At 32.5% G+C, this 107,775-nt stretch overlaps 4 protein-coding genes and 1 long non-coding RNA gene across 9 annotated transcripts in view; 1 reads left to right on the top strand and 4 right to left on the bottom strand.

The window, feature by feature from the left end:
- Positions 1 to 8,791: 8,791 nt before the first annotated feature.
- On the bottom strand, positions 8,792 to 13,796 carry LOC127700976 (uncharacterized). The gene is made up of 4 exons (XM_052204730.1): positions 13,620 to 13,796; positions 12,537 to 12,905; positions 11,143 to 11,337; positions 8,792 to 10,057 (listed from the first exon to the last, which is right to left on the bottom strand). The coding sequence occupies exons 1-4, from the start codon at positions 13,678 to 13,680 to the stop codon at positions 9,897 to 9,899; spliced, it is 786 nt and encodes a 261-aa protein (XP_052060690.1). The 5' UTR covers positions 13,681 to 13,796; the 3' UTR covers positions 8,792 to 9,896.
- Positions 13,797 to 26,350: 12,554 nt separating this feature from the next.
- On the bottom strand, positions 26,351 to 48,332 carry LOC127700295 (hormone-sensitive lipase-like). The gene is made up of 9 exons (XM_052203711.1): positions 47,739 to 48,332; positions 44,214 to 44,369; positions 42,687 to 42,764; positions 41,284 to 41,463; positions 40,435 to 40,542; positions 39,584 to 39,728; positions 39,048 to 39,266; positions 35,490 to 36,478; positions 26,351 to 34,997 (listed from the first exon to the last, which is right to left on the bottom strand). Exons 1-9 carry the CDS (start codon positions 48,258 to 48,260, stop codon positions 34,806 to 34,808), a joined length of 2,589 nt encoding a protein of 862 aa, XP_052059671.1. The 5' UTR covers positions 48,261 to 48,332; the 3' UTR covers positions 26,351 to 34,805.
- A 179-nt stretch (positions 48,333 to 48,511) lies between these two features.
- LOC127702971 (DDB1- and CUL4-associated factor 8-like) lies at positions 48,512 to 71,015 on the top strand. Of its 3 annotated transcripts, none has more exons than XM_052207333.1 (14): positions 48,512 to 48,590; positions 50,904 to 52,113; positions 53,200 to 53,309; positions 54,324 to 54,464; positions 57,386 to 57,480; positions 58,239 to 58,346; positions 60,145 to 60,172; positions 61,207 to 61,254; positions 63,445 to 63,502; positions 63,938 to 64,045; positions 65,222 to 65,352; positions 65,756 to 65,875; positions 67,125 to 67,238; positions 68,342 to 71,015. In XM_052207333.1, exons 2-14 carry the CDS (start codon positions 50,940 to 50,942, stop codon positions 68,447 to 68,449), a joined length of 2,343 nt encoding a protein of 780 aa, XP_052063293.1. In that variant the 5' UTR covers positions 48,512 to 48,590; positions 50,904 to 50,939; the 3' UTR covers positions 68,450 to 71,015. The 3 variants fall into 3 exon arrangements, with proteins under 3 accessions (XP_052063293.1, XP_052063292.1, XP_052063291.1); XM_052207332.1 differs by having other exon boundaries at positions 48,518 to 48,597; XM_052207331.1 differs by having other exon boundaries at positions 48,518 to 48,647.
- Positions 71,016 to 82,219: 11,204 nt separating this feature from the next.
- LOC127701769 (uncharacterized) lies at positions 82,220 to 98,121 on the bottom strand. 3 transcript variants are annotated; one of them, XR_007982219.1, is made up of 3 exons: positions 96,624 to 97,403; positions 94,701 to 94,792; positions 82,220 to 82,311 (listed from the first exon to the last, which is right to left on the bottom strand). It is a non-coding gene; the product is annotated as an uncharacterized LOC127701769 (long non-coding RNA). The 3 variants fall into 3 exon arrangements; XR_007982218.1 differs by lacking the exons at positions 82,220 to 82,311; positions 96,624 to 97,403 and adding exons at positions 94,032 to 94,122; positions 97,453 to 98,121; XR_007982217.1 differs by lacking the exon at positions 82,220 to 82,311 and adding an exon at positions 94,032 to 94,122 and having other exon boundaries at positions 96,624 to 97,402.
- Positions 98,122 to 104,986: 6,865 nt separating this feature from the next.
- LOC127703167 (transmembrane protein 147-like) overlaps positions 104,987 to 107,775 on the bottom strand; it is a 12,704-nt gene continuing 9,915 nt past the window's right edge. Inside the window, exon 6 of the mRNA XM_052207693.1 lies at positions 104,987 to 106,919. Coding sequence (XP_052063653.1) covers positions 106,784 to 106,919 — 136 coding nt within the window. The 3' untranslated portion in view covers positions 104,987 to 106,783. The remainder of the gene's footprint in view (positions 106,920 to 107,775) is intronic.

The following is a 107,775-nucleotide window of genomic DNA, read 5'->3' as shown; positions in this document are numbered from 1 at the left end:
AACGTATCAAACTCATTATATTCATTCTGCTTTCTGATCCTGTATGTTAACCTGGTGAGCAAGTCATCAAGGGAACCAATATAGCGAATTGCAAAAGAAACATCACAGACATCAGCCACTACAGCCTAGACATTGAAAGCAAAAATCTTTATGAAAAAGAAGAGATGTAACGTGAAAACAGAAACTATGCATACCCGCTTTTTCGTATAACCAGTAACGTACAAGAAGGACAAATAAATGCAATACAGAATAATTTTATTTATTTCAAAGAGAAATACAAAACTGTATGTTGACTACTGTATATTTCCTGTTGTGGGAGCATTTATCAATGCAAATACTGGATCCCAAGTACTATTATTTGAGTCAATTTGACTATTCATGATAGAAATTTCAACGTTTTAAACCTAATAAAGAGATGCACCACAAAATGACCTTTCTGTTTTGTCTTGTTTTGTCAGGAACCTGTAATCAAGTGGTTGTCGTTGGTTGTTTGCCATAATTGTTTTGTTTGTTTATTGTGAAGTGTAAGTTAGGGCGTTATCTTTCTCTATCGAAATGTTTAACATTTTGTCATTCCGGGGCCCCATAGCTTACTTTACGATATTGGTTTTGCTAATTGTTGAAAGCCATTAATTAGTCACATATTTTTTGTTGTTTTTAATGGAGAGTTGTCTCATTGGAAATTAGACCATATCTTCTCATTTTTATGTTGATTTCATGGGTTGATCTTTTTGCGAAGGGTTTCACGCATTAGCCTTTTATGAGAAAGGTTATTTCCACATATCAACTTCCTTCCTTAAAGAGGCTTTGAAGTTTGATAATTTTCAAAACACGTTCATAATGGTAAAATAAGGCAACTTAAAGAGGTGTCGAGTCAATGGTATGTCTTTCAGATATTTAGCATTTGGAAGTTATCTGCATGTCGAGAGGTACTTTTTGTTGAAGTGATAAATTTCTAGTTTTTATCATTATTATTATCATCAACATTATCATAATTATCATTTTTATACACTACAAGCTATTATCTTGTCCTGGAGTGTCCGATTGATTACTGGGGCTAATTTATTACAGTTTGCCTTGTATCCAGGTCATGGCACAGATATTTGTACGAAATCGACAGACAGACGGATAAACGGAAAACAGACCGACACTTTGGCATGTCATGCATATGCTCTATCTGTACACTACCATGTAAATTGTATCTGCTTCTCCTCCGTAACACAGAATTTAATGAAACTTTCTTTAAATGTGCATGAAATGTGGCTCCTTAGTTCCTTTTTGATCAGACTTTTTTGTTCATTTCTTTTGGTATAGCATGCAGTCGAAAACAAAGCAAAGTAAATATGTTTTTTACACAAAGATCTCGAAGTCTGGTCTAATTTAACGTAAATAAGTTTTTTATTTGATTATATTTCAATTTTTAAAGCGACAATAAGATGTACGGCATTTAGTAAAAATAATTTGCGTTTTTAATGTTTTTAATATACAATTGATGAGTGTCGTAAGAGTTCTATTTGGCTATATGTAACTTGAACAGTTTGATCTTGAATCGACAGTTCTGAAACTTTAGGGATCAACAGTAAATATTGCATTATTTTATCTAAATATAATCCAATTAAACAAAACAAAAGGAAAGTTTTCAACAACATCATGCATGCTAAACATAGTTGGAGGGATTTGATATGGTTGAACATTTCATTCCAAAGTTCCAATTTCATTTTTTTCAGTTAGAAATATGGAATTGGTGAACGTAAGGATATCAAAATTGAAAAGCTCTGGTAATTGCCAAAATAATCTGAAAGGAATGTTCTCATAAGAAGTCTGCAATATCTTACAACGATTTACCAACTGCCAAATGATATATACTGGTTTGAATTTTACGTAGGGGTTGTTCTTTGTTTGGCCCTTAGTATAATTTGATCTGTTTAATATTTTTAAAGGACTAACTCAGGTCGAAACATTTATAATCACGTCTTCTTGTTCATTTCCTACAGCACACCTAAGTCTAACTTCAGGTGTACTTAGTGAGGCAATAAATCCCAGTGGAAATGTTGTGTAATAGTTGCAGAGATCTCCCATCAGCAATCGTTGTGAAGCTGCAAAATAGATCGTTAAAATAAGAATTTTAAAATATCTCAAACTCGGCAAAATATTTTCTCTTCAGTAGAGAATCTAGTGGCGAAAAATGATATATTCGTTGCCACAATTATTTTAAGTATACTTAAAGGTTAAATGTTATTTTTTCTGAATTGATTGATTTATGAAACTGGGAAGATCAGTCTTATAATTATTTATGAGGCCTGATGCAAGACTGATGAACATTATTACAAATAAACTCATCATAGATACCAGGCTTAAAATTTTGTACGCCAGACGCACGTTTCATCAGTGTACTCTTAAATGAAAAAAGTTAAAATTTCAAATAAAGTACGAAGTTGAAGAGCATTGAGGAACAAAAATTCCGAAAGGTTTGTGCCAAATACAGCTTAAGTAATAAAAGAGGTGATTTAAGGTGATATGAAATTCAGACTGAAATTTAGATATCGTGCAACTGTGTAAAGACTATCATACTTTTGTAAAGTGACAATCGCTTGTATTTTCTGCAGAAAAAAATTTCAAGCATGTGTGAACTTACACTCTCCGAAAAAAAAATTCTTATAAATAATGCCATCTAAAAATTAGATTCGAGTTTATAGATTTCCACAGGTACTATTCAATAGCTTTTTCGACAAATTTGATTACATAACGTTTCTAGATAAAGACTCACGTTTGCCTATCATATTTCTTTCGATGATATATGAACCATTGTATGCATCATATCTGTACCAGTACATAGGTATAGGAGGTTTTCCAACGTAACCATCACATTCTATATGAACTTCTTCATCTGCTTTTACCCCTATGGATGTCTTATTAACAACAGATGAGCCGTTTACTTTTATGTTTGGTCTTGCCGAATGAGCTGTTAAAATACAATGAAAAATCAATAAATGAACAGGATTTTCACATTTACCATTCAGTTAAGCTGATTATACCAACAAAAATTAGCAGCTTTTTTCTTTATTTGACTTTTTCAATGTACTTGAGAAATTTCAGTACATTTATTTTAAAAGTAAATGACACACTGAAAATTTTCAAAAGTCTGTTCTTTCAAAAATATATTAAATACTGATATAAGTTTTCTACATACTCACAATTTACAACTAAAGCATAAGAATCTGTAAACATTTCCAATGACCCCTGGTCATTCATACCACCAACAACGCACTCATAGTGTCCTTCATCCTCACAGTCCATGGTTTTCATCATAACATTTACACGTTGGTCTGCAACACTTCCATTTATTTCCATCCTTGATCTGTATTGACTGCCACGAAAGAATTCACCAAGGTCTGTTGAATTACCAGTAGCAATAACGACGTCATGTAATAGGAACAGACCATTTCTTCTTATAGTCATCCACTGTGGAGATTTAACCAAATTTGAATTGAACTCGCATGATATATTAACATCTCTTGAATCAAGGTAAACATGCTCTGGTACGATTTTAATGTTGATATCTGATATGTAAAAAAATATAAACGTTATTTTTATTTGTATATTGTTAGATTTAACATCACATTGTCTCTATCTAAGTTCCTAATGAAAATGAATCAAAGATTTAAAGGATATTTCTTAGATGTAGGAAATAAAAAAATCAAAAGAAAACAATAAGTAAAACACTACTGTGAATATGACAATAGATAGATCTCTAACGTCTAAAGAAGCCCATTTATTTGGGGCCTCCCAAATATACAATTTGAATAAACTTCCTTGTATAGAAAACTTAGACCAATTACCGATAGATTTATTAACTGCAAAATCAAGTTAATAAATTAGCTCTTAGTATGACTGTGCCCTATGTTGCAAAAATTTGTTGGGTTATTTAATACTGTCTTTTTGGTCATGTTCTTGTCTATCTCCCCTCACAATTTGCAACTTCTGAAAGTTCTTGGTATCAAACGTCATTAAATGAAAAACAATAATATGTGTGCATGGGACATCATGCCCGCTCGCACTATAATCTTTCCATGTTCAATGAACCGTAGATATTGGGTTAACAACTATAAAGTAGCATATAATATTAAAAGAACATCTCACAATGAAAATATGATTCAATTTTCAAGTTAATGTGACCAAATCTCCATGGTACCTTAGCCAAAAACTAAACCTGAAAATATACTAATTTCACAGTATCTGATTTTGGAAAGCTTTCACGCTGATGTGACTACAACTTTATTAGAAACTACCTTAACCGAAATCGTTAAGTTCATACAAGACAGACTCACAAACGGACAAAAAGAACAGAAAACATAATTCCGTAATACTATCGTAGGTGGAGCAAAGAAATAAAAAGCTTATCGTATTGTTTTCAAGAAAGTCATGACTTACCTTTTGTTACTGCTTCAGCCAAATAAAGAGCTATAAACGCTGATCTCACCAGCGTTATCATATTTCTTAAATTTTGTGTTTCTGAATAGATATCTGAAACAAATTCTCCTGTCCTAGTTAAATTATAGTAGATAGGAAGTATACAATATCATATTTACAGATAACTATGGAAGGTTGTAAACTTCGTGTCACTGACTGCCTATGGTCAAACGATGAATTATTCTATTAATATTTAACTCATTCTTTTTTATTCTTATAATAATGCATATAACTTTAATAGCGTGGTATCATTTGGTAAACGTCGAAATAAACTTCAATCATCCAGGCAATTGTTATATAATAGAAAAACAAAGGATATCGGGCATCCATCCATGACACAAAATCATGGAACTTTTTTTTCAAAGAAAAAACATTACGACTTTTACTCGAAATTTTAACTTTTCAAATCTTCCACAGACAAAAAAAAACCAAACACTCACAATGAACATAAAACAAAAAAAAATTTTCATAATGAGAGCAAATCAACGTAACGGAATCTCCTTTGGAAATGCTTTATTATCAGTCCTTTAAATAGACGGTTCACTAATAAAATAGGCACTGCAAGGTGATTAAAATATTCTTTCGCAATTGACAATTAAATTGAAAGCATGTTTTTTTTTTCTTTTCAAAAGTCCACATATTAACTATATGAGAGTTCACATCTTATTTGATTTTCAAACTTTTCTTCGTAAAAGTAGTATCAGCATTTGCCCTCAGACAAAGTTGACCCTTCTCGATTTTTAATTCTATTTTGATGCTTAGAAACTTTCAATGCATTTGTCTTTCTAAACTATTGTAGTGGACTATTAGTCTCTGAGAGTGCCATCCGCCCAACAGCCAGTGCTCCGGTTCTGATTTAAATGATACAATTTGTTGGTAAATTTTCAGTATTAATGTATGTATACTAGTAACTAAAAATAAGACTGCAAAAGCCCAAGTCTGTATAAGTTGTTCTAATTAGGCCCTTTTTGGTTTAATGCTCTAAAACGTTTTAGGTATTTGGCTTCCCAAATATTTGATCTCGACGTAAACAGATTACATTTTATTTGGGTGATACCAAGAGGACAATCTCAAACCATAAGTCGAAGAAACACAGATACCAAAAGCCAAGAAGTTAAACATACAAATAAGATACCACAAAATACTTCACCAAAAAGGAACAAGAGTGCACACGCTGAAATGTCTCGCCCGTTCGAATTATCATTGAATTCATGTTGAAAGTCTGTAATAGGAAGGTTTAACTATGAGTATCACTTAAACTTTACATTATTAATGTTCTATGAAACGAGGTCACAGTCAGATTAACCATACAACTTACAATCATTCCATTTACCAAATATAGTGATCCTATCGCTAATAGTATCTTAGAAATATAGTGATCCTATCGCTAATAGTACCTTAGAAACATATCAAACCACAAAATCTTAGCATGAACAACGAACAGTAAAAAGGAGGTTAAACATACAAATAAGATACCACAAAATACTTCACCAAAAAGGAACAAGAGTGCACACGCTGAAATGTCTCGCCTGTTCGACTTATCATTGAATTCATGTTGAAAGTCTGTAATAGGGAGGTTTAACTATGAGTATCACTTAAACTTTACATTATTAATGTTCTATGAAACGAGGTCACAGTCAGATTAACCATACAACTTACAATCATTCCATTTACCAAATATAGTGATCATATCGCTAATAGTACCTTAGAAACATATCAAACCACAAAATCTGAACATGAACAATGAACAGTGAAAAGGAGGTCAAGGTCATATGAACCCTGCCAGATAGGCATTTACAAATTACAATCATTCCATACACCAAATATAGTTGACCTATTGCTTATAGTATCTAATAAACTGACAAAATTTCGAAAACTTGTCATTGACCAATGAACCATGAACATGAGGTGTCAATGGCATACGTACTCTGACAGATAGACATGTACGCCGTACAATCGTTCCATACACCAAATATAATTGACCTATTGTTTATAATATCTGAGAAATAGACCAAACCCCAAAAAGTAAACATTGTCCAATGAACCGTGAAATTTAGGTCAAGGGCAGATGAAACCTGCCAGTCAGAAATGTAAACCTTACAATCATTCCATACACCAAATATAGTTGACCTAATACTTATAGTATCTGCATGAGATACGGACTTGACCACGTAATTTTAACCATGATCACTGATCCATGAAATGAGGTTGAGTACCGGTAAAACCTTACCTGGCGCCTAACGGACATGCTGATTTTGTTATCAGTAAATTAAAACCATACTAAATATTACACTTATGTACTTTCACGGTACTACAATCTGTAGATACCTATATTTTGGAATTACAGAAGGTCATGTTTTATCTGACTGTTAATGACGTCTTTACACCAAATCCATTGGATGTTGGATGTGTACCGATTGATATTTTTGTCTTAGATACATGATTTTTTTATTAGTTGTTATTGGCTTTGAACTAGCCTTTTTCAACTGATTTTTATACTTTGTTCTTATGTTGTGCTGTAACACCACTGTCCCAGATTAGGGGAGGGTTGAGCGCGCACAAACATGTTTAATCCCGCCACATTCTTTATGTGCCTAACCCAAGTCAGGAGCCTGTAGTTCAGTAGTTGTCGTTGGTTCGTGTCTGTCGTAAATTGTTTTGTTATAAATTAGGCCGTTAGTTTTTTCGATTTAATTGTTTCATATTTTTCATGCCGGGTCCTTTTATAGCCGACTATACCGTTTGGGTTTTTCTCATTGTTGAATGCCGTACGGTTGCCTATAATTGCTTACATCCACTTCATTTTAACTTTGGTGGATAGTTGTCTCATTGGCAATCATACCACATCTCATTATTTTTATATATGTAGACGTTGCAAGGAACCATATACCAAATATAGATATCCTATTACTCATAATAAGTGAGTACTTCACTTTGCAAATAAAAACTTTTTTTTTCAAGCAGTCACTGAACCATGAAATGAGGTCAAGGACAATGAACATATGACAGACAGAAACTTCATAACATGAGGTATCTGTGTATAGGGTATGAAGAATCAAGGTCTTCTACCATCTGAAATATAAAGCATTTAAACAAATGGTTTACGCCGTCACCGCCGCCGCCGCATTGTAATCCCTATGTCTCGCTGTCAGGGACTTTCGCCGCCGGCGATACAAAAACGAACAGTACTATTACGCCATGTTAGCATTTCAACATGACTCCAAAGGGAAAATAAGTGAGACTTCGAAGAACATACTTTTACTATACATAACTAGCATAATCCTTTTCGCACTTTTATTACCTCTTCTGAAGAAAGTATAACAAAAATACCGAACTCCAAGGTAAAGGGGACGTTCATTAAAACTGACAAAATCGAACATTATCAACTAACAGAACGAGTTGAAAACAAATGTCATGTTTCTGACTTCGTACAGGCATTTTCCGAGGAAAATGGAGGGTTAAACCCGGTTTATAGCTAGCTAAATTAAATCAAGGTAAATTATTTTCTTCTTGATATTGATATTGACAACAATCGATGTGTAATTTAAACACAGAAAAGTAAAATGATCCCTATTTTTCCTTGACCCATAAACAATAAATACACTTTATTTTGGGTTTATAAATATTGATCCGTCATGAAAGACATTGCTTGAAGACTAATATCATAATTTTGGGAGGATTTTCTAAGAACTGAAATTTCTTTAAATATTGCGCAATTAATTTCTTGATAAGGAATTAGTGGATTTGTTCTATAACATTCATACCATTTTTGGAAAACGATTAACAAACAAGAACCTGGAAAGAGCATTTTGTTCAATTCTTGCAAAATTTAGGAATGGCTTTTGACCTTGATTGAACGAGAATTGCGCCGTACGAATTTTTTACGACCAAACAAATCTGAAAGCATAGATAATAAGCTTTCGAGAGGTATGCAATATATGTTAGGTTGGTGCATTAAAGTTATTGAATAAGGGAAAAGGTTAGGCATAGTTAAGATTTAGTACGCATCAGTAACTTTTTTTTAATTATTTAAGCTTTTTGCCTTTTTTTTAACACATTCTTAATTATAACTATACATTTATATGTAAAATTGTACTTTAATACTTTATTGACGCACAAGAAGGAAAATGAAAAAAACACGAACTTTAAAATTTTCTTCTTAGCAATGAAACTGAGTACCACCGTATCGGTCAAATCATCATTTCTTTGGTAATAAGTAAGAATTAGCTATTTTCATATTAGTTCATTTAAATGTACATCGGCCTTTATCCCCTATAAAAAGACGAGAATGATTTTGCATGAATTAAGTCGAGAGAATAATAAATACTGTTTATTTTTAAGTCCATTTTTCTAGCGTTGTAAGTCGTGGACCTCTTAATTAGATTATTACTTTATGTGTGTATGTATTGCATAATTATATAGATATGTAATAATAAAAGGCAACATAGCAAACATTTTCTTATATCTTTTTACAAGTTTTCCAACAAATATGGTATACCTGATGCACCACAAAATTCTTTTTTTCTTTCCATGTGGTTTAAATAGACAATTTTGACTTGTTTTCAACTAATAAACTTTACACGTGAGTACAAAACTAAACAAGAAACTATACACGTAAGTACTTTACTGAACAAGAAACTTTACACAATGGTACTAAACTGAACATGAGTAGAGTTTTGTATAAGTTTTGAAAGGAGTAGGTCCGGTAAGGGCCGATTTTGGCCTCAAATTTCAGGTTCATCTGATGAAAGATTTTGGTCACTTTTTAAACACTTAAGTGTCTACTTCAGTCGATTCAATTAGTTTATGTGACGGATTTGAACTGATTTTATCATTATAGCCGCTCAGATTCAAGCTTAGATATGAAAAATCTATCAAATATGCCATAATATGTCACTTTTCAAATGGTTTTTGTCAAAAATGAAAGTGACCGCATCCGTGTTCACTCTCAACCTTTATATATGTTAATGTTTTATCATCAAATACAACTTGCATTTAAATATTAAGAACGAACACAAATGCGGCCACTTCCATTTAAGACGGAAACCGTCTAAAATTTTACTCAAATGCTAAAATTGTGAAGATTTCCGTAATTTAGCATGACTTAATGATGCTAGTACCCGATATATATGCATTGTATGGTCAAAAACTGCCCATATTTATGTAGCAGAAGTATTCTACTTTCCAATAAATAGCTTAAAGTTTACATTTTAGCAATTTTGTAAAACTGCTATATTTTGGGGCCAAAAAGGGGTCTTACTGGACCTACTCCTTTAAAGATGAGATATTACAAAATGCAGCGGCTCTTTTCACAAAAATTCTTAAGAGTAAAAATACTCGTAAGTCATAGACGTTTCAGTCTCTGAACAGCAGGGAAAACAGATCATGGTAAACATCATTTGTCATATAACATTGTTAAACATATTCTATGGACCGATGGCTGGTATGACATTAATATAAACGTCCTCCTCTTCGTTTCCTACAGCACATCTAAGTCTTACTTCCGGTGTACTTAAGGAGGCGATAAACCTAATAGAAAACTTTGTATACCATCTGCAAAGGTCTCTTTCCAACAATCTGCGTTCAACTGTAAAATACAACATTGTTTTGTATAATTGAGACACAATATCGCACAAAAAATGGATAGTGAATATAGTGTTACTCAGTTATTTTGCAAAGGCATCGCACAATCTGTTGGATATTATGCTGATTGTAATATATTATACTAATAGTTAATTCAAACCTGTACCCCAAGTAGTATCTAAACATTATTTTTTCGTTTTAACTTGTTTAGTTTTTAAGGATTTGCATACTAAATACAAAAATGGTCCGTTGATGACAAAATCACATTAAAACTAAGTCCATTGGTTGTTCCGTTGAGATTAAAGGTTGTAAAATTACTTGGGCTGCAAACTTTTTTAATTATATGGAAACTTGAAGATATAAATAAGAAGATGTGGTATGAGTGCATTTTTCTTTATCTGAACTCAAAACTGGAACAGAGACTATTGTTTATTTTGCATTAACAATGCTTTGGAGCCACTAACCTAGGAAAAAATCAAATAATCTCATATTTAATGGTTAACAGTGTATACAGATAGGTTCACCTTAAGCGATGAGAACAAATATGCTATTTTTATGGCGGCAAATGCGAAAACATATTCTCAATACTTTTTTTCTTGCCAAATTCTCTTTTTATTCAGTTTTATTCATAACAACGATGTGAAAAGAAATGAAACTGAACAAGAAATTAGTATTTTCATTCATTATGGTGGCAAGAGCGCCCATCCCTCAAAAGAATCAACTTCAGACATATTTATCCCCAAGATTGAATTCCTTGTCACTAAAGGCACGGAATAATGTCAACTGGAAGCCCAATGAAAATAATATCTTTTTCCAAAGAGTTGTCAAAATTAAATGCATTTTTCCATCAATGATAACGTGATAATGATAGCTATTACAAAAGCTTTGTCGCCACCTAACCTACCGACCTTCCGAGGAAAGAAGGCGTTGGTATAGGTTTTCAAACAAAATCAACCAAGACGAAACGATACAGTGTAAAGAGAAGGATTAATAAAATAATAACATTTTTAAATAGTGCTGAATAACTTCCAAAGAAGAAGATATCAATTTGATCATATGAAATTTGTTTTTTTAACCTACAATACTAACTTTTTGTTATCATATTCCTCTCAATGACATAGGAACCATTATTGTTGTCATACCGGTACCAGTACATAGGTTTAGGCGGTTTCCCAACAAAGGCACTGCATTCCACTTTCACCTCATCACCATTTGTTATTCCAATTGGCGCCTTTGCAGGAACAATTAAACCATTCATTCTCACATACGGTCTCTTTGAATGAGCTATTTAAAGGTACAGTGCATATAAGTACGATGTGCTGAAAGTGTTTTATTTTATTTTACTTTTTGTGTCGTTGGGCTGCTGTCGCATTGATGTATCACTCACATATCCTTTTTTTTTCATACTGAACATATTATAATTAGTAAGATAATATAGTTTGATACAAAATATAATGCTAGACTGGTACAATAAAGTCTACGAAAGATTTCCTAGTATATGTGTATGAGTCAAATACAAGCAAAATCAAAAGTGTCCATATTAGGATGAGAAGATTGATAACAGATATAAGCATCAATTGTTATAGGATATGTAGTTAAATAATTAGTCAATGGACGAATCATGGATGGTTAAGCCCACTAGAATAATTTGTATTTGTAATGATTTCACAGAATGAATAAATGTTCTAAACCTATGGAAGTTTGATTTGTACTGAGAGAACTTAGCAATATACATGTTTTGTTAGGTCTATGTGAATACAACTTAAAAGTTGACTTTGTTGTGCATAATTCATTATGTGAAAAAGGTAATTTAGTCAAAAACTGTGATACATAAAAGTCAAAAGAATTCAGTCATTTTTTCAAAATGCGTATTGTGCAATCTCTATATTATTTTTAGGGGAGTCTTCAATGGTGACCATTGAGAATTCAGTTTGGTAATAGGTATTTGGTCGTCTCTGTGAATTCATTCACAATTTGTCTATGATAAGGGTAACCTTTACGTGATAGGTGCTTGTGTGTTATTAAGTATCAAATGTGTCCATTTTAGGTTATATTATGTTCCTGCGTTACTGTCTCATTTCCGTTCAATCTCATCGGTGTTGTTTAACATGAAGGTTAAAGAATACGATTAAATGCTGGAGCATCCATATCGTTCCGACCGTAACTCGCACAAATTGGTTTCCCCGAATCAATTTGTACCATGCATTCATTTCATTTTTGCCTGGCTTGTTATTATATATACATGTAAATGTATATAGTAAAATGTAGTTACATCCATTTTTACTGAAAGACCTTTTTATTAAGGACGGAAATTTCTGTTTGATAAGAAAATGGGGAGATGTGGTATGTGCAAGGGCAATGTTATTACTACCAGAAAGCAGTCCTAAGCTCGATTACGGATACTCGTATGAGACGAAATAGTTTGATTATATTGGTTAACATAATCAATTTCATGAAACTCATAATTATAGCAATACACTTACAATTTACAACTAAGGAATATGAATCTGTAAACGTTTCAAGCCTCCCCTGATCAGTAAATCCACCAGCAGTACACTCGTAGTGAGCCTCATCCAAACATTCCACAGTTGTCATCGCTACCCTTACAGTTTTCTCTTTAATACTACCGGTTACTTCCATCCTGCTTGTGAATTCACTGCCACTAAAGAAGTAGCCAATACTTGGTGGATTACCAGCAGTCATGGTAACAATGTCATGTTTTCCATACCAACCGTTTCTGGTAATGGTTATCCAGGCTGGAGTTTTGACAGACTGTGAATTGTACTCGCATGTAATCACCAAGTCGTCAGTGTCTAGGAAAACATTCTCTGGATCTATCCTAACATTGATGTCTGGAAAATGTTTGTTGACGAACATGTTTTATTAGAGAGTACACTTTCATCAAGAAAAAGACAGAAAGAATAACAATGTGAGCACATTTTTAAAATCTCGTTCGCTCGGAAGTTGATGTGGCATCTTATTTTAGAAAAGCGGCTGGATTATTCCCTAGAAATTTATTTTTCTCATGGGTCATTTAAAATCCAATCTTACTAGTATGCAGCTTTAGTGTATATACTTTTGGGTTCCATAAATATTTTATTTCAGAAATTATATCATATCAAATAAAACTATAGATACTTAAAATTGGTAAAAAGCACTATTGCAAGATTTTGACAAAGTGTTCACCCAAAACTTATATATACAACTACATTCTAATTAAAAACAAAAATTATATCGAAAGTAAATCTTTTTCTTTCTTTTGCGATGGTTTTATCACTGAGAAAATTGCGATAGGACACGAAGGACGGGCTTTTTTAAATTTGAAAATATTATTTGTGTGTAGTGTTCTCTGATATCGCAATAGTTTATCTCAATTTTTTTTCAGTGTTGAAAAATCGCAATAATTATGCACGCAAAAGATTCTGAATTTTCAGTAAATGGATAGATGAGATAGACATCGTAAAAACATTCAAATATCCGTAAAGCGGAACGTGAAGTTAAAGGAAAATATTGTCTTCTTTTAATTTTTTTGTTGAGATTCTTGGGTAAGTGATATTACAACTTACCTTTTGAAAGTGCTCCACCAAAGAATACAACCAAAACAGCTAATACCACATACATCTCCATGTTTCTGAAATCTAATCAAATGCCTCGTGCATCTTTACTTTTTAATACCTTTGTATATAAGACTTTTATTGACATTATACAGTTGATAGGAAGTAAACCGTATCATATTTTGATTTGTTTACATATATCCTAAATGGTATGTTAAAGTGAACTAAAGGACGAATTAAACAATATAAAATTCTCTTTGTTACTATTTTAAAACAATATGTTACGTAACGGAATGACATGATGTAGAGGCATTTCGACATCTTTGATAGTTGTTTTCCATTCGTTCCGTTTGTTGATATAGTCGATCATTTGGTTTTGTCAGGTTTGATGGACTTCCCCTTTTTTAATTACCATGGAGTTGGGGTATTATTGTTAATACTTTTTTCCGGGGTATTCTTTGTCATATTTATCTTTACTAACTGTGTAAATACTTTACATGTCATTTGATATTGCTGTAGGTAAAAATCCGGAAATTAGTCGCATTCTTTGATGTTACAAACGAGAAAAAGAGGACGGAAATGTGGTTACGACAAAAATAACATGTCCGTCGTCATCTGTGACATAGTTATTCCGTAATGTTCAGCCAACTAATGATGACGCCCATAAAATTTAAGACATTACATTTAAAAACAATTGGTTCAACGGCTTTGCCGTGAGCAGCAATCTCAGTCTATTAAGGAAATCCTCATAGTAAAAAGTAAAATAACAAAAATACGTAACACCAAGGGAAATTCAAAACGGAAAGTCCTTTATAAAATGGCAAAGTCAAAAGCTCAAAAATAAAGGCAACAGTAGTATACCGGTGTTCAAAAGTCATAAATCGATTGAGAGAAAACAAATCCGGGTTACAGACTAAAACCGAGGGAAACACATCAACTATAAGAGGAAAACAAAGGAACAATAGGAACACTGAAGTGCAACAAAAACAAACGCCAACATACATAGAAACGAACTATTTGATAACAACTGCCATATTCCTGACTTCGCACAGGACGTTTAAAGAAAAAATGGTGGGTTGGACCTGATTTTATGGCTAGCCAAACCTCCCGCTTTTATGACACTGTTTAAAATATCGCTAAAATGACAACATTACGTGACAGAAATACAGCACAAACACACGCAAGAACACTCATCACAGAGAAACGCACAAACAAATAATATAATAGTCGACACAACATGCAAACCGCAGAACAACGACGAACATCTTCCATCAACGACAGACACTACGTCGTATAGCAATGCAAATTTACACTCGGTATAACAGTCATATTCGGGAATAGGTCACGTTCTGTACTTAGCAGACAGACGACTTAGATGTTAAACCACAATCTAAGACGTGGTAAAAATGTTAATAGTTAGTTTAGACACAGACACATCGTATTGATCAACCAATTCGTGATGGTGTCCATAAAATTTATAAAGTGTCAGTTTTAACCTTTCCTTCTCATATCTCTGTTGGGTCAGTTTCTGCGTAAGGAGCACACTCCTGTATATGAAGTCAGTATGGTGTGAACATGCACGAGCATAACGTATCAATTGAGATATGTAAACACCATACGACGAAGCAGAGGGTATGTTACTGCTGAGAATTGGGAAATTGATAATTGGGAAGTTGAAATCATCCCGTTTGTCATAGATTTTAGTGTGTAGTCGTCCATCTGTGTCAATATTGAGGAAAAGATCAAGGTATGAAGCAGTCTTTCTTGTATCAGTAGTATCCTTAATTTCAAGTTCACTGGGATATTTGAGATGCAAGTACTGACTGAAATATGGGTTATTCAGTGATAGGACATCATCAATATATCTGAAAGTAAAATTAAAGAATTTTGCAAGGTGCTTTTGCTTTTTGTCTTTAAAAAGGTTCTGAATGAATTCTGCTTCATACGAGTAATGAACATCATTTTACTCCTAACAACAACTATAATTGCCTTATTTCTCGTATCAAACATAAGCTAAAAGAACTCTCCAAGGACTTTTTTGTCCCGGCTGATAAGGCTGTCCATAATATCATTATTGTTTGACGTAAATTCTATATTGAGGTTCTGCAAACGTAAATCACGAATTCACCAACATTCCAACTGACTCAATTTTCGGAAAATGACATCTGTAACAAACATAAACGTTTAGCTACCTCTTTACAAGCAGAACCGAATAACATGAAAGTTCCAACTATTTACTGGCTTACAAATATAGATTTATTTCGTCTTCAAGCTATTGTTCCACCACTAAACTGTCTATTCTACTTACTAGTACACTTGGTACAATCAAAAACCTGGTAATAAATTGTTCAAATAAGGCCTTTGAAAACGTTGGAATTAATTATTTTTGGAGTGTCAAAAATTCGTTGGAAGTACTTGATAAATTGCATCCTCATATTGGTGATTGCGAATCTGTTCAAAGTTTTGATTTTTCTACCCTATATTCAACTTGCCTCATAATTTCATTTAGAAAAATCACATACTTTATTAAATGGGCATTCAAAAAGTCAGAATCATCGGCGAATATATATGTTCAAACTCTTTTATGTCGTTTTTAGTAACAACAACAAACAAAAGAACTATGTCAATTGGACCTGCTTTGATACGATAACTGCACTTGAATTTTTACTAGATAACATTGTTGTTCGCTATGGAGATTCAGTATATCGTCAAGTTATCGGAATTCCAATGGGGACTAACTGTGCACCACTTATTGCGGACCTGTTTCTGCATTGTTTCAAGTTACAATGTATGACTATAATTAGCAAAGACCTATCGAAACAACATCTAATACAAACATTTAATAATACTTTTAGATATATGGATGATATATTGGCTCTCAATAATGACGACTTCATTATGGACACTAAAGATAGTTATCCTGCTGAACTGACTTTAAATAATGCTAATTAACAATGAACACTGCCCTTTCCTGGATCTTGATATATATATCTTTGACGGAAAGCTTAATACTAAAATTTACGATAAAAGAGATGAATTTTCATTTCCTATTGTTAATTATTCATTTTTAGATGGTGACGTTCCCTTGGCACCATCTTATGGTGTTTATATATCTCAACTTGTTCGATCCGCTCGTGTGTGTAACAACGTATTTGATTTTAACGAAAGAAATCTCTGTATTACTGAAAAATTGTTACACTAAGGTTTTCGATATCACAAACTTGTAAAAACATTTACTAAATTTTATCATAAGTACAAGGACATCATTCGTAAATATAAATCAACGTGCAGACATCTTATACGTTCAGGTATTTCACATCCCATCTTTCATGCTAATATTCTATATAAAGCACAAAAATGTAGTCGTTCACCTCAAAAGCTAACCAAACCTTTAATCAGACTTATTCAGAAGGGATATAGTTACGATACTGTTGGCAGGTCATTAAAGATGGCGTTTTGTTAAAATTAATATTGATTCACTCATAGGGTCTTTGCATCGGAAATAAACACATTTATTCTAAAACCAGTTGTTGACATGATACGGGTTATGTTCTTATATCATTAATCGAATATTTTTAAGGATTTGTGATTCGTTAAAACATAATCACATGTACATTTGTATTTACTCAGTTTGCACACCAATACTTTTGTGTTTAGCTTTTCGTAGGTCAAAAACATCATATTGCACAGGGCATACAGCATGTTACTAAAATACATTCTAGAAATCCCAAATTTTACATTGTTCATGCAATAGTTGTTGATTAATGATATAACAATTGTAGACTTTGGTAGAGGTCAATACGATGTTATATCGACTTAGAGAAGCATATCGACCTCGGACTTTATCCTCATTCAATATGCTTCTCATATGTCGATTTAACCTCATATCGACCTAATACTATAATTATATAATATCGTATATTTTATGATTGTATGATACTAAACCACTAACGTGAGGGATTGTGCTTGAGTTTCATATGATGAAGACATAATCTTTCAATCAGTTTAATTGAGGTCTGGAGCTGGCATGTCAATAACTGCTAGTAGTATTTTGTTATTCTATGTTGATTATTGTCATTTTGCTTAATTTCTTGTGTAACCTATTCTAACATCGGACTCGGACTTCTTTTAAACTGAATTTTACAGTGCGTATTGCTATGTGTTTGTTTATTCCACATTAGCTTAAGGTATGATGGGGAGGGGGGAGATCTCACAAAACATGTTTTACCCCGCGACATTTTTGCGCCTGTCCCAAGTCAGAAACCTCTGGCCTTTGTTAGTCTTGTGTGTTTTTTTGTAATTTTGGTTCATATATATGTTTCGGAGTTTAGTGTGACATCCATTTTCGCTGAACTAGTATACATTATTTTTAGGGGCCAAGCTGAAGCCCGCCTCCGGGTGCGGGATTTTCTCGCTGTGTTGAAGACCCATTGGTGGCCTTGGGCTGTTTCCTGCTATTTGGTCGGGTTGTTGTCTCTTTGACGCATTCCCCGTTTCCATTCTCAATTTTATATTGTATCAATCTAGATATGTAGACTCTTTACGTAGTGTAGCAAAGATATTGCTACATGTTGTGAGATGGAAAGTTCACAGTGGGAAAATTGAAATGATCTTAACGAGTCTCACAGTAAATTTCTAAATACAAGTTAAGATATGAAGCAGTCCTAACTGTTCTGTGATGTCTTCAATAAGATAGATGCCATCAACATAGTTACCTACTTTGAATTATTCAGTGTGAGGCCTTTATCTTTATAGAAGAATGTGAAGTTCAAGGATAATGCTAGCTTCTTTTCATTCCTCCCGAGAAGTCTTTACATGACGTCTGTCTTATAAAAATAAAAGTGGAAGACGGAGAAAAGAGGAGCATAGTTGGTTCTTTTAATGAATACCGACTGGGTGGTAAAAAATAACATCCACCAATATCAACAAAGACAATGTCTATAATAAATCAAGTATCTTAATGGTGTAAGTTCCAGACAACTGTGTGTTTGTATTAGAGTGACTGTATACAAGCATCATTTGTGTCCCTTGTTTTCTAACTGATCTTTGGATTTTTTAGTATCCACATCTGATTCACACTGGTAACAGCCCCCTTTTAAATTCAAATGCATCTTAATTCGGTACTGAATGTAAATGGTACTAGTATTTTTTTTTTATAAATCCATGTATTTAGTTCGTTCGTGTAAATAAAATTGTTAATGTATATCATCTATAGACTAATCTCTGATGGAGAGTTGACTCGTTGGCAATCATACCACAACTTCTTATTTTGAAAAGTTGGTAATTAATCAGAATAAATTTTAATGGCATGCAGTAAGTTGATCAATATTTAGAACTGTTATAAGGTATTATTAATTTTATGGTTGATCTCTCCATGCTTGTTTTAGTAAACTTTTTTATAGCTGACTATACAGTATGAGTTTTTCTCATTGTTAAAAGGACGTACGGTGACCCATAATTGCTTACATCAACATCATTAAAACAATGGCGGATATATGTCTCATTGGTAATCTTACCACATTTCCGTATTTTATATAGCAAGTTTGAAATTAGTTATTTTAATGAAGGTACGAATTAAAAACAAGAAACAGCTTCACGGTAGGTATAGTGTCCGGCGGAGATCGTGTTTTTTCTAGTGTAGATCGGGTTTTTTCGAGTGATATTAGGTCAATTAACTGCTACTTCGCAATTATAATAGTTTTATTCATGACTGTCCATCTTATTTTGAATACTATACATGTTTTGAGCACAAAAGACGGCAATTTCGTTGTATTTAACTTAAATTTTCAGTGTTTCGCATTGTCCGTGTTTTTTCGAGAGCAACAGTTAAAACGTCCGGGTTTTTAAACTAATGGTCCGGGTTTTTTTAAGACAATGTGAATAAGACATAAGGCGTTTTTTTACCTTAAAAAGTGACTTTTTCTAGTTTATAACAGTGACGAAAAAACATAGGAGCAAGAAAACTAAGGAAAAAGAGTAAACAATCAGAAAAATTCAATATAAACCCAAATATTCTACTAAAAGAGGACCAATCCTTCCCAATTAAAGAGTAATTACAATAACATTTGAATTGAATGGAATATAAATAAAAAATGAAAACGACACTTTATAATTTTATGCTGTATGACCAAAAGGACCGAAAAAAATAGCCAAATCCATTTAAGGTCAACTTTGCCTGATGGAGTTGAAACCTCAGCCTCCGAGTTTATAATGTATAAATTTATAAACGGACAATTCTAACAAGTAGGTCCTGTAACGGAAGACGTTCGGGATAAAGGTCGGGAAATTTAGCAGCCACTGAAAATGAGAGTATGTTGGATATGGACAGACATTTTGCCCTTCAAAGAGCTGTTACAAGGGTTCTCAACGTTCAATGAGCGTAGCACTCTCTCTACACGCCCCATTCTGACCGGACGTGACTGCGTTCAATGCATCCAATGCAGCCAAACGGACGTCCCACTTTGGCAAGGGTCGGTCGGAAGAGGACTTAAGTGACCATATTTCGATTCCCCTGCCCCCTTGGAATTAAATAATTTTAAAAAGGTTTGAAATAAATCATGTCAATACCGAAGTATTGACTACTGAGCTGATGATAAACTCGGGAACTTATCGAATGTATTCAATAAACAACGATAAATAATCTGTAAGCTTCAATACGATCCTTTTGATATAATTATAAATAAAAGAATAAATGTGTATATAATATGCGTTCACCTCACAAATATACATTGTCAATTTTTTAGCTATGCTGGTGCTTTATTACTGTGTGACCAAGCATAGCATACGCTTGATCAGACTCCTCTTCACAGTAGGAGCAATTGAACATTGTTCTTGATTTCCATTTCTAGAACGATAAAACATCATTTCTTATAAAGCAAGAATTTTGCTATCTGATTGGTTAATTACCCGGGTGTAAATGACACCCCACCCTAGTTCACCAGGGGATAAAAAAAATATGCCAAGATTTCCAAAAAAAAAAAATGTTTGCCAAAATTGGAAAAAATAATAATAACATTTTTTTTTGGCTTAAACAAAAATAAAATTTTGAAATTCTTTGCCAAAAAAAACAAAAACAAATCCAAAGGAAGAAAAAAAATTTCTCCAATATATCCCAGATAATAAAATTTTCAAATTTTCCTCAAATAAAAAAAAAATAAATAGATAATCTTTGAAAAATGCATTGCAACGTCGGTGTTGAAAAATGTGTAGTGGAAGTTGGCCATAAGATTTTTTTTCAATTTTGTTCCAAGGAATAAAAAAAAGTAAACGAACGCTAAATAAGATATAAATTCGTTACTTCGGTGCAGTCAGGGGTGTACGGAATTTTACACCGGTGTTGAAAATGCATACGACCTTCGGCTGCGCCTCAAGGTGTATATATTTTCAACACCGGTGTAAAATTCTGTACACTCCTGATTACACCAAGATAGCTAATATTTCCATCAAGACAAATAGTAAATGAAACATTAAGGATATATTTTCTGTAAAAAAAAAACACATTTACCCGCTTAACACACTATGTCTGAGCTCATATAAAGATTGTTTACATCACTAAATATTTACTGTATGAAACCCATATCGTTACACTAACATGAAGATTTCTGAATGCAACTGAAGGATGACTTTTTATGAAATGTACGTTATCAAACTGGTTTAATGCATTGTTTCGTGCTTTAAAAGCACTTATTTGAACCTTTTCATTGTTTTTTAAACGTAAATGCACTGACATATTACATTTAAGCCAGAGGAATTTTATGTTTTCACTCGATAAAACAAGGACACACTCGAAAAAACACAGACTGCTCTCGAAAAAAAACGGACATATAAAAATGAATTTACTCTCCAAAATGTCCTTTTCAATGCAAAAACAAGAATTTTTATAAAGGGTGTGTGTATCTAAGTATACATGGATTCCATGTGCACATTTCCGTTGACATTTGCATTGGCATGTGTATAAAAATGGCTTTAATCTATATTTTGGAATAAAGCATTGTAAGGCTATATTAAACGTTTTTAGAACAAAATAATTTAGGATTGATATCTTTTTATCAAAAATACTAATTTACCTTCTATGATATTGTATATAAGGTTCTAGCACCTTTTTTCACGTTTTACTAGAAAGGAAGTCTGTTTGTTTATATTTTTGATCATATTCACTCGAAAAAAAGTGGTCACACTCGAAAAAAAACGATCAAATCACTCGAAAAACCACGATCACAGTCGGACACTATACCTACCGTGAGCTTGGCTTTTTTCATCTCGTGTGTTTTGACAAATATTATATTTATGGACGTCAGTAATGGAATCTCCTCATTCAATCATAAATAAGGTACAGTATATGTACCATGACCTAAATAAAGATAAATCATATTAATAACTTCGTCTTCAGTTGTTCATATTCTCCCTTAGACATTATAGCAAATCACAGTAAAATACTAAGTAAATATCTGATTGCAGTTAAATCATACACAATCACAATGTTGGTGCCTATACTGATTCATGTAGACAAGTCAAAAAGAAGATCATTGGTAATTTGGAAGTATGATACAAAAGTTACCTGATAGCTGTAATACAACACACAATAGTCACGATCGATAAGATCACAGGTGCATATGACCAGTGTGCAATAATGTTCAGATTACATCAAGAAATTAAACACTAAATCTGACATTATTTTACATTTGGAACTAATGCAGTTCAATTATGTAAGTGGGCGAACGGACCTGGATTGATTCACACTGCCAGTGGAGTAGGTAGTTTGACAGTAACTTTGAAACCCAGTTTAGATGACTGATGAGATAGATGTCAATATACTATTAATTAGGAAAGGGGTTCATGGAGCATTTGGCAGATTCAGCAAATAAGGAATAAAGTGTTTGAAGAGTTGCCATCGTTAATTGGTGATGTGACGATCGCCAATGTAGTTTTATGGAGATTTGAGACCATTACATCCCAAATTGACGGCGACAACTCTTCCAACACAGGAATGTTATTCCTAAGAAATACAATACTAGTAAACAGTACAAAATAGACAATTGAATATCCTGGAATTGCCAGTTGACTGAGTTCGAGCTATGTTGTTCCCAATGACTCCGATCGTCAACCGTGGAACTGAGTAATTGATTGGTACTTGCTTAACGTCCAGTGGCAAATATGTCATGCACATTCAATACGACCGTGGAATTGACGACAGACGTTAACCAATCAAAAGATGTGTTACATATCATATTACATTAAAATATGTTTGTAAGAACATTTATTTAAGTTGGTTATCCAGCACTGCGAAGGAAGATTACGTTGAAATGTCAAAGAACATTAAATAGATTAACATGATTGTTCAGTTTTGCCTATTTTGTACAAATCGAGTATACGTTGGGTTTTAAAGTGAATTGTCAATACTTTATTCCCTTGACAAGCAGTTGTATCGTGTGATTTACACACAAAAAAACATAGTTTTCGTATCTTTTGGACAATGTTCAATATGAAATGTGAATTCTAGACTGACGAAGATTCATAGCCGGCAGATCTTCATGTCAAGAAAACATTTCCAATTTTGCACTTTAGAATTGAGGAACTCTAATGGTCTTCAGTTTTAAGTATAGACTTCATCTTTAATATTTGGTCCGATCTAAAGCAACATTCGCATCATTTGTTCAAAAACATTTCCAGGGGAACTTTCTTCAACGGAAGTAATTTCGTTCAATAGTACTGGAGAGATGTGTGACGGAAAAAAATACTGAAGCTTATTTAACATATGAAATATTTAAAGTATCAGCAAGTAGCAAGTAGGAAGTAGGTTGATGATAAGACCCGAAAAGTGCTAACATATCATAACTTATCACCACCAAGCTGCTGACCAGATGTAAAGTCGTTCCGTTCCGTGGTTCCTGAAAAAAAGACAAAAATATGTTTGGACTAATGGATGGCTGGACGGACGTGATTGCAAAATAGCCCTAACTTTTGTAGTGGAGGTATAATTTGTGTTGATGCTTATGAAGTAATTTTAGGAGACGCTGTAACTGTTTAAACTGTCTTAAATCATTAATAATTGTTCTCCCTTCTATTAAAATCATGGCTCGGTATGACTAACAAAAACCCAACCAAAAAAGATGTATTTACCCCAAAAATATGGCTGAAACATATGTAGACACATCAGTCATGTCTGTGAGTAAGCAAACTCACTATTTAGTTGGGTTAAGTCACTTTCCGCTATATAGATGATGATCTCTTTTTGGTGACCTATATTGAACGCGTTTATCCCATCGAACTTGAGATAAAGGATACAACAGATACAGTTAAGTCTGCCTCATATCTTGACTTAAATCTAGAAATTGACAATGAGGGTCGGTTGAAAAAAAAACACTTTACGATACAAGAGATGATTTCAGCTTCACAATTGTGAACTTTCCATTTCTATGTAGCAACATTCCAGCAGCGCCTGCATACGGAGTATATAACTCCCAGTTGAAACGATATTCCATGGATTGTATTTCCTATCATGATTTCCTTGATAGATGGTTGCTGCTCACAAGGTAGCTATTTAATCTAGAGTTCCAAGCGGTGCAGTTGAAATCATCCCTTTGTGAATTTTCAGGACGCCATCAAGAGTTGGTTGATCGTTATGGAATATCCGTTTCACAGATGACAACGGATATGTTCCAATTGTCGTTACTACAATCCCGTCCCGTCCCGTCCCCCCCGAGTGTGACCTACGAATTGAACTTATCACCGGGTTTGTACTAACATGAGCAACACGGCGGGTTCCGCATAATAAGTGGGATCTGCTTACCCTACCGGAGGATCTGAGATCACTGAGATTTTGGTGGGGTTCGTGTTGCTCAGTCTTTAGTTTTCTATGTTGTGTTTTGTGTACTGTTGTTTGTTTGTTAGTATTTTTTTTCTTTTTCAGCCATGGCGTTGTCAGTTCATTTTCGACTTATGAGTTTGAATGTCCCTTTGGTATCTTTCGCCTCTCTTTTAAGTTTTATGAATAGGTACATTTGTCAATCATATTGCACTATAGCAGTCACCTTGGACTTGTGCAAAAGCATTCGTCAAAATTGTGGTCACTACAATCTTAATTTTCTGTTATAGTGATTTTGGTTATCTGCCATTTCTCAAAATCCTTTGCTATTACATTTATATTCCACTACTACTGTACAGTACATCACTATGCAGTCACTTTGACCTATAACTCATACTTGAGGCCGTTTTTTTCACAAATAAATGAAATATCACTTCCATTTTCTTGTTATGCTTAGTATAATAAATTCGTAAGGGTTCCGCGGAACCCAGTGTCTCGCCTACTTTTGCTGTTAATCGCAGGCTCAACAAAAATGAGATGAGGAAATAATTCAATAAAATATTCCTCTCGATACAATTTTTTTATTGTAAGAAGCTTCTGTCCAAGTTTGGTAAAAATCCAGGATAGTTTATGAATCTAATAAATGTTTTAAAAAATTTAACTGCAGACTGTATGTAATGTTAACTGGAAGAGAAACTAAGTCCATTTATAAGTAAAATATGGATAAACAAGTACAAAATTTTAATAAAAATTTCCTTCTAGGTACTAGCTTTTGATCATAAACAAACTTCTGTCCATGTTTGGTACAAATCCAGGATAGTTTAAGAAAGTTATTAAAATTTTAAAAACTTTAACCACAGAGTGAATGTAATGTTTCCTGGCAGAAAAACTAAGTCCATTTATAAGTAAAATTCGGAAAAACAGGATTTTTTTTAACAAAATTTACTTCTGGATACTATCTTATGATCATAAACAAGCTTCTGTCCAAGTTTGGTAGAAATCCAGGATAGTTTCAGAAAGTTATTAAAATTTCAAAAACTTTAACCACAGAGTGAATATTTGTGGACGCCGACGACCATGGAATGTAGGATCGCTATGTCTCGCTTTTTCGACAAAAGTCGAAGGCTCGACAAATATGCTGTTAAGCAACATTTGATCTTGACTAAGTATATTAACGATATCTTAATCTTTTACAGATTTGTGGGATCTTTGCTTTTGGATCCAGTTCATGGTAACCTTTTGTGAAACAATAATATTTTTGCCCTATATTTTTCTTGTATACCATGAAGATTTTCACCATAATGGTCACACTTATTTGGTATTACCTTTTTTAAAAACCAGAAAACATCTAGGAATTACTTTGCAATATTAGAATAAACACTATGTCATGTTCACCATACCACCACGAGAAGTAGGTGTCTGACAGAAAGTGCACACACTATTACACATCACAGTCAAGCTGCTGGTCAAATATGAAGTCATTCTCTTTAGTAGAATTGGAAAGTGTGACAACAAATTTTCTAAGTTCATTTAACATATCAAAATATTAATGTCATCAAACTGGAAGTAGATATCACACAGCGCCCAAAAGTGCTAACACCTTACAACTCTTGTTTGTCAAGCTGCTGTAAGTAGTTTTTGAAAAAATTCAGAAGAAAATATTTGTTGGCTAAACGGGCTGATGAATGGAGAGATGGACAAGGTGATTGCAGTATAACCTTCAACTTTAAAGAGGGGATATAACAAAGGTACAAAACATATCCAATACAGAAAATAGGGATAATACATGTATTTCATTCATGTACAAAATTTTGTATCTTTTGTTCCTTGTTCAAAACTGGTACAAGATTTTCAAAATGTACTAACCCCACTAGTATCCTATTCAAGACTATATTCCAAGGGAAAACATATGAAAGAAAGTAAGTGTGCTCTCTTGATATTTCTTATTCATTCATTTATTCACATAACAACAGTAAAATCTTGTTTTCACTCTGAATATGAATGAAATATTTGCCACTGGACATGAAGCAAACAACAAACAATAAATCTGACTGAGCCTTTTTTTAACTGTTCCAAACATTACCTTTTACATTAAATACAACATCAAATAAAGTCCTAACATCTACATTTCCAAATATGGTTTTGATCAACATAATAATTACTGCAGAGAGGAACAACAATTGAAGGAAAAAGATTTTGATATGGACAAATTACATAACAAAATTTGTATAATTTATTTTATTGTTATTTGCATTATTTTTAGAAATGAATTCCTCAGAAATAATGATTTCTGAATTTGCTACTGAAATCCAGTTTTGTTCAGAACACAAGGTAGGAGTCAACAAAACAATGCTATATTATTATAACAATACTTATAAACAATGCATTGCAATCAAACAAAATATGGTATATATATTACATTAAGTAATTGCACATAGGAGAAATTAAAGACCAGAAAATATTCACTGCTTTTTCTGACCTCATCCACAAATTTCTTGCTCATACACTAAACAAATATCAAACTTTTTATTCCATAAAAATGTGGAAAACCTTTAAAAACATCTCAAGAATAATATCGTATAAAAATATTCTGGTATATTGTAGTCTTTCTACTTGGATATTGTTTGGTCATTGTATTTGCTTTTGGATTTATTTGCAAGAGATAATTTCATGTTTTTTTTAAATTTATTTTAGGATAGTATAGAAATGTAATGCATGACTAGTTTTTATCTGAACTTGCTCAAGTGGTATTTTTTAAGAACAATTGACACATGTTACACTTATATCCTGAACACCCCAAAAAATATGGCGGCAATGATCCCTATATATCTGACATACTATAAATATCCTGTTAAGAATGGAGAACAATGACAACTTGCATGAAAAATTATAAAAAATATTTATCGCCACATATCAAACGAATGGCCTGTACTGTGGAGAAGGAAGAACTCAGAAGTGAAAAGTATGTTATCCACAGCATCAATATTTACAGATACAACCAAAAAGGTTCAGACATGTACAATTTTCTAAGGACGGTAATTCTGTCAATCCAAATGCAAACTTGATTTGCAACTAACCATTATACCGTTATAATCAAAATCAGCTCAATATCTACAGCCATAACAAAGAAAAAAAAAGGGGGGGGGGGGGGGGGAGAGAGGTGATAAAAATCACAGAAAGCTACAACATATAAAATTATTGTAAAAGAAAGCTGTAATATGAATGAATTATTATCAATGTTATTCTGAGGAAGACAATAGGAAAGCACTGATAAAATAGTATACAATTTTGTAAGTCTGGCAATAATTTAGGGGGGAGTTACAAAATTAAAATTATTATAAAAGAAACTGTAATATGAATGAATTACTATGAATGTTGTACTGAGGAAGACATTAGAAAGCACTGATAAAATGGTTACAATTTTGTACGGCAATGATTGGCAATGAGCAAGCACTTAGGACTCAATAAATAACACATAAATATTCATCTTGAAGTAATACAGTTACACAGCAAGATTAAAACAAAGATTTCTGTCATTGCTAGAAAAATTAACCTACAAGCAATAACCTATTCAATAGAAACCTTAAGCTACTTAGGCCAACTTTCAAAATTATAATGAAGCTACAAAAATATTTTTTTAATATTTTACAATAATCATACTGTAAATTCAGAACTTTTTGCAATTTTTTTTTACATGTGTTGCAAAAATTGCAACAGGATAGGAATTTCGATAGCATTATTTGAATAAAGCATTTCCTAAAATCATAATACCAGTACTTGAATTCCACATGTTTGTTGATTGTTCAACAACAGCAATAATTGAAACACTAAAAAAAATTCTGAATTTACAGTTTTATAATAACTGATGAAAAGAGAATGTCTTAATTTTATCAATAAAATGCTCCGCTGGGCGCAGCTTGATACGACCGCAGAGGTCAAACCCTGAACAGTTGGGGCAAGTATGGACACAACATTCAAGCTTGATACAGCACTGAATTTGGATTGTAATTAAATATTTGACACAGCATTGGTTTCTGACACAGAATGAATGTGGTCTAAGAACTTAAAAATTTTTAATTTACCTATTCAAACCATATCATTATTATTTGCTTTTATATATAAATCAGAAATAACCAATTTAAAATGGAAAATTTTAAAGAAAAAAAAATCCCCCCCCCAAATTTTTGAACCCCCTTATGATTCATCACCCCCAAACTCAATCCCAGCCTTCCCTTTGTGGTATGGTACCTTGCAGTACAATTTCAGAGAGATCCACACACTTGAACACAAGTTATTGTCTGGAAACTAGAAAAATGCTTGTTTTTTGGCCCCTTTTTGGCCCCAAATTCCTAAACATTTAGGGCAATTACCCCCAAACTCAAACCCAGCTTTCCCTTTGTGATATGGAACCTTGTAGTACAATTTCATAAAGATCCATACACTTACACACAAGTTATTGTCCTGAAACTAGAAAAATGCTTGTTTTTTTGCCCCTTTTTGGCCCCTAATTCCTAAAATTTAGATGCAATTATTCCCAAAATCAATCCCAGCCTTCCCTTTGTGGAATGGTACCTTACAGTACAATTTCAGAGAGATCCATACACTTGAACACAAGTTATTGTCTGGAAACTAGAAAAATGCTTATTTTTGCCCCCTTTTTGGCCCCAAATTCCTAAAGGTTTTTGGCAATTACCCCCAAACTCAATTCCAGCTTTCCCTTTGTGATATGGAACTTTGTAGTACAATTTCAGAAAGACCCCGCCGCATTTTTGCGCCTGTCCCAAGTCAGGAGCCTCTAGCCTATGTTAGTCTTGTATTATTTTTAATTTTAGTTTCTTGTGTACAATTTGGAGTTTAGTATGGCGTTCATTATCACTGAACTAGTATATATATTTGTTTAGGGGCCAGCTGAAGGACGCCTCTGGGTGCGGGAATTTCTCGCTGCATTGAAGACCTGTTGGTGACCTTCTGCTGTTGTCTGTTCTATGGTCGGGTTGTTGTCTCTTTGACACATTCCCCATTTCCATTCTCAATTTTACTTACACACAAGTTATTGTCATGAAACTAGAAAAATGCTTGTTTTTTGCCCCTTTTTTGGCCCCTAATTCCTAAAATTTGGAGGCAATTACCCCCAAAATCAATCCCAGCATTCCCTTTGTGATATGAGACCTTGTGGTACAATGTCAGAGAGATCCATACACTTACACACAAGTTATGTCTGGAAGTTACAAAAATGCTTATTTTTGGCCCCTAATTCCTTAACTGTTGGTACAAAAACACCCAACGACGACGACGCCAACGTCATACCAATATACGACCACAAAATTTTTTTTGCGGTCGTATAAAAACTAGAAATGGTCAATGAGGCAGTGTTTTATCATATAAACCTATATGGTCACTTATATAATAATAATAAACCTTAAGTATTATTTGCCCTTTGAAGACTATAACATTATATTGAAAGGGGACAGACATGGTAAGGGGAAGAGAAGTAGCAAATGATAAGATGGGGTTGAAAAAGGAAAGTCATTTTGTTTCATTGTACATTGTATGAACATTTATCATTAAAAGGTCTACAACAAAATCTAAATCTTTTTGAACTTCTTCTTTTTAACACCAACAATAAATATATGAAACTATCATAAACATCAAATGTTTGTCCAAGAAACTTTAAATTGCACATTAAATAAGTTAGCACCATGACATATTGTACACATCTCAAATACCCAATTTTGAATATGTCCTTTCATTCCTTAATATTTCAACTTATTTAATGTATTCTTGCTCTTATCCATACAATTTTATAATTCCAGTAGTTTATATATGATGCCTCTATTCTTATTTTCTAATGATTATATACTTTGAATGTAAACATTGTTGATTTTAACAGGACAGCTTGTATGAATGGAATTGATATATTCTAATATATGGCAATTTCAGGCTCATTTGACCTGCTTTGTTCTGTGCCTATTTTCCAATCTATCATGGATCATATGTCTTGAACAGTAAAAGAGAAAACAGTCCATTTCAAATTTGATCTCCATTTTGTCATTTGTAACAAGTTATTAAAGTTGAATAGCATAGGCTGTTGAGTTTGTAAGTTATTGCATGGAAACGACATTAAGTGCCACGTTCCAATCTATCAAGGACCATAACTCCTGAACAAAATGAAAATCTTCAACATTGAACTTGACCTCCTTTTTGTCATCAGTAACTACAAATTAAAATTTGATAGGCGTTGGTCAAAAGGTTAAAAAGTTATTAAAGGTTTATGAGATAATAAAAAAAAGTTGCATTTTAAACTTATGTTCTATTTTTAGCCATGTTAGCTAACAGGTAGGATCATCAGACACATTTTCAAACTAGATACCCCAATGATGATTGCGGTCCAGTTTGGTTCTAGTTGGCAAAGTAGTTTCAGAAAAGATTTTTTTTTTAAGTTAGAAGATGACAAAAGATGAAACACAATTGAACATGAGCTAATGGCCAGGTTAGCTAAAAAGGGAATCAGTGCATTTATCCATACTAAAAATTAGGTTTGGAAGGAAAGGGATATTGATTATTGATACTGTAAATACATTATTCCTACTTCTATAGAGGTAGGTATAGTAAAGAACACTGAAAGCTAGGAAAATACAAAATACAATCTTCTTTAACATTAAGAGCTAGGAAAATACAAAATACAAGCTTCTTTAACATTAAGAGCTAGGAAATTACAAAATACAAATGCAAGTTTCTTAAAAAGTGAAATCAAGAAAAATACAAAATGTGTATTTGTATTTTCCTAGCTCTACATGCTCTAAACAGCTAGAAAATACAAAATACAAGCTCCTTTAACACTGAAAGCTACAAAAATACAAAAATACAAGTGCAAGCTTCTTTAATACTAAAAGCTGGAAAATATAAAATACAAGATCCTTTAACACTGAAAGCTAAGAAGAAAAAAATACAATCTTCTTTAATACTGAAAGCTATGAAAATACAAAATATACCATGTACATGTACAAGCTTATCAAACACAGAAAGCTGGGATATAAAATACAACCTTTTAAACACTGAAAGCTAGGAAAATACACTATACAAGCTTCTTAAACACTGAAAGCTAGAAAAATACAATAAACAAGCTTCTTGAACACTGAAAGCTAGGAAAATGCAATTTACAAGCTTCTTTAATGCTACAAGGTTCAACATAGGACAGAAGGTCTCCATTTCACAAAGTTATTACAATTTGAATGTGTGCTTCACTAACATTAATATATGAGACTTGAATGTATGCATGTCTTATGTCTGCTTTATCAAAATGGGGCTCTGGTCCATGTTCTTCTGCAAAAGATATATATAGGACATTCCATGAATTTGTTTACCTTGTTTGACTTACAATCTGACTAAATATTTATATGACATATATATTTATTATGTAGGACTGGTCACCTTGCAACTTGTTGCACTTTATCAAAAATGTAGAGCACAGTCTTTAAAGGTGTGCAGACTTATAACATGGAAGTGTTCCTAATTATTTGGACATGAAAAAAAATCTACAATCATACAGTTTCAATATCACATGGTAATTGATTTAAACAGTTTTTCAAATGAACACCAATTTGACAGATTTAATGATGAAGACAGTTACATTAATATTGAAACGTACATAACATTGTTCCTTCAGATATTTTTTGTTACTACACAGAGTACTTCAACTGGTGTAGTACTTTATATTCATTTGTATAATTTGTTCAAAGCTTCATAAATATATGGAGAATGTGTCCATGGGACACAGATGATGACCCCGCTTGCATATAACGTTATAAAGGGACGCCACCCAAATTCGATCTTGATCTAAATTTCATAACATTTGGTTGAGGCAAACTTACCGGTAAGTTAGAGAACGAAAATTTTTCCATTTAATAAAGATCATAACTCTAGAATGGTGAAAGTGACGTCACCCAAATTCAAACTTGATCTGTGTTTTGTGGTAATAAGCATTGTGTATAAGTTTCATAACATTTGGTTGAGGCAAACCAAGTTAGAGAACGGAAACCAATTTCGGGACATACATACAGATAGACGTACAGACGGACAAGGGTAACATTTAATGCCCCCTGTGGCGGGGGCATAAAAATAACTACTTTCTGTTTAGAATCCTTAAACAAAATAACAAAATAACAATATAATATAATTTAAGAGCTCAATATTGTTCTCTATAGATTAATGTGTTTTCTGTGCCAAGCACTGAAGTATGGAACAAAGATCCAAAATATCAGAGTCAAGTAATAATAATCCTGATATTACAGAAGTCATATCATCATTAATGTTAATTTCAGATCTGTAATCAGACACAAAAATAAAATGAAGCATAAAAATATATATCTGTACAAAACATAATCATTAATGATAATAGAAAGACATTTTGAATACAATAATATACATCCAGCTATCACTAGTGAGTGATATTGCAAAATTTATACAACAGTTACACTGTCTTCATGCTGATTGAATAATAATAATGGTTATTCAGTCACATAAAATTGGTAGTATAAATAATATTTATCAAACAATTTTATGAAATTTAAGATCATTTTTACTCATGCATGTAGTCAGAAAAATTAAACATCATAAAAAGAGCAATAGTTAAGCTCAATTACAAAAAAGCTTTAATTTGAAATACATCCTCAAAAAAGATGTTTAAAATTATCATAGAAGAGTTTTGTCAAAAATATTTATAAACACATTTTATGAAATAGTGAAAGTCTTTTATTTGATGTATTTTCAATTAAATATCTAGAACTATAAAATAAACTTTTAATAATGGTTCAAAAGTTTATTTTAAGAGAGACCTTGTTTATATTTTCTACATAAATCTAACAGAGTTCATGCACAGCAATGTAACTGATAAAACAGCAAAGTTAATAAATGTAAATAGTAACAGTTATTTAAGGATGTTTGCTCATCTTGGTTTTTGATTTTTTTTTCAGATATTCGAAATCCTCTGGTTTTATCCATGTAGTGCCATTAAAAAACTTACCTCTTCTGTTCTTTTCATAATATAATAACATATAGTTTAAAAAGCCATATTTGAAAATGTAATAAAATCCTTGTTTTTTTCATAGTTTTTGAAGAAAAAAGGTGCCAATGTTAAAAGTATGAAATATCTAGAGAGAATCATCTCCAGCCAACTTTTCAATGGCTCATATCTTGAAAATATGAGGACAGGGACCTTTAATTTTTTCTGCTTTTTTAGTTATGTTATGTATATACTATCAATTTATGTGTTCATGTGAAAATTTATAACAAGCCAGCAAAGTAACTGGAACTATACAGTTGATTTAATTTGGTCTTTAACTGACAAATTAACACCAGCTGGAAAATATTTTTTTTATAAATTTGTAAGGGGTTCCCCGGAACCCTGTGTCTCGCCTACGATAGCTGCTGTCAGTGTAAAAGTGTAATGTTGACTTAAAAAGTGAGTCCATTATCAGTGAAATACAGAATTTAAAACAAAAATCACTTTCTCATTAGATGCTTTTTCTTGGTCTTGAAGATTAGCTTCTTTCCAAGATTCATAACAATCCATGAAGGTTAACAAACTTATCATGTCAATAAAATTTAATCCCAGATTGTCCATCTATCAGAAAAATACTGAAAATGAAAATATATTTTCATAGTTTGCTTCAGACATTATCTCTTAATCATAAAAAAGTTTCATAAAATTCTATGAAGGTTTGACAAAGTAATTGATGTGTAACAAACAATAACCCAAGACTGTATCTACTTGTTATCTGTAAAAAAAATTAAGTCCATTTATCAGTAAAATATGGAAAAGTGAAAATAAATATTTTCAAAATTTTGCTCTGGATACTGTATTTTGGTCATAAACAAGCTTCTGTCCAAATTTCATAAAATTCCATGTAGGTTTGACAATTTATTGATGTCTTAAAACACTTTAACCACAGACTGAACCTAAATGTTGACGCCGCCGACTTCAGAATATAGGATCACTATGCCTTGCTAAAACGAAGCAAAATATAAAAATAAAATAATGAAATTCAACCTTGATAACTCCTTTATGTAGTTTATCTTGACAAAGCTAAAATATTTTTTCATTGTTGTTTTGAATATCTTAAATTTACATTTCTTAAAAAAAATAGTGTGACAATTTTAGTGTGTGCATTTTATATAAATTTCAATTTCATTAACAAGACTACATGTAACAGTGCCATTTTAAAAGGCTATTAATAACATAAATATCAACAATTCATATCACAAATTAACAATAAATAAGTGAAAGACAATATTTAACAACAATGCCAAGGTATTCACCCAAGAACACTCATATATCACTGCTTTCCCATGAACACTTCACCTCAATGAACACTTTTACAGTCATATTTCATTGATTATCCAAGAACACTCATTATTTTACTGACACATATATCAGATGCTAATCTGGCCTCCTTACTGACCATTGAAAAGTTCAGAAATCCATGGGGTAAATCATCAATAAGGTGAAGGTCAACTTTTTTATTGAGATCTCTCAGCTTTTTAGCAAATGAAACAGAATCATCCAAGAGAGGATCCAAATGGCAGGCCTAAAATTAGAACAATAGTGCAATTTATAATATGATTATACAATAACTTATACCAGTAAGTGTGGAACACAAATAATGTAATAATCAACAAAACATGTGTGTAAATTTTAATCCATACTATTCAATATTAAGAAAATAACAGTTTGACATCATTAGTAAATATCTTTTAATCTATCTCATAATTCTTTTTCAAGTAGTATTTAACAAAACTTTCAATAAATGATGTTTCAGTCATTAATCAGGAGTGTGTTGTACATGTATGACATGATTGTATAAAAATACGTGAACATGTTTTTTTAGTTTATTGATCAACCATTGATAACAATTTGTGTATTAGCATGATTAGATGGCAGCTTACTTCTGAACCAGGCTTTATACAGTGGGAGCTCAAGTGAGTCATTGGAAAGAAAATGCTTATCCTTTTGTTTCCTATGTGTCCTTCTTGCACAACATCATACTGATTGCAAAATTTGTACTATGAAAATAACTTACCACAAGATAAACAGGAGGCAAATCTTTCAACAACTCCTCTGAAGCTAGCAATGGAGACATGTATGGATTCTTCACAATAGGCAGATGCCGAAATGCTGTCAAAGGACTATGTTGAATGTGATGTTTGGCAGCTCTCAGTGGCACAAAATTCAATGTTCCAGTACAATTTGTAACAAAACTGGAATCTGAATCACTATGCCCCACACAATCAAATGTTTTTGACCGAGACGTCTGACGAACCCTTGACTGTGGCTGGATATAGGGCATGCTCTGACTTGGAGGTACAGATTGACATATTTCCTTTGGCAAATCAACAGACATTTGTCGTGGAATCCCTTTGCTGACTCTAGCTAACTTTTTATGTTTGTTAGAACTCTGATCACTATTCGACTGACTTAATATATCCTTAGAGAAAGTCTGATCATCAAAACCACCATCTTCCACAGGACTCATTACAACACTATCATGTGATATCTCATTAACACCACCATTTTCTACAGAATTACTAGTAGTTGCACCTTCTGACAGTTCCATTACAGCACCATTTGGTTCAGAATTGTTGACATTTACATTCTGGGAGGTACTATGATCAGTACCTTCTGAAACAAAATCTTCCACTGAAAACTGTGAGTCTGTTGAATCAGGAGTTCCTAAAGCATCTTTTGAAACAGTCAAAACTTCAAAACTGTCCTCACTTTTGACCTCATCTTTTTCTGTTGTTTCTTCATTAATAGGAGGTACATGTCCATTATCAATTTCAACTTCTTCAAAACATGATTCAGTTCCACTGTTGCTTTCCATATCAGAACTAGATGTCAAAGTATCCATTGCAGAGTTATGTCTGGAACTTGATGCTGAAGTATCTGTTGGAGAGTTATCCCCCTTTGTAGATTTTTCACTATCTTCAAATGAGTGGTCACTCTTCTTATATTCTACAATAACCCATTTGTCATCTTTTGGTGAAAAGCATGTGGAAACCCCAGCATATGCTGTAAACAAATGAAATTAATAACAATTCAGTCCCAAAGTATTCATTATTTTTTTAAGATTACTGCCACAGGTTGCGATGGTAACTTAAGTATCATGGCTTGTCAGATTATCTCATAGTCCAATCATGTGTAGGTTGCTTGATTAAGTGTTTAAGTTCTTTGACATGACATCTTAAATAAAAACAAGAATGCACCTGATGTCATGCCAAGCATACACCAACTCGTAATTCAAAATGTTAAAAAACAGGAAAGTAGGTGTCTAACAGATCTGAATTTAGAATTTTAAAGTTTCCCCAAAAAAGGTTGTATTGTTTTCATAAATACATAATGATATACTGCAGCATGCAAACAACAATACACCATCTTTAATGTAAGCATATTTCTCCATTCATCTGTCGTTACCTTAAGTTCTGTTCTGTTGCTTGACTGCAGCAAATTTCAATATTGTGAAATAATACATCCTGTAAACGGGCGTATAAAAATTGTCTAATATCTATTTTTTTACTAAGTAAATGTATACAGGAAATTTAGTAGAACTTCGCAGTGACTGTTGAATATTACGGTTGCCATAAATCTATATATATATATATATATAAAACTGTAATATTCTCAATATAATAACTTATAAAAGACATTACATTTATAATTGTTTGATGAAATACAAGTCTGAAGCTAGTACATTTGAAACCTTCATTTTCATCTTACTGTATGAAATTCTTTACCTGCTAAACATCTGATTAAGATCCCCATAGGGAGAAAGTGATCCATCAATCCCATCATCCTGTATGGTATTATTTACCTGCTAAACATCTGGTAAGGATCCCCATAGGGAGTAAGGGATCCATCAATCCCATCATCCTGTATGGTATTATTTACCTGCTAAACATCTGGTTATGATCCCCATAGGAAGTAAGGGATCCATCAATCCCATCATCCTGTATGGTATTATTTACCTGCTAAACATCTGGTAAGGATCCCCATAGGAAGTAAGGGATCCATCAATCCCATCATCCTGTATGGTATTATTTACCTGCTAAACATCTGGTAAGGATCCCCATAGGAAGTAAGGGATCCATCAATCCCATCATCCTGTATGGTATTATTTACCTGCTAAACATCTGGTAAGGATCCCCATAGGAAGTAAGGGATCCATCAATCCCATCATCCTGTATGGTATTATTTACCTGCTAAAGATCTGGTTAAGTTCCCCATAGGAAGTAAGGGATCCATCAATCCCATCATCCTGTATGGTATTATTTACCTGCTAAACATCTGGTTAAGATCCCCATAGGAAGTAAGGGATCCATCAATCCCATCAACCTGTATGGTATTATTTACCTGCTAAACATCTGGTAAGGATCCCCATAGGAAGTAAGGGATCCATCAATCCCATCATCCTGTATGGTATTATTTACCTGCTAAACATCTGGTAAGGATCCCCATAGGAAGTAAGGGATCCATCAATCCCATCATTCTGTATGAAATTCTTTACCTGCTAAAGACCTGGTGAGGATCCCCATAGGGGTAAGTGATCCATCAATCCCATCATTCTGTATGGTATTATTTACCTGATAAACATCTGGTTAGGATCCCCATAGGAAGTAAGGGATCCATCAATCCCATCATCCTGTATGGTATTATTTACCTGCTAAACATCTGGTTAAGATCCCCATAGGAAGTAAGGGATCCATCAATCCCATCATCCTGTATGGTATTATTTACCTGCTAAACATCTGGTTAGGATCCCCATAGGGAGTAAGGAATCCATCAATCCCATCATCCTGTATGGTATTATTTACCTGCTAAACATCTGGTTAAGATCCCCATAGGGAGTAAGGGATCCATCAATCCCATCGTCCTGTATGGTATTATTTACCTGCTAAACATCTGGTTAAGATCCCCATAGGAAGTAAGGGATCCATCAATCCCATCATCCTGTATGGTATTATTTACCTGCTAAACATCTGGTTATGATCCCCATAGGAAGTAAGGGATCCATCAATCCCATCATCCTGTATGGTATTATTTACCTGCTAAACATCTGGTTAAGATCCCCATAGGAAGTAAGGGATCCATCAATCCCATCATCCTGTATGGTATTATTTACCTGCTAAACATCTGGTTAGGATCCCCATAGGAAGTAAGTGATCCATCAATCCCATCATCCTGTATGGTATTATTTACCTGCTAAACATCTGGTGAGGATCCCCATAGGAAGTAAGGGATCCATCAATCCCATCATCCTGTATGGTATTATTTACCTACTAAACATCTGGTTAGGATCCCCATCGGAAGTAAGGGATCCATCAATCCCATCATCCTGTATGGTATTATTTACCTGCTAAACATCTGGTAAGGATCCCCATAGGAAGTAAGGGATCCATCAATCCCATCATCCTGTATGGTATTATTTACCTGCTAAACATCTGGTTAGGATCCCCATAGGGAGTAAGGGATCCATCAATCCCATCATCCTGTATGGTATTATTTACCTACTAAACATCTGGTTAAGATCCCCATAGGAAGTAAGGGATCCATCAATCCCATCATCCTGTATGGTATTATTTACCTGCTAAACATCTGGTTAGGATCCCCATAGGGAGCAAGGGATCCATCAATCCCATCATCCTTGATGGTGATGGTGTATATCTGACCATGAATGGTGTATAGGCTGCCATTATCCCATCTGGTACCCTGATCTGGAAGGATGCTGCTCTGATAGCTGTAGCCATCATCAGGTTACCACCAGCACTATCTCCAGCAAAACATATCCTCTCACCTGTCCATCCTAAAATTTTATAAAGGTACTTGCACATATTAAAGATGAATCACTTCTTTAAATATAACCAACCATCAAACATCAATAATACAAAAGTTAGAATGAGTTGACACATAAATGAAAAAAGTCTGACACTTTTTTTCTGAAAACTTGCTATTGGCAGTTACACATACTTGAATACTCAATATCATCCAAAAATCTTCCATCTCTTTGTAAAGGCAGATCATTTTTTTTTCTTAAAAGAGAACTTTTCCAGATGAAATATTTAGAATATTATGTGTGAGTTCGGAACAAAAGCTGATATATATAATTAGTAAATGTAATACCTAGAAGCTCTGAATTCTCCAGTGCCCAAGCATATGCATAAAAACACTCTTCTAAAGCTCTAGGGAAAGGGTACTCAGGAGCTAATGAATAGTCAATAGATAATATAGGTACATCCAAATCCTTGGCCCATTGCCTCAAATATACCTACAAAACAATCAATGAAACACATATTGCACAACAGTTATTGTTACCCCTTAATATTTACTTAGATATCATATAAATAGTGAATGATTTAACTGTTTCAAGAATTGATTTATCAATCAATTCTCAAAAAAGACTGCTGCAGAACAGCCTGTTTAATCTGTCTTCAACATTTGTATTAGATTTTGATTTTTAAATATTTTGGCCTCTAGCATCACTGAAGACATTAATTGTCGAATTGCTCATCTGGTGCATTAAAATTGGTACTATTTATGTTATTAAGGCCAGTTGTACCGGGTACAGTGACCTGTAATTACTATCCTGTCAGTTATCTGTTGACTGCCTTCAAGCATTATTAAGGGCCAGGCCTCATAAACTGCATGAAATGGAGATGCTTAATAATGAAGTGATAAAATTTATTCTGGACTGATCCCTTCTCTTATTAGTGGCGGGTTGCCCTATAGTGATCAGTCTGTCCGTCTGTCTGTCCGGCCGTAATAAATTGTGTCCGCTCTATATCTAGAGAACCGTTATAATTTCATACTTTATACTTGACATGTATATTAATCAACACCAGAGGGTGTGTCATAATGTTTGTACAACTTCCTAGGTCAAAGTGCAAGGTCAGCGGGGCCCACAGAGATGGCTCCCATCTCAATGATGTCTAGTTTAATAGATGTTTTTACTTTGTCTAAGTTCTATACATTACCTCATGTGACCTTGAAGACTGTGCTACAAATCCTCCACCATGACAATGTAGAACTAATCCTGAAGATTTTGGGTGTGGTTTCTTCTTCATCTTTGTATGTGGAACTTTCTGTAAAAAAAGAGATGATAAAACACTGACATTCTTAATGAAGCAACAACAACTGTTCAAAGTTGCTTAAATTTTGAGACTCAAGATCATAATTTTGATGTTTAAAAAAGTCATAGGATGAAGTAATGAAAAAGAAACAACAAATCAAATGGAAACATTGGCATATGTTGGTGTTATGTTTCCATACTATTACAGTTAATAATGACATGTCTTTCTCTCCAGTGATTTGAGAAGGGTCGCATTTTGATTTTTCTTGGCCCTGAGTAGGCATGTGTTGGTGTTATGTTTCCATACTATTACAGTTAATAATGACATGTCTTTCTCTCCAGTGATTTGAGAAGGGTCGCATTTTGATTTTTCTTGGCCCTGAGTAGGCATATGTTGGTGTTATGTTTCCATACTATTACAGTTAATAATGACATGTCTTTCTCTCCAGTGATTTGAGAAGGGTCGCATTTTGATTTTTCTTGGCCCTGAGTAGGCATATGTTGGTGTTATGTTTCCATACTATTACAGTTAATAATGACATGTCTTTCTCTCCAGTGATTTGAGAAGGGTCACATTTTCATTTTTCTTGGCCCTGAGTAGGCATATGTCGGTGTTATGTTTCCATACTGTTACAGTTAATACTGACATGTTGTTCTCTCCAGTGATTTGAGAGGGGTCTCATTTTGATTTTTCCTGGCCCTGAGTAGGCATATGTTGGTGTTATGTTTCCATACTGTTACAGTGAATACTGACCTGTCCTTCTCTCCAATGATTTGAAAACAGCCTCATTTTGATATTCCCTGGCCCTGTGTAGGCACATGGAGGTGTTATAACAACTGTTTCCACACTTTTATGACAATTCATCTCAAATGGTCCTGGTTGAATTGCAATAACCTCATTTACATGGACTCTTGGACATGCAAGATGTGACAACTAAAATGAAATGTTAAAATCTAATGAACAAACAAATCTTACTATATGTATTATGAAGTGATAAAGTGTACAATATGTACTGAAAGATCTTTCAAAATAATTAGTGAAACTATCATTCAGTCAGACAGCTTTACTGATACAAGTGTTTACTGTCTCACCGTGTACATCCTTTGTACATGGCATAAATAATATGATTGATTGAATTTTAGGTTTCTGCAGCTTACCTTTCAACAATGTGTTGGTTGGTTTTCAAAATAAATAGAGCCAGCCAGACATTTTGTTTGCTCCTGTTTTTAATAATTTTAGCATTAGTAACAAAAGGCGTTCAAGCCAATCTTAGTAACCACTGGGAGATCAAGGGCAAATAATTTTGTCACAACACATGGTACTTATTTACTTTTACTTTTATACTACATTTGTAGTTCAATTAACTGATTGTTCATCCTTTGAAATGTGGAACCTCAGCCTGTGCTATTCTCTTTATTACTGCAATAACAGACTTACAGAAAGTTAACTTTAGTTATCCATTTTCGGATACCAGATAACACCTTAATCACTGTTAACTCAAAATCAGAATATTTGAAATACTTGTACATCTTGTCACACATCCTTTCCTTTATAATTAGAAATATTTGGAACTATTAGAGATATTTAGAATAATTAGAAATATTTGGAATAATTGGAGATATTTAGAATACTGTGGTTTCATTATTATTCGTTGGATACCAATTTTCGTGGGTTTCGTGGGTACAGGTGAACCACGAATTCAAATGTTCAACGAATTACAAATTTTCTTTTGGCTTTGTATGCAGAAATTGGTAAAACCACGAAATCAAATATCCACGAAAATGCAAGTTTTTCTCAATCCACGAAAATTGATACCCACGAAAATAAATGAATCCACAGTAATTAGAAATATTTGGTATAATTAGAGATATTTAGAATAATTAGAAATATTTGAAATGATTATAAATATTTGAAATGATCCATTTCAGTAAATTTCTATCTAGACAAATGTTTGAAGAATAGACAAGTCTAGACAAAATGGCCGTTTTGGAAAATCTGCTTTGATATTACTCCTGAATGTTTCATGCTTGAAGTAGAAGGAGAATATGTACACCAGTTATAAATTCTTTGGTTTGAACCAGCTGAGAATCCAACCTTTTTTCCCCTTCTTTAAAATATATACTAATAACACAACTGCATAACAATAAATTACAAACCTGCATAAAATCCGTTTCTGGTATGGACCAGAAAGCTTTACAGAAACTTATATCTGCTGTTCTAGTGACATCTACAACCTAAAAAAGTTAGAAAACATTATGTTAAATTCTCCTTTGGGTTTATTTGCTTACTTTTTATATACATGTATTACTTTCTCTTTTCCTTATCTTTTTTTCTCAGCATATCAAATCAATGTCAGATAATATAGAAAAAAAAACTTTCTAAGCAGCAAAATTAGTATCTGTGACTTTAATTACTTGGCCAGATGGTGGAATGTTGGCAGCCATGGGAATGATCTGACCAATAGTCAGTGCTCTGGAATTCATATCATTTATAAGATACATTTTGATGAAAATATTACATATTACATGATTATTAAAGTGTTTATCATTTGAACTAAGATTCTTACTTATTAAGACAAAACTAATCATTTGATACCATTGAAATAACTAATTGATGTCTCATTGGGGATTCTGATAATTCATGTTTTACTGTAAATTGTTGTATCCCATATGCATGATATGCATGACTTTTGCATTTCTTTGACTTTCAAAACTTTGGACTTGACTTTATCTGATGAAGTAATTTTAAAGATGTACTTAGGTGAAATTAAAAAAATCTAGAATTTAAAATTGATACTATAAGTCGGAAGAGCATTAGTTAAAGAACAAAATAAGCTAAAAATTTTGATAGGTTATGGAGCTCCTTTTCGAGATATCTGATTTTTAAAAAATGGCGGGAAAAGGCTGACTCAGACTTTTACCATATATTTGCATTGGTATTATTTGGGTCTCAAATCGAAAGAAAAGAAATCTAGAATCTGCTTAAATTTTGGTAAATGACCTTTTATGAGCTATTGAAGTCTTACATGAAAAGAAAAATGGGTGTTATGGGGCAAAATATTTTACCCTGTTTTGTAGGAAAAAAAACAAGGACACAAATTCTGAAACCTCCCCTACATGTAAGAGTAAGTACATCCTTGAGTTCAATAAAACATTTAACAGCGGTATACTAATGTTGCCATAATTTACAAGTAACCACGACTTTAGTAATTTAACAGCGGTATACATGTACTACCATGACTACTGTTGCCATAATTTACAGGTAACCACGACTTTAGTAATTTATTCATTGAAGAACTTTCTAAGATTCTTTTCTTTGGTTTTTCTTTGCAATATAAAAATACATATGTTCATAGTTTTTCTTTCTAATTTGTATTTAAAATTAATCTAATCCTAAAATTCTATGTTTAAGTTGTAAATAAAAAACACTGCTATTGCTTGTGTAATTTAAACACTTTTTCATATACATGTATATCCAACATTTCGTTTTATCCATACATCATGTGCATGTACGAAAAATATCTAAAATTGAAATATAATTTTTTAAAAGATTATCCAACAGTTTTTGTCTTCATTGCGCATGCATTGCCAATGGACATAGTTTGTATTAACTTTGCAAAATTAATCCACTGTATCAATCTTACTGAAGTACATATGTTAATATTTGCAAATACATGTACTTACTCTTTGTGCTCTTAGGTCTGGGTCTAAGAAGTATTTTCCGCTGTTGAACAAAGCTGTTGTCAGTTGCAACAAATGTGATTCATTTTTGTATCCATCACTAAATGATGCCATGGCAACACCAACCCCATGTAATGGTTTTACCATTGACTCACAAAACTGAAAGCAAAGGAAATGAAAATGCTATAAATCACTTTTAATCAATTTTTTTTTTTTTTTGCATTTGTATGTGTAGCTACAGTTTTGTACATGTGTACATGCATAATATTAGATTTGTTAGAATGGTTAACTAGCTTACATGTATACCTAAACAACAATATGTAAACAGAGGTTACAGTGTTCTCTATGAAATGTGCATTCGCATTCTATGTGTACTGTGATTTTGGAACACCAAAGTTAAAAGAAATGATTCAAGACATAAAATACAGATTATTCAAGAAAATAATAAAGGTCAAATTCGAGCAACCCCAAAAGGTGGAAATAAATATTCCATCCCTTGAAAAATTCTCCTGTTGCCTCCTTCCTCAAATCAAACATGTTTACCTATATGCAATAATTATTTTATTTAAGTACAAATGTAAGAGTCTGTAAGTGTCTGTAATGTCAGTTAATTCCACACCATTTTTTGCTATGTGTACCTTCTATCAGGACTATGACAGAGAAATCTGTCGTCATCACATCTTTAATTCATTTTAACATCATTTTTCCCCCTTGTTTTTATCATTTTGAGACCATTCAATGGAATATCACTCTGGAACAGTAATTCTAGCAAGTCAAAATCAGACTTGACCTGCATATCATGGTAATGTGAATGTGTAAGCAGTAACACTTGCATGGTTAAAGCTGGACTTTTGAGGGCATAAGTTTACTTCAGAGTGAGAACAAAAACCAATCTTTATCAGGTAACAGCATAGGACTAAGGCAGTTATTTGGATGGACTTAAGTTTAATACATAACAATCATGAAAACAACATGTTTTATGTTTTCTTTCATTTTCTTTATCAGCATTTCATTATTATATTACAATAAAGATTAAAACAGCACAGTTCTTATCATTATAATGCTTAAAAAAGATACTTATCATATTAAAAAAGTTACTTTTTGCAGAGACATATACATTGTACAGTATCTAATTATATAACATTGGCAACTTATTAACATAACCACTATGATAAAGCTGTCAACATCATGTGTGTGCACAGGACTTCACAAGACTTTTATTCTCAACGAATTACACTAAGAAAGACAAGCAAAAGTGCAAATAATAAAAATTTCACCTACATGTACATGTAGTTGAGTTTAATTTTATATTGCAATGACATAACATGTTTGGATAAAATCCAAATATTTAACCTTTTTTTTAATTTTTATATGTTTATAACCATGATAACTTTACAATTCAGTTACTGCAGTTATTTTCATTTTTCAATTAAATTATTTCAAAATTTGTATGCCAAAAAATAAGATTTTTTAACAATCAACAAATATATAATATATTCGTCCCTGATTTGATCATATCTTTTTTTTACGATAAAAAAATTAAGCTGATGATGATTAACTTTAATTTAGAGAAAATACTTTGATACATCTCTTTTGCCAATGCCTCAAAAATTTTCAAATGATTAACAGTCAGGGGACTTACTTACATGACTTAAATGAATGATTTCTAAATCACTGATTCAAGTAACATTTTGTCCAGAAATGTTGGAATAAAATTGAGAATGGAAATGGGGAATGTGTCAAAGAGACAACAACCCGACCATAGAGCAGACAACAGCCGAAGGCCACCAATGGGTCTTCAATGCAGCGAGAAACTCCCGCACCCGGAGGCGTCCTTCAGCTGGCCCCTAAACAAATATGTATACTAGTTCAGTGATAATGGACGTCATACTAAACTCCAAATTATACACAGGAAACTAAAATTAAAAATGATACAAGACTACCAAAGGCCAGAGGCTCCTGACTTGGGACAGGCGCAAAAATGGAAGTAAGAGTTGTCTTTCTTTAATAATCACCTATTTAAGTAGTACAAATAAATCACTCAGATTAAATTTTATTGTAGCTTTAAATATACAATACTAACATAACTTATGATCCTGGGACTACATTTAATTATGTTGCTAAAATTATAAGAACCAACATCTGTGTGTATAGGATGACCTGTCATTTCAGGTGATGACCTTGCATTGAATCTGGGATAATGACATGAAAATCACTTGTGTAAGTATCATACATGTACCTCTATTTTCTTAAAAAAAATCACTTCTTTAAGTATTATAATTTTAATTACCCCCACTAATTTCAACACCCCCAAACAGTAAAATTTTGATCGCGAACAGTAAAATTTTAATACATAATCTGTAAGATGAAACCTTGAATTTTACAGGAAAAATACTCCCACTGCTTTGAAAAATCAGTTAAGAAAGTATTAGTTCATCAGGTAAAGCCTTCTTTATAGCATTTTTTCAACAAATATAGAATTTACAGCTGAAAGATTGCATAAAAGGCATTAACCTTGCTACAATTCATTTTTACTAATAATAAGATATAATCTAAACCTGAATGTTTAAAATTTTGGTAAAACTACAAAATCACAGAATTTCTAATTTGCTACTTAAATAAGTGATTTTATGAATCACTTATTTCAGTAATTTCCCTGACTGATTAAGTTTTGCCTAAATTGAGCTTATTATATTTCATTTTTATAAAATATGAAATTGTTAAGTAGATTCTTTTTTTACAATTTACCAATGTGTAGTCTTCTACAAACAATATTTCATTGTCTCAACCATGTGTGACATAAGAAAGTCTTGTGTCCACTGTCCTCGTGTTTCACAGCAGATGTACACTTTAAGACAAAATGTTATTTTGTAAAGTAATCTGGTAACATTATCAATGATTATTTTTCAAACCAACTTTTGTCAATACAATTAATGCATAAATTTTGTATTAAAGTCTTAAGATTTGCGCATTGATACTAATATATGATGGTATAAATATATGAAGTGGATGTTATAAAATCATCTAAATATATTACCATCTTTTATTATATAGTGAAATCTGAAGATATATATACATGTAAACAAGAAATTTTATATGATGTTAAGAACATTATGAAATAGTGTGGCCGAATCAACTATGGCTGAACTGGTACAAATGTACTTTGGCAGAAATTCCCTGTTTTTATGACCTGTGGCTGATCTGGTTGTGTGGCCGAAAAGCTTGAAAGCTAAACATGAGAGAATTTTTGGGAAAATATTTCAGTGTGTATCAATTTAGTGGCTAATATGGCTATTTCCTGTTAGAGAGGACAGTTCCTTGGGATGGAATTGGATTAATAGCTCCATTCTTAACAATAAAATGAAAAAAAATTATCCCAACTAGCCGACCCTATTGATTTGAAATAAATTATTTTTAAGGATCATTAATTAATGTCCATTGGATATCTGATTACTTGAACAGGCACCCTGGCAGATGGACAAAGCAGAAACTTTAAGCTTGTTAGGAAGCATAAAACTATTCTTATACCTGAAAACCAAGGCATCTCCCATAGAAACAGTCCTGACTTAATCGCTCCACATCCTTCAATAGATTTTCGGCAACTTCATTGTCAAGATAGGCTTCATTAGCAAAAAGATTTCCTTGATCACAAAATGGGATAAGCTTATTGGCATAATGTAAACTAGCTCTTAGTTGTCCCAAAACAGAAACATAAGATTCCAATTCCTTTGAATAGTGGTGACCACGGAAGAACATAGAAGTTCTATTATTTGAAATGTGTCGAGATAACTGTAAAAGATGAAGGCAACATTTGTGAACAACTTTGATCAAACTTCGATAACCGTTCGCGTGGATGTCTGGGGATAAATCATAATCAGCCAAACGTGGGGTAATTTCTTCTATTGAGGGTTGGATCCCTCTATCGAGATGTTCATGCATGAGGCTAAAAGATTTGTGAAATAATGACGTTGATGTCGTGGTTCCATTCTGATAATATTCAATGTTGCTAATAGCATGAGCTCGGAGATCTCTTAGAAGCGTTGAAAACATTGTTTATGCTTTAAACCACAGTTCTCGAGTCCAAAGTTCACGTTTGTTTTGACAGGTTGTTGACAAATTCGTCCATGATACAGCACAGCAGTGAATGATCAGAAAAACAAAAATAAACAATTTTATTCAAATCTTTGGAAAATAGTAAGAAATTTATTTGTTTTGTGGCAATACATTAACGATTGGTACTATTTAATTATGTACAAATTTGGATAACTTTGTAAACATACTTAAGAACCAATCAAAAAGCAGTTTATCATTCAGCAAAGAAGGAAAGAGAGAAAAACACAGCTGATTGTGGAAGAAGAAACAGACTTTGACAGCTCTCAAGTATCAAGTCTGTTTTAAAACAACCATATCTTCACCCATACAGATAAAGACTTACATGTCAGTGACAAACAACATCAAAAACATATTGCCAAGTTTTATCGTCGTAAATAGGCAAACACAAAATTGTTTTGTTAAATTGTTTGAACTTTTAATAATTTTCAGTCATCCTTGACCCAACAATGTTTATGATCACACAATTAATGAACAGGAAAACATTTTGAAGTCTATTCCCTTCAGTTTTATTTAAATTGTTAGCATATATGGGCCAGCATTTAATTCTTTTTACTTCTCTTTAGAAAATTTTATAGGAGTTATTTCCCTGTATGGGCATGAACATACATGTACCTCACTGCTATATTGGAATCAGTGACATTTTAACTTTTGATGTTATACATGTTCAGTGCAACAATCTGTTTTGCTTTGTAGTTTCAGGCATTTCACTTCCGTCGTTCCGATGTCTAAATTTTACTTGAACATCTGTTGTGTGTGACATTGGGCATGTCCAGTCATGCTAGTAATGAGGGTTGTTAAGCATGAAAGGGAGGGGAAGCATGTGCACAGCGACAGAAAAATATAAATAGTAATTCACAAAAAAAAAAATAGCTTTCACTTTGCTTATTTAACAAATTTGCACTAAGCACAGTGACTTATAGCTTCAAGCACGAAAAACATGCACACTGAAAGTTACATTACAGGAGCCTGTAGTTCAGTGGTTGTCGTCTGTTCATGTCGGTTCATAGCTGTTAGTTTTCTCAATTGAATTGTTTCATATTTTTTATGTGGGGGCTTTTTATAGCCGATTATACAGTAAAAAAATATAAGGGTTTTCTCATTGTTGAAGGCCGTATGATTGCCTATAATTGCTAGCATCCACTTCATTTGTATTTTAGTGGATAGTTGTCTCATTGGCAATCATACCTCATCTCCTTATTTTTATACATATAACACTTTACCACCTGCAGTGCAAGTGCAAGTCTAATAGATATTAGGTTTATTGGGAAAGTCACAATTTCATCTGTTATTTGTGACAGCTTGGAGAATTTGACTTTTATGAGAGTTCTCATGGACAAAGCAAACATTGTTGACCCAGACTTGAAGCAACCAAGTATATACCCGACATCCTTTGTTTTTCTATTAACTTCTGTCACTCAGACCATTACATGTGACCTTAGACACTAGACATTATTTTATATTCAGTCTTAATCATTTATACCATATCAGCCAATATTTGAAAACCTTTATTGGGGAGATACTAAGTGAAAACATATTTTCAGGTATCTAGAGCGAACTATGAAATGGTTGCATTGGTGCCTTTTTCCTTTGAAGTCACTTGTACATGTACTGTAAATTACTCAATCTAGATAGAGATTTGAAACACTAGGGATAAAGCTCATCTGACCTTACCACTATTCAATAACTGGTTAACGTTGTACCTTCAGTTTTCTGCAAAATGAAAATTAACTGTTAAAGTGTTTAAAAAGAAAAAAATGAATTTAAGGCAAAATTCTGCCAAGAGATGATATATCTTCATGCTGGTTTTTCTGAGATGATTAATTTAAAATAATATCTCAATATTTAATAGCTTCTGCATTGATCTTTTTAGGAGAAAACAATAGTGAAAAATAGCATCTTAATTTTCTATCAGCTTTAATTTGAATTCCTTTTGACTATAATACATGGTACACACACATGGTTTTTTTTAAAATGAGCTTTGATATCCAGTGTGACTAAATAGGCTTTGAAACAAACTGGATTAACATTGTGACATATTCATGTGCCTTTCTTAAATCAGGAACCTATCAGTCATGTCAGTGATTGTCTTTTGTCTTTAAAAGTGAAATGAAAATCATTGCTGAAGAAGCTGCATATTTTATATTGCTTTCATTTGAATAAAGTATGATCACCAAACATCAATTTTTAATCAAAATTTAGATTTGTTTGAGTGCTGACAATCCCAAATATTTGTCTACAATTGAAATTGAGCTAAAATCTGGAATAAACTATAAGTTTTCATGTAAGTTTTTACTTTTTATTCGATTAGATGGTCTTTATAATTTATTTTTATCCTGTGAAAACTTCATGAAAGCCTGTCGTCAGTAATTAGAATAGCAAAAACCACAATTAAATTATTTTATTAAATAATATAATACATGTACCCCTATATTTAAAAGTATGATCATGATGATTATCATTTCAAAATGTCCATATAAAGTGTTCCTTCCAGTATTCTCAGCCTCACTGAAAAGCAAAAGTTATACATCATTAAATGTCAAATATATCTTTACATCATATACATGTATCTATATTTTACAGAATGTGAAATAAAAGTAGTCATCAAAAGAAGAAAACATGATGGCAGAAGTAGAGAATGAAAGTGCAGAACCCAGGAATAAAGATAAGATATCCCTAAATGAGTCCGGTATTGGTCAAGACACAAGTAGTGATCTCATACACACTCCAGGGAGAGGGTACCTCCCTAATGATGAGTCTGGTATAGGGAGAGATCTCTGTTGCAACAACAGTTTATGTGATGGGAGTGAAGGATCAAAAAATTGTTCTAATGATTGCGAAAAGTCTATTTTGGGAGAAAATGCATATGCAGATATGACTGAGCACAGTAAAAATGGTGTCATAAAAGAAACAGATGATAATAATAAATGTACGATTGTCTGTGAAGATTCAAACAATGTTTATACAAAGCATGCAAAGTGTGATATGAAGCAAAATGATGAAACCAACAATATGGCCGATAAGTGTGAGGGTGCAAGCAGTTTTACTGACAAAAGTATAGGAATAAAGAAAGATGACAGTGGCCTAGATTTGCATAGATCCCCAGGGAGAGATGGTGTATCAGATCTTGACGTAAGTGAATCTCATAGTGAAAGTGGTGCCATGTCCACAAAAACAGACTCAGGGGTTGCATTAAGTTTAAAGTTGTCAGAAAACGAAGACTCTTCCAGAGAATCATACAATGCCATAGTTGGACAGGGCATGGACTTGGATGATAGTGAACCGACAGAGTCATGTGATGTAACAATGCCATCAGGTGATGATGATATTAAAGAGACTGGCAATGAAAATTCTAGTGAAAGTGAAGATGAAGATGATGAAGTCATTGTTAGAACAAAAAAAGTTAAACGCAAGCGGAGAATGAACAGGGTGGGTTCAAGTAGTGAAAACGAAAGTAGTGACAATGAAAGTAGTGACAATGTTGATTTAGATTCAAGTGTTCATAGAAGTGAAGATGTTATTGATTCTGACGATGATTCTGATGTGGAGCAGAAAAAAAGTAGCGAGTCAGAATCAGAGGAAGAAGTAGCATTTGAAAATGAAAATCTGAAACAAACATTCAAAGCAATAAAAGATCTGCGCAACAGAGAATATGGATATTCAAAAAAAATTCCACCATCATATTTCAGAGAGAAAGTTCAGGGTAGTGTAAATCTAGTGAAGAGATTTGAATTACAATGCAAACTAGAGTATCATGATGGATGTGTTAACGCACTACATTTTAACAGAATTGGTAAGTTATGTTTGTACGGATAAACGTGGTGAAAATGCATGTATATCTGTATACATGAAATATGGTCTATACTCATCAGTCAAGGGTCTAACTTAAATAAGTTATTAGAGAAAAATAACATACATTTGTTATTGAGGGCTAAAAAATCAAAAATCTGTGATAACATATGTATGTTACGTGTTTCAAAGGGGCATTATACATGCTTTATTTTGTTAAATTGTGTACTAGTTCTATTTATATTATAATTGTCTTTATGTATATTAAACTTTAGAAAGATGTAACAGCCAATAGTTTGCCAATCATGCATAACGTTAACACACCCATGTTATTACAGAACAAATATGCCTGTGATAACTAAAGGGTGTTATTATAGCTTCTCTACATCTCTTCAAAGCCTATTCTCCTACATATATCACAATGTATTTTAATTTATTGTAATAAATAATGATAAGAGCATGTAATGAGGTTCTGGGCAAGCTTCCTAGTCATTCCCAAGTGTCTCATGTAATAAGTTAAATGCCTGTAATAACTAAGCCTTGTTATTACAGCTAAGTTATCACTTAAAAGCCTTGTCTCATTGATTTACCATGGTTGATCAAAAATGTATTAATTGAATTGGAAAATTAGTTTTACAAGGTTATGTATTAAGTTACTGCGCAAGTTTCAAGAATTCCCAAGTGCCCACTGAAAATAAAAATTTGTATGGTACATTTAACTGATAACAAACATATGTTACTACAGATTAAGAGAAAGTATCCGTAATAACACATGTATGTTATTTTTCTCTAATAACTTATTCAAGTTACACCCTTGACTGCTCATGAACATGTACTCCAAATAAGGATATTTCAGTTGAAACAAAAATATGTTTTGTACTGTAACATGTGTAAGCTAATGGTTCATACATGTACATGTATTTGTAGGGAATACAATGTATCATTAGATCATCAATGAATTATTTATAGTTCTGTTGCATGTGATATACATGTACATATGCGTAGGGACTAACTTCATACATGTAGAACCTAAGTTGATAGTTGACAAGAGTAGAAATATGTTTTGTGTACAGTGAATTTTTATTTTTAGGTACACTTTTAGCCAGCGGATCAGATGACTTGAATATAGTTCTTTGGAATTGGATACGCCAAAGACCAGCATTGTATTATGACAGTGGACATAGAAGCAATGTATTCCAGGTAAGTAGATGTATAAGTATGGGATGACTATGCATTAAAGATTGACTCATTGTAACTCATGCAAAATGTAGATGGAAGCAGCTTAACACATATATTTTGAAAAGGGAGTTAGTCATGCATCTGTTTACCAATTTCCCAACAACTGCAAAATTTTAATTTGGTCACTAGCTAATTAATGTTTGGTTTGCTAAAAAAAAATCCAGATAGAATTTACTGCTAACAAAAAAACTGGCATATACATGCATTGTTTCTGCATTTATTTTTAGTTTAGAACATGATATCAATGAATAAAATTTGGATTGATTGAGGTATGAAAGGGTCATCATGGTCATTGTCAGCTCTCTGAAACATCAACTTATTGCACATGTTGCAGAAATGAGGAACTATTTTCGAAGGATATGTCAGCTTGCCAAATTTTTGTACTGAGCATAGATGATCATAATTATATTCTGTATCAAAATGCAGATCATGTCATGAAAAAAAGGAAATATTATTAGGTCAATGCCACTGAGGCATAAACCCAACATGAGAGGTTTGTGACTATAGGCATCTTAGAGGTCACCTTACTTTTACTTTACTATCTTTTTGCCCCTACTGTAGCGGTGGGGGCATTAATTGTTACCCTTGTCCGTCCTATCTGCCGCGTACATCCCCAAAATTGGTTTCCAGTCTCTAACTCAAGTTTGCATCAAACAAATATTATAAAACTTATACACAATGCTTATTATAATACAAAACACAGATCAAGTTCGAAATTGGGTGGCGTCACTTTTACCGTTCGTGAGTTATGCCCCTTTATAAACATAAAAATTGATTAAATTTTCGTTTCCGTTCTCTTACTTTAGTTTGCCTCAACCAAACATTATGAAATCACAAAACAGTCTTAACTACGTGAATCCTGCATCTGTATGTGGAAGTTGACTCATGCATATTTTCAAGCGGATGAATCTGTGGCCCATAGACACATTCTCCATTTATTTACCATAACATATATATATATCGATAAAATTTTAGGCAAAGTTTATGCCATTTAGCGGTGACTGTCATGTGGTGAGCTGTGCCAGGGATGGACAGATAAGATTGGCCGAACTTTCATTGACTGGTGTGTGTAAAAATACAAAAAAGCTAGCTCAACACAAAGGAGCTGCTCATAAGGTAAGCTGTAGCTTCTAAACACATTGTGTTTGTTAGTAGTTTTTATACGATCCGCAAAAAAATTTTGTGGTCGTATATTGGTATGACGTTGGCGTCGTCGTTGTCGTCCGAAGACACACTGGTTTTCGCACTCTTAACTTTTGTTTAAGTGAATGGATCTCTATGAAATTTTACCATAAGGTTCAATACCACAAAAGGAAGGTTGGGATTGATTTTCGGGGTTATGGTACCAATAGTTGAGGAATCAGGGGCCAAAAATAAGCATTTTTGTAACTTCCAGAAATAACTTGTGTGTTAGTGTATAGACCTCTCTGACATTGTACCACAAGGTTCCATATCAGAAGGGAATGCTGGGATTGATTTTGGGGGTAATTGCCTCAAAATTTTAGGAATTAGGGGCCAAAAAAGGGGCAAAAAACAAGCATTTTTCTAGTTTCATGATAATAACTTGTGTGTAAGTGTATGGATCTTTCTGAAATTGTACTACAAGGTTCGATATCACAAAGGGAAAGTTGGGTTTGAGTTTGGGGGTAATTGCCCTAAATGTTTAGGAATTTGGGGCCAAAAAGGGGCCTAAAAACAAGCATTTTTCTAGTTTCCAGACAATAACTTGTGTTCAAGTGTATGGATCTCTCTGAAATTGTACTGCAAGGTACCATACCACAAAGGAAAGGCTGGGATTGAGTTTGGGGGTGATGAATCATAAGGAGGTTCAAAAAATTTGGGGGAGGGATTTTTTTTTGCTTTTTTTTTCTTTTTTTTTTTCTTTAAAATTTTCCATTTTAAATTGGTTATTTCTGATTTATATATAAAAGCAAATAATAATGATATGGTTTGAATAGTTAAATTAAAATTTTTTTAAGTTATTAGACCACATTTACTCTGTGTCAGAAACCTATGCTGTGTCAAATATTTAATCACAATCCAAATTCAGTGCTGTATAAAGCTTGAATGTTGTGTCCATACTTGCCTCAACTGTTCAGGGTTCGACCTCTGCGGTCATATCAAGCTGCGCCCAGCGGGGCATTTTATTTTAGGAAGTGTGGAGAGAAGAATGTAAGTAAAAAGACTGCATTCTTGTCTGTAAGTTTAGTTCTTTTAATCATTTTGACCATTAAGTATTGTCTCGCCTGCAACAAAAGTCGTGAAAGCGAGACATAGGGATTGCTGTTCCAGCGACGGAAATGCAGCGTCAACAATTGTTAAGTTTTCTGCTAAGTTAGATTGATAGGAACAACTTGTGATAGATCATTGATATTTTATAGAAAGTTGCATTACTATCAATACATTTCAGTTTGACAACTATTTTGAGGCCCTGCCCCTAGGCCATGGTCCAGTGACTTTGAATTAATTAGCAATGTTAAATATTAAGTTTTCTGCTTAAGCTAGTTTGATAGGAACTACTTATGATAGATCAATGATGTTTTGTATGAAGTTGCATTACTATCAGTCAGGGGTAATACTTATTTTTGGAGCATGAAGCGGAGATTTTTCAAACCTTGAAAAGAAAATATAAATGTTACAAGTTTACTTATACAAGTATATAATTACTTGCGTTTTCAAGTAAAAAAAAATGACTTGTACAAGTATTACCCCTGACTGACTATCAGTACAGATCAGTTTGACGACTATTTTTAGGCCCTACCCTGTAGGCCATGGTCCAGTGACTTTGAATTAATTAGCAATTTCAAATGTTAGGTTTTCTGCTTAAGTTAGTTTGATAGGAACTACTTGTGATAAATCAATGATATTTTGTATGAAGTTGCATTACTATCTGTACATATCAGTTTGATGACTATTTTGAGGCCCTGCCCCCTAGGCCATGGTTCATTGCATTGACCTTTAATTAATAAACAATTTTCAATTTAAAGTTTCTGCTTAAGTTAGTTTGATAGGAACTACTTGTGATAGATCAATGATATTTTCTATAAAGCTGCATTACTATCAGTACATATCAGTTTAACGACTATTTCGAAGCCCTGCCCCTAGGTCATGGTCCAGAGACTTTGAATTATTTAGCAATTTCAATGTTTAGTTTTCTGCTTAAATCTTTTTGAAAGGAACTACTTACAATAGACAACAATATTTTCTTAAAGTTACATTGCTGTCTGTACATCTTTGTTTATCAACCATTTCAAGGCCCTGCCCAGTAGTTCATGATCCAGTGACTTTGAATTTTAAATAGCAATGTTGCTATCCATCAGATTGTCTTTTTCTGAATTTAATGCTGACAGACGAGACATATCTCTGTGTCAACAGTTTATGTTATTTCATTCATGACACTTCCATTTCTGAAGATATCTTAAATAATAAGTAGCAGTTAAAACATTTTGAAACTTTCGCAATGTGATGCATCATAAAATTCCAATTACGGCTAGATTGTTTTAATGTGAATTTGACAATTACTTGTAAAGACTTAAGATAGTTGTTTTGCTGAAAAAAAGAGTAATTGTCAGATACCATACAACGAAAGGACAGTGGGGGTATGCTTAGCAGGACAACACATGTTATTTTGTATAATTAGAAACTAAGTTTTTATTGATCATATTGATGTTGACTGTTTTATGGTTAAGCAATATATGTTATGTGTTTCATCAATTTAATTCAAATCTGGTTGAAATAATGATTTTGTGTTCTCACATTTTGTTTACAAAGACCTGACTATACATCACCTTCTTAATGTTTTGATAATCATGATGTCAACCAATGAAATTCCCATCTCTATATTTTGTAACGTATTTTACATTACATGAAATCCCAATTGCAAGTATCCCTAAAAGGAAAAGGTCTTCAGAATAGAAAATGAATGGAGAGTGTTGTCAAATCCTTGTAAGCAAATATGATTAAAGCCTGGCACAGAACTAGTATTTCAATCAGAATGAGTTAAATCATGCCTTTAGGAAATATTAAATTTATTACAGTTGGCTTTAGAGCATGATTCTCCCCATGTGTTCCTTAGTTGTGGAGAAGATGCTTTAGTGTATGGTGTAGACTTAAGAGAAGAAAAGCCAAATAAGTAAGTATAATATGAAGAGAAAGAGGTAACAAGACCTCTAATGGAATCTCATCTAACATTATATGTCAAGGATTGCAGCAGTGGTTTGAATATGTGTGTTTCTACTATAATTACACCTTATGTAAGAATCCTGGGTTTTGATTGGTTGATAGCCAGTGTATTTTTCACCAATTTACTGTTATCAAATGAATATCGTTCATTTTTTAACGCCGCAGGGGTATATGCAAAAAGGATATGCCTTTTTTACCCTCTCTGCCGTGGTATTTGCCAAAAAATACTCTATCCGACTGGATGCTTATAACGTCACGATCATCAATGCGTTTTTGAACGTTAACATTCGGTGTAATTAAACAGATATAGCATGTTCTTGAGGGGTATTTGCGAGAAATACCAGTCTTGAGAATGAATTTCCCTCGCCTTACGGCTCGCGAAATTTAACATTCTCTCGACTGGTATTTTTCACAAATACCCCTCCTTAACATAATATATCTGTTCACTATAAACTAATGTCTGATATCAATGTCAACTAAAACATCAATTGATATTCATAGATAAAGTTGTGACAGAAAACTATAGATACACATGTAGTAGTCTTTGGCTTTTATTAAAAAAATTAAAAATCAATAGGAATAAATTTTAAAGAAACAATTGTGTATTTATCAAATGCATAAACATTTCCAATATAATTCCTTTAGACTTGAAAACATGTTATTAAAATATTTTCCTAAACAAATTAGAATGTTTTTAATGTATTTCAGACTGGCACTTACCAAAGAAGGAGATAAAAGAATACCATTATATTCTATCCATTCAAATCCTGGTAATTCCTTTGAGTTCTGTGTTGGCGGACGTGATCATTTCATTAGGTAAAATACAAATTTATCGTTTAATTTTTTTTGGCTGAAACAATGGTTAAAGTCATGTGAAACTTCAAATTAAAAAAAAAAGTTTATTTTGTTTTATATACTTGAATGGCTACGTTTTACGATGATAAAACATGTGTAAGTGAACTTTCTTGTAAAAGAAAATCTTTTATATTATCTAAACCTTGCTAAATGTACTGCTATTGAATTATTGTCTTCCCGTACACTAATTCGCCAATATTTTCCCGTATGCAATGATCTTAACCACAAGACTTCTCGTTAGAACTTTGACCACCACACAGTGCAGGTGCGAGGGGAATACCTTTATGAAAGAATGTAAACAAACTTGCACTGGAAGGTAAATAGTAATAACTGATTCTTAAAGAACACATTTAATACAAAAAATTATTTAACAACTGTTAAGAAAAAGTTAACTTATTTGTCACGAGCTCCAAGTGGTCTGTGTTAATTGTCTATCAATATAACGACCTGATTAACTTCGGCAACACACTCGAAAGTTAATTATCAACCATCATGTAATGAAATATTATTTGTCGATAATACGTTATAGATTCGTAATAGATATAAAAAAAACATGCATGCAGGACTTAGTTTAGTTTATATTAATGCATTGGTTCAATAATTTTGATAACATTAAAATTACAAGAAACTCAGTTTCATATGACTATAAAACCTTTTTGTGGCTGTGGTGCTCAAACTTTGTATTCCAAAAAAGAGGACAATTTCTTTTATGTTTTTTCTGTTTGATATTTTAAAGCTTGGCATCTTGTGGCATTAGGTTCCCATCAGACTTTTTTTGTTGAAAAATGCTATTTTGAGAGTATAGAGCCTGTTTCAGTTTATTGTTCAATTAACATTTTTTTTACATTCATGGCTATTTTTTTTATTCCTGAGAGTGATGTCAGATATATTTGGCTGTAAGCTCATACATATAGCTCATTGTTTTGTGTAACACATATATTGACCCGATTTCATGTCTTGTTTTAATTCTCAGTTGATAGGTAAACTTTATTTGTACTGCATTATTATTGTGATTTGAGGAAAGCAGGTGACATGCATAATTGAAAAGGTATGATACTTTGTATTAATACATGCCAGCACAATATCACCAGGCTAAAACCTAAAAACAAAGTAACAGTCATTTTGTTGCTGTCTCAAAAGTCACTGTCATGACAGTGAAACCCTGACTTGATTTTAATATTTCCAGGCTTCATACACTTTTTTCACCAATAAATTAATAAGAAGTGTTAGATTCTTAATAGAAAAACCTGAATTATTATTATAAATACCTTAGATGAGGTGTATATTACATTCACCTTGTCCTCTGTCCTTCTTGTCAAATAAATATACATTGTATTCATCAAATTTTCTCAGTTTCTGCTGAACAGAATGACTTCATATTTGGTCAGCTGCTTGACAGTGATGTGTTGTAACTTGTTTCTGATCTGTAAATATGTCAAGACTTTTAACTTTTATGTATGGTGAATGAACTTAATTTTGGTTACACTTTTTCTCCAGTACTACCTAACTGAATGACTTCATATGTATTTAGCAGCTTGACAGTGATGATTTGTCATCTGTGAACAGGTTTTAGATCTGTTAGACACCTATTTGACACTTTGAATTACTGTGTGGGTATCCTTAGAACAATAAGAAATGCATTCTTATTTTAGCTATAGTCATATTCTTATTTTCTAATGTCAAATTGATGTTATTTCCAATGATTTCTTGCATACTAATACAAATATGTATATATGATAAAAATTTTCTTATGTTTTAGAGTGTATGATAAAAGAAAGATTGATAAGGTAAGAACATGCTGAACTTTATTTAGAAGGAAATTCATACATATAACAAACGATAATATTGCATGCATGCTAAAGAAAGTAATTTGGATAACATTTATGATACATTTAATATGCTATGTAAGGGAACAGTAGTTTACAGATCATTTGGAAAATCATCTGAATATGAAGATGAACCCTGAAACATACTTTCATTAGGAAAACAATCTTGTCATGATGCCGAATGGTAAACACAATTGTCTCTTACATGCTTACAGAACTAGCACAATATTCACGAATTATGTACACATGCAGGTATTTCACATCCAATCTTTTATGGTAATATTCTTTACAAAGCACAAAAATGTCGGTATGTTTAACCCCGCCACATTTTTGCACCTGTCCCAAGATAGGAGCCTCTGGCCTTTGTTAGTCTTGTATCATTTTTAATTTTAGTTTCCTGTGTATAATTTGGAGTTTAGTATGACGTCCATTATCACTGAACTAGTATACATATTTGTTTAGGGGCCAGCTGAAGGACGCCTTTGAGTGCGGAAGTTTCTCGCTGCATTGAAGACCCATTGGTGGCCTTCGGCTGTTGTCTGCTCTATGGTCGGGTTGTTGTCTCTTTGACACATTCCCCATTTCCATTCTCAATTTTATGTGTAAAAAATAAATATTTGCTCATTATATGAAATGTCTATCTACAGATGTCTTGCTGTTCTTTTTAAGCAGACAAATTTAAAAAACTAATTTTCAGTGAAGTAATTCATTCTTGTTCAGTGATGCATGAACTACTACAGCCTATGTAAGATCCTTGGATTCTTGATCTTCATTGAATTTTGAGCTTTAATTGGATGAAGTCAATAAAAAAAATTAATTAATTAATTCAAACTATAATATTAAACAAATCTTAAAATTTAACATGTCAACAATTAGATAAAGTTTAATTCTTAGCGAGCGCTGTTTGTTTTTGTGTTGATCCATTGATATAAATCTCTTGATATTTTACTATTTCAGTATCATTGCCTGAATAATGTGTATTCTGTCTATTATAGGATGATCCATCCTCAGGGCTACTGAAAAAGTTTTGTCCTCATAAATTGGTAAGTTATATATAGAGATTATATGAGAATGCTTGATGTGGTAAGTTATATATAGAGATAATATGAGAATGCTTGATGTGGTAAGTTATATATAGAGATAATATGAGAATGCTTGATGTGGTAAGTTATATATAGAGATAATATGAGAATGCTTGATGTGGTAAGTTGTATGTAGAGATAATATGAGAATGCTTGATGTGGTAAGTTATATATAGAGATAATATGAGAATGCTTGATGTGGTAAGTTGTATGTAGAGATAATATGAGAATGCTTGATGTGGTAAGTTATATATAGAGATCATATGAGAATGCTTGATGTGGTAAGTTGTATATAGAGATCATATGAGAATGCTTGATGTGGTAAGTTGTATATAGAGATAATATGAGAATGCTTGATGTGGCAAGTTATATATACAGATCATATGAGAATGCTTATTGTGGCAAGTTGTATATAGAGATCATATGAGAATGCTTGATGTGGTAAGTTGTATATAGAGATCATATGAGAATGCTTGATGTGGTAAGTTATATATAGAGATAATATGAGAATGCTTGATGTGGCAAGTTGTATATAGAGATCATATGAGAATGCTTGATGTGGTAAGTTGTATATAGAGATCATATGAGAATGCTTGATGTGGTAAGTTATATATAGAGATAATATGAGAATGCTTGATGTGGTAAGTTGTATATAGAGATCATATGAGAATGCTTGATGTTGTAAGTTATATATAGAGAAGTTATATATAGAGATAATATGAGAATGCTTGATGTGGTAAGTTGTATATAGAGGTAATATGAGAATGCTTGATGTGGTAAGTTATATGTAGAGATCATATGAGAATGCTTGATGTGGTAAGTTATATATAGAGATCATATGAGAATGCTTGAAGTGGTAAGTTATATATAGAGATAATATGTGAATGCTCTATGTGGTAAGTTCTATATAGAGATAATATGAGAATGATTGATATGGTAAGTTCTATATAGAGATAATATGAGAATGCTTAATGTGGTAAGTTATATATAGAGATCATATGAGAATGCTTGATGTGGTAAGTTATATATAGAGATCATATGAGAATGCTTGAAGTGGTAAGTTATATATAGAGATAATATGAGAATGCTTGATGTGGTAAGTTGTATGTAGAGATAGTATGAGAATTCTTGATATGGTAAGTTGTATATAGAGATAATATGAGAATGCTTGATGTGGTAAGTTGTAGATAGAGATAATATGAGAATGCTTGATGTGGTAAGTTCTATATAGAGATAATATGAGAATGTTTGATGTGGTATTTAAGTTGTATGTATAGAGGATATGAGAATGCTTGATGTGGTTAGTGACTGCAGATTAGTTAACAATATAAGTATGTTATCCAATATCTACTTATGTTTCACAACATTGTTGACAATGTTAGTGAACAAATTTAATGTCATAGTTTCCATAATCAGTTTTATACGTATACCCCAACCCTGAAAGAGGGGGTGGTGGTACATTCTGTCTATCCATTGATATCTCTGTCCATAACACATTTTTTGGCAGCTACCAGTCAAAGCTTCTTAATATATGGCACCAAGCTTCATCTGCATTTGTCATACTCTGTGACACTTTTTCAATTCCTTTGATGTTCTACTGCCTAAACTTTAGTCTATAAAATGTTTTGCTCATATATAATACATTCTCTCAGTTATATTTATTGTATTTAGTTTATTTAACATCATTTATATTTTATTATATAATTAATCCTTTAACTTCTATCTTATAAAATATTAAGCCAGATTTAAGTTACATTTTGTAATATTACAGATAATAGAATAAATAATTTCTTGATTAGAATTCTGTCTATCATGTTTATTAAAGGAACCATAACTTCTATAAGACTTGGGGACTTTCCTTTTTCAATTTTCCTCGGAGTTCAGTATTTTTGTGATTTTACTTTTTTCTATAAAAATTTATTTTCACCAGTTAGTTTTAAATAAACAAAATACTTAAGCATTCAAATTGCAATAGACTTGGCAAGAACTACTTTGTAGGAATCAGTTCCTTCGTTATCATAGTATAAATTTTGTTTTTATTTCATTTTACTATGATTACAGATTGAGAGTGATGTGTGTTCTTATTTCATTTTACTATGATTACAGGTTGAGAGTGATGTGTGTTCTTATTTCATTTTACTATGATTACAGGTTGACAGTGATGTGAAGGCTAATGTTACATGTGCTGTGTATAATTATAATGGCACAGGTAGGTTTTATTTGTCATGTTGTATACCATGAAAAAATCATTTAAGTTGAATTTCCTTCATGCACAGTGCATTGTTAACAAGTATTTGTCTTCTGTGTAAAAGATTTAAGCCAGACTCAAACAACAGTATTTGACATGGCTATGATACTGACACATTGAAAAGAAAAAAAAAAAAATTCTTAAAAATTTTTATGTGTTTTGTCATTTATGAAGTTTTTAGAAACTTGTTATAATCTTAGGTTAACTAGTTTGTCTATTGTTCAAATATGTGTATAAAATAACTGTTTCTACAGATTTTGTCACAAATATCTAGCAATTGGTGTTTTGATTATTCTTTATGAAGTTTTGCCATAAATGTGATTCATAATCATAATAACAGTAAAGAAACAAATCTGCAATAATAAAGATAAAAATACACTATCTCTGTATTTGCAGAAATAATTGGATCTTATAATGATGAAGATATCTACATGTTTAATAATTACCATACTGATGGTGCAGAATATGTAAAACGCTACACTGGACATAGAAATAACCACACAGGTAGGTTATATTCAGAGAAATAACCACACACAGGTCATACTCACAGAAATAACCACACACAGGTCATTCTGAAATTACCACACATAGGTCATACTCACAGAAATAACCACACACAGGTCATACTCATATAAATAACCACACAAAGGTCATACTTACAAAAAATTACCACACACAGGTCATACTCACAGAAATTATCACACACAGGTCATACTCTTAGAAATTACCGCACACAGGTCATACTCTCAGAAATTACCACACAACAGGTCATACTCACAGAAATAACCACACACCAGTCATACTCACCAAAATAACCACACACAGGTCATACTCACAGAAATTACCACACAGGTCATACTCACGGAAATAACCACTGACAGGTCATGCTCACAGAAATTACCATACAGGTAGGTCATACAGAAATAACTGCTAAGGTAAATCATGAAGAATATTGACATAGTGTTTTGACTTCACATAATTACGTATAAGGATACGACTTAGAAAGTGGGACAATGTGAGAGACTGCTGAGCATTTCTCCATTTCATGCTATATCTTTATATTATTATGTCAAGATAATACGCTGTTATTGTCTTTGTAATTTAAAACAATTTTATACCCAGTTTGTGCTATCATTTTTTTTTTGTAAATATTTTTAAAACTGCTTTCATCCTAAATTGAAAAGGTCTCTTACCTTAGCAGAGTAAAATTATTACACTTCAAAATGGTTTTGTTGAAATTAATCTGGTGAACCAGTGCATCTGATTTCAAAATAGCATATTAATTTCAATAAGTAATAAACCTAATAATTTATACAACTTTTCAAAAAATAAGAACAAGATCAATAATTTTTTGTTGGAGACATGGAGAAATAAATTGATGTTGTTTATTCTTTTTGAAAGTGTACATTTCATTACAAATCATAAAGTGGTAGGTCTGGCTTAAGACAATATACACGACATGAAAACTTAGTCAATACATTTTGACTGATCGAATATAATAATTGCAATATAAAGACAAAAATGATGCTTATATTTGATATCAAATTAAATGAAGATTAATTTACAGCAGGCAAATACAAATTTAATCTTTAATATTAAGATGATAAAGCTGCAAAATATAATACTTTGAAATATCTTTTATGCAAAATAAACATTAGATATGTAACATGACTATTTTAGTAAAGGGTGTAAACTTCTACGGACCTAAGAGTGAGTTTATTGTGAGTGGAAGTGACTGTGGACATGTATTCCTGTGGGACAAGGAGACAGAACAGATCGTACAATATTTGACTGGAGATGACAACGGAGCAGTAAGTCATAAATACAATATCACTCGGAATAATGTGAATTTGATATCATGTATTTGATACTATTTTTCATGGTTGTAGGTGAACAGGTTCAACAAAATGTACATTTTCTATAGGCTTGTAAGCAGGAATTTATGTTCTATTATGAAATGAGTAATCCATTGTTTTATTTAAGCTGAAGTTATTCCCCTTCTTACATATATGTATAGGAAAAACAGTATTATATAAAAGTTATCAAACAATATATTTCATAAAATCCTGCAGCTCTTTTCACAAAAAATCTTAAGAGTAAAATTACTCGTAAGTCATACACATTTCAGTATAACTTATGATCAATTTCAATCATAAAATTTTTTGTGAAAAGAGTTGCTGAAACTTAACTATAATAGAAATTTTTTGTACTTAGATAAATGTATTAGAAGCACACCCAACATTGCCTGTACTTGCTACCAGTGGATTGGATCACGAAGTAAAGATATGGTCCCCTATGGCAGAACAACCTACAGATCTCAAAGGAATTAAAAAGGTAGAAATCTTAGAATGGATCTTTGACAAGTTTTATTTATGCATGCTATACAGTTGGATGCCCTTTTCACATCAATCACTCATCAACTTCTATGTTTACTAAACACTAAAGGGGGTCTCATCAGTAAGCAAAACACTTAAAGGGGGTATCATCAGTAAGCTAAACACTTAAAGGGGGTATCATCAGTAAGCAAAACACTTAAAGGGGGTATCATCAGTAAGCTAAACACTTAAAGGGGGTATCATCAGTAAGCTAAACACTTAAAGGGGGTATCATCAGTAAGCAAAACACTTAAAGGGGGTATCATCAGTAAGCAAAACACTTAAAGGGGGTATCATCAGTAAGCAAAACACTTAAAGGGGGTATCATCAGTAAGCTAAACACTTAAAGGGGGTATCATCAGTAAGCTAAACACTTAAAGGGGTATCATCAGTAAGCTAAACACTTAAAGGGGGTGTCATCAGTAAGCTAAACACTTAAAGGGGTATCATCAGTAAGCTAAACACTTAAAGGGGGTATCATCAGTAAGCAAAACACTTAAAGGGGGTATCATCAGTAAGCTAAACACTTAAAGGGGGTATCATCAGTAAGCTAAACACTTAAAGGGGGTATCATCAGGAAGCTAAACACTTAAAGGGGGTATCATCAGTAAGCAAAACTTCACAAGTGTATTTCTCTTGATATTATTGGCGACATAGCATATTGAATAAGCAATAAAAGTTCATATTGTGTTATGTGGCTGATATTTTACATTATCTTTTTACTAAAATTTTGACAATCCTTTTTATGAGGGGGCATTAAGTGTTACCTTTGTCCGTCCGTTCGTACGTCCTTCTGTCCGTCTGTACGTCCCAAAATTAGTTTCCCGTTCTCTACCTTAAGTTTGCCTCAACCAAATGTTATGAAACTTGTTACCACAAACACACAGATGAAGTTCGAGTTTTGGTTGCGTCACTTTTACTGTTCTTGAGTTATGTTCATTTATAATGTTATGTGCAAGCAGGGGCATCATCTGTATCCCATGGACACATTCTCCATTTCTTATCATATTGTTTTGTGTTTACTTTCAACTAAAAATGTGATAATAGTTCAATATGAATAAAAATTTACTTTACTTCAGTATAAATAGAAATGAATTTTATTTCAGTATATATATAAATGAAGTTTATACTACTGTATACATGTAATACATTGCTGTATAAAAAAGATTTACTGTTGAATCTATACATGTATTTTATTATTAAATTAGGCAACAAAACGGAATATGAAGGAAAGAGAAGACGAAAGAATACATGATGTAGATATGATAGATGGGCAAATGTTATGGTATATCATGCATCACATGCCTAGGGCAAGAAGACGGGTTAGTGTTTAGTGAGACATTCTATGCATGTCTAGGGCAAGAAGGCTGATCATTTTTCAGTGAGACATTCTAAACATGCCTGTGACAAGAAAGTTTGGGTTTACCATGTTTCACATACACAGGGCATGGAAAGGGATAAGATTTTGTGGACAAGAAGGTGAAAGAGACAGTATCTTTAGTTTTCAGAAAATATTTGTTTGACAATTTTTGTTTCGCCTTGAAGGAGTCAAAAAGCAAGACATAAGTATGCTGTTTCTGGTGGCAGCGGCGTCAACAATGTATTAGTTTTTGATTACGTCAGTTTACGGGGAACCACTAGTGATAGATCAATGATATTTGGTATGCAGTTGTGTTAGCATTGGCACTTCTCATTTCCATGGAGATTATTTTGCCCTGCCCCTCAATCATGGTCTATTGACTTTGAAACTTTTGCTAAGTTTACATGTAGTAGTTGTGATTAGGTCAATTTATGGGGAACCACTAGTGGTAGGTCAATGATATCTGGTATGTAGTTGTATTAGCATTGGCACATCTCATATTCATGGAGATTATTTTGCCCTGTACTTTCAGTCATAGTTCATTGACTGAATATTTTGCATAACTTTCATGTTAAAGTATTGTTATCTAATTTCAACATTTGCATTTTACTATCAAAAATCAAAAAGGTGAGACATATTTCTGTGTTAACAGTTTATTTTCAAGAATATAGTTCATTTTGTATATAAATGAATGAAAGCTATTTTGGTGCAAATATTAACCTTCTTTTCATGATAGTTTACTTTTTATCAGGAAGTTGAATATTATAGGTTCGACAAAAACTCATTGAAAACCCAACCCATATTCATACAACCCTCGATTAACCTAATAGATATGCAGGCATACAATGTTCTATTGAATAAGAACACCTGTTTACCAAAACAACATGTAATCATGGTAGACCAACAACTTTTAGGAATTCAGCGAAAATCGAATCTTATATAATGTAATGGGTTTCACATCCATTCCTCTTCAATTTCCTGTGTACCAAAAACTTAAAGCAGGGGTTTCATTAATGAGCAATAGCTCACAGTTCGACTTGTTTGTAATGAAGTTTTCTTTTTCAGAGAGAAAGAGAAGCAGAAGGTGAAAGAGACTCAACCAGCACTGAGAACAGTGAGAACGATTCTTCTGATTCAGATGATATTCCCAGAATTCCTTGTGCACCATCATAGTTACCTGGACATTTCCTGTGCCATATATAAAATTCACTTTATCTTATTTTCTACAAGTTGCATATATTAAATGGAAAATGTCAATATATAACTTGGGGCAAAAATGTACAACAATGATTTTTTAGTCTTACAGTTTTGTCCAATCAGTGTCTCCTATTTTAATGAAGCATTTGGTAAAACGTTAGCTATACCCGCTGTAATAATAATATAAACATTTCATATCAAGGCTGCATTGTATCCACGTCTATAAAATGATATATTAGGCTAAAAGTAAATTTATTTTTGAGTATTTTATAATATAATAAAAATACCGGTGTCTCTTTTGTATAAAGGTATTCTTGTTATCTTTATTCAAAAATGCATTCATTTTCATATATTTTTTAAATATATAATTATTTTTTACGAACTCCTGTCGTTGGGTTTGATATTTTTGAAAATATTGCTACTTATAGCAGGATTTAGTTACTGGATAAATAACTTCACATTTGACATTTGCTTAGGAAAACAGCTTGTAATATAAACAGTTATTGAGGAGAACTTTATAACGAATGGATGACGGTAGATATGTAGATTCCACCACTGTAACAAGTGTGTTACGATATTTCTCCACTCGAGACAGTTAGATTTTGATATTTAAAGTGCGAGGCTTGCAGAGCTTTTTAAATAATTAAAATTTAACCGTTAAGCGTGGAGAAATATCGTAATACATGAGTTATAGTTGTGGAATATGTTTCTCTAATGATTTTTATCCTTTTCAAAGATTTGAAGAAAGTTGTGTTCTTTACATGTGACTTCTAAGGCATGGTCCCCTTTTTTCATGACCTCACAATAGGAAATTCAGAAGAAATTTAGAAAATTTGACATCATAATTGAATTTCGACCAATCATTTCATGAGAACAGATATTTCACTGGTGAGGAGAACAATTTTTTCACAATTGGTTGGGAAATGTGAAAATATTGAAAAAATTAGAGAAACATTTTTGATTCTGTCTGACAAAGAAACAAAAATTGATTTGATACTATGTCATATTATTACTTTGTTTTTTTTGCACCATTATTTTCTGTTATGATTTTCCATTTTTGCAACATATTGCATTGTTGCTGTAGTAGTCAGATTTTATGATCTGGATGTCAAACCATAAATTATAGTTATTGAAAATTTATTTTTCTCACATATGTTAACTGATAGCATTTTATGCTTAATATCATGATACTTAATATTTTTGACACATTCATTTATCCTAAAATCACAATTATAATTTTTGTTGAGAATAAATCTGCCAGATTTGATGGGACATATTTGGCCATTTAGAATCAGAGGAATCGTGGGTAATTTCATTTTGTGTACACCAAATTAAAATATTATTACACTATTAGTTGAATATCCATTGTTTAGGAGGCCAATCATAACAATTTGGTGTACACTTTTGAAAATATTACCCAGAATTCATCAGATTCTAATTGCTCTCTTGTGCTTAATGTACATAAAATATGTGTGATAATGTTTGCTAGTCTTGTGAATGTAAATACTGTTATTTGAAGAAGGTGAGTGATTTGTTTTGGTAAAAAGTTTGTGATCATTTTAGGTAAAAGCTTTTGTGAGTAACAGTCTGTAGTTATTTTGTACGTTGTCTGCTATAGAAGATAACAGATAATTGATACTTCCTGTATTTGTGTGTTACTTAAATAATTGCATTGTATTTGAATGGAATCCTCTTTTGATAGTATTGAAGTGATTGCAGTGAAACTCTGCATTGGAGGCTTTTGTATTTTGCCTTAAGCCAAATTATTTAATAATGATGGAATCAAAGCATAAAAAATTTTGTGTAAACCTTTATTACATGTTCTTGTCTAAGCCAAATGTGTGAAATGAGCATGGAAAGGAGTATTATACTAATTGCATTTAGATTATGTCTTTGAAATTTAAAGCATGCATTTTAGATATTTATAATGTTATATAAATGTACACATGATCATGTGGACAAAATCTCTCAGTTCAAAGAAATGATGTAACACATAATTTAGTGGGTTTTACGATGCAATGTTATTACAAGATGATAGCCTGAAAATAGATATATTAACTTATGCTAGAAAACTTTCCTTCAAAATAGTCTCTTGATTTTCTGGCTTGTCTATTTGTCAGTAAACTTTTCAATACATGGTGAAAGTTTGTTGTTTATAAAAAGAGAGAAAAATGTTGCACATCCTTTAGGAATTTTACACAAGTATGTCAAATTATGCAAGAGAAATACAGTTTCTTTTTGTGTTAGTATACAAGAATCATCGCTTTAACAATTCATGAACTTTACATTGTTAAACTTTAAAATACAACCAACATTTCACTGATACAAGAAAATTAATCTACAATATATTGTTTGTATATAGTATTGTCATTCTTGATTCCACTGTGAATAGTTTTGTTTATTGTGGATACAAATATTTATATTTATTATGTTCTTGTATGACAAGAATTACCATGGAGTATAAATACAACTTAACAATGTGTGATAATTTATACAAAATTGTTCCTTATTTTGGTGATACCATTAAAAGCATAGTTTGATATGGTATTGTTTCTCTTTATGGAGTCGAAATTCATTATCAAATATTGACAGTACTTTGTTTGTGGTAAGTCTCATACCCAAATATAACAATATGAAAATAAGGAGATGTGGTATATTTGCCAATGACACAACTATCCACCAAAGATTTAATGAAGCGGATGTAAGCAATTATAGGCTACTGTACAGCCTTCAACAATGAGAAAAAAACAGGGTATAGTTGACTATAAAAGGTTTAATGTTAAAAAAAGTTTTCAACAAACAAAATTTGAAATGTGTCTACATTTTTTGTACTGCTAAATATTGCATCATCTACACCTATTTAAGGACACAGAGGTAACATATTGAGAATTTGTCCCATTTAAATCATCCTCTTATTCTTATATTATAAAATGTAAAATGGTTACTTCTGGGCTTTTGATGGGGGTTCATGTTGCTCAGTATTTAGTTTCAGGGCTGTTGGTCTATTCATCTTTTTTCCTTTGATCTTTCTTGGTTTTGATTACCTCTTTGGTATCCTAACCCCTTTTAAGCTCACCTGGGCAAGGTGAGCTATTGTAATCACTTGGTGCTTGTTCTTGTGGTTTTTGTCGAGCTTGCGACTTTTGTCGCAGAAAGCTCGACATAGGGATAGTGATCCAGCGGCGGCGTTAGCTAACTTCTTAAAGGCTTAATATTTCAGAAGATAGAATACCTGGATCCTTCATACTTTGTGTATAGATGCCTTATGTTATGAAGTTTCCGTCTGTCATATGTCCATCGACCTTGACCTCATTTTCATGGTTCAGTGACTACTTGAAAAAAAGTTAAGGTTTTTAGTATCCTTAATTTCTCTCTTATAATGAGTAATAGGATAACTATATTTGGTATGTGCGTACCTTTCAAGGTCCTCATGCCCGTCAGACAGTTTTCACTTGACCTCGACCTCATTTCATGGATCAGCGAACAAGGTTAAGTTTTGGTGGTCAAGTCCATATCTCAAATACTATAAGCAATAGGTCTACTGTATTTGGTGTTTGGAATGATTGTAAGGTGTACATGTCCAACTGGCAGGTGTCATCTGACCTTGACCTCATTTTCATGGTTCATTGGTTAAAGTTAAGTTTTGTGTTTTGGTCTGTTTTTCTTGTACTGTATGCAATAGGTCTACTATGTTTGGTGTATGGAATGAGTGTAAGGTGTACATGTCCAACTGACAGGTGTCATCTGACCTTGACCTCATTTTCATGGTTCATTGGTTAAAGTTAAGTTTTTGTGTTTTGGTCTGTTTTTCTTACACTGTATAAAATAAATCAACTATATTTGGTGTATGAAAATATTTTACGATGTACATGTCAGTCTGGCATATTTTATTTGACCTTGATGTCATTTTTACAGTTCATTGCTCGGTGTTAAAATTTGGTGTTTTGGTCTATTTTGTTCAACTATAAGCAATAGGTCAACTATATTTCTTGTATGGAATGTTTATAAGGTGTTTATGTCTGTCCGCTAGGTATCATATGACCTAAACCTCTTTTACATGGCTCATTGGTCAATGTTAATTTTTAATGCTAAACTTTGTTTCTTAGAAAATAGAAACAATAGGTCAACTATATTTGGTGTATGGAATGATTGTAAGGCGTATCTGTCTGTCTGGCAGGGTTCATAAGACCTTGACCTTATTTTCATGGTTCATAGGTCAATGTTAGTTTTTTTCATTCTTCACTGCCATCTTTAATCACAATAATCAATATAAATGGTATATCACTAAGTTATTTCACTCTTAACCACAGTTATCCAGCTTGTCTTCATATAGCGGATAAAATCGGCCTGGCAGCAGCTTTAGCGCTCATACAGGCATCAGCAGCAACGGCATTATCTCATTATTTACAGCTTAAAATTTATAATGTATGTCTGATAGCATTTACTTTCAACATAACTTCAGTTAGAAATACACGACAGGCGAGACATTTCTGTGTGTCCACTCTTGTCATTTTTTTTTAATAAATCTTCTCTGAAACTGCTTGAATAATTTCAACCAAACTTGGTCTGAATAATTCTTGGGGTATCTAGTATAAAGTGCTTTTTATACAACCTAAAAAGTTTGTGGCCATATAATGGTATGTCGATGTCGTAGTCTTAGTCGTCCGTAGACATTTGGTTCCAAACAATAAATTGAGTGTATGGATCTCTATGAAATTGTACCACAAGGTTCCATACCACAAAAGGAAGGTTGGGATTGATTTTGGGGTTTATGGCCCTAACCGTTAAGGAATTTGGGGGGGGGGGGGCAAAAACAAAATACTGATTTCAACAAAAATTGAATATGTGGGGTTCTTTGATATGCAGAATCTAACCGTGTATTTAGATTTTTAATTTTTAGCCCTGTTATCAAAATGGTCCACATTGATGTCAAAAGGGTCCAAAATTAAACTTTTTGATTTCTTCAAGAATTAAATTCTTGAGGTTCTTTGATATGCAGAATTTAACCACGTAATAAGATTTTTGATATAGGACCATAATAGGTAAATGTCCAATTGCAAATTTTTAAGTTCAAAGACCACTTCATTCCGTGCCAGAAACCTATGCTGGGTCAAATATTTAATCACAATTCAAATTCAGAGCTGTATCAAGCTTGAATGTTGTGTCCATATGTGCCCAACTGTTCAGGGCTCGACCCCTGCGGTCATATCAAGCTGTGCCCTGCAGAGCATTTTGTTTTTATTCTAGTCTGTCAAGAAACGTGGCCACCATGGCTGAAATTAAACATGAAGGTAAAATGCATTAATTTTCTAATAATATACAAGAGAAAATCTGAGTGGGGCCAAATTCTCAGAATGTCAAGATCTACCTACGTTCTGTTTGCACTAAAATTATCAGATGACTCCTTAAAGAGTATTTGCCCTTAAAAGACGATTTTTTGCTATTAACTCAAAATATGTTAGACAGAACCTGTTGAGGCAAAAATCATCAGCAATACAAGATCTACAAAAATCCCTGAAAATGACTGAAACCTTTGGATGACTCCTATAGCTAAACATTAATATCAAAGTTGCATACCTTTACCAGGTGAGGTTACAGGCTCGAAGGAGCCTCTTCTTTAGTAGTCTTAGTGTGAGATTATCCACCATGGAGCATGGGCACTACAAAGCAGATCATACAATTACTGTTCTGCATAATTTAAATGATGGTTTTCTCTCTAATTATGAGTAATAAGATAACTATATTTGGTATGTCCGTACCTTGTAAGGTCGTCATACCTATCAGACAGTTTTCACTTCACCTTGACCTCATTTTCATGGTTCATTGGACAATGTTTAGCTTTTGTTGGTTGGTCTATTTCTTAGATATTATAAGCAATAGATCAATTAAATTTGGTGCACGGAACGATTGTAGGGTGTAAATGTGTGTCTTGCAGGGTTCATTTTACCTTGACCTCATTTTCATGGTTCATTGGCCAGTATTAAGTTTTCATAATTTTGTCAGTTGATCAGATACTCTAAGCAATAGGTCAACTATCCAATAATCCAATAAAAGGCACAAAAGACCTCTACATTTGCCCATTATATAATCCTAAAACATCTAACAAAGAGAGCCTCTATGAATTTGAAACAGCTGTCAATAGATGAATGCTTATTGATTCGGGTGACTTCAACCTGCAAGGATGGAAATTGGACAAACAAAACCCTACGCCAAGGAACCCAACATGCAGAACAACACTACCAGCTTACAGATATTCTTGATGACAATGGATTAACACAATTAGTACAAGAGCAAACTAGAAATAAAAACACATTGGACCTTTTTATCACCAACTGTCCAAGTAAAATGATGAGACTAGATGTCATTCCAGGAATTTCAGACCATGATATTCTGCAGTATGCTGAAACAAAATACCAATCAAATGAAACACAACCAAAAGCCAAGAAGAAATCAACTGTATAGAAGAGCTAAATGGGACAGTATGAAAGAAGATATGAATTTGCTTTATATACAAATTCAAAAAGAAAGCCGGAATAAAAAAAATAAACATATTCTGGAATATGTTCAAGGAAGGCCTGGAAAGCAGTACAAACCAGCATATACCTTCCAAAATATGCAAGACTAAGGATAAAAACCCATGGATAACCTAGGAAATCAAAAACCGTATGAGGCAAAAATGAGAAGAAAAATAAATCAAACCATACTACTGATATCAAAAGATTTAAACAACTGAAACAAAATATCCATAGAACATCAAGACAAGCCGATTGGAAATATATAGAAGCACAATAACTCCAGAAGATAATGAGACCATCCGTTCACTAACAAAAATGTTCTGGACGTACATCAAACACAAGAAAAGTGATGTAAATGGAGTAGCAACAATTAGAAGAAACGGGAAATTAGAAACCGATGCAATAAACAAAGCAAATGTACTAAATGATTAATTCCAAGTGGTCTTCTCCGCTGCATGTCCTATCAGTGAAAGAGATGTCAACAGAAGAAAAAACTCATGACAGATCTACTAGAAAACTATCGAAACAGCGATCAAATAATCATCACATAATAACTGAGTGGAAAAACAACTGAAAAATCTTAGTCCACACAAGGCTGCTGGACCAAAAATATCAAACCAATGCTACTGACAGAACTAGCCAGTGAAATTTTCCCGATCTTTAGGGAGCTACCATTTGATTTTTATGGGGGAAGGGGCTAGGATGAAAATTTAAAAAATGTAAAAAAGTCAGGATAAACTAATAAAAAAAGGCAGGACCGAATAGAGTGAAAAATAAAAAGGCAGGACAGAGATTACAACTAAAAAAAATGCAGGACAAAAATTTTCATCCTAGCCCCCATAAAAATCAAATGGTATAGCTCCCTTACCAGTCTCTTTCTTTTTTATATAAACGTCCTACCAAATGGCATACACTCAACAGTCAGACTGTTTGCGGGCGACATGGTGTCCCACAGTCTACTCCTACAGAAACTACACAATAATGGCATCAGAAGTTAAAAAAAAAACAAATTGATAAAGGAAACTCTCACGAACAGAACACAATTAGTAGTGGTTGAAGGCGAAACTGCAGACAAAATGAAAGCAAAATCTGGAGTTCAACAAGGATAAGTCTTTGGACCCAGTCTCTTTCTTTTTTATATATATATTAACGACCTACCAAAAGGCCTACACTATACGGTAAAGTGTTTTTGGAAGATACTGTTGTCTATTTGACCATCTCCTCAGACAACGACTGCCATAAACACCAAAAAGACATTGACAAACTGATAAATGGGAAAAATTTGAAAAATGGAGTTCCACCCTGAAAAATCGACAAAATACATGGGCTGTACCATCGCAAATGATCTGTATTTGGGAGAACACACAAACAAAATCACAGGTAAAGCCAGCCGAAGCCTTGGATTCTTTCATCGAAATCTGCACATCAGCCGCTCAAAATCCATCTAAGAGCATGCCTATAAAATATTAGTAAGTTCACGCCACGACAGTTTGGGACCCGTACCAGCAAAACCACATAGATAATATCGAAAAAGTTCAAAGACGAGCTGCACGAACCAGCAGATAGATAAATGTGTCAGCAAATATGATAAATGAATTAGGATGGGAAAGCTTACATATAAGACGAAAAGAAGCTCGACTCATCAGGTGTTACAAAATAGCAAATTACCTTGTAGCCATAGACAAGAGTAAATACCTACAGAAACCAACAAGAAGCTCCAGTCGGACAGGACATCATACTTACTTACTACAGCCAGCCAAAAACGATTTTAGGAAATGGTCCGTCTTGGTAAACACCGTCAAGGATGGGAACAAACTGCCTCCAGATATCGGCACAGCAAAGTCTATTAAGATATTCAAGTCTCCAGTGACCAACACCTCTAACTTATCAATTCAACAATTTGTTCTTTACCAGTTTTTAATCATGCGCAACTTGCCAGACTATTCATCTTATTGAATTTGGGCAGTATTTGGAAGAATAACTATATTTGGTGTATAGAATGATTGTGAGGTGTTCATGTCTGTCTAGCAGGGTTCATATGACCTTGACGTCATTTTCATGGTTCATTGGTCAATGTTAAGATTTTGTGGCTTGATCTGTTTCTCGTGTACTTTTAGCGATAGGACAACTATATTTGGTGAATGGAATGATTGTAAGGTGTATATGTCTGTCTGTCATGGTTCATTAGACCATGACCTCATTTTCATAGAACATTGTTATTGTTCAGTTTATGTGATACTTGTAGTAAAACCTTCATATTACACAGACTTTTAACATGAAATCAGTGAAAAGTAAAACAAAGCGAGACATTTTAGCGTGTGCACTCTTGTTAGAATAGTTAATGTACATTATATGGTCAGGAGTAGATTTATTCGGGTGTGTGTGTCATATTGATGAAGTCCTTGGACCTTTGCTGGAAATGTGTCATTGAAAATCGTCTTATCATCATGGGATTGAATATACTTATTTTGATAATCTTGGTGATTTATATGTATGTTGTCGAATGATTGCAGAATGCAAAACATAGTGATTACAACCCGGTGGCGACGGTATAAACTATTTGTATAATGCTTTATATTTCAGTGGATAGAAGACCTGGTTGCTTCATACTTTGTACGAATATATATTAATTTACGAAGTTTCCCTCTGTTACATGTCCATTGTCCTTGACCTCATTTGCATGGTTCAGTGACTACTTGAAAACACTTAGGTTTTTTTTGTAATGTAAAATGCTCACTTATTATGAGAAATGGAAAATCTATCTTTGGTATATCGATTCCTTGCAAGGTCTACATGTCTGTCAGACAGGATTTACCTGACCCTGATCGTTCCATGGATCAGTGATCAAGGTTAAGTTGACGTCGTAAAGTCCGTTTCTCAGATACTAGAAGCAATAGGTCAACTATATTTGGTGTATGGAATGATTGTAAGGTGCATATCCGACTGACAGGTTTCATCTGACCTTGTCATCATTTTCATGGTTCAGTGAACAATGCTAAGTTTTTGTGGTTTGGTCTATTTTGCGGATAATATAAGCAATAGGGCCTCTATATTTGGTGTATGAAATGATTGTTAGGTGTGCATGTCTGACTGGTAGGTTTCATCTGACCTTGACCTCATTTGCATGGCTGTAGTATATGTCTATATGGTTTACTTTTAGGTCAGACTCTCACTTATACGGAACAAGTACATGTATGACGAATAGGACATTTATACACTGTAGAGTTGTAAGATTCACATGTTCGTCCCATATGAGTGTTATGATCTTTATTATGTCTTAATATTTGTAATAAGATATACATACTATTTTGAGGGTCATCTGACCTTTATCAATTATTATTGCTCATATGTTAATTTGAACTTTTCGTGTATTGGTCAGCTTTTCTGTTGATATGCATAGGTGAAAACTTTATTTGGTAATAACTCGGACTTGATTGATATATATGTTATATAAGGTCCGAGGTAATAACAATCAATGTAATATATGCATGTGAATAAAAAAAGATGTAGATTACACGTCGACGACTCAAATAACCAAAAAGACATCTAGAAAGCAACACATAATCTTCAACAATAGACAGTTGTATGCTCTTTTATACTATACCATATGTCAAGCTCTAAATCGTTCCGATATTTAAACAATGATAAACTGTGGATATTTCACTTTTGTTTTAAATCTTAATTATTTGTGAGAATTCGTTGTTTAAATATCCAAAGATATTGTTAAAAATATCGATCTTGTTTTTTTTGTTTTTTTTTGTCGATGAAGTATAGCAATATTCTGCGATTTATAACAGTAAAGAAACAAACTACCATAATAGGGACACAGCTAGTTCACATCGGAATAATTAACGAACCAGAGAATAGAGTTGAACTGCAGTACTAAAAAAATATTACATACCAAGAAAATAAGGTTTCATAAGAGAATAGAAGAAATGATAAACTCTTAAAATACATATGATAAAACTAATAATTAATACAAAAAACAATCTACCATATCAATGTATTTATAGTAACTTTCGACAGTAGAAAATGCTTTAAACGATTTAAACAGAAATACATTCCTCTGTTGACCACACTACCACGTAATATAATTGATAGGATTGTGTGGTAGTGTGATATACAGACTAGAGAAATCGTGGCGGTCAACGGAGACAAAAAAGAATTGAAACTTATCCAAAATTTCAGGAGGATTAACACTCAAGAAAAAAAACGATAATCTTTGTTAACAAAAGATTTGCCATTAAATTTAATAACGAGTCCTTTAATGGTTGTAAGGGTACGAATTGAAACATTTGTAGTTGAAAATTTTTTGCATACAGTCTTAAAAAACTAAATTTATAAGTATTCTTATATAATCTAGGAAGTTAATACATAGTTGGGAATAAAGGCAACAGTAGTATACCGCTGTTCAATAGTCATAAATCGATTAAGCGAAAACAAATCCGGGTTACAAACTAAAACCGAGGGAAACACATCAACAATAAGAGGAAAACAATGGAACAACAGAAACACTTTACTGCAACAAAAACATACACCAACATACATAGAAACGGACTATTTGATAACAACTGCCATATTCCTGACTTGGTACAGGACATTATAAGAAAAAATGGTGGTTTGAACCTGGTTTTATGGCTAATCAAACCTCCCACTTATATGGCAATGTTAAAAATACCGCTACCGTGACAGGAATAAGTCATTATAGATACCAGGATTAAAATGTTTTACACCAGACGCACCTTTCGTGAACAAAAGACTCATCAGTGAATCTCGAATCAAAAAAGCAAAAAAAGAAAAAGGTTAAATAAAGTACGAAGTTGAAGAGCATTGAGGACCCAAAGTTCCGAAAGGTTTTGCCAAATACAGCTTAGGTTATCTATTCCTGGAGTAGGAAATCTTTATTTTTTCGAACAATTCAAAGTATTTTACAAAGTTAATTTATAATTATGACCATATTAATGATAATTCATGTCAACACATGGAACCTTGTGATTTTTAGTAGAAGCTTCAAATTCAGTAATTGTAACATTTTCTTCAATACAAGTAGTAAGTATGACAATACTAGGAAGCTGTTACCTCATTTTTTTAGTAACTCAATATAGTACTTGTTCAAACAAAGACTAAATTGTTAGCTGCTTTTTTCAGGTGGTACAAAAAAAACATCCTGGTATAGTGTTTGGTTGATCGTATATTGTATGCATATGCTTGACTGGCGAGTGTCACCTGCCCACCTTGTCTTATATTAGTTTCCTAAGTACTATAGAAAGTATATGATATATTTTGTCTATAGAAAAATTACAAGGAGTACAAGTCCTGAACTGTCTCTTTTCTCCATTGATTAACGTAAAGTACTTCTCATATTAATGGTTATCTATAGTTAGTCATGTTATTTACAATATTTACTGATGTAGGTTTTCTTTGTTTAGTTTTTTTCGTGGTATAACCTATTTTAATCAAACATAGTATATACTGTTCGTGTTGCTTAGTCTTTAGTTTTCTATGTTGTGTCATCTGTACTATTATTTGTCTGTTTGTCTTTTTATTTTTGGCCATGGCGTTGTCAGTTTGTTTTCGATCTATGAGTTTGACTGTCCCTCTGGTATCTTTCGTCCCTCTTTTTTAACATAGAAAATAGAAATTGTGAACATGACCATGAAGCATTTGGTATGAGAGTTGGTATTGTCATTCACATGAGTTTAAAGACTACAAAGTTTCATGTACAGTTGAAGTATATTGTGTCATATCTATAAATAAGTCAACTTGAAAGATTACAATCACTCAAAAGGACATGACTATTTAATTTGAATTAGCTTGTGTCATAAACGAGTTAGACAAGTAGGTATATTATTGTCATTCAAAATTAAGATATCAACTCGCCGGTAAAGTCAATAGGTTATCTTTATTATGGTCCTAGATTTCCGCCTAAACCAAAATACACCCCACACTTGTTTTACTGTTAAATTCTAAATTTACAACTTACTCTTGAGAGTTTTCTCTCTCTTTGTATATCTACCACCTGATATCATTCTTAATATGCATAATATTTGCCACTGGACGTCTAGCAGCAGTCATTTTGTGATCATTCCAAAGAAAAACTGATTATTGTTTTGTTTTCGCTTGAAATCCAGCTACTGATTTTCAGAGAAAGAAGGCCCATCAGATACAGCTTCCGCCTCTACTTATACATTCGCAGTTTTCTTGAGTATACTAAGTGTTCAATAATCTGTTGGAATTATTATTATATTTCGAGAATATTATGTAATAGATTTTCTAAAGTAGGAACTGTGTAGTTAAACAAAATGAACTGTACTGTTTCCGTACATAGGTCAATAAGGAAATATATAACTTGTTATGTGACAGGAAAGTGGTTTCCGATTCATACCTATATCAGATTTTTTTGAGTGGTGTGATGGACTCGATCCCAGTTTATATATTTGTTTTGACAATGGGTAAAATCCCTGTTCAACTGAGACATGCTATATCATCACGTCGCAACTATGACTCGCATATTTCGCATGTCGGAACTTCACACAGTTCATCGGTGATGATTGATGAAAACATTTGTTTGTTTTTTACTTTCCTTCACTGCCAAAAGTTTGAATATTGTAGGTTTGTTTTTTCGTTGCTTAATTTGCACAAAACCATCACTCGCTAACATATATACCACTATATAAACAATTAAACTGAGTTTCCTATCTTTCTGTTTTCCTTCCCTCCTTTATCTCTCCATTCTAAACTTGAGCATGAATGAACGGAATTCGACAACAACTCTTTTTTCGATTCATGCATAAAAAATTAAACTTTTTTTCAAATAGATGTCCAAACTATAAAAGTGAAGTTACTACTATTTGTTCCCCTTCTATCTATCCATGCCTCACCACCTGAAACATAACTTTTATGCATTCTAAATTACTAAGAAATTTTAGTAGATGCTGAAGAGCTTTGAAAATGACTCTCGTGAGAGATTAACTAGGGGAAATCGGTCTTAACTCTCATCAAAGTGAAGCTCAGAAAATATCAGTTTTATAATAAAACCAACAGCTAGACTATTCCATGATATCAAATGGTCGTCCCCTACATTGGAATATCACAGTGTGAGATAAGAAAATGGTTCTTAGTTTTTTCTAATCAACTTATTCCACGTTGTACAATTTATTCCACGTTTTACGGTTTTCAAATTTTAAAATTTTGTGTAAATGTGAACGAAATTATTTTGAAAAAATACTTGCTTATAAATAACTCTGTCAATGATGCAAAATAGAGAGCTTCTTCTAAGTCATTTACATCAGTCAAATGGGATAACATATTGGTACAATTTGTCTAAAATTTGAAAAAAAAAGCAGTTTAAATACACAATTGAAGATCTTTCTTTTACATAAAGACATTGTCATTATTTTATCATATGGTATTAACCAGTTTTTTTTAATTAAATATAGAAAACTTGTTATTCTTCTAGAAATGTAATGTTTGATTCGCAATGCAGATTGCTAAGATAATTTACATTAGATTTCACTATCTTGTTTATTTGATTTTAAGTCTTCTACCTAAGTCAAACGGGATTACATATTGGTAAAATTTGTCTGTAATAGAAAAACAAACGACATCAGTCAAATGGGATTACATATTGGTACAATTGGTTTGTAATAGAAATACTAACAACATCAATCATATAGGATAACATATTGGTACAATTTGTCTGTAATAGAAATACAAACGGCATCAGTCAAATAGGATAACATATCTGTACAATTTGTCTATAATAATAAAACAAAATACACAATTGAAAATCTTTCATTTACACAAAGATATTGTCATTGTTTTAGCATATGGATATAATCAGGGATTTTTTTTTACAAATATAGAAAACTTGCAATTCTTCTAAAAATATAATGTTTGATTCTCAATGCAGATTACTAACTTAAAGATAATTTACGTTAATTTTCACTGTTTATTAAATTCTAGCAAGACAATGAGTAACTTGATCTATCATCTTACTTTCTATTTAGTCCTGTAGTCGGGATAAATCTCACAAATATGTGACTTATGATCATGCACACTAAAGTTTAAAAAGACATTAGTTGACATATTTTTTTTACTTATTATCATTATATATATATGAAAGAATAAAATGATGACTACTACATTTTGACAAAGAATAAACAATATATCTTATTTTATTTTTCTACCCTCCTTGGTTATATTGGCTGTATAATTTGATGTTTTTTTTTATACGATCCTGTGCGTCCGTCCATGACATCTTGAATGTGCTGAAAAAATAACAGTTTGTACCGTTGCCAGCCTTCTAGACATTACATATGTATACATGAAATTGTTAGGATATGTAAGATATGATTTTACTCAATTGAAAAAGAGCTTCCGTCACCTTTCTTTGATGAAATACTAAGGAATAAAAGGCGCTGTTTTACGATGCCTGTTATACACACTTGGTGTTATGTGTTTCATTAGCGTTTTCATAGAATAAACGTTTAAGATGCAATAACTTCAGACTTCTTTTTCATGTTTCGTAATTGAGACACGGTCAGTATGCCGTTTTTATTCTAAATTTCTGATTTTGGGACAGAGTATAGGATAATAAAGTCACTTGACCTTTTTTCTACCGAGCCCATATATTAGATGAATCATTTTAATTTTAACGTTCTCTGTTTTTAAATCACAAAGATGTGGGGTTTACTGCAATAACCTAAAACACAAATAACCAATAGATATCTAGTTTAAATTATGAATCGGAAAACACGAAAGGAAATCCCGATTTCACCTTTGGAATTAAGTAAAAGAAAAAGCAGTTGTCCCCATGGTTTAATAATAATAGTTGAAAAATATTTGATAGTAGGTATATAAAATTAAATTATTATAGATACTAGTACCAGGAATAACATTTTGCACGCCAGACGCGTTTCGTCTACAAAAAGACTCACCAGTGACGCTCAAATAAAAAAGATTGAAAAAAAAAAAAAAACAAATAAAGTATAACATGTATAAATTGAAGAGCATTGAGGATAAAAAATTCCAGAAGGTTTTGCAAAATAGAGCTAAGGTAATCTATTTCTGGGAGTAGAACATCCTTAGAACTAATATTTCGAAAAATTCAAAGTTTTGTAAATAGTTTTAAAATTCATATTTCACGTGCTTTCAATGATAAACAAAATATTTATTTAAAATTGAGAATGGAAATGGGGAATGTGTCAAAGAGACAACAACCCGACCATAGAACAGACAACAGCAGAAGGTCACCAACAGGTCTTCAATGCAGCGAGAAATTCCCGCACCCGGAGGCGTCCTTCAGCTGGCCCCTAAACAAATATATATACTAGTTCAGTGATAATGAACGCCATACTAAACTCCAAATTGTACACAAGAAACAAAAATTAAAAGTAATACAAGACTGACAAAGGCTAGAGGCTCCTGACTTGGGACAGGCGCAAAAATGCGGCGGGGTTAAACATGTTTATGAGATCTCAACCCTCCCCTATACCTCTAGCCAATGTAGAAAAGTAAACGCATAACAATACGCACATTAAAATTCAGTTCAAGAGAAGTCCGAGTCTGATGTCAGAAGATGTAACCAAAGAAAATAAACAAAATGACAATAATACATAAATAACAACAGACTACTAGCAGTTAACTGACATGCCAGCTCCAGACTTCAATTAAACTGATTGAAAGATTATGTCTTCATCATATGAATATCAGGCACAATCCTTCCCGTTAGGTGTTTAGTATCATACCATCATAACATATATGAGAAGAACATAACCCGTGTCATGCCAACAACTGGTTTTTAAATAAATGTGTTTAGTGCCGATGCAAAGACCCTATAAGTGAATCAATATTAACGCCAAAATATGCAATCTTTAATGACCTGACAACAGTATCGTAACTATATCCCTTCTTAATAAGTCTATTTAAAGGTTTTGTTAGCTTCAGAGGTGAATACTGACATTTTTGTGCTTTATAAAGAATATTTCCATAAAAAATTGGATGTGAAATACCTGAACGTATAAGAAGTCTGCATGTTGAGCTATATTTACGAATGATGTCCTTATACCGATGATAAAATTTAGTAAATGTTTTGACTAGTTTGTGATATCGAAAACCCTGGTGTAATAATTTTTCAGTAATACATAAATTTCTCTCGTTAAAATCTAAAACATTGTTACATACACGAGCGAATCGTACAAGTAGAGATATATAAACACCGTAAGATGGTGACAAGGGAACGTCACCATCTAAAAATGGATAATTAACGATAGGAAATGAAAAATCATCTCTTTTATCATATATTTTAGTATTAAGCTTTCCGTTAATGATATAGATATCAAGATCGAGGAAAGGGCAGTGGTCATTGTTAGTATTAGCTTTATTTAAAGTAAGTTCAACAGGATAAATTTCTTTAGTACACATACTGAAGTCGTCATTATTGAGAGCCAAAATATCATCCAAATATCTAAGAGTATTATTAAATTTGTGTATCAGATGTTGTTTCGATGGGTCTTTGCTGATTTTTGTCATAAATTGTAACTAATAGCAATACAAAAAAAGGTTCGCAATAAGTGGTGCACAGTTAGTCCCCATTGGAATTCCGATAACCTGACGATATATGGAATCTCCAAAGCGAACAAAAATGTTATCTAGTAAAAATTCAAGGGCATATATAGTATCAAAGCATGTCCAATTGACATAGTTTTTTTGTTTATTGCTACTAAAAAATGACCTAAAAGAGTTTGAACATATATATACACATTCTGACTTTTTAAATGCCCATTTAATTAGGTGTGTGAATTTTTTCTTAATGAGAATGTGAGGCAATGTGGTATATAGGGTAGAAAAATCAAAACTTTGAACAGATTCAAAATCACCAATATATGCATGCAATTTATCAAGTACTTCCAACGAGTTCTTGACACTCCAAAAGTAATTAATTCCACTATTTTCGAAGGCCTTATTTGAACAATTTATTATCAGGTTTTTGAATGTATTTACATACTAGTATATACATTATTCAGTTTAAAAAAGAAAGCCTTTTACGGCAAATAAATCATGATAACAATTAACAGGTCAATAGGTTAAGCTATTATTATGATCCTCTTAAACAAAATTTAATTAAAAATATCATTGACCGTCATGTTTGATCGGACAATTATTATTTGTGGTCAATTTTCTGTTTTCTCCATTAAATACCCATAGGACTGTTTATTCATATTTATCCATTTTACTGTTTTCAGACAGGATATACGGTGAAGTGCTTCCTTTATAAGTTTGACACTTTAACACAATATTTATACTGAACCCGAATGTCATGAACTATATCAATAATGTCGAAAGATAAGTAGGAAAGGAAGAGCACAGTGCAAACAAAAGAAAAGAATCTGGCCATACATGAATTGGACTTTATATGATTAGAAAATATCGTCATGATTTTCATCAAGGATTAAAGATGAAGAAACTAAATAGATTCGGTTTTGATAAGGAATGTATTTCTTGTTCGTTTTTTTTTTAATGATCATGAAACTGCAGTAAAAGTTTTGTTTAATTGTCTTGTGCGTGTAACGATTTCTCTGTTATAAATTAATATATCGTATTCTTTCCTTTCTATGTCAAAGTTCATTCAGCTGACTTTACGTATTTTGTATAAGATAAGATAAGATAAGATATTTTTATTCCAATAAAAGGAACCATGAGCAAAGTAATCTATTACAATGATTTTAATAATTGACACAATAATTTTGATAATCATGTATGAATATGAATATAATCATCTCAATTCTAAACCACAGCCAGACCAGAACCATAAGCGGATAAGTAAAAAGCATAACAGATATATATATATATATATAATATTATCAGGCAAATATTCTTAATGTATAAATAAGAAGATGTGGTATGAGTGCCAATGAGACAACTCTCCATCCAAGTCACAATGTATAAAAAGTAAACAAATATAGGTCAAAGTGCGGACAACACGGAGCCTTGACTAACATATAAACGTTTATTAATATAAATTGCAATAATTTTCAATACCTCTAGGTTTTTTGGATTAAAAAGCCAATTAAACTTGACTCTTGAGTTTAACATTTCGAAATTTTTACAACTTTTATCATATAACTCTATTCTCAAGAAATTATAAAGGGAACATTGACATATAAAATGTTCTTTATCTTCAACTTTATCTAACGTGCAGTTTTTACATAATCTTTGTGATTAGCCGCGAGGTTAACATGGTTAAGATCAATGAGTTAAAGCTAAGAGACAGTTTAGGTTCGAATCCATGTATTCTCTTTGTTGTCCCTATTCTTTAATTTTTCCGTTTTTCTTATTATGTATGTTATTGTGGATATTTTTGCAATAATAGCGGGTTTTCCCATTTATTTATGGAAAGAAAATGATTACATTCAATTTGTCCATTTTTGTTTTATAAATATAGTATGATTTCATCTGTTTTACTACATATCTTTACAACTGTTTATTCGCAAATCCTATGAGAGTAAATCGTGATGTGGCTTGAATTAGGCTTCTTGCCAGAAATTTTGGTAACATACTTAGTATATATACTTAGAAATAAGTTTGAATATGTCTTATTTTGTAAATTACGGATATTATTCAGATGCCTGATAATTTAAAGACATACGTGTTATATTTGTATTTCTCTAACCAATTAATTGTGAACTTATATTTATTAAAGCATCGTTGAACATGATAACATGGTTATTTAAACCCATTTACAATACCTTCTAATTAAGAAAAGGTTTTAATTTTGAAAAGACATCAAACAATAGTTTAAGTTAGAGATACAATGATAAGCTCATGGTTTTTTTTTCAAGAATCAACGCTTATTCATTGTATCTATAATACTGAGCATATTTTAACATAGTCGATAAAATTGATTAATATATAAGAAATCTTCCTAATCAAGACATAGCAGCAAAATTACTTGATTTTCTGTTAACCCCCAAAAATATATTTCATAAATTTTGTGTGTGATTTTTCAGATATGTCTTTTGAATAAACTTTTTCTAAAATGTAATCGTTCTTCTTCTTACATGCAACTGAAGTGGTTGAAAACATTCCCCATATTTCACTGCCATACCTTAATAAAAGGTTTAATTGTAGGGTCATAAAAATGCATTAAAGCTGAGACACTAGTATTTGATGATGCTAGTCATTGTTGTAATCCAAACCAAGCTTTCATAGATTTCTTGTATCATGTGTATAGCTCACCTTTACACTGAGTCAATTTACAACAAGATACAAAAGTAATTCCTAGGTATTAATACCACTTTACACTTTCAAGTTGTTGCCCATTTAAATATAATGGACAATCAATATGTTTTCCTGGTTTGTTCAAAATTAAAACTTTTGTTTTATTAAGGTTTACATTTAAACACCATTTGAGCAACATAATTGTAACCTATTTGTATATGCCGTTAATCAATTTTTCATTTTGACAAAAGCCTCACATTTCTTGTTATCATTTTACCACTAATATTGGTAGATGAACACATATTTTAAGTTAAAAATTAAAAAAAAAAGAAAAAAAAAGAAATGACACTGTTCTTTCCCGTTATTTCACGTTATTTCAACGCTTCCAACTTCGTTTAAAGTCGAGTTATACTAGAGCGTTAGTTGTTGAAATATCCATTTGGTGAATCAAAACTAATTAAGTTCAAAATAACAAGTTAAAAATGACAAAATAAGAGAAAATAACAAGGATGAAACATACCTTTTTATAACGGGACTAAATTAGGCAATAACATTATATACTGAGACACAGACACAAATCGCAAATAAACATCCTCTTGCTATACAAATAAGTGAAAATCGTTTTGGTAATATCAAGGGCCTAATGTATTATATGTTATATAAAGTGACTGCATGTGCCATGTAATCATCATCAATGTAAGATGTATATGTTAATACAACAAATGTAGGTTATAAGTGGTTGACTCAAATAACTTGTCCAAAAGAAAACAACACATAATGTTCAACAATAGAAGATCATTGACAGTTGAGTGATAAAGTATAGATGATTAAGAGCTTGACAAATGGTATGTACAAGAATAAATAGAACAATCAAAGGTCTGCTATCAACACCAAATGCTTTATAGGGGCATTTGCTGTCAAATTCATGATTACAGATTTGACTTAAATTCTCATATTTGATTTATAACATACTAAAACGTATATCCAAATCACAAAAAGTCTAAAATAAACAATTAACAAGTCATGGACTCGATACTAAGTAGCAACATTTCGTGTGTATTTTTGTCAAGACGTCATCTGATTAACCATCGAAATGTCGTCCGAAGACTGTCAATGGTCATATAAACATAAATAAAAATATAAACAAATAGCGACCACGTGCAATTGGATTTTTCTAGGTCTGTTTGATTTCATATTGCAGATTGAAAAGTATGTTTATCATCGTTTTTACCTGTATTTAAATGATTTTTTGTGGATCGAATCAATCAACCAAGTATAATTCATCCTTGTTTCACTTTCAATGTTGACATTCTTCTCCTTTTGATAGCTGAATACATGCGTAACCCATCTCCAGCTAAGGGGTTAAATTGAAAGTCACATGAATACGGATGTAATGAGGTCGAATTATTCACTTGTAAGTGAATAATTCATCAGCAATATTTCTTATCTCATTTTGACAACATTTAACAAAATTGGCTGCTAAATGCGAATTAGTATTTCACTATATCATTTTCATTAATGATTGACCACATGAAGTTAGATATATGACATAAGACAACCACTTGAGACATACACATGAATGTATGGTGGGATTAAACTAGATTTTGATAACAAAATGACAATAACCTCTTTGGATTTTGAATAAATTTATGTGGATATCACATGTAATTTAAAAATCTTAATTATTTGTGAGAATACCTTGTTTGAATGTCTTGTTGTATACATGGTGATATAAAAGTAATCTAACTGGTTGAGTAAGGGAAGATCTTCTTGGGATGAATTGGCTAGAGCGCTGCCTTTAAATCCCGAGGTTTGGGGTCCGAATCACGATGGTACCATCCATGGATTTTCACAAATTGGCGCTGCGAGCATCAACTACTGGTACACACGAGTGTATGTAAGTGCCTGGCAGTTTGATATGGTCATAAGAATGATTTAAAGTTTTTTAAACAGTTAATTTATAATTATGACCATATCAATGATAATGCATGTCAACACAAGGAACAGTAAGCTTCAAAATCAGTAAGTGTTGAACATTTTCGTCAATACAAGTGGTAAGTATGACAATACTAGGAAGCTGTAACTTCATTCTAGAATAACTCATTATAGTACTTTTTCAAACAAAGACTAAACTGCTAGCTGCTTTTTCAGCTGGTACAAATAAAAACATCCTGGTAGAGTTTTTGGTTGTTTGTATATTGTATAAATATGCTTGACTGACGAGTTTCACCTGCCTGTCTTGTCGTGTATTAGTTTATGAGGTACCATACTAGGTAGTAATATAATGTATTTTGTCTTTAGGAAAATTACAAGGAGAGCAAGTCCTAAACTCTTTCTTTTCTTCACTGCCTAACGTAACGTATTTCTTATAATGGTTATCTGTAATCTTGTTATTTACAATATTTACTGGTGTTGGTTTTCTTTGTTTAGTTTTTTCATGTTATTACCTATTTTAATCAAACATAATGTTTCTCGTTTTTTATATAGATGTTGAAGGACGTACTTTGACCTATAATTGTTTACTTTTTACACATTATGACTTGGATGGAGAGTTGTCTCATTGGCACTCATACCACATCTTCTTATTTCTATAGACCGTTGGTTTTCCTGTTTGAATTGTTTTACACCAGTCATTTTGAGGCCCTAAATAGCTTGCTTTTCGGTGTGAGCCAATGCTCCGAGTGGAAGGCCGTACTTTGACCTATAATTGTTAACTTTTTATACATTGTGACTTGGATGGAGAGTTGTCTCATTGGTACTCATACCACATCTCATTATTCATATAATGAAATATTAACAATTTAACCTTGAAAATAAAAATTGTGAACATGACAATGAAGTATATGCTATGAGAGTTGGTATTGTCATTCACATGAGTTTAAAAACGTGAAAGTTTCATGTACAGTTGAAGTATATTGTGTCATATTTATAAATAAGTCAACTTGAATGATTACAATCACTCAAAAAAACCTGACTATAGCGTGTTTAATGCCAATGGGACAACTCTCTACAGGAGACCAAATGACACAGTAATTAACAACTATAGGTCACCGTATGATACGCCTTCAACAATGAGCAAAGCCAATACCGCATAGTCAGTTATAATAGGCCCCGAAATGACAAATGTAAAACAATTCAAACGAGAAAACTAACGGCCTGATTAATGTACAAAATAATGAACGAAAAACAAATATGATATACAGTAACAAACGACAACCACTGAATTACAGATTCCTGACTTGGGACCGGCACATACAGAATGTGGCGGGGTTACAAGTAAACATGTTAGCGGGCGCCCAACCCTCCCCGTAACCTGGGACAATGGTGTAACAGTACAACATATGAACAAACTATATAACCAAAAGTATGATTTGCTATCTTTCTGTTTTCCTTCTCGTCTTTATCTCTCCTTTCTTAGCTTGAACATGAATGAACTGAATTCGACAACAGAACTCTTTCTTCGTTTCATGCTGAATAATTATACTTTTAAAATAGATGTCGTAACTATAAAAATTAATTTAATCGTTATCAAGGCAATAGTATGATGTTTCTTGTAGCAAGATGAATTAAAATGCAGCAAAACAGTGCTCATTTCTTGAAGGAACGTATACTTATGAAGAACATTAACGGTAAAAAACATTACGCACCAGATGTGCATTTCGACAATTTTTAAATGTCTCTTAAATGATGGTCGAAGCCGATATATTTAAAAATCCAAAACCTGTTAAAAAAGGTTATACCAGTACGTAAACAACGGTTTGAGACGTTAAGCAACCAACAATCAATCAATCAATGAACAAGAGTTGATACAAGGTTGAAATATATGTAGTAAGGGAATAACTATTTCAAAGCAACAAATTCAAAATCAATTTGTATATTAACATACATTTTGTTTTGGTTTGTCCAAAACCAGAAATAAGTAAAAATTATCACTATTTTAGAGATAAATGGTTATATCATGATTTAATGATACAAAAATAAAACAAAGGTTTTTTAACGATCATTTTTTATTCTGTTTACATATGAATTGTTTCTTTTTTGTACAAACATTATTGTTCCATTTGTAATTCTTCTGTTTCCACATATGAACACAATTTTGCATTGGCGGGGGAGAACTAAATTGTTTCCCAATTGTTGATGATGAAGGCTTGTTCTGTGCCCAGTATGTAAAGTTCATAACCTTAGGAATACTGTTATATCTACCAGTAAGCCACTTAAAGTTACTACTATTTATTCCCCTTCCACCTATCCATGCATCACCACCTGAAACATAAATTTAATACATTATAAATTCCTAAGAAATTTTAGTATTTTTTTCTATTGAACTGTTCGTATTAGAATATTTTGGAAGACCTCTCCAAGTTCACTTATAAAGAATTGCCAACTTGCATTTGCATCAGTTATTTTATTTATTTGAAAAGAATAAAAGAGGTATAACCAGTTTTCACGGACTCTGTTTCAACCTCAGGCTCAAATCCAAAAGATCATGAAACGTAGTGAAATTTGAATTTTAATAATTGGAGGATGTTACAATACTTTTTCAACTGTTCATAAAACTAAATGTTATTCAATGCAATGCATAACAGTTGAAGACATTTTTGGTCAGATATTTCATATTTTAAGTTTTATTTTTGGGTCAAAATTTACATCGAAGGTCATCCATTGTATTTAAAAAGACAGTTACGTAGCTTAAGAGCTCATTTCCTAATGCATGTAGATTAAGACTTTGGTTGGCTTGCTTGCTTTGTTTGTATAAACGTTTGCTCAAGCATTGTAATTAAGACTGGCATCTGCAAACAGTATAAATAGGCGGAGTTATTATTTAATAAGTGTGAATAATATTTGTCATGTAATGTTTACGTGTACAATTGGATGTTCCTTACCTCCAGTACAACATCCAATCAAATTTAAATATAATATATACAGGTTTAACTCCGCCTATTTATACTGTTTGCAGATGTCAATCTTAATTACAATGCTTGAGCAAACGTTTATACAAAGCAAGCAAGCCAAACAAAGTCTTACTCTACAAGCATTAGGAAATTAGCTCTAATTTCAATAAAAATTTCCACCTTCTAATTGTCGACATAATTACTCGAAATCGGTTTCGAAATCTTTGAAAATAACAGTTTTGAGTCATCTTTAGACATTAATGATTATGCAACGTGACCAAAAAATACGACACAATGTTATAACATCCTCGAAGTACACATATAAATAAGTGTGATAATGTAAATTATTGTAGATGTTGAAGAGCTTTTTGAAAAAGACTCTCGTGTGAGATTAACTCAGCGGAAATTGGTCTTATCTCTTTGCCGATGAAAGCTCAGAAATTGTCAGCTTTGTTATGAAATCAACAGCTAGAATCCTAAGAGAACAAAAAAAAAAGATCAATAGGGAAAAATAGTCATGCCCCCCCCCCTCCCCCCCCCCCCCCCCCCTGGCTAGGATATCAAGTGGTCGTCCCCTACATTGGAATGTGAGTGTTTCCCGAACGTCAGTAACACAAAAAAAACGTGTATCATGAGCATTTCAAATGTGAATGAAAATTGTACGAGGAAACGGGAAATGAAAGTGTACGGAAGAAATGGGATAAGACAGTTGTACGAGAGAAATAGGATAAGAAAATAGTTCGTGGCGTTTCCCTCGGTTTTAGTTTGTAACCCGGATTTGTTTTTATCTCTATCAATTTATGAGTTTCGAACAGCGGTATACTACTGTTGCCTTTATTTTTCTCTAATCAATTCATTCCACGTTTTGCAGTTTTTTAAATTTCAAATTATGCGTTAATGTGAACGAAATTATTTTGAAAAAATACTTGCTAATAAATAACTCTGTCAATGATGCAAAATAGAGAGCTTCTTCTAAGTCATCTACATCAGTCAAATGGGATAACATATTGGTACAATTTCTCTAAAATTAAAAAAAACAACAGTTTCAATACACAATTGAAGATCTTTCTTTTACATAAAGACATTGTCATTATTTTAACATATGGTATTAACCAGGTTTTTTTTTTATTAAATATAGAAAACTTGTTATTCTTCTAAAAATATAATGTTTGATTCGCAATGCAGATTGCTAAGATAATTTACATTAGATTACACTATCTTGTTTATTTGATTTTAACAAGAAAATGAGTAAGGTGATTATTTTTTGTTGTTTTTGTTGTTTGACAGTATTTAAGATATTTTCCCTTGTATTTCATTTTAAAATTATATCATCTTACTTTCTATTTAGTCCCATAGTCACGATAAGCCTTATAAATAATGTAACTTATGCTCAAGCACACTGAAGTTTAAAAAGAAATTTGTTGACATATTACTAGTTTTATCATTTACTGTATACATATATGGCAGAATAGAATGAAAACTGCTATATTTTGACAAAGAATAAAACAATATTTCATTCTATATTTCTACCCTTCTCGGATATGTCATCAAGTTATTTGAATTTGTCTGTATGATTTGATGGTTTTGTTTTATACGAACCTGTGCGTCTGTCCATGACAGATTGAATGTGCTGAAGAAATAACAGTTTCCTTTGTACCGCTGCCAACCTTCCAAACACCCCATGTGTGTACCTGAAATTTGTTTTGATATGTTAAATATGATTAAACTCAATAGACATAGAAATTCGGTAACCTTACTTTGATGATATACACGTTTGTTTCGTTTCGGAGACACACAGTCAGTATACCGTTTTAATACAAAATATCTGGTTTTTGGGACAGAGTACATGATAAAAACGTCACTTGACCTTTTCTCGATCGAAAACATATAGTTCCATGAACCATTTTAGTTTTAACGCTCTCGTTTTTAAAATCATAAAGATGTATGGTTTTCACAATATAAAATACAACCAACCATTAGACATATAGTCTAAATTATGAGGCGGCCTCGGTGGCCGAGTGGTCTAATTAGGCCAACTACTGTAGCACTAGCCTGTCAACACTGGGTTTGTGAGGAGTTCGTTCCCCGCACGTGTGTAGTAGTTGCGCTCGACGCCAGCCTTCATTGACTAGGATTGTCAGTTTTCCTACCGAAAGTTGGGGGTTCTCTCCGAGCACTTCAGCTTCCTCCACAAATAAAAACTGACCGCCACGAAATAGCCAATGATACTGAAAATGGCATTAAACACCAATCAATCAATCGATCTAATTCACGACTCTGAAAACACGAAACTTAATCCTGAATAAGCAATATGCCAAGATAAATAATTTCATTTTGTTACACTTTAGGGTTGAATTCACCACTGGAATTATCATAAAAAACAAGTCAATTGTCCATAGGGTTTAATAGTAGTATTTGTAAAATATTAGACACATATCTGACAGGACGTAGATAACATATTTCACGTGCTTTCGATGATAAACAAAGGATATATTTAAATATAAATCTTATTCAGGAATAAACAAAAATCCATTTACGGTAAATAAATCATAACACTTGACAGGTCAATAGGTCAGGTTATTATCATGACCCAATTAAATAGAATTTGAATAAAATTAGCATTAATCATCATTACAGGATTGATTGAACATTTTCTATGTGTGGTCAATTTTCTTGAAAATATGTGTCTTTATATTTCTGCTATAATAGCATCAAACCATCTCTATTAGATAACCTAAGATTGTTTATTCATATTTATCAATTTTACAGTTTTCAGAGGAGACATTAAATGGTCTTTAGGATATACGATGAAGTGCTTCCTTCATAAGCTTGGTACTTTGAACAACATTTATACTGAATGCAAGTTCGTGAACTATACCAACAATTTTCGAATGATAAGTAGGAAAGGAAGAGTACAGTGCAAATAAAAGGAGGAAATAACTAGCCATATATGAAGTGGACTTTATATCATTAGAAAATACCCTTAATAAGTTCGCCATGATTTTCATCAGAGATTAAAGATGAAGAAACTAAATATATTCGGTTTTAGTTAGGAATGTATTTCTTATTCGTTTTTTTAGTGACCACTCAACATTGCAACCCTCACTGTGACTTGAATCAGCAGTAAAAGTTTTGTTTAATTGTCTTGTGCGTGTAACGATTTCTATGTTATGGATTGATATATCGTATTCTGTCCTTTCTGTGTCAAAGTCCATTCAGATGACTTCACGTATTTGTATGTGTCGTTAATCAATTTCTCATTTTGACAAAAGCTTTACATTTCTTGCCATCATTTTACCACTCATACAGGTAGATGGACACATATTTTTAGTAAAAAAATTAAAAAATTTTAAAAGTGAAATGACACTTCTTTTCCGTTGTTTCAACGCTTCCAACGTTTAAAGTTAAAGATCTCGAGTCGTACTAGGGCGTTAGTTGTTGAAATATCCATCTGGTGAATCAAAACTAATCAAGTTCAAAATAACAAGTTCAAGATGACAAAATAACAATAATGTAACATACCTTTTGATAATGGGACTAAATAAGGCAAGAGAAAATAATATATCGAGACACAGACACCAGTCGCAAATACACATCCTACTGTAAAACCAAGAAAACAGCAGCAGCAATGATATGTACGAGTAGTTCTTTTAGTTTTCAAATTGTCTTCGGTATCATTAAAATTTCCTGTGAATTTATAACATGTAGACACAGGCACCGTTTTTGTGTCGTTTTCGTGATTATCAACGAATCGTAGTTTTTGTTTTTCTTTCAGAGTGTCTCCATTTTCATAGCATGGATCATCGAATTTGTATTCTGTCGTGTTTTCGTACAGGTCCATGTTTAAATTCGTATATGACGGGATGACAATGCAAACTAACTGTTTGCTCTGGGAAGATATAAAACTATACTATGATTTTGTACATGATTGAACCGGAAACCAAAGTCCTTGATATGGAAGAGGATACATGCGTTGTCTCATTTACATTCAACACAAAAGCAAATGAAGATATAGATTAAGGCTTTTTTATTGTCAAAAATAATGCAAGCTTAAAGGCAACAAAAGGTGTCTGCTAAATTACAATATGCAGATTACTTCACCTATGCCAACTTGACATCTTATTAAACAAGGTTTTATTTTTCATTCTTAATATAACTGTGTAGTTAAATTCTCCAAAACTTGATTTCTTTTTCTTATTTTTTTTAATAGTCTATCAATATACCCTCTATGCAGGAGATACTTCAAAATAATAAACATAATTCATTAATGTATTATAGAAATATGAAAGTACGCTTTCAAACATCATCTCTTTTTAAGGACTGGAGAAAGCTATTTTTATCAGAAACTTACCGTTGTTATTTTTTTTCAAATGATTTGATATACTGTTTTGAAAGTACCATACAATTCCAACGATGCCACCAATAGTTGCGGCACAACCAAAGATAAATCCACATACACAGCAGCAACACAGATGGCGCTTCCTAATAATGCCACTAGTCGCTACCATTTTGTTATTTTTGTAAGGATTCAAAACATGAAAATAAATGAAGATATAATATTTTTAGACGATACATATATTGACCAATTATCATTTCTTGAAGCTATTATTTTTTTTAATTTTCTACTCTTTTATAAAAGTTATAGTTTATTAATAGTAACCGATGGTATGATATTAATCATCATCCGTTTGTCATAATTAAATTGGCAACATAATTATGGAACTTACACATGACCAGTGTGGTTAATTATGTACTGCGAGGGGGATACTTATTATGTCTCTATACTTTTCTCCCAATAAGGTAACATCTTCTGCATGTGGTTTGAAATGTAAACGCGCCATATATTTCTTCTTCATAGCGATAGTGTTGCTGACGACTATATATGTCGATTTTCATATGCAAATTGTCACACTGAACTCATTCAACATAATTATGCTACGTAATTAATTTCCTTTAATGTCCATCGATATGTACATACATAAAATACATCCGTTTCACTGGCATTACCAGTTTTCTGTGACCAGAAAAGAAGAAAATGCAAGGCCACTCTTCTTAACCACTTGAAGGTAAAAAAAAGTATCACAAATCTATCAAGTAACCGATGATCCTATACAGATGATTGTAAGACTTTATCAATATTTTTTGAATTTATACTCAAACATTTTTTTCAGGGTTCCAATTAAATAAAATATGTAAGGACAAAATCGCAAAAAAAAAAATTGCCAAAATAGGCTGACTTAGGCTTCTGTCATGAAAATTAAAATATCTAATTTTGCCTCCAAATTATGAGTAAATGACCATTTTAGGTCAAATACTGTATGTCAATATCAAATTTATGACATAATAGTGACACTTGAGTGTCCTGATTAGATCATCCTTATAAATATAAAAATAAGGAGATACGGAATGGACAATGAAACAACTACACACCAAAAAAACAAAGGACGTGTCTATGGAGAACTATAGGTCACTTTTGAGAAATGTTCATCCGGTATACAGTTAGAAAAGACTCTGGCATGACCAATCTGATTGAAATACATATGCTGTGTACACACTTTGCTTACAAGGCAAACCGTGGACACAGGATCTGTAGTTTAATCAGATAGCTGCATGACAAATTGTGAAACAATTCAAACTAGATAATACCCAACAGCCTGATCTATGCTTAAAAAAATATAAAGAAACAACAAATCTGGCAGAAAATAATATGTTATCACTATGAACATGTCCATTTCAATATGAAATTTATATGCGGTCACCGGATTCATTTTTTTCCCAGTATTTATAAATCAATTATTCCCAATAACATGAGATCGAAAAAGCATCAAAATTTCTAAGACGTATTCTTTCCACAACAGGTTCGTAAATGGGCGATAACATGGATTTTTTAAGAAAAATTGCATACAACTAGAGCATGAGAAACTGTTATGATTATTGAAAACGTATACTTTTGGAATTTCCGAGCTATAGCACATAAAATATAAAAAAAAAACCGATAGAATACACGTTAATATTGCAAATGTTTTTCGAAATCATATCCTCAATTAAAATTCTCTTTAAAATGAAATGTTATTGCTACTGAAATTTCTGTTTAATTCATATAAAGTTACATAGATCCATAACTGGTCACGGAATTCGGTTTTTAAAAAAAAATAAATAGTGGAATCTTCTGTTATAAAAATCTCATTTTGGCAGAGATACATACAATATATATATTACATAATGCATATATACAGACACACAAAAGTAAGAGAGGCAATTACTAAAATAACACTCAAAGATTACATGGTTTATCAGGATAGCCTATACATGCATATTAATTAGCATTATACATTTACACAGGCTGTTAAGATCAGATATAGACCTGCTTGATAATTTAAAGGCTTTTTGTGACGTCATTGGTTATTGAACACTGAGGTTTTAGCTCATTCTGCTCTGTTTCTTGTTCAATTACAAATCGGTTTCTTGTTTAATAGCATCAATTAACAACTTGCGTAAAACAAATCAAATAAATCTGCACTAAATGTTTTATAACCCAAGGTTCCAATAATGACTTGCATGATAATTTGTTTCTTCATTTCCTGTGAAAATGCATGATTATTCAGTAACAATTGCTTCCTCAGTCTTCAATCTGGGACAAACATGACTATTGGTCACAGCATCCATTTCAAGATTTTTAGTGACCAACCAATACCAAACAAACGTCCTTTTAAAGACTGCAATGTTGCGTGTGTTTTTGTTTTTTTTTTGTATTTGAAGCAGAATCACTTTCATTGTTAAAAACAAATCAGATTTTTAAAGTATGATCGTGTGTTCATTTAGATCTATCGGCCTATATAAATATCTAACGTACTATTCACACCCTTTACAATAGGATCTGTGAAACCGATTGCTAATTAAACCTATTTTTTTTGGCTATCGTGCACATCAAATGTTGGTCTGCGTTCAGATTGTCATTACAATGCTGAATTTAAAAATCGTGATCAGCGGATTTTGACCTGTTACTTTTGCATCTGCCGTACCGATAGCTGGCAATAGGGTGTGATATTGAGGAGGATAATTTGAATTGTCAATGTTTATTCCAGGTAAACGATTAGTACGGTCAAGACGCTGGGTAATTTAAACTATTTTAATTGGCAAAGACAATAAGTTAAATGCTAGCACTGCCAATAGATGCTCCCTGAACTACACATTTATAGAGAACATTTTTATTTCAGGGGCTCAAAATATTTGTATGCATGGAGGGACAAAAAAAAAACATGTAGTGCTAATTTCAACCTTTTCTACTTTAGAAACAGTGATCTTGACCTTTGATCGGATACCCCGATAATAAAAAAAACACATTCCTCTTCCATATTTCTTCTACCGCGTATAAGTTTCATTCAAATCAAGTAATGGAGAAACCTAAGCTACCATCTGGGGATCATTTTTAAATTTATCTTCTTATTTGGTAACAGTGACCTTGATCTTTGACCCCAAAATCAAAAGGCTTTCTCTCCTCCCCTTTATCTTCCATCTGAATAAGTCAACATTAGAATCAAGCAAGCGAAACTAAAGGAACTTTCCAAAAATCATTTAAAAAAAAATCATTACAATGATCTTGACTTTCGACCCCAAAACAAATAGGATTTCCCCCTTCCCTATATCTTCCATCTGTTTTAAGTTTCGCTTTAATCAAGCAAGGGAAACCAAGTGAACATCCAGAAACCTTTTTCCAAAAAAATATATCTTTGTAACAATGACCTTGACCTTTGATCTATTGACTCTAAAAAATCAACAGGATTCTTTCCCTTCTCTATATTTTCCATCTGTATAAGTTTCATTTCAATCAAGCAAATGATACTCAAGATATCAACCAGAAACAATTTGTTTTGGAAACTAAACTACATTATGTACCAGTATGTCCAAAATTTGGTAGATTGGTAAATAAAGTTTGAATTGAAAGAAGAAATTTAAATTAAATCTATTGTCTTTGTCTTGACTGTTTGTTGATCATGACCAATGCTAATCATTATTATAATTTAAAAGATAAAACAACAGTGCGACCCCATCTGAATCCATGCCTGGTTACTGATATCACAGACTTTTGAACAATTAAAAAAAAAATCAGTCATTATCATCAAGTCTGTAAATAGTGTTTCGTGTAAAAAAATAATATAAGATGATATTTCTCATCCTACCTTTTCTTGTAATAACATAAATTAAACTAAAACATTAAAAATGAGTTTTTTAAACTCTGGAAACGTTTTAATATCTGTCAACAACAAAGGTGAGAGTCTTGATATACTAATTAAGTTGAGCTGGTTTTTTGGTCAGAACTTTTAATACTTATTGGCTTCTCACAAATACTGCCAAGTTCAATTAAGTTTTAGGAGATATTACGACTCTGTAAGGAGTGATGTTTCTGATATTTTTGAATGGCAGTTTTCAATCAACAGCTGTGGCTAACACAATTTGTTTGTTGCAGTAGCAAGCACACTACGACCATACTTTCCAATTGATGTGCTGCCTATTTTTGTTCTTGTTCAAGTGATCATCATGTTTTTAGCTGTACTGTGCAGGTTAATTATGAAAGTTTTTTTCCTTTACAATAAAATTGAGAATGGAAATGGGGAATATACCAAAGCGACAACAACCCGACCAAAGAGCAGACAACAACCGAAGGCCACCAATGGGTCTTCAACGCAGCAAGAAATTCCCGCACCCAGAGGTGGTCCTCACCCGGCTCCTAAATAAAATTGTGTACTAGTTCAAAATGGACGTCACACTAAACTCCAAAACATATAATTGAACTAAAATTAAAAAAACATACAATACTAACAAAGGCCAGAGGCTCCTGACTTGGGACAGGCACAAAAATGCGGCGGGGTTAAACATGTTTTGTGAGATCTCAACCTTCCCCCTATACCTCTAGCCAATGTAGAATAAAGAAACACATAGCAATACGCACAGTAAAACTCAGTTTAAAAGAAGTCAAGGTCCGATGTCAGAATAGGTAACAAAAGAAACTAAGCAAAACGACAATGATACATAAATTAACAAAGGACTACTAGCAGTTACTGACATGCCAGCTCCAGATCTCAAATAAACTGATTGAAAGATTATGTCTTCATCATATGAAAATCAAGTACAATCCCTCCCGTTAATACATGTTCTATATAAACAAAAGGGGGAGGGGTTTGTGCACATGTAAAACTAATATAAACTCAAAACATTTGGACCTGCACCAAATCAGGCTAACTAGACAATTTGTTGTTTTTTCTTTGTTTTTACATCATTTTTTAGGAGTCGGGTGTTGATAGTTGGTGTGGCCTTTTTAATATTCTTAGCCAAATCTTGTTTACAGAAAACTCTTTCTAAACTTAACCCTTGTATCCATACACTAGTAACTTGACCCATGTGAACTTACCGACCGTCTAATGTAAACAAAACCTTTAGAACCTAAAGGTTCAGTTTTGGATAGGTTTCACCATGCAAATAAGATATATCCTTTTTAGTGTGAATGACATGTTCCTGGAATATCCTTAATGTGGTAATGTTTAAAGATACGACAAGAAGAGGAGTTTTTGCAAAACATTATACTGCAGTTTAAGTGCTTTCTCACATTATTCTGCTCAATTAGCAACTTTGGTGAACAGATACATTTCCTGCAGGAGACCATGGAAACGAAAAATTCAGTAATTTTTCCATTGTAAAGGGCATAACTCTAGAACGGTAAAAGTGACACCACCAGGATTCATAATTTGATCTGTGTTTTGTGGTAATAAGCATTGTGTATAAGTTTCATAACATTTGGTTGAGGCAAACAGAAACTAAAAATTTTGTAATTTTTCCATTTATAAAGGGGCATAACTCTAGAACGGTTAGAATGACCCTATTGTCCAGTGTTGTTAAATGCCAACTAGGTCATACATCAAATCAAAATAAACCAAATAAAAGTAACATAGAGAGCTGCACCATGAGCGCATGATACGCCCATTGCTTTTTCAACAAATAAAATTCAAAACTCCTCAATGTCATATCAGAAATTTATGAAAAAAACTAAAGGGAGCTTATTTTAATAGATATAAACCAGTCACCAAAGTTTCATGAAAACTGCTTAAAGCATTTTTGAATTATTGTCCGAAAACTGGAAAATCCCCCTTTTATTATAAATAAAATCCAATAACTCAGAACAAGGATTTGTATAGTGAGACTATACTATACAAATCCTTGCTCAGAATTGTAAAATCTAAAATTTATAAAAAATGAAAAGGAGATTACATCAATAGATATAAACAATTCACCAAAGTTTAATGAAAATTGGTTAAAGCTTAAGTGTTTTTGAGTTATTGTCAAAAAACTGGAAAATCCCACCTTTTTATATAAATAAAACTAATAACCTGGAAAAGTAAAATCCAAAATTTATAAAAATCGAAAGGGAGCTTACGTCAGTAGATATAAACAATTCACCAAAGTTTCATGAAAATTGTTCAAAGCGTTTTTGTCCAGACATGTTAATGAAAGACAGACAGAGGTATACCATAATATGTCCTGTAAACAGGCGTATAATAAACTGCTCCACTGGGCGCAGCTTGATACGACCGCAGAGGTTAAACCCTGAACAGTTGGGGCAAGTGTGGACACAACATTCAAGCTTGATACAGCACTGAATTTGGATTGTGATTAAATATTTGACACAGCATAGGTTTCTGACACAGAATGAATGTGGTCTAAGAACTTAAAAATTTTTAATTTACCTATTCAAACCATATCATTATTATTTGCTTTTATATATAAATCAGAAATAACCAATTTTAAATGGAAAATTTTAAAGAAAAAAAAAGGAAAAAAAGGGAAAAAAAAATCCCCCTCCCAAATTTTTAAATTTTTTGAACCCCCTTATGATTCATCACCCCCAAACTCAAACCCAGCCTTCCCTTTGTGGTATGGTACCTTGCAGTACAATTTCAGAGAGATCCATACACTTGAACACAAGTTATTGTCTGGAAACTAGAAAAATGCTTGTTTTTTTTGCCCCTTTTTGGCCCCAAATTCCTAAACGTTTAAGGCAATTACCCCCAAACTCAAACCCAGCTTTCCCTTTGTGATATGGAACCTTGTAGTACAATTTCAGAAAGATCCATACACTTACACACAAGTTATTGTTATGAAACTAGAAAAATGCTTGTTTTTTGCCCCTTTTTTGGCCCCTTATTCTGAAAATTTGAGGCAATAACCCCAAAAATCAATTCCAGCTTTCCCTTTGTGATATGGAACCTTGTAGTACAATTTCAGAAAGATCCATACACTTGCACACAAGTTATTGTCATGAAACTAGAAAAATGCTTGTTTTTTGCCCCCTAATTCCTAAAAGTTTAAGGCAATTACCTCCAAAATCAATCCCAGCATTCCCTTTGTGATATGGAACCTTGTGGTACAATGTCAGAGAGATCCATACACTAACACACAAGTTATGTCTGGAAGTTACAAAATTACTTATTTTTGGCCCCTTTTTGGCCCCTAATTCCTAAACTGTTGGTACCATAACCCCCAAAATCAATCCCAACCTTCCTTTTGTGGTATTGAACCTTATGGTAAAATTTCATAGAGATCCATTTACTTAAACTAAAGTTAGAGTGCGAAAACCAATGTGTCTTCGGACGACGACGACGCCAACGTCATACCAATATACGACAACAAAATTTGTTTGCGGTCGTATAAAAATGATTATGCTCATATTCTGTTAGCTTATCAAATAGGTACAAGTCTCTAAACAGAAGGTGCTGCCACTATACAATGTCATATAAACATATACATTGACACATAGATAGAGTAATGGTTTACTATACAAATATTAAAGATATACTTCTTTATAAACTAATAAATGGTAAATGAATACATAAGAATTCTTAATTTTTATTCTGAATAGAATACAATGCCTTTATCAATACACAATTTCTAACATAAGTCACCCATTATTTCCTTTGAAAAACGTTTTAAATAACATAGCTATACAAATCAATTATCCTTTTCATGAAAAACTGACATGAAAAAGCTGGCACTATGAATTTCCCTAAAAGGGACAAAGGACAGATAGATTTACATGTTCGCAGACCAGGTTTAACAATAAATGTCAAATAATGAAATGATTTCATATTTTTGAAACTGTATCACTTGAATGGCAGTGTTTTAATATAAAGTAGAGGTTACACAGTACACAGAAACAAAGCTTAAATTTTACCTAGATTTAGTTTGTATCAATCATTTTTTATCAGTAAGAACAGACTCACCATTACAACTACATTCAGAATACAATATAATGTAAATTCAGATCATTTTCATATATACAACAAATTCACATACATTACTTAGTATTGTGTGTTGAAAATGAGTGAGTACGATGTGTGTTGCCTGATAAAAAAATAACCTGAAATGATTAATTTTCTGTTTTTGGTATAGAAAACCCTAAAGGATCACTCTGTTCAAAAAGCTAAATAGCAAGTGCACAACTTGATGTCTTATAGAAGAATCTGTGCATGTTTGGTTTCATTCTCAAGTTGTCAACAGTTACACATAAAGAAAGTGTGATATGGAAGCAGTCAGCTGACACAAGAAATGCAAGCATCACTATCTAAATTTACATGAGATGACATGATTGTAGTATGAAATTTCATTCATCAATGAAAAGTTTAAATATTAAATGATTTACAATAAAAACAATAGATAAAATACCTTACAAACAACATAACTTAGGATAATGTTTTATCAAAGATCATCGTACATCACATTACTTCCAAAAACTGAATTCTAAATTCTTCTTATATACTTCAACTCTCTGTTATACATTTACACCATAAACTATTCCTGTTTTAACCTATTTTCTTATAAATGGTCAGTTCAATATTATCTAGTGCTATTTTAACAATTGTAAAATGCTAAAATTAATATTGGTCTGATGAAACAGCTTGCTTCAAGCAATATCCTAGATTTCCCATAGTTTTACCTGACCATTTAAGGTTCATCAATTGTTTTTTTTTCTCTCTTTTTTAAAAACAGACTGACACATCAAAATAGAAGTGAACACTTGCAAGAAAATGTGTTAACACATTTACCCCTTCCCTTTTTATATTACTGGCTATCGGTACAGCAGGTACAATAGGATTTGTGCTTGATATTGTTATTCAAAACAATTGTTTTGGCTTTTGTGTACATATAGAATAATGGCATTTCGAAAAATAAAATGCCATTTTTTTTTATTGGCAATTTGTCTTAACTGTACGTTTTTTTGGTTGAAAATATGAAATCAAATGAAATAGCTAGTAAAACTATTTTTACGTGTACAAAATGTTGTGGGATGAAAGAAGTCCCATGCATTTGATTGATAAAGTGACACGAATGGACATGAACAGGTGACGTTGCTGCTCTGATACGACATCATTGTCTAATATTTTCGAGTATCAAGTCCTGTCCATGATCTTGAAAATGTTAGGCAGTAAGATCAAAGGGAAAATGTACAAATTGCCGATAATGTAATTTTATGTTTGCATTTCCAATTGTCATTGTAATACAATGGTTTTACAATCGTGTACAGCAAATATTGAACTGTATTACCTATTGCATCTGCCTTACTGATAGCGAGTAACAGGGTGTGTTTATTGTTAATGACCAGTTGTTCTATGCACTCCATATATAAGGTCTGATTAGTAATGGTTATTTGATGTCTGAACAGCCATTGTTAGGAATATCTGAAGTCCAATGACCCCAACTGTTGTTGTAAATAAAGCTTTTGCCGCCAATAATGTCCATGATCCCAGGCCTACTGCATGTATTAAAATTCTGAAAAAATAAAAACGTGCATCATATTACATACGGGTAATGAAAATTAAGAAATCATTATGTTCATTTATTGTTGTGATTGAGCCATACATTGTACATACAAACAAGATTTACAAGGCAAGTTTTTCAAGTTGCTTCTAACATCCTGTTCATCTTGAATTGATTCCAGACTTGTGTTTTTTAATTCATATCATTACTCCTTGAGTCAAATGTGTAGTAAACACATGTTTCCATGTATTACACCAACAAGGTGTCAAAAATGAACTTCTGATTGCTAGACAAACAATCGAATTGACATTGTATTAACAACCTATTTTGATGCTCATAAAACAGTTAATTGATTATTTGACTTAGTATTTCTATCTTCCAATACTATTGATTCTTCAAAATTTTCCTGAACATCAAACGTGGACATATTATCAGGATTAATTTGTGTTTTTATTTTCATTGACGGGACTTCAAATAGATATATGTTAACCAACTAACTTTGATTATTATTTTTCATCAACTGAAGATAAAAACTTTTATTTTGTATGCTTTATCTAGGTCAATATCTCTTATGGGTCTCAAGGTTGGGTACTCAAACTATAAAAAGAAATAAAAAACCTGTATGCAATGAAGTTTGATATGATGCTATTTTTAGTAATTAACCGAGCTTTTAAAACCATTTGTGCTTTTTTGAAGAGCAGAAGACTGTACAATAACGATGTAAAAACTTTGGAGTTATTAAATGTTTGTACAGAACTGAATTTCCAGAGAATTTAACTGTGTGAAAATAAGAACTTTTCACTTGCTGAAGCGGCATCACGTGGGGCCTTTCAGGGTTGCCCAATTTGTGAAAAATTTAATCTCACTT

Source organism: Mytilus californianus, unplaced genomic scaffold (assembly GCF_021869535.1).
Source record: "Mytilus californianus isolate M0D057914Y unplaced genomic scaffold, xbMytCali1.0.p SCAF_5, whole genome shotgun sequence".
Lineage (NCBI taxonomy): Eukaryota > Metazoa > Mollusca > Bivalvia > Mytilida > Mytilidae > Mytilus > Mytilus californianus.
The sequence above is the reverse complement of the archived record's forward strand: the minus strand, read 5'-3'. Positions and strand labels throughout refer to the sequence as shown.

Coding starts and splice junctions, on each gene's coding strand:
- LOC127700295 (XM_052203711.1), bottom strand. CDS start 48,260: ATGTTTTCAACGCTTCTAAGAGATCTCCGAGCTCATGCTATTAGCAAC. Junction 41,464..42,686: donor CAGAAACGGATTTTATGCAG/GTTTGTAATTTA, acceptor ATTTCATTTTAG/TTGTCACATCTTGCATGTCC. Junction 34,998..35,489: donor TGCCTCCTGTTTATCTTGTG/GTAAGTTATTTT, acceptor TTCTAATTTTAG/GCCTGCCATTTGGATCCTCT.
- LOC127702971 (XM_052207333.1), top strand. CDS start 50,940: ATGATGGCAGAAGTAGAGAATGAAAGTGCAGAACCCAGGAATAAAGAT. Junction 53,310..54,323: donor ATAGAAGCAATGTATTCCAG/GTAAGTAGATGT, acceptor ATAAAATTTTAG/GCAAAGTTTATGCCATTTAG. Junction 65,353..65,755: donor CTGGAGATGACAACGGAGCA/GTAAGTCATAAA, acceptor TTTTGTACTTAG/ATAAATGTATTAGAAGCACA.
- LOC127700976 (XM_052204730.1), bottom strand. CDS start 13,680: ATGGAGATGTATGTGGTATTAGCTGTTTTGGTTGTATTCTTTGGTGGA. Junction 11,338..12,536: donor ATATTCCTTAGTTGTAAATT/GTAAGTGTATTG, acceptor ACCTTTAAATAG/CTCATTCAAAGAGACCGTAT. Junction 10,058..11,142: donor GAGGAATATGATAACAAAAA/GTTAGTATTGTA, acceptor TGTATTTTACAG/TTGAACGCAGATTGTTGGAA.